Raw genomic sequence first — 121,896 nt, 5'->3', positions numbered from 1 at the left:
GGGACAGGTAAGAAACAGTAATTTTTTATGTTTTTATTCCCCCGGGTCTCCGATTATTATACTCTGGGGTCTGAAAAGACCCCAGAGTATAATAATTGTTTATGGGTGTCCACTATGGGGTATAATACTGTGTGCAGGGGCCAGTAAGGGACATAATACTGTGTGCAGGGGCCACTATGGGGGATAATACTGTGTGCAGGGGCCAGTAAGGGACATAATACTGTGTGCAGGGGCCAGTAAGGGACATAATACTGTGTGCAGGGGCCAGTAAGGGACATAATACTGTGTGCAGGGGCCAGTAAGGGACATAATACTGTGTGCAGGGGCCAGTAAGGGACATAATACTGTGTGCAGGGGCCAGTAAGGGACATAATACTGTGTGCAGGGGCCACTATGGGACATAGCCGTGAGCATGAGACCTTTTTACCTGCCAAGGGAACTATCACATGTTATCGTACTAGCTGCATATGTCCCCCCCTCTGCTAAAGCTGACGCTGCCTGTGAAGTCCTCCATGCTACCGTGAGCAAGCTGCAATCATCTCACCCCCATGCCCTGCTCCTAGTGTCTGGAGACTTCAACCATGTCTCAGCATCCACTCTACCAGGCTTCACACAGTATGTAACCTGCCATACAAGAGACAACAAAACACTGGACTTTCTCTTTGCTAATGTAAGGGATGCATATAACTCATCTGCCCTACCACCCCTAGGCAGATCAGACCACAACCTGGTACATCTGCGACCCACATACATTCCACTGGTGCGCAGAGAACCGGCGGTTACCCGTACAGTGAAGATTTGGTCAGAGGGAAGCGTAGAGTCTCTAAAGGACTGTTTTGATATAACTTTATGGGAAGTGTTTCAAGACTCATTTCCAGAGGACATTGAGGGACTCACACACTGCATAACAGATTACATTAATTTCTGCGTGGACAGCACGGTACCAACTAGAAAGGTAAGGTGTTTCTCCAATAACAAACCATGGATCAACTCTGAGATTAAAACTCTTCTCAAGGAAAAAAAGAGAATTTTTAGGTCTGGGGACAAAAATGGCCTGGGGGCGGTTCAGAAACAGCTGAGACAATTGATCAGGGAAGGGAAAGCCAACTACAGACGGAAGATGGAGCTACAGATGGGGGAGGGTAGAATCTCTGAGGTGTGGGACAGCCTTAAGGCAATTTCAGGACACAAGAAAAAAACAACAGGGCATCGAACAGTAGGGGACAGGAAGTGGCTTAACGAGCTTAATCTATTCTTCAATAGATTCGACTCCAAGCAAATGCTCCCTCCACCAGCATGTCAGCCAATCCCCCTCCCCTCACACACCAAGACCCAACCCCCACCGAACTGCAGTCAACTGCAATCTGAATATCTGATCCTGCAGGAGTCTCTAGTGTGTAAGGAAATGAAGAAGATTAGAGCAAACAAAGCGGGAGGACCTGGTATAAGCGCAAGAGTTCTTAAAATATGTAGTGACCAGCTGTGTGGAATTATTACGCACATGTACAATATGAGTCTAAAGCTGGGAGTGGTACCTCAACTGTGGAAAACATCTTGCGTGGTACCAGTCCCAAAGAAACCCAACCCGATGGGCTACAATGACTACCGACCAGTAGCACTGACATCTCACCTGATGAAGGTCCTAGAGAGACTGGTCCTGACACACCTACGCCCCCTAGTGAGCTCCGCTCTGGACCCCCTCCAGTTTGCCTATCGGCCGGGCATTGGAGTAGATGACGCCATCAACCACCTTCTTCATAGAGCTCTCTCTCACCTGGAGAAACCCGGGAACACTGTGAGAATAATGTTCTTTGATTTCTCTAGTTCTTTCAACACCATTCAGCCATGGCTACTGAGGGAGAAGCTGAACCTTGGTGGAGTGAACCATCACCTGTCCAACTGGATCCTAGACTACCTGACAAACCGCCCTCAGTATGTGAGAGCCCAGGACTGTGTGTCTGACACTGTGATCTGTAGTACGGGGGCACCACAAGGTACAGTTCTTGCCCCATTCCTCTTCACACTGTACACTGCTGACTTTAGGCACAACTCATCCAGCTGTTACTTACAGAAGTACTCCGACGACTCTGCTATAGTCGGCCTGATCACTGATGGTGACGATAGGGAATACAGAGACTTAAACCGGGAATTTGTTGAATGGTGCCAGCAGAACCAGCTCAGGATTAATGCTGGGAAGACCAAGGAGATGGTGGTGGACTTTAGTAAACAGAGAGGTGCTCCGACCCCGGTGGAGATCCAAGGAACATGTATTGAGATAGTCAGGACCTATAAGTACCTGGGTGTGCTCCTCAACAATAAACTAGACTGGGCTGATCACCTGGAGGCGCTGCACAGAAAGGGCCACAGCAGACTCTACCTGCTCAGGAGGCTGAGGGCCTTTGGAGTCCAGGGGACACTTCTTAGGGCCTTCTTCAACTCTGTGGTTGCCTCAGCCATCTTTTTCGGTGTGGCCTGCTGGGGGAGCAGTATATCAACGAGGGACAGAAATAGACTTGACAGGCTGATCAGGAGGGCCAGCTCTGTCCTGGGGAGCCCCTTGGACCCAGTACAGGTGGTGGGTGACAGAAGGATACTGTCCGTGGTGACCTCCATGCGGGAGAACAAATCCCACCCCATGTATGGGACTTGGCAGCACTGTAAGTGACCGTCTGCTTCACCCCAAGTGTGAGAAGGAGCGCTATCGCAGGTCCTTCCTTCCAACCGCGACTAGGCTGTATAATCTACATCAGACCAAACGAAGATCACTCCGCACAGAGAACTAATGATTATGACGATGACCATGAGGTCTTCCTCTTTCTCTTCTGTTTTTCCTTAGCTGCTATGGCCTCCTAGTATATCTTCTCTCCTCAGCTTATGTGTGTCTACGTCTGTAACATATTACTCTGTATTATCCTGTATCTGTATTACTATGCTGCTGTAACACGATGAAATTTCCCCAATGTGGGACTATTAAAGGATTATCTTATCTAATACTATGTGCAGGGCTTACTAATGGACATAATAGAGTGCAGAGGAGGGGGTCGGTCGAGGTCTTCGACGTCGGTGTCGGTTGGGGGGGCATGTCAAAAGTTCGCCACAGGGCCCCTGCCATTCCTAGTTACACCACTGATACACAGTAATATATTACGGAAGTAGACACACATATGCTGAGAAGAGAAGCTATACTAGGAGTCCATAGCAGCTAAGGAACAGAAGAAAGAAAGAAGGAAGACTTCAGAATCATTTAGATTTCTGTGCAGAGTGATCTTTGCTTGGTCTGATGTAGATTATACAGCCTGATCGCGGTTGGAACGAAGGACTTGCGATAGCTCCTTCTCACACTTGGGGTGAAGCAGACGGTCACTTACAGTGCTGCCAAGTCCCATCAAGGTCCCATACATGGGGTGGGATTTGTTCTCCCGCATGGAGGTCACCACAGACAGTATCCTTCTGTCACCCACCACCTGTACTGGGTCCAGGGGGCTCCCCAGGACAGAGCTGACCCTTCTGATCAGCCTGTCAAGTCTATTTCTGTCTCTGGTTCATATACTGCTCCCCCAGCAGGCCACACCGAAAAAGATGGCTGAAGCAACCATCAATATGCGGATACTGATGGTCATTAACAGACATCAGATAAAATTCCATTGAAGTCAATGGGATTTTTAACGGATTTGTGATGGTTTTGCTAGTATACGTTGCTAAAATCTTGTAATGGACACTACTAACAGCCACCAACAGTAGTGTGAAGGACCCCTTACAAGACAGATAGCAGGAACATAAGGCCCGCCCTCAGAGCACCAACTGCCTCATCTGCATAAGAGTTCAAAATTATTTTTCTCTAAATTTAGAAAAAAAAAGTTGGGAGGTTTTAAAACATTGTAGTGACTGAAGAGTGGCGTAAAAAGAAGTGTTACCAACAAGTCTCCAATATTACAAAAAAGCAGGCTATAGCTTATTTAAAAAATAAAAAAATTAAATATAAATATATATATATATATATATATATATATATATATATATATATATGAAGATGAATAGATATTTAAGTAGATATGTACCCGAAAATGGCGCCTTCAGTATGAAATGAGATGTATGTCTGCTGAAACGCAGTTATATAATACAAACTGAACACACGCTACAGACTGCTGAAGGGGTTAATGCAGTACCCAGCTAGTACATCGTTAGCGCTCCACCTCCAGCCAATCAGAAGACACCACGCTCTGCTTTCATAAACAAACCCTTCCACGTTACGTCTTCTTACGTTTTCCCACACCGTCAATAAAGGCGACAAGAGTCTACATTTTGTGTCCACTATGGTGGCGCCATTTTGAAGACTATTCTGGACCTATTTCAAACAGAAGTCACGTCTCCAAGATGTCGGCGCTGGTGATAAATCGGGTAAGCTAGTGGAGACACTCACTGTTCTGTCACTTCTTCACCTAGTGTTTAGAGCTGCCCAGTACTCCGGCTAGGAGACGGTGAGATACGCTAGGCAGTACTGTTACTTAATTGACTGGCATGTGCAAAGCCAATAGGATGATAGAATAGCGTGTGGGCGCGATTAGGAGCATCAATGTGATTTGCGTCATAGAAACTAGGAAGCCTGGTAAATTCCAGTTGATGGGGGTGTACGGGAACTCTCATGTATGTACAGGCGTTCGGGGGTGGGGGGCTGCGGTGGGATAAGGGTGGAATTAGGATCAGCCAGTAGAAGTGTATAGTGGGGGGTTCATAGGATTACTGCTGTGTGGGACACTTTACAGCTGGAGTAGTCACTTGTAAACTCTCAGGACTGGGTAGTGGACAACTTGTGGCTTCCCAGGTGTCCCACTTTACTGGGACTTGTGGTTCTTGTGCTGCTGTGACTCTCAGTATAGATGCAGTAGAACAGATGGAAGATATGATGGAGCTGTATTCCCAGGGGACAGGTTACCATGGCATATTGTAGAGGATATTACACTGGCATTGAATCTGGCATGGTGCTTGGCTTTCTGATTATTATTTTTGGTCTTACAGATTCGTGGTAACCTTCAAGAAGATGAAGCGGCTGCGAGTACCTGGAATTGGATGATTGACAGTTCAATGGCAGTGACAGAGGTTCAATGGCCGCAGTTGGGTGCTCGGTATGGGCTCCGGGCAGCACTGGTGTTGTTGTCTGGGTCACTGCTGGTGGCGCTCTTCCCCCTGAGTGGGTTGGAGGGGCACTATAAGGCGGCTTTGAAGGTTCTGCTGCAGTATAACCTATGGGGAGGGAATGAGCGGCTGCACACCTACAGCGGACACTCGACAGGACTCGCTGTTGCCTCAACTGCTATCGAACTTTTGGTGTTTAAACAGAAGCCATCTTCAGGTAAAGAAAAAAGACACTGTCACTTGTCCATTGTAAGTACAGGACATTTATTGTAAAAATGCACATTATGGTATGCACCCAGTTGTGATCACACGTATTCTAGGCATGTCCGCACTCTACATCTGTACAGTCTCTTTGTTTGCACCTCCACCAATATCCAAATGTATAGCACAGCAAACTCATTCTACATTGCTCAGAGATTATTCATCATTGGAGATGATCGATCTAACACCGTAGGTAAAGTGGCAGTGGTCACTAGAAACTTACATGCTAAGTCAGGGATGTGTTTTGGCTGTTTGTCAATATTCCCCCTCCCATTCATATTGACTGTGGACATAGCAGAGGGCAGCGCATGTGCAGTATGTCATGAGAGAAAGTTGCTATGCATTACTTCCGGAATGCACAGTGCAGGATTTCAACAGTGTAAACAGTGACGTAAGGAAACATTTGGCCTATAAATACGTATCCTTTTTGAGAATTTTATCTCAATCACAAAGAGCAGATTCAACTCTGACCACTATTTACTCTTACTATTTTCAGTTTTTTTCTGAACTGATTTTTTGTTTCTATTTCATAATTCAATAGTTCAGGTAATAACCATATGCTTTGTAATATATTTTGTTAAAGAAAACATTTTTTCATCTGATTTTCTCTGTTTTCCTGCATTGATCATGCATCTGAAAGTATTTATGAAATCTGTACTAAGATGTGATAAACCTTCAGGTGACCAAGCTAGCTCCCTACAGAGGTAAAATATTATCTATTTCCATAAGACGGTATTCAGTGAAAAATTTACATCACACAGCCATTTTAAAAGCAATCAAGAGTTAATGGGTATAGTCACATGTCCGTTTTTTTGATCAACCATTTTACGAAGCTACAAAAAAAGTACATGCTTTATCTTTGTTCGTTATGATGCATACAAGAATAGATATGTGAATATACCCATAGACATTCTTGGGTTTTAAAGCTTCCTTATGTCTGTCATTCAAGAAAGGGCAAAAATGAAACGAAGGACTAAGGAGTTAAATCATTAGAAGCTTTAGTTACCTTTCCTTATCTTCGTGCTTTGTGTAGGGGCGCTACTGAAGTATAAATGTGATAAGTGAATACACTTTGCCAGAAGGGATAAGGAATAACATGAGAAACGTTTTTATTTAATAAAATGTATTACAGTGAGTAAAATGAGTAAGTTGAAAACTTAGGTACGCTTTAAATGGAGTCTGTCACTTCTCCCAGCCACTCTGAACCGCTGCCATAGTACTGTAAATTCTGTGATCACGATTAAAACCATACCTTCGTATTATTATAGAGTCAATGGAATGGGTCTAAAAAGCCGTTTTATTCTTTATGCAAATGAGGACCTTGGAGCACAGGGGGCATTTCTTTGATCAACAAGCTTATCCGCATCATCGGTAAAACACGCCCATCTTGGACGTACTACGTCCCCAGTATAAGTGCAAGCGTATCATCCAACTGTTCCAACGTCACTGAAGCTGCTACAAAATCCTGGGCATGTACAGTATGCTCCCTTCCTAAACCTGTTCTCCCACTGAAGTATCTTCTTCTCTTCCTGGGTTCAGGGCAGAATCTCTGGATGGTGTATGTGCAGTATGCTCAGATGGACAGGTACATACTGCACACGCCCAGGATTTCGCAGCAGCTTCAGTGACATTGGGGCAGTTGGATGATCTGCATCCACTGCACAGAGCGACGTACTACATCCAGGATGGATGTGTTTTACCAATATTGCGGCTAAGCTCGGTGATTGAAGAAATGCCCCCTATCCTCCAAGGGCCTCGTTTGCATAAAGAATAAAATAGCTTTTTAGACTCATTACTGCAGTTCTGAAACATTACAAAGGTATGGTTTTAATCGTGATCACAGCATATACCGCACTATGGCAGCGATTCCAAGTGACTGGGGGAGACGATAAGACTCGTTTTAGGCTGAGTTCAGACAAAGTATTTTGGATCGGAATTTGACGCGGAGGCCGCCTCAGGTTCCGGTCCAAAATACAGGGCAGCTGCGACTGGATCCCGATGCAGTGCACAATCCGCCTGAAGAATGAGCATGTTCATTCTTTTTTCCAGGCGCCGTTTGTTCCGGCTCCTGGAAAAAGAGAAACTACTGGCTCCTATTGAAATGAATGAGAGCCGTCTTTTTCGTCAGGATTTTGAGGCGGATACGGCCTCAAAATCCTGACCAAAATACCCTGTGTGAACTCAGCCTTATGGTCCCTTTCCTCTCGGCTATAATAGCTCAATCATTGCCCAGTGTACTTTTGTCCAGTGAGCCAGGACAAATGATAAATTATTTGTTTGCCTTTGGTCAAATTTTTTAGGATGGCATAAAAATGTGTTTGTTGGCAGTACATCCCATTATGGGAACCGCAAAATGTGCTGGCAAAAAATAATGAAAACTTAATGAGAAATACGGTTATTTATGGAACAAAAATAAATCAAAACCTGAAATTCATGACGATTTTTAAAAGCCAAAAAACCCAGTATGCTAAAAAAACATATATCAGTATTTGATAGGAATTATTTGAAACAATGTATGAATAAGAGATAGTAATATTGTATATTTTACCATTCAGATGTCAAGTTTGAAGCCAAAGCTGCTTTGAATCAAGCGCTTGAAATGAAGCGGCAAGGCAAGAGGGACAAAACGCATAAGCTTCTTCTCCACGCCCTGAAGATGGATCCAGATCACGTGGATGCCCTCAATGAACTTGGCATTTTCCTAGAGGAGGAGAAGGATATCATACAGGCAGACTATCTCTATTCTAAAGCGTTAATGATCTCCCCACACAATGAGAAAGCTTTAACAAATAGAGATCGCACCTTGCCTTTAGTTGAAGAAATAGATCAAAGGTATTTTAGTATAATTGATAGCAAAGTTAAGAAAGTGATGTCCATTCCAAAGGGTAACTCCGCTCTTCGCAGGGTCATGGAAGAGTCTTACTATCACCACATTTACCACACAGTTGCTATTGAAGGAAACACCCTTTCATTGTCTGAAATCCGCCATATAATTGAGACACGATATGCCGTGCCTGGTAAAAGCCTCGAAGAGCAAAATGAAGTCATTGGAATGCATGCTGCAATGAAATACGTCAACACGACTTTAGTATCTCGTATAGGATCCGTGACAAGCAATGACATACTGGAAATACACAGAAGAGTGCTTGGCTATGTGGACCCAGTAGAAGCTGGGAGATTTCGTACAAACCAGGTATTTGTGGGCCACCATATTCCACCACATCCCAGAGACGTGGACAAGCACATGCAAGAGTTTGTTCAGTGGCTTAATTCAGATGATGCAATGAACCTCCATCCTGTGGAATTTGCAGCTCTAGCACATTATAAACTGGTCTATATCCACCCATTTGTTGATGGTAATGGGAGGACTTCACGTTTGCTTATGAATGTGATTCTGATGCAGGCAGGTTACCCACCAATTACTATTAGGAAAGAGCAGAGGTCGGAATATTACCACGTTTTGGAACTTGCAAATGAAGGTGATGTGAGGCCTTTTATTAGATTTATTGCCAAATGCACAGAGTCCACCTTAGACCTTTTACTAATAGCCACAGCAGAGCACCCTGTGGGCCTCCCAGAGCCCAATCCGGACATTTTTGAGTGCAAACAAACTATTCCAGTCAAGACTTGAGTTATAAGTCAAACCACGTGGCCTTCGATGTCTTCTTTACACCTCCAAAGATGTTGCTCATTGCCAGCCAACATCTCATTAATTTATTTGATGCTTTTTGCTGCTAGATTAATTTTAATTATTTCATGTCCTGCAGGAAAATCCTGCATTGTAGATTTGGGGCCCATGTATTATGGATTGTGGCTCGGCACAGTCTCACAGAGCTAGAAAAAGGATGCATACAAGATGTGATTCCTGAAAGCAACCGATTTATATTCTTATTATCGAACTCCTGAATGGCTGCCATGATTTTGGTGTGCACTAGTATTTATAAATGCTAATATAAAACATGTCTGTGTTGCTCTGTTTAATAGGGACTGGTCTACTTTACTATTGGTCCAAACAGAACACAGCAGACTATTAGATTTGGAGAAGGAATGCGCTCCCCAACCTCCTCAGCAATAACTGGTGAGAGGGTTGGATGCAGTGCTATCCTCCTAAATAAAGCATATCCATAACATGAATCTGCTGTTCATTATTGGCCTTTTCTAGATAACAGCATAAGACTTACTGAGCTAACTGAGTGAACCAAATTTTGTCATAAAAAAAACTGAAGTACTCTAGTTGGCATGCCTTTGCAGGAAAGGAACCCAACTTAAGGTATGCCAATGTGAGCCAAATGTTTGGCATAAGAAAAGGCAAAAAATAGGTGATGTATTGATAGAAAGCAGTGTCTGAACATGCACCAAATTTATTATCCAGCACCAGCCATTAAGGTAAATCTGGTGCAGATATAATTTCCACTGTCTAGCCCCCCTCCCTTCCCCATTCCTGAGCAATAAGTGCTGTTAGTTTTGGTGCTTCATATGCTATTTAGGTCCTGTATTGTTAGGTGGGCAGGAGCAGGCATGGAGTGCGATTCTGATCTCTGACACAGGCTGCCTTTGCTTGGAGCTCTGAATCACACCCACTGCCTGTGTCTGACATTACAGAACTTAAATAGCACATCACGCATCAAAACTGCCTCTATTAATTGGGAACATTGGAGACTAGAAAGAAAATTCCAACTGCACTGGAATCAGTGGAGCGGCATTTGTTAACAGATTGATAAGAACTGGAGTTTGTGAAAGGTTCTTTTTTTAAGGTCCAGTTCACATCTGCATTCAGTATTTCTTTGGGGGAATCTTCTTAGGGACTCCCCCACCCCCCGGACGGAAACCTATATGCATAGAAAAGCGCATGGAAAACCACAAGGACCCCATAGACTATAATGACGTCCATTTGGTTTCTGTTCGGTTCCTGCAAGCAGCACTTCTCTCTCCGCATGTTTTGTGGGGAAACCAAGCAGAAACCACACGGACCTCATTATAGTCTATGGGGTCCTTGTGGTTTCTTAAGTAACCACTTTTTAATGCGTATAGGTTTCTGTTTGGGAAGGGGTCCCCAAGCTAACACCCTGAACACTGATGTGAACCGGAATGTGAACTAGATATTAGACAGGATTAGTACCTATCCTCCAATATGTTTAGTAAAGGTGATCTGTTCTTGTATTATTTTGCCCCTATATAGGGCACTATAATCTGGTAAGTACTGTGTTTCCCAGAAAAAAAGACAGTGTCTTGTATTAAATTTTGCTCCTAAAGATATCTTATTTCTTATTTTCAGGGGATATCTTATTTTATTTTTGTGTGCTGCTGCTACCAATGCGCTATGCTGAGATATGCTAGCCGTGCAAAGACTGTCTGAAGAAAAACATTGCAGCCGGCTGAACGCTGCTGTCATACTGTACGTTGTATCCACTGTTCCTGCTGCTGTTGGGATGAGCTGGGAAAGTGGATCCCCCGCCGCATACGATGCTTAGTGTATGCACAGCGGGCATCTCCCAGCTCATCCTACAGCAGCAGGAAAAGTGGATACGACATATCGCAGCGACATCAGCAGCCGGCATACCTGTGTACACGGAACATCACGCACAGTGTTCAGCCAGCTGCAATATTTTTCTTCATACAATCTTTCTGCAGAAAGATTATTATTATTGGGGGATGTCTTATTTTCGAGGGTGTATATTAGACAATTCAAGAAAACCTCTGCTATGTCTTACATTTGGGGGATGACTTATTTTTGGGGAAACAGGGTAGTCTAGTTACGCACAGCACTTCAGTAGGTTTTTTTGTTTTCTTTTTAATTCCTTCCTTTCTTGATAGTGGACATGGGGTACATAAAAGGTTATATAATCTTCTTACCAGTGGTATTATGTCTATAAGCCTCAAAGTGAAGAGACAATAGGAATTAGGCAACCACAACGCGGTCATGCGACATGACCATCCATCTGCACAAAGATGCCTAAAGGCGGAAAAATACCGCTGGCAAGAAAAAAAAAAAAAGCACCCTATTACTAAGTTAGGAAGGAATGTTACTTTAAAAGTTTAGGTTTTGCAGACCATGGGATGCATCATCAGTATGTGATTAGTGGTGGGTCTGTGGCTGCATTCATGAGCTGATCTGGCTGCCTCCAGGCACACAAAGATATAACAGTGGATTTGCTGGTGCAGCTCTTCAGATACAAAGAGCAGAGATGTAGTACCCCAGCCCTCAAAGGCTTGCAAATTCTACAAGCCTCCCATTTATGGACCCAGTTATAGACTAAATATTGTGGAATATAAAAGCCAGCAAGTGTTTTTGTGTGTGACCAGACAATAAAATGTCCTTAGTCAGCACTGGTTGCATAAGAAGTTGTCCAGTCCTCATTTCAGCTGTTACAGTACTCCAGGCTTGTGGATACTTAAAGGAGTTGTTCTGGCAGAAGTCCTCACGGTGTGTGATTGCTGAGGACAACCAGTGGCACCAGCGATCCCAGGAAAGGACGTAGGACTAGAGATGAGTGAGTAGTATTCGATCGAATACTACGGTATTCAAAATACTCGTACTCGGTCGAATACCGCGCGGTAAATGCAGTAAAAATTTGATTCCCCTCCCACCTTCCCTGGCGTTTTTTTTTTTTTTACACCAATAACTATACAGGGGAGGTGGGACAGGAACTAGGACAAGGTAGGCATTGGAAAAAATGTATACAGTCATTGGCTGCCAAGATCAGTAGCAATAATAATAATCCTGGGACTTGGGTGTGTTAGATGCCCCCAGGCATGCTTCCCCTGCTGCGCCAGTTGCATTCCAGAGGTGTTGGCATCATTTTCTGGGGTGTCATAGTGGATTTGATGACTCAAATTGGTTGAATTTTGGTTTCACTGAAACAAGCATGTTTTTCCCATATACTATAATGGGATTCGATTGAATAGTCGAATATTGAAGTCTACTCGAATTGAACTTCGAATATTTCATCTCTACATTGGACTTTGTCACTGTGGCTCCCTGCGATATGGGTTGGAGGATCATTTTGTCATGAATTGGCAGCATAGGCACTGTCAAATGTTAAGGGCATTCTGTATTCTACAAACTACTGAACAGTGAATGAACAAAAGACACCAGGGTTTTAGTGTTATTTATTTCTAGATTACAAATAGAATGATATATTAATAGAAGGAAAATCTACTAATCCTGTAACGTTTTTATGTAGTAGGAATGCCAGTTTCCAAAAGCATTTTGTTTGAAGATTTTTCTGTTGGGTTCTATATTAATCTTCAGCAAGGTATGCTTCATTGACTGCCAGGTTACAAGTATTACTTCTGGGTATGATATCTGTGTTGTACTGTGCCAGCCAGAGTGGCACAAGTCACAGGGATTCTTTTGTGCAAGTTGCCCCACATCTTAAACTTGTTCAGTAATACACATTGACAAAAATCTGGCATCTGTTTTTGTGCTGGAACTTGCTTATTATCCTTATTCAATGGGGTCTATGAGTGTATGGCCAGCAGTCGCATTTATCCAGACATACTATGGTGAGTACTTATAAGCCAAAAGCAGCAGCACATAAAATGTCTTCTATATTTTGGTCCCATTTCTGTTCTGAACTAAATATGCAAGTGTAAACATGGCCCTAAGGACAATTCATACAGCCAGCATATGGAATGTAAAAGCCACATGTAAGGTAGATACCATCAGGCATCAGAGCCAGTGAAGGCTACAATACAGTATAAACACCTCTCTCCTGATATTGATTGTGGCATTTCTAATACAACTGTAGAAAAATATGGCAATGGAAACAAAGCTCCATGCTTATTGTTCTTAGGACCCGTGTATAAAAAAAAAAACAGAAAATTCATAAACTGGGAAACTAGAGAAATTTTTTTTTAAAAAAATTATATCTATTTACCCATAGTAACTAATCCCTGGACCACTTTCATTTTTTCAAGAGGACTGTTAAGTAATAAAAGTGGTCATGGTGTGGTTGTTACACAGGCAACAAGGACACTTAGCCAGTGATCTTAATTTGCCACCATTGTCCCACAGGGAGCATTGTCGTCTTTGTAATCTTGTAAGGAGAACTTGGGGTATGTTCACATGGCAGAAATGGAAGAGGATTTTGAGGTGGAGTTCTGCTCCTCGAGCTTTCATCTCCTGGTTAGGCTTAGATGAATGAGTGGTTACTTACCACAGGGTCTTTGGAGGGGATCTACAGCAAGATTGAGCAGGACATTTTATTATTTTTTTTCCAGGATCAGGACAGAATCCACCTCAAAATCAGTGCCAAATTCCACTGTGTGAATGGGTCCTTATGCATCATAAATATTATTTATAATGTAGTTCATGGAACTGATATCTTCTAATGGACTTACATTTGTTAGGTTAAGCCATTTGCACTTTACATGTTCGTAATTGTTAAATTGTGCCTAATAAATTATTTTGGATTTGGACTGTGTACTTTTATTTGACAACGTAACATTTACTACAAAGCAGATAAAACAAGCAACCAAACTGCTTCCTATTGAGACGGTGGTATGTGGTGCAGGCCAACTGCAGATTACTTGTACTCGCTGCATCGTATCCATTCAAAGCAGAACTCCATTTCAGAAAAGATAGAAAGCAAAAGTGATGTCTCGGTTCAGATGTGAAACTTTCTCAAGCAACATACATAGCGAGTATATCAAATTTATATAGTGCCACAAAGTACAATGTTCTCCAGTTATCATCAATCAATACAAAATTCATATGCAATAAATAAATTACAATTAAGAGTAATGAAGTGCATAGTCAGGGAATTAATAGTGAACATACCGTATATACTCGAGTATAAGCCGACCCGAATATAAGCCGAGGCCCCTAATTTTACCACAAAAAAACTGGGAAAACTTATTGACTTGAGTATAAGCCGAGGGGGGGAAATGCAGCAGCTACTGGAAAATTTCAAAAATTAAAATGGTCAGAGTTTTTGGGTGCAGTAGTTGCTGGGTGCTGGGGAAGGGGTGTATGGATTGTCTGTCTGCCCCTTCCCTGAGCTCGAGGACTGGGTTCCCCCCCCCCCACTTGGAATTCAGGCTGGCTGAATATAGGGTATCTGCAGTGCTCCTATTAACCCCTTCCCGACGGAACAGGAACACTGCAGATCCCCTATATTCAGTAGACCGGGCACTTTCAGGCACAGGGATACCTAATGTGTATGTGTGTCACAGTAATTTTCTACTTTTATATGTATTCCAGGGAAAGGAGTGATTTAGAACTTTTATTTATTTTAAAGCTTTTATTTTTTCACTATTTTATGGGAGATTATATACATTATTATTGAGGCTGGTCATAGATACCCTCTCCAAAAAAAAAAAAAAAAAATTTATTTTTTTTTGCTTGGCTTGAGTATAAGCCAAGGGGGGCTTTTTCAGCACAAAAACTGTGCTGAAAAATTCGGCTTATACTCGAGTATATACGCTAAATATGAATAAGTGCATAATAGTGCAATAATGAAATACCCGAAACATATTTCACATGTGAACATTAGTAAGTATTTGTTGCACTCTATTAATATGCACTTTATATTTACCATATCTAGTGATGATAATCACTATTTATTCCTTCACTCTGCACTTTATTACTCTTTGTAACTTATTTATAGTATGAATTTTGTATTATTGAATTATGTGGATGCAGATGGGAGTCCTCACATAGAATTTCCTATGATGAATCAGAACAACAGATTAGAATATGGCAGTGTGAAAGTAGCCTGATCCATATAGCGTTTGTACGTCATATCATTTTCTTCCAAGACAACTCAGCGTCACAGCTCTGTTATGGTGCTGCCTTACAATGTAGCATACAGTGCTATAGCCACACTCCTGGATGGATGATGCAATGTTGGTGTCGCTAAGAGTCTGTGTGGTAACAAGTTATAGTCCACATGTATCAGTCCTAGAATGTGCAAGAGACAAATTTCTGTAGATATAAAAGTCACAAAACAATGAACACTACAACACAATTCTTTGGCCACATCAGGACATTTTAAGTAACTAGTTTAATAAACCAGAAAGGGAAATCGTAAAACACAAGATCTGCAAGGCATACATACAACCAAACAAAACTGCATGTCTGCAGTAAAATGCAGCTACTGTCTAGTACTCTGCCAAAAAACATCGCCTTTCAGCACTATGCGTATTTAAAAAATAAAAATAGACCATAGTAATTGTATTTTCACAATACTTTTGCATTTCTTGCATTGGACATAAAAGAAAACCTAAAAAGACAATATATATTGAAAAATAAACAATTTTTGGTTCAATCTATGGCATTAAATTGGTAAGAAAATTAGCACAAGGAGGTGAACCATGCCACAAAGAGAAAAATAGATTTTCAACTCTCCTGTTCACATCACAGATATAAACAAATGTATTAATAGGCATTATTGGGACAGAGGCTTAGGGTGAACGTGATATTGTGAAGTGTGGATGTGGCCATTGTAGACTGCATCACACAGACAATGGTATATATGTATAGGCTGAACACCCAAAAGTTACAGAAAAAAATCAATATACAATAAATGGTGGCCAACATAATAAAAAACAAAACACTATGCTGTCTGCTTAGGCATGCTGCTTGCCTAAAAGTGTCATTAATGAAAATACTGCAGTCAACCTCAGGTATTCAGCAAAGATCTTGAAATATATGTTGTCCTGTTTCTTAGTCATATATTTTAAGGAGATTTATATGTTTGAAGGACAAGCAAATAAAGCTGCCACTGCAACTACTCCCTGAGGGGGTGTACTATTTTAGGATCTTTAATACAATTCTGGCCTATGGCCTTCTCAGAGTTGCTTTATAACATCCAGGGAAAACTAAAAACCCCACAAGACCTGTAATAGCAGACATTTTCAGATGGTTTTCTCAAAAATAGACTTTATATTAAAATTAAAAAAATGGATTAATGGAATAAAGAACCGTCCTTTAATTCACTAGACAGAAATGTCATATGGAAAGAGCATGCACAGAATTATGGATTCTATCCAAGTAACATGTCTATACTGGAAAGAGGAGTGTGGAGTTAAGAGATGATGTACATAGCTACAGCATGACGAATACTATTACAACCTCTAAAATACCTTCAATGGGAAATGGTCACTGAACAGTCTTTAGATTACAGCACTTCTAAGGCTCCATTCAATTCATGGAGGAAAATTATGTGGAATTTCAGCTCTGAAAAAAAAAAGCCTCCCATTGACTTCAATGTTTTCCTTTTTCTACTAGCGTTAAAAGGAACCCATTGAAATCAATGGGAGGCTTTATTATTTCAGCGCTGAAATTCCACACTAAATTCCTCACCATTTTCCTCCATGTGAATGGCCCCTTAAGGCTGGTCACCCACAATGGAAAAACTTCATTTTTGTTGCAGACTTGGCTGCGGTTTTTTGAACCAAAACCAAGAATGGCTTCAACAGGAATGTGAAATATAATGAAGCTCTTACACTTTGCCTTTCTTCAAAATCCACTTCTGGCTTTGGCAAAAGAAAAAAAAAAAAATCACAGTAAAACCTGCAACAAAATATACAGCTTTTCCACAATGTGCTGCCTCAGCCTAAGGGCCTTTCCAGCAGGTGGACAAACAATAAAATAACCAATACCTCACTGATCCCATGCTACTCCCATTCTGATGCTGCTCTGGTCACATATCTAAGTACCTTTGTTGAGCGGTGACCCATCTCAGTCAGTGATCCCAAGCAGGTACTTCCAGTGTGTCCAGCCTGAGCAGCAACAAGTGAGAGTCATGTGAGACCTGCCTGCAAGTTTTCTAGGGGAAGGGGGCCAAAATGGATCACCCAAACAACCCATTAATTGCTTAACAAGAAAAGTCTATAATAGATTCCCTTAAAGAATCAATCCATGTTCAGACAATGATATTGTCCATAACCATACCTACTTCTTAGGTACAATGTATCTACACAGCAAATCTGTGACCACAGATTAAGTACTGCAGTGTGCACATGTAGAAACCGATAACCTTAGAAATATTAGCAGCCATATTTAGGTGACAATTACCATCCTGGCTCAAATTAGTCCTCAACCAAGTTTTACTTTCTCCCATTTTACCATGGTTCACACACAATATGCGTGCGCCAAAACCACAGCATGAAAATTCACTAATATGTTAGGCAATTATTCTCTTTGCTTAGCTGTGATGGTTTGGCTGTTCAGCTACCACTATTTTAGTTTCCATAAAAAACATCTTCTTACAGGGACATGTAATAGATGAAGTCCAGGAAATAAGATCCCTAGTGAAGGTACTGTAGCTCCTTAGTCAGGTACATAGACGTACTTATACCGAGTGAAGAGGTATACAAATTTTACGGCCCCTTCCATTATCATTCCTTTCCACGAGCCTGGAAAGCATCAGATACTGGACCTTCTCCAATACTACCTTTAGACGTATTATATACTGCTATTAAGTATTATATACTTACCCTCACAGAGGGAAATCTAAGGTAGGTCTCAATACTGCAGTGAAGTCCACAATCTAACAGACAAGCATATCTTTACAATGCTGCGAGGTGCCATAGTGGCCTCTCAATGTATCTCATTACCCATATATGCACAATATAAATAGCTTGGAAGTTGTGTATATTGGTCATTAACATAAACTTACACAATGGTTAATTGGCTTGAATACAGCAAATGTTTTAATCCAGTTTTAACCAACATAAATGAACTGTAAATTCCACAGGGAAAACAAAGCATGAAATTAGGATGATGCATATAAAATACCCATACTCGAGTGTGTTTCACTATGACTTTTGCAATTGGGTGCAATAAACAAACATTCTGCAACAACAGGTGTAAAAACATACCCCAACAGACCATTATTAGCTACCCCTAGTTTGCCTTGCCTGCCTCAATATGAGGGAAATAAGGAAGCCTGAAGTCTGCACTATTAAAACATAAAAGGTAATATGTATAGGACCTAGAAAAACAACCTGTAAAATAAACTGTACGTATCGCCCAACTGGGCAGAATCTGCAGTCCAAGAGTTTAGTGGAGCCGTAAGCAGCTGCAGTGATGGATAAGGTCACAAAGGGCAGTCATTTTTTCACATTTTCCCATTGCACAGGTCCCGGTATAATCACTTTCGCAGCAACATCCTAGCAAAGTCAGCATTAGACATCTTCCGCGGCTCTCCTTCAGCACCCGATGAAGCCTCCGGTGTCTGTGGCGTACCATTTTCTGTTTTTGTGGTGCCTGTTGTATTCTGACGATGCAGAGATCGGGGTAAGAGAGCCACTTGGGTTCTTCCTTTACCTCTCCTGTTAACAGAAAAAAAACATTGCTTTTAATGGTTCTTAAAGAGGACCTTTCATCAGATTGGGCACACCAGTTCTATATACTGCTGGAAAGCAGACAGTGTGCTGAATTCAGTGCACTGTCTGCTTTCCTGATCTGTGGCCTGGGTAAAGAGCTATCGGTACCGTAGGGCTTTACAGTCAGAAGGGCGTTTCTGACAGTCAGTCAGGTACATCCTTCTCCACAGCAGCGCCTATCGCACTGTAGAGTGTGAGCAGGGAGGAACGCCCCCTCCCTCTTCTCACAGTGCTCCTCCATAGACGAGTATTATCAGGAGGGGAGGGGGCGTTCCTCCCCACTCACACTGTACAGCGCGATAGGCGCTGCTTGTACAGAAGGACGTTACTGACAGACTGTCAGAAACGCCCTTCTGACTGTAAAGCGCTATGGTACCGATCTGCACTAACTTGCAAGGATTTTACATACATTCAAAACCATTAAAAAAAAAAAAATAGGAAATATAATTTTTCCTTGACTTTAATACTACTGGATTACAGTGTAGCTTTTCCGCATTGAAATCTGTGAAGAAAAATCCACATGTAATTTCATGTGGATGTCCCACAAATGACAGGCAAATCTGTCAATCACAGAAATAGTCCACGGGGTATTCATCAAAGTAGCATTAGACAGAAGGTCAAGGACCCTTACTTCTCATAATACTACACATTTGCTTTATACTTACGCTCCGTATGCTTGTCGAGGAACCATAGACATTGCAGATCGAGAAGCTTCTTGACTGTCTTGCTGTCTTCTTAAAGGAGGATTACTAATCGCCACCTGAATAGTATGGTCCTTGAAATTTGTGCCATCCAGTTTTATTACAGCCTGTGAAGCCTGAGCCTCATTTTCATATTCGACGTATGCAAGCCCCTGAAAAGTTTAAAGGATTATGAGGCAATTATTACGACTGAAAAATAATCCTACAGCAACGTTAGGGGGCGTTCACACTACCTGTCGGTGTCCGACAGGTAGTGTCCGCTCCTAGTGTCCGCTCAAAATCTGTCACAGAAGAACGCACCCGATGCCCATTGAAATAAATGACAGGTGTCACGGACACAGCTAGTGTCCGCGACAGATTTTGAGCGGACACTAGGAGCGGACACTACCTGTCGGACACCGACAGTAGTGTGAACGCTCCCTTACTTATTAAAGGGGTATTCTCACCTCCAGGATCGTATTTATACTTGTAGCTTAAGCTAAGAGAAGTAGTGTTTTACCCAATACATTACCTGATCTTTCTCCACTTGTCAGATACAGCGATATGTGTCTCCTTTATGTTTACAGCTGGTTGCCTAGGTTACAGACCACCTCTCTGGTTGAGCTGATAACTTGGTCCCTGTTCCAGGCCACCTATATTCTCTGTTTGTTTGTTTCTGTCTCTCTACAAATTGCTTTCTGTTACTGAGCCTTGATAAAGGATAGAACAGTTTCTTGAGGACTACCTCTGTAAATCTAGAGAGTACTGCAACTGGACTGAGTGGAAAACCAAGAAGTGGATGTGAAAGACGACTGACTTGGTCCATGCTATACACACTATTTAACAGTTCATCCATTTGTATGCCACAACTACAAACAACATTCCTGGCAAAACCAAACTCCGACTACACTTGACGATTATGACCCGAATCAAAATCACAAATAATTCAATATTTTACCTCAATAATGATTAATAAGCAATTATTTTAGGACACTCCCCCTTTTACATGCCACACACCCTATTTATATGCCATAACATACCACTGAATTTTAGTTTCTGTTATTCACATATCAGCAGTCCTGACTGGATAGCATACAGTTATGCTGGGTTCACACCAGCGTTCGATCTCCGTTTTCAGGTTTCCATCTTCTGCGCGCAGAAGACGTAAACCTGTCATGCCGAGTCCGGCCATGAGCGCCGCTGAGAGTTTTATGTGCTCTGTGGCAAAACCGTTTTTTTATTAAACCAGACACAGAGTACTGCATGTCCGACTCTGTGTCTGGTTTAAAAAAACTGGTTTCGCCGCGGAGAGCATAAAACGCTCACCGGCGCACACGGCCGGAGACTTTTCGAGCCCATTCAAATGAATGGGTTTGAAACATTCCGGCAGGTTTCCGTCTCCTGCCTCTGTTTTGTGCAGGAAATGGAAACCTGCAGAACAGAGTACGGGTGCAGATGTGAACGAGCCCTTAGTGACATATCCTTCAGCCAATGACAGCGTGACACAGGACGGCATAGATGCACAGTAATTGAAATGGTCAATGTGAGCAAATCAACATCCATTAACAGAGATGACGCTTAATTTTGGTTAGTTTGCGATGAAATGCCCAGTCCTAGCTCAGGCACAACACAATATGCTTTTTTTTTTTTTTTTTTACTGCTAGGCCAGGTCACGTTCAACAATGCCCCCAATCAGAGTGGACTCTAATTGCGGGCATTAGCTCCAGGTCTCCGCTGTACACTAGACCTGGAGCGGCGACCTGGAGCTAATGCCCGCGATCAGAGTCCACTTTGATTGGGGGCATTGTTGAACATGACCTGGCCTAGCAGTAAAAAAAAACAAAACAAAAAAACATTGTATTGTGTCTGAGCTAGGACTACACTACAGCGGAGACTTGGTACAGTAGCTATGGGGGTTGGGACTGGCCCTGGGGACTGTGGTGCTGCCCTGGGGGTGGGGTGGGGCTATCACACTCAATAATGCCCGCAACCAGAGTGGACTCTGATCGTGGGCATTAACTTCAGGTCTCTGCTGTACATTACAGTGCAGACCCCCATACAGTAGCTATGATAGCTGCTCTGCAGAAGAGAAGCCGCCATTTTTAAAGACCCAGCATCTGTCGTAACTGCATGGCAAATGTCAGGAAGGGGTTAAACTAGCTAGGATTTGTTTTTTTGGGGGGGGAACATCAGACAGCCTGGAGGGCATGTTTAGAAACCGTACTCCTTGACTATCTGTTACTAGTATTAGCTTGATGGTAATTTGCCCACCATGTTCCACTTTAAAGACAGATTTCATAGGTTATGCTCACCTGCAAATAAATGCATTGGCATCTTTTGTGTGTGTTAGTCACTGATATATCCCATGAAGTTGGCTTAATTCCCACCTAGTACAGAAGTTCACCATCTCTGGCAGTCTCATAGAGATAAATAGAGTAGCGGCAAATGCATATCCATACAAAGTACCTATGTTTTTGTACTTGCTGGGTATCAGATTTTTATCTCCTATCTTGTGGATAGATATAGGTTGCCTTCCTGAAGGGGATATTCCTTTACCAGTGTTTGTAAATTCTGAATATCTAAGTCACAATACAATCATGACCCACCTTTGGTTTTCCAGCCCGATTGGTGACCAGACGTATCTCCTTAATGGTACCGTGCTCTTTAAAGACTTCTTCCAATTCCTCTTTGGTGCAGGTAAATGGTAACCCAGAAACAAAGAGCTTGTGTTTCTCCAGAGCGGTGCTGTACTTGAATACCTAAGAAGCATTAAAGCTTTATGAAATACAATTTTGGAAACAGTACACAGCCCTTTTGCTACAGACTAGCTATTTTTCCAGTTGACTTTCACAAGAACCAATGTGTGGCAAATTTTGTTGCCAAACTCAGATGATCTGAGCAATATAGGTAGCTGCTGATAAAACTCAGGAAGCCCCAATATATTTCCATGACAAACTAACCTTAAAATTTGGGTTCTTGTTCTTGTCCACACAAGGAGAAACATACATGGGTCTCCCATTCAACTCATGTCGATCCATTTTCAGGGCATCCAATGCACTTTTCTCTTCAGTAAACTCAACATAGCAGTATCCACGAAAGGTTCCTTTGTTAGTGAAGACAACCCTGACTTGGGAGATATCCCCACAGCCAGAGAAGACATTCCTAAGTTGTTGCTCTGGATCAGACAAACTGTAGGGCAAGTTGCTCACAAAAACAGTGATGTTGTCCTTGTTAGGATTGTGAAAGATCTTGGGCTGTTCCTTTGTGGCAGGCAGTTTTTGTTTGGATTCTGACTGGCCTGTGGAGGAGGTGCTCCTTCCAAAAAGCCCCGTTTCAGTCTCCATCTCCTCTGCTTCCACATCTTCAGACTGCTCCTCTCCTCTATGCTTCTTACTGGGCTGCTCTGCTACAGGACACAAACATGAACACTTGTCTATAAACCCTACTTACACATGTTTTATACAGTTATTAAAGGGTTTGTCTGGGATTATAGCTAATTCCTACACTAATCTAAACACCCCTCCCCCCGCCTACTTTCTAAATTACATAATTTATCAAAAATGAATATTTACCCATACACATGACCACCCCAGGGACATTTTCTGGTTATCTAGTGACAATCCAATTCCCTGTTTCCGGAAATGCAAAGTCACTACTATCCTCACCACCCTCCACTCCATTATACTTACCTATCTTCCCGCCAGGTTTCCTCTTGTGGGTCAACTCCTCCCCTTTGTATAACTGCCGACACAATACAATAGTCCTGGCACTGCTCTGTGCTCTGCAGCCGATAATCCACCTCTACTGCACAGGCATGTGAGCAGCTCCTACATCTGCACTGTAGAGGTGGATCATCGGCTGCAAAGCATAGAGCAGTGCTGGAACTATTGCGTGCGGCAGCAGTTAGAAAAGAGGGAGGAGCCGTCCCGCAGGAGGAAGTCTGGAAGGAAGAGAGGCAAGTATAAAGGGGTCAGGGGTGGGTGCAGTTAGTTGGGAAGGGATAGAAGTTGGCAGGATAGCTTGAGAAACAGGAAGGGGGTGTATGGGAAGGAGAGAGAGGGGAAGTGAGGTGAGAGGGAGCTAGTGTGGAAGTTACATAGCAGAAAGCTGCACCATGTAAACAAATGTAGAAGATGCCAGGAGGTCCCAGAGACCCTCAGAAATCACTCAAAACACTGCTAAAAGTATTTAGGTGCATTTATTAACCCATTAATAGCTCTAACAGACATTAAAAAAAAACTTCAAGGCTTACATGTTTTGAGACAAGGAGCCTCTTAGACATAGCACTAGATGTACACTGGGTAGTAACTGGAACACATATACTGTATATACAAGTACAGATCCTTTAACACCCGCCCTACAATCATTAGGAGCAGGTGTAAACTAACACGTATAGGGAGTGTTACATGTTAGTTTACACCTGCTCCTAATGATCATAGGGCGGGTGTTAAAGGATTTGTACTTGTATATATGTGTTCCAGTTACTACCCAGTGTACATCTAGTGCTACTACTAAGAGGATCCTTGCCTCAAAACGCGTAATCTAGATCCGCTATGTATTGTGTTGTTCTTTTTCTTTGTTCGAGATTGTCTTGGATGTTTTTTCTTTCCCTGGTTGGCATTTCTTTTGCTTTTTATGTCACACATATATATTTTTATACAAAGATTTTTTGGGGGGTATTAAAAGTTAAGTTTTAGCACTTTGATTTTTTTTCTTGGTGCTGGAATAGTTTTTTTATTTTGGACAATGCATACAGACACACTGAAAGCCATGAAGAACTGATTCACCAAGTAAAGGTTTATTAGAAGTTATGCTTCTTGCTAAGAGCAGAAATCCATTTAAGTCATAACTGCTCATTATTAAATAAGTGAAAGTAAATTTATTTGCTAAATTACACAACCCTTAGTGATTCAGATGAAAAGCTCTGTATGCTATCTAATGCTTGCAAGCCTTTTATTTCAGACAAGTTTTATTTACTATCCTTTACACTCACACTATCCATCTATTGTATGCATGTGCTGAGAAAGCTTTTGTCCTATATCCCACTTACCCTTCAGAAGTCAAAAGAGTGTCCCTTTTAGGTAGAGGTTTTTTTCTGTTTTGAATAGCAAATCATTACATAGACATGAACCCAACACAAAATTAACAGATTTTTACTATCTATGTGGTGGTAATTGAAAATCTGCAGGAGACACTAAATACTCCATATTTAACATCCACCCTGTTTTGTCTGGAAAAAACTGCATCAAAACCTGTATATGTAAATTCAACCTTAGCTATTACACCAATTAAGCAAGTGAAGCATTCTGTAAAGCAGTCAGATTTTTCTTTTGGGAAATGTGTGATAAGAAAGCCTCACCTGCCTCCTCACCCCATTCTTCATCGTCTTCATCCTCATCTTCGGCTTTGCGCTTATCCCCAGTTTTGGCTTTCTTGGGTTTCTTAGCTTTTTTCTCAGCTCGGGATTTTTTCCTCTGCTCAGCCTTTTCCTCCTCCTGTCTAGCAAGGATGGCTTGCTTCTCAGCAGCCTGTGAAAATAAGTACAGAATATGATAAGCTATTAAAGGGGTGTTCTGGGCTAAAAATATTGATTCCTTATGTTGAAGGCAAGTCACTAAGTCTGATACCTGGCAATCCCATCAATTAGCTTTTCTCAGCAGCTGATATATAGAGATCACAGCATGCAGCAGACAGCTCCAAACTCGGGTGTAGTGGTAGAACTGAGCCACTGCAGCTCGGCTCTTGACTATCATCTGATGAGAACAGCTAAATCACTGTGGAAAATGGGTGTCAAGCTGTCACAAATCTGATATTGCAGACCAATCCATCCATCTAGGTCATCAAAATTTTCAACCTGGAAACATCATTTAACCCCTTAATAACCTTCAGCCTTTGTTTTTATCCTGGTCTTCTGAGAGCCATAACTTATTTTCCACTGACATACCCATATAAGGCAGCTTGGTTCTTCAATTTTTTGGCTTATTTTTTTTTTGTGTGATTTGTTTTTACATCTCTCCCCATACCATATAAATGACATGCTAACTTTATTCTGTGGGTCAGTACGACTGCACAATAAAGGTACTTAGAATGTGGCATAACTTGAGTCAGAACTTTGAAGTTTTAATTGATCATGCTGTATAGGGTCATTTTTTTTGCAGAACAAGCTTTCTTCTATCTAGCCACTTTATATGCCTATTGACAGCAGCATGTAAACAGTTACACTGCCAGGGACCACAATTATCCATCTGCAGCACTTGCTACAGGGACCCAGTTCTTTGTGTTAACTGGGCTCCTTCCAGTGAACGCGTAGGTACACTGGCAGTGCCTGTATGATCACCATTCCAAATATATTCATCTTGGGGCATAAACTGCCCCCAGTCCATGATGAAGATATTTGTCATGGGAGGGATCAAGATTATCAATAATATATTACTACTATATAAAAATGAGGCAACCCTAGTACCTTTGCACGCTGTTCATTAACTCTCGATAGTCTTGTTTCGGTTTTAAGAACTGCTGCATCCCACTCTTCCAAACTCCCTGCAAAAGAACAAAACACCACAACACAATTTTACAGAAGCATTCAAAAAAAAAAAAAAAAAAACTCCAAATCTCTAATTTCTCCATTTGACACGAGCTACCAACCTTCTATTCTCTCAAGGCTGAGTAACACATCGCACACATGCTCAGGATAATCCACTGTGCACTGCACAGCCCGATGTAAGGCTTTCCTGCAGTGCTGAATGTCACCATGGGCTCTGGAAGAACATAAGCAAGTAACACAGGTAAATATATTTACTATGTAAAGTATAAGAGAATATTGTCACTCTTTCGGGAGAGACCACCATGTAGGTGTGTGGAGTCTTATTAAGCCATTTACACTCCACTGTTAGGGATCATGGGAAGAATATGCAAATCTGTTTCCCGAGATGTAAATAGGGAGACAGTGCCTCAGTGGGCAGCCGGACTGAGGCACTGTCTCCTATTTACATCTCGGGAGACAGATTTGCATATTCTTCCTATGCAAAGTATAGTATACAGGAGAAGTCCTCTCCGCCTGTACCTGAGAAACACTGGATTTTACTTCTAATAACAATAAAATCACTGCATAAACTTTCATGACAGATACATAGATATGTGTGACAAAAATAAGTCAGGTCAGGCTCAAAGGATAATTGTGATAAACTTAAAGGAAACTTTAACATGCAGAATGTTTCAGAAAAGGAAGAGCTGAGCAGTTGGGAGTTTAGGTACCGTATATACTCGAGTATAAGCAAAGTTTTTCAGAACAGTTTTTGCCCCCTTCGGCTTATACTCAAGTCAAGCAAAAAATGACCAGCCGGAATAGTAATGTATAGAATCTCCCATAAAATAGTGAAAAGAAAAGAAGCTTTAAAAAAAATATAATAAAAAAATAAAATAAATAAAAGCTCTAAATCATTCCTTTCCCTAGAATACATACAAAAGTAGAAAATTACTGTGAAACACAAACACATTAGGTATCCCTGTGTCTGAAAGTGCCCGGTCTACTGAATATAGGGTCTGCAGAGCTCCTGTTCCATCGGGAAGGGGTTAATAGGAGCACTGCAGATGCCCTATATACAGCCAGGCTGAATTCCAAGTGGGGGGGGGGAGAAAAAAAAAAACAGTCCTCAAGCTCAGGGAAGGGGCAGACAGACAACCCCTTCCCCAGCACCTACTGCACCCAAAAACTCTGACCATTTTAATTTTTGGAATTTTCCAGTAGCTGCTGCATTAGCCCCCCCCCCCCCGGCTTATATTCGGGTCAATAAGTTTTCCCAGTTTTTTTGTGGTAAAATTAGGGGCCTCGGCTTATATTCGGGTCAGCTTATACTCGAGTACATATGGTATGTGGGAAAAAAATTCAGCATAACCTTAAAAATAAAAAGAGCAAATTTTAATGGATAAATATATGAATCTGAGTTTTGTAAAGATATTTTTGGTTTCATTTGTTCCTTTTTGGGAGTTTTTAATAAAGAAATAAAGGTTAAGCTTTAAGATGAATATATCTATCTTTCTCTGAATACCGACATACAAATTTCTCTTTAGATATATTGGATTCTGATGGCACCTTGGGCAGTTTCTATGATTTATCAATGAATGAATCTGCTCAGCTCTTCCTGCTCTCTAACATGCTGTCTTCAGATAGAACTGCATTTTCATTTCATGTTCTCATTAACTACCAAACAGTCACATAAAAACTGCAAAAATCCTTCCAAAAATGTCACTTTCTTATAGCAGATTTTTAATTTATGGCTCAAATACATACTAATGGCACTTAAAGGGAATACCCCTTTAAGTTCTCATCTACTTTATTCAGACTGAAATCTGAAGAAAAAAAAAAAAAGTATAAAAGACAAAAGGTACAATAAAAGAATGAGATAAAGTATAACCCCAGCTGGTGATATTAGATGATCACACATTATTCAAGGGCAAAGTTCATTGAATTGTTCATTTAGAAAGCTGTTCTTACCTTTCTAGGTTGTAATACTCTAGCCACATATTGGCAAATTTGGAATTGCCTTTGGTCATGATGCTATCCCAGAGCTCTCTGGCTTTCTGCATGTTGTTGCAGTGTCTAGCCTGTGGGGATGAAGTGAAAGGAAACTGCAAAAAGATCTGTATAGAATACCCTCAGCTTATTTCTCCAAGTAGAGCAATGTATAACAGATCATATGTAACAAGTCAAGTGATAAGAACTGCAGTCTCAAGTGGACAGGTATGGGGTGAGATCTATCTTACTTGACCAGTGAGGTAAGTGACTGTGGTTGGCACTAATTTTTAGTAAAAGAAACACTATCTGGCAGTAGCGGTCATGCCTCAATTGCTGGCAATTGTGCTAAAGAAAAAAAAAAAATTGATTATAGTGTTCAAAGATCAACCAATGGCTTCTGTTTCTTCTTGGTAAACTACACTTGCAGTCTATCAAGTTTGTATCATAAGGAGTAATTTATCAAGATTATTATAAGTCATAAAACACAGATATAGTCCCTACTGATCACTGGAAAAATATTTAAAATATAACTTTTAATTTTTCATTTAAAAATGATCCTTTAGTAGCGGGGCCAACCCTCATGGTCCTGCGAATCTGCTTGTCTAGGGCTGCGATTACTTACCTCCTGATGAACTGGATAGGGAAACGTGTTGAGGTAGATGACTTGGGTTGAGATGGAGATTAATTATCACAGAGGGGAAATGGCGTAAGTGAGGGTGATCCAGACCTGCATTGAGGCTCATGTAGGATTGACGGGGCTTTAAATATCAACTGGCATTGTGGGACACCAGACTCACTGACCGTTCCTGTATCTCCAACACATCATATGCAGCAATATTGAGCATTAATTGTGTGTGTGGGTGGCGTGAATTAGGACAGTACTAAAACGGAGATATAGTGGGATTTTGGCATCCAGGCAATTGTGCAGGGTTAGCTAGGAAGAATATGGAATCCCAATTAGGCACACCTATAGTACTGTGACCACCACCACATTTTCTTACCCCCACCATTACCTAGGTGGTAGGAATTTGGGGATTTATCTGGGGATCTTAGTTCGGTTTTTAAATGAAAAATTAAAAGTTATATTTTAAATATTTTTCCAGTGATCAGTAGGGACTATATCTGTGTTCTATGAGAGTTTCCTTACACCCATTGTATATTTTTGATTATTATAAATCACCTCAAAGTTCCACCACACTGCAAACATATGCATTGTACCTCTTTTTCAATACGCAGTAGGTAAATGTGGTGAATAGTTTCACTAATCATTGCTAAAAGGGCCTAAAAATGTGTAAATTACTAATTATTCGTTATCATTCCAGCACAATTTCTCTTCCACATGGCAGTAGGGAAGTGGTTAGGGTATGCCATTCATCCCGGGTCTCCAACTGCAATTCTAATACACATGCACAATATCATAATGCATCTTACATAAGGACATGTGAAGAACCATGTAAATGTGGAATCACAGGCAGAGACAGAAGATAAACAAAAAATATACGATTAAGAAAAAAAAAAAACACATACCTCTATTCTGGCCCAATTCTGCATTATGCTACAAGAAGGATCTCCACTTTCACTAAACCCTGTCAAAATGATCAAAACATTCAGCACATCAGGCAATTACGACATCCTCCCCCCCAAAATACCCACAGGGTTTATACAGAAATAAGTAACAGTATATACAAAGACATATGAAGCCTTACTAACACAGGAGAATCAAAAATTTATTTAAACTTACATTACATGGAAAAGATTACTGTTTCACTTAAGCCGGTAAATATTGAATAGAAAATGAATACAATATTATAAAGTTTGCATTCTCTATTCAGTAAACTTTGCTAAGTCTCTTTTCACAATAGAACTTATTATTGAAGCAGTGATGGATCAATTGTATGACAGATCTAAGTGTCACACCTAATGAAAAATGGGGATCATTTGGGTTTCTGCAGAGGTGTCAATCATTTCGCACAGCATGCAGCACTGGTCTGGTCTTCCAATACCAGAAACCCCATAAGAAAGGTCTTTATGGGAATGTAGACCCTTGCACGAAATTCATAGGAGTTAATTAACTACCCCAAATTGAAGTGAGAAGTTTATACCTGACCTATCCTCCATCTGCTACTTCCTTAAATAAATATAAATGTTAAGTAGTAGACCGAATAAAATTCACAATCACAACCTGTGCATTGCAGGGGACATTATGTTGAGCACCATCACACCTATAGACAGTCCAGTAGATGCACCATTTCCTTGAAAAAGCATTTATTAGAAACATGCAATTGATACTCAAGGGTAATGGGGGCATACCAGAGCCTCAGGTTTTCAAATCCAAATACAGAACCCTTGGAGTCTGACATGTCCTCCCCCCCCACTATAGACTCATTTTGCACATTTATAAGAACATCTTTTTCAATGAAATAATACATTATTTGACTGAAGATCTGATGGTGCCCAGCATATTTACCATACACTGCACTGTGGCTGGAATGATAGGGTGTTTCCTGGCAACAAATTTCCTTGAAGGGGTTGTCTGGCTCCAAATAATTAATTTTAATTTCTCCACAGGCTATGTCATCAGTAAGTAGTGTGCAAGGAAATGACAACAGGACAGATCAGCAGTTCCGGCAGGGTTTAAGCACCAGAAGCTATAGCAGTGGATGGGGAGTGCAGGCAGCTGCTCCTATTCATGTAGCCCATCCACTGCATATCAGTGGTTTTGAGGAAGTATAGCCCTACTTCTAAAACTTGAAAAGAAGCAGCCTGCACCCGCATCCTGTCCACTGCTATAGATTCCAGCAATCACACGCTACTGGAACCACTGACTTGTGCAGGACCAGGTGTTTTAGATACAGTAGCACCTTACAGTACAAAAAAAGACTTACTTTCTTCCACTTCCTGCTTAAGGTAGTCTAGAGCACGAACAAATGCAGCTCTAAGCTCTTCAAGTTCTTTACTAGAATCTGAAAGGTAAAGTGATCAGATCACAAATCATGCATATAGAAAATAGATCACAAACTGTACAATACTCGGTTTGGGACACTTTGAGGGTTTTTTTTTTTCTCCTAATATATTCCTATCGTAATTCTAATGCGCACAAGGGAACAATTTATTAAAGTCAAGATAGAAGGTCAATGGTACGATGCTCTGAAATTAAATGGTGCCTTGTGGTAGAGTTCTCAGACCCATACCAACATTGATGAGGAACCAGAACACACACTTTTGTGAGAGGCAAATAGGAATTTCAGTTCATTGAACATACATACATATGATTTGGAAAATCAAATGGTTAGGTAAGGAAGATAGGACTGCGGTATATGAAAAGACTGGAGCAGCAGGAGCGGACCACGTTAAGAAGAAAGCGGAGCTTAGGCAAATATGATAATTTTTTTATTTAGGATATTTATGTATTTTCATTGCTTTTACACAGATCTGGCTAGATAAAGGTCACATTAAGATTAAAATGTTATTGATCTGATTTGCATATAATCTTTATTTTTGGATATGTAAATCAGCTAAAATTGCACTGTAGTCAGTGATCTAATCTGGCGCTCTCTCTGCAACATCCAGCCATAAATGATATTTACAAATAGCCTCATGGCTGTGTCAGCAAAACTGGCAAATTAGGCCACTCTTGTTTTACCTAACATCTACAATTACAGCATAACATTAAATACACATTAGATACGTCTGATCCCACCAACTCTCATCTTTAGGATACTCTCACTTCTAAGCCTAAGATCTTTAACCCCTTCCCAACATCTGGCAGTGAAACAGAGCAACAAATCTCTGGTGCTATTTTGTTTTTTAGCTCCTTGAGGATCCGCAAAAATGGAAATAAAAAATGGTTGCGGAGAGAAAGGATTAAAAAGATTAAATATTAGTTACCTTTAGTAAAGTCAACTCTTCGTCTGAGATAGTCCAGATATGATTGCCAAATCTCTACATAGTCTGTGGCTTGGATGAACCCTGCATTTAGAGCCTTCTCAAAAGTTTCTACATTTGAAAACACAGAAAAATTTAATAAAAGAATGGAACAACACATAATATTAGAAAAAGCCTGCAAATATTTTATAATATTACACCCAAATATCCATCAAGTTAAATGAGTTCCTAATAGTTTGGATCATACGTTTTACATATGATACTCACTCTATATAAGGCAGAAGAAAGGACCAGCCTTGCGGAGGACAGGCGGGAAATCAGCGCTCACCAAATTTTGATAAATGGAAGTCAACTTTATTAGGCACCACGCGTTCCGGGCACACAGCCCTTTTTCAAGTGCAATATTGATCCTGCCACTATGGACAGATTGCAATCTGTCCATAGTGGCGGGATCAATATTGCACTTGAAAAAGGGCTGTGTGCCCGGAACGCGTGGTGCCTAATAAAGTTGACTTCCATTTATCAAAATTTGGTGAGCGCTGATTTCCCGCCTGTCCTCCGCAAGGCTGGTCCTTTCTTCTGCCTCAGTTTGACGTCCCTGTGACTGACATCAGCAGCTGCCCCCAGTTTTCTACTGGTTCTTGACTACCACGTCCATTGGTTGTTGTGTCCAACACAACCAAGCCAGGTGAGCGGACACCTGATTTGCTCTATTTATCCATTAACATACCAAGGGTATTACACAAAGAACGGCTCGGTGCCGGGGATCTTGTTTTCTTCTCTTTTCACTCTATATAAGGGCGGGTTTACACCTGTGCCCAGTCTCTGCTTTAGCCAATTCGGCGGGTTTCAGTCTTCTGCCCGAGAAACTGGACAGGGGATGGAAACCCGGCGGTCAGTTTTTAAACAAATTCACTTGAATGGGTTTGCAAAGTGACCACCCGTAAGCGTCTTCTGCTCTCCGTGGCGAGACAGATTTTTTTTTTTTTTTTTATAACCAGACACAAAGTCCTGCATGTCCGACTGTGTCCAGTTAAAAAAAACACTTATTTTCTATCCAAGAAACAGAAGATAAGTGTTGCTGGCTTATACTCTTCCTTTACCTAAAGATGGATTACGGATTAATACTTGTGTTTTATTTAGTAAAATTCAGCAAAACCATTCCTTAAAATTATTTCTTTCAACTACATTTCAAACTTACCAGTTATAGTGCCATGATCAACACAATGTCGCTCTAAGGCAAGGATATAACTTTTCCACAATCCTACTGTCCATGGACAGTTTCTGACAGCTCGATCATGTGCACCAAGCACAAGTTCCTTCATTTTCAGCCGCCTGTCCTAAGGGAACCCAGTTATGAAAACAGAGTTATTATATTCTTTCATTTCAGTTAATAGAAGAACCACACCATTAGAAAATCATCCTTTCCAATCAGGTACTCACAAGATATTGTGTATATCTAGCCCAGAGATCTGGCACCAAGCAGTTCTCAGCCAAAGCACGCTCAAAAATAAGCTGGATCCGCGCAGGGTCTCCTTCCTTCATTTCAAAGTCAATGTAAGCTTGGTATTCTGCCAACTTTGGTGTTTCAGCAGCCAGCTAATGGAGCACAAGATTCAAAGTTATAGCAACTGAGGTCAGAACATATAACACTAGACAAATCCTGATATTCTTAAGGCCTCATGCAAACGCTGTTTGACAGCACTGTTAGTAAAATCTGTCACCTACATGACCATTTTTAAAAAACACGCCCTTTTCTGGAAAATGGTGTGTGTGTGGGGGGGGGGGGGGGCGCATAAAAATTGGTTGCCACTTGTGACAAATATTGCACGTGGGGTTCAAAAAGTCTCAAGCTGACAGAAGTGAGTTGGATGCAATAATAAATTTGCTCCACTGACTTTAATTCACAAGTTTTTTTTCACAAACTGTCGAAAATGGACATGTGACAACTGGACAAGTGAAAAATGTACTTCTGCATGGCAGGTTTTTTTTTTTTTACAACATTCATGTGTATGTTGCCTAATGTTGCACACTACAAGCTTTTGTTATTTTATGTACTTCAAAAGTCCTGTTTCTATACTGAAAATGAATTGTTTACGCTATATAATTGGTTAAAAGATTAGTGTTGGACATCATGTACTATTCTTAGCACAGTCTGTAGAGAAGCAGATGTATACTAAAAGTCATAAAAACTTAATGTGTTATATGGTGCTTCAATCTTACACCGTCTTAAAGGGATTCTACCACTAAATATGTATTTTTTGTGCTTTAGACGTCGCAATAGCCTTTAGAAAGGCTATTCGTCTCTTACCTTTAGACGTGGTCTCCGCGGTGCTGTTCCTTAGAAATACCAGTTTTTACCGGTATGCAAATGAGTTCCCTCGCAGCAATGGGGGCGGGCCCCAGCACTCAAACGGCGATGGGGGCGTCCCCACTGCTGCCAGAGAACTCTCTCCAGCGACGCCTCCATCTTCAGCTGCATCCTCCCCTTCTCTCGTCGTCTTCCGTCTGGGTCAGCTCCGACGCCTGCGCAGTCGGCTCTGCCAGTGAGACACTAGTAGAGCCGACTGCGCAGGCTTCGGAGCTGACCCAGACAGAAGACAATGTAAACTGCTTTAACTGCTGTAAACTGCTTTAACTACAGCTCAATTGTAATGTCCAAATATATCCTAATAAGGCATCTGACATAACATACTACCATTGTTTAGAGATTCATATACACTTTCACATTCTGAAGAATTCAAGGCTTTTTGAATGGCTGGAAGTATATTTATCTATGGATTCAATAGAAGGATTATATATACAAAAATGCAGACTACAGACTACTTGAAGCAGAGCACTCACCAACGCCTCCTCATAAGGCTTGTACTTTTCTACTTGTTGTATTGCCTTCTTGTAGGTTTGATTGACATTCTCTGAAATGGGTTCTTCTGACCACTCTTCGTACTCTGCATAGGTTGATCCCATATCTAACAAATATAAAGTATTCCAAAGATTAGAAGCACTTTAATGTCATTCCTTATATTAGAGAAGTCTACTTCTTTATTGTGTGGATATCCAAAACACAAAATGTATGAGCAGAAAGTCAACACTACATGAAAGCTGACAGACTAGATTTCAACATGCCAGATCCTTTTGTTCTCCTGTCTTGTCATACTCATTCTTGTTGTCAATTGTTTTGTCTATGTTAATTATTTTTTTTGGCTTTTATTACTTGATATTACTTTATCTGTGTATTATTTGGCCCGCTGACGGGCCAAAACAACAAAAAGGCAACACTAGCTACTTTATGTTAGTGATAAATGCTAAAAATATTGGACACAACTTATTTATAAAAAAAATCCAAAGTTTACAAAAAATTAATTTTTTTTTAGCAAGTTATAAAATGTATATTTTTATGCTTGTAAAACCAATAGCCATAACACACAAAAATAGGCAATGATTAAAACCTAACGTCTATATTATGTTAGCATAATTTTTTGCACACTTATTTTTTAGAATAGTAGAAGACTTACAAGATTAGCACCAATGTTTCATATTTTCAAGAAAATATTCTGTTTTAGTTCATTTTAGGCATTCTCATAGAAGAACTTACCTAGAAGGGAAACACTTAGCTGGCGCTTGAAAAGGGTGTGGATCCTCTCAAGTTGGGTATTCAACATCTGCTGCTGCTCTGCTGAAGGGATAGTACCTGGCAAAGGCTAATACATGAGAAAAGTAATTAATAATTATTAAAGAGATCCTATCTTTTAAACACATTTTTTTTCTCTCTAACATGTCGGAACAGCCTTAAGAAAGGCTATTCGTCTCCTACCTTTACTTGTCTTCTCCGCGCCGCCGTTCGCCTGCAATCCCGGTTTTTCTCGGTATGTAAATGAGCTCTCTCGCAGCACTGAGGGTGGGCCCCAGCGCTCAAACAGCACAGTGAAGACTTCGTTGCAGAAGAAGAATGGAGGCGACGCTGGAGAGTTCTCTGGCAGCATTTGCGACGCCCCCAGTGCTGTTTGTGCGCTGGGGCCCACCCCCAGTGCTGCTAGAGAGCTCCTTTACATACCAAGAAAAATCGGGATTGCAGGCGAACGGCAGTGCGGAGAAGACAAGTAAAGGTAGGAGACGAATAGCCTTTCTTAAGGCTATTCCGACATGTTAGGGAGAAAAAAATTGTGTTTAAAAGATAGGATCCCTTTAAGTTTAATAAATGTATACATGGCAAAACCAGACAGACATTCTAGTATCCAGAGAATACATTACCTGTATGGTTCCTAATATTGCATTCTCAAATTCCCTGTAGGCATCCCATATGGTTGATCCTTTGGTCATATGAAGTCCAACAGCTGTTAACGCTCTCTCAAAAATGGAGCGAACCTTAGCAATGCCACCCTCTTCCCCCATCCCTCCGATTGAATACTGTGCATACTCTAACCAAATTTCTGGACCTAAAAAAATAAAAATAAATATATATATTTCTGGAAATGTATTATAATTAAATTTTCTGCTTTGTCTCAGTATAATGTACAGCTTTGGTATAAGATGAGACAGACAGACAGACAGATAGATAGATAGATGTGCATTTGAGACAATGGAAGCTTACAGATATAATCTTTAACAGCTTTCTCAAACAGCTCATAAACAGCCTCACGACTTGAATCATCTTCAGCAATTTTCATCTCATCCTTCAACCAGTCCAACCATATCTCTGCAGGAGAAAGAATACACAAAGGTTTAAAAAGCAGGACCGGACCTGGCACATCTGGGGGGGGCAACAAGGTTCAGCAAAAGGCACTTTTAATCAATAAAGATGGAAGTACAATTTACAATGTCAGAGCCGAGTAGTAAGAGCAGATTTCACTTTCACTTACTGCTCATAGACAGGGACAGGTATCCCAGAGCAGGGAAGAGGTGGGGGACTAAGGAGTTACCAGCAGTAAGTAGAGATCTGCGTGTACTCTATGGGGATATTATATGGGGGGCATTAAGTGGCATTGTACTGTATGGGGACATAAGGGGCAATATGTGTGGTAATTGTACTGTATGGGGCAGTTATTTGGAGGTATAAGGGGGCATTTTAATGTATAGGGTATTATATGGTTGCCATTGTACAGTATGGGGGCATAATGGACCACTTTTCTGTATGGGGGCACAAGGATGACATTATACTGAAGTGGTGTAAGGGGGACATTCTACTTTATGGGGGAATATGAAGCAATTATATGTGTGGGGACACAAATTATAGCTCCAAATTTCACCCAAAGTTTTTGATCTTTGCAATACAAAGGTCGAAAATTACAGAAGACCTACAGCATTCCAGCAGGTCGACTTTGCTTCTCATCAGTTGTGCCGCAAAGAGGGTCTATGACACTTTGTTGCCCAAGGGCTCACACAAACCTGGAGCTGGCGCTGTTATAGAGAACTTGTCACTAAGTAGAAAATGCTAAATAACATCATACACACATCATTTGATTCTCGCTGTTCTCCTGGATAATTTGGTGTTTTTATATTTAAAATTCATCCACCCATTCAGAAGATATGACCCCTAAAAGGTTACATATAAGCTAGCTCTGATACTCCAAGTGCGTGGGAACCTTTTATTTCTTCACAGAAAAACAGGAGGTTCCCCGTCCATAAGAATCAGAGCTAGTTTACATGTACCTTCCAGGGGCTGTATCTTCTGAATGGGAGGACAGATTTTAAAAAGAAAAAAAAACACCAAATTGATCTGGGGAACAGCAACAATCATAATAAGTCATATATATTTACTATTTTCTGCTTGGTGATAGATCTTCTTTAAGATCTATCAATCCCTGTTTACAAGGACTTACTGTCTCTATAGGCAGCACTCTTCCCTAGTGTGCATAGGGAGATTTATGACCACTACTTTACTTGTACTTCTTGACCTGCAGTGATTTACAGACAATAGAAGTATAATATATTTAGGTAATAATAATAACCTATTAGTTAAGGGCAAACTGCATAAAAACCCGTGGAATAACTGAGCATTCAGATGGAACATCATGGCTATCCATTCATTGCTCAGAGACAGTGGTTATAATGGGACAAATAAACAGAAGTCGGCTTGAGCCAGTGACATTAAAAGAGTCCTCATCGTGAGTCAAGCTGTTTAAAGAGGACCTTTCACCACCTGGGGCACATGCGGTGTAATACACCGCTAGAAAGCCGACAGTGCGCTGAGCACAAGGGAGCGTTCCTTACTACCCAGCCATGACACTGAGTGATGGGGAACGCCCCCACAGTACTCATCTATGGACGAGTACTATCAGGAGTAGGGGAGGTGTTTCTCACTGCTCAGTGTTATGGCTGGGCGATAAGGAACGCTCCCTCTCAAAGGACAGCGCAATAGACACTGCTGTGAGGAAAGGCGTTCCTGACTGTCAGAAACGCCCTTCTGACAGTGAAGAGCTACGGTACCGGCACCGATAGCTCTTCACCGGGGAACAGAACGGGAAAGCTGATGGAGTGCTGAATTCAGCGCACTGTCAGCTTTCTAGCAGTGTATTACACTGCATGTGCCCCAGGTGGTGAAAGGTCCTCCTTAAGGAGGACCTTTCGTATCATTTAATAGATGCTACTTCACTAGTTCTGGGGCAGTTGGAATTTTTCTCTGATGCTCACTGTTCCTGAGCAATCTGTACAGGTAGTCTCGGTACACAGTATGCAAATTAAGCTCTCTGTCTCATGGGCGGTCCCATACTGTCCGATCCAGCCCTGAATTGTCCACCTGGCAGTCCAATTGCTTAAACTAAAAGCACTGATTTCTCAGGAATGGTGGGGGCTAGAAAGAAAAAAAAAATTACAACTGCACTGGAATCAGTGGTGTGTCGCTTATTAAAGTGAATAATCCTCTATGTTTATGTACTAAAATGCTGATCACCAGTTTCTAAGCATGTCATGCGCCTACCTTCAGTTAATGGGAAAAGTTCACTCATCTTTTGACGGGCACGTCTTAATCTATCCAGTTCTCCCTCCTGCCTCAAGAGTTTTATGAGGTCCACATGGCAGTTGTAGTCAAAGGCATTTATAGAGAGCTGATAAAGAAGAAACACATTTCAGATTAATGTCAATACAAGGAGTGTAATACTGAAGGATAAAACGCAGTTAAGTACATTGAGTTTTCTTTTTTATTACATTTAGAGAATATCTCTTCAAATCACTACACAATATATTACTTTTTTTAAAGGAGTTTTCCAGGCTATAAATATCAATTACCTAAGAGCCATAGAGATTAGCAAACACTGTTCGGAACAGCCGTTCCGAACAGCACGCTCTCATAGAAATGAATGGAAGCGGCCGGCACGCGGGGGGTTAAGCGGCCGGCCGCCGGCAAAGTCTGCGTGCCAGGTGCTTCCACTGATTTCTATGGGAGCATGCTGTTCGGATCGGCTGATCCGAACAGTGTTCGCTCATCTCTAATAGAGATCAGTTGTCCTCAGCAGCTGATAAACAGAGAATGCAGCAGAAAGCAGACAGCTCAGTCCTCTGTGTAGTGGCCAGACTGGGATGTTGCATATTAGCCCCATTTACTTAAATAAATGCTAATATGAACATTCTTACACACCTATAGTCAACAAAACACATTTAATCGTGATCTAACCCTAGATTCCCATGAAACTTGACCCTTCGTGCGCTAGGAGTACCTGCAACATACTGTCCCATAGTGATTACAAACAAAACCCTGGTCATGTTAATCTAGGGTAGTTATACTTAAAAAGGTAATGCGGGCAAAAAAAAAAAAAAAAAAAATTTAAATAGGCCAGGGAGGTGGAGAAAAAAACAAAAAAACAAAATCATACTCACCTGTCCCTGGTGCTCCGTGTCCTCTCACGCGGTCCGGTCCTGCTGCACAGCTTCTTGAAGTGCAATTCTACACCTCAGTGGTCACTTACAATGGTGACTTCCACCATAAAACATCAACAGACTGGCAGGACAGGACTGCGCTTCATCAGAGCATCTGGGACAGGTGAGTATAATTTTGTTTTTTATTTTTTTCACCTCCCCCAACGTATTTAAAAAATAACATTTTTGCCTGGACAACCCCTTTAACTCCCAATAAATAAAGCTTCATGACTCTGACAGCTGCTAAATTAATCCTAAAAGTGGCAATGGATACTAGATGTCACTTATAGAGATGAGCGAACACTAAAATGTTCGAGGTTCGAAATTCGATTCGAACAGCCGCTCAATGTTCGTGTGTTCGAACGGGTTTCGAACCCCATTATAGTCTATGGGGAACAGATACTCGTTAAGGGGGAAACCCAAATCCGTGTCTGGAGGGTCACCAAGTCCACTATGACACCCCAGGAAATGATGCCAACACCTCTGGAATGACACTGGGACAGCAGGGGAAGCATGTCTGGGGGCATCTAACACACCAAAGACCCTCTATTACCCCAACATCACAGCCTAACAACTACACACTTTACACACTCAATACCACCTCTCTGACAGTAGGAAAACACCTTGAAACATGTGTATTTGGCACTTGCAGTGAGGAGAGCTTGTCACCAGCAGTGAATTTGGCCCTTGTAGTAAGTTGAGGTTGGCACCAACATTTGTTTTGAAAATCAGGGTGGATTGAGCCTCTAACCAGCAGAGTTTGGGCAAATTCATGGTGGAGGGAGCCTCTAAAAACCCCAGTTTGGACCAATTCATGGTAGAGGGAGCCTCTAAAAACCCCAGTTTGGACCAATTCATGATGGAGGGAGCCTCTAAACAGCCCAGTTTGGGCAAATTCATGGTGGAGGGAGCCTCTAAAAACCCCCAGTTTGGACCAATTCATGGTGGAGGGAGCCTCTAAAAACCCCAGTTTGGACCAATTCATGGTGGAGGGAGCCTCTAAACAGCTCAGTTTGGGCAAATTCATGGTGGAGGGAGCCTCTAAACAGCCCAGTTTGGGCAAATTCATGGTGGAGGGAGCCTCTAACCAGCCCAGTTTGGACCAATTCATGGTGGAGGGAGCCTCTAAAAACCCCAGTTTGGACCAATTCATGGTGGAGGGAGCCTCTAAACAGCCCAGTTTGGACCAATTCATGGTGGAGGGAGCCTCTAAAAACCCCAGTTTGGACCAATTCATGATGGAGGGAGCCTCTAAACAGCCCAGTTTGGACCAATTCATGGTGGAGAGAGCCTCTAAAAACCCCAGTTTGGACCAATTCATGGTGGAGGGAGCCTCTAAACAGGCCAGTTTGGGCAAATTCATGGTGGAGGGAGCCTCTAAACAGCCCAGTTTGGGCAAATTCATGGTGGAGGGAGCCTCTAACCAGCCCAGTTTGGACCAATTCATGGTGGAGGGAGCCTTTAAAAACCCCAGTTTGGACCAATTCATGGTGGAGGGAGCCTCTAAAAACCCCAGTTTGGACCAATTCATGGTGGAGGGAGCCGCTAAACAGCCCAGTTTGGACCAATTCATGGTGGAGGGAGCCTCTAACCAGCAGAGTTGGTGGAAATCAGGGTGGAGGGAGCCTCTAACCAGCAGAGTTGTGGGAAAGCAGGGTGGAGGGAGCCTCTAACCAGCAGAGTTGGTGGAAATCAGGGTGGAGGGAGCCTCTAACCAGCAGAGTTGTGGGAAAGCAGGGTGGAGGGAGCCTCTAACCAGCAGAGTTGTGGGAAAGCAGGGTGGAGGGAGCCTCTAACCAGCAGAGTTGTGGGAAAGCAGGGTGGAGGGAGCCTCTAACCAGCAGAGTTGTGGGAAAGCAGGGTGGAGGGAGCCTCTAACCAGCAGAGTTGGTGGAAATCAGGGTGGAGGGAGCCTCTAACCAGCAGAGTTGGGGGAAATCAGGGTGGAGGGAGCCTAGTATTAGCAGAATTGTGCAACGCTTATGGTGGATGAGTATGAGGATGCGGAGGAATTGGAGAGGTTGAGTACAGACATGGAGTTTCATGTTGGGGTGCTTTACACAGGTGGGCACAAAAATGAAGGCTCTATCCAGTGGTGGTTCATTTTTATCAAAGTGAGCCGGTCGGCACTCTCAGCTGACAGACGGGTGCGCTTGTCAGTGATGATGCCACCGGCTGCACTGAACACCCTCTCAGATAGGACGCTGGCGGCAGGACAGGACAGCACCTCCAAGGCATATAGGGCAAGTTCAAGCCACAGGTCCAACTTCGACACCCAATACATGTAGGGCGCAGAGGGGTCGGAGAGGACAGGGCTGTGGTCGGAAAGGTATTCCCGCAACATGCGCCTATACTTCTCACGCCTGGTGACACTAGGACCCTCCGTGGCGGCACTTTGGCGAGGGGGTGCCATCAAGGTGTCCCAGACCTTAGACAGTATGCCCCTCGTTTGTGTGGACCGGTGAGAACTTGGTTGCCTACTGGAGGAACTGCCCTCCCTGCCGCCAACGTCACATGCTGGAAACATCTCCATCATATTCTGCACCAATTGCCTGTGGCAAGCATTGATGCGATTGGCCCTCCCCTCTACCGGAATAAAAGACGAGATGTTGTTTTTATACCGGGGGTCAAGGATAGCAAAGATCCAGTACTGGTTGTCCTCCATGATTTTGACAATACGCTTGTCGGTTGTAAAGCACCCCAACATGAACTCAGCCATGTCTGCCACAGTGTTAGTTGGCATGACTCCTCTGGCCCCACCGGAAAGTTCAATCTCCATTTCCTCCTCATCCTCCATGTCTACCCATCCACGCTGCAACAATGGGACGATTCGAAGTTGCCCGGAAGCCTCCTGTATCACCATCACATCATCGGACAACTCTTCTTCCTCCTCCTCCTCCTCCTCCATTAAACGCAGTGAAGCGGACAGATGTGTGGACCTACTCTCCAGCTGTGACGGATCGGATGCTATCCCTAACTCCTCTGTGTGATCTGAGTTATCCCTGATGTCAATCAGGGATTCTCTCAGAACACACAAGAGCGGGATTGTAAGGCTCACCATCGCATCCTCAGAGCTCACCCTCCTTGTGGACTCCTCAAAGACCCGTAGGATGTCACAAAGGTCTCTCATCCAGGGCCACTCATGGATGTGAAACTGAGGCAGCTGACTTTGTGGCACCCTAGGGTTTTGTAGCTGGTATTCCATCAAAGGTCTCTGCTGCTCAACCACTCTATTCAACATCTGAAACGTTGAGTTCCAGCGTGTGGGGACGTCGCACAAAAGCCGGTGTTGTGGCACATGCAGGCGTTGCTGGAGAGATTTTAAGCTAGCAGCGGCTACTGTTGACTTGCGAAAGTGGGCGCACATGCGCCGCACTTTCACCAGTAGCTCTGGAACATTGGGGTAGCTCTTTAGGAAACGTTGCACCACTAGGTTGAAGACGTGGGCCAGGCATGGAACATGTTGGAGTCCGGCAAGCTCCAGAGCTGCTACCAGGTTCCGGCCGTTATCACAAACGACCATGCCTGGGCCCAGGTGCAGCGGCTCAAACCATATTGCCGTCTCATCGAGGAGGGCATCCCTCACCTCGGAGGCAGTGTGCTGTCTGTCCCCCAAGCTGATCAGCTTCAGCACAGCCTGCTGACGTCTACCAACGCCAGTGCTGCAACGTTTCCAACTCGTAGCTGGGGTCAATCTAACAGCGGAGGAGGAGGCGGTGGCGGAGGAGGAGGCGGTGGCGGAGGAGGAGGCGGTGGCGGAGGAGGAGGCGGGGGGTGTTCTTCTCGTGTCCCTGCCAGGAATGTTAGGCGGGGAGACGAGGTACACCGGGCCAGTTTGGGAAGCAGTCCCAGCCTCAACTACATTCACCCAGTGTGCCGTCAGTGAAATGTAGCGTCCCTGTCCGCATGCACTTGTCCACGCGTCGGTGGTCAAGTGGACCTTTGTGCAAAGCGCGGAACTAAGGGCCCGCCTGATGTTGAGTGACACGTGCTGGTGCAAGGCGGGGACGGCACACCGGGAGAAGTAGTGACGGCTAGGGACGGCATAGCGAGGTGCCGCAGTTGCCATCAGGTCCAGGAAGGCGGGAGTTTCAACAAGCCGGAACGCCAACATCTCCTGGGCCAGCAGTTTAGCGATGTTGGCGTTCAAGGCTTGCGCGTGTGGGTGGTTAGCAGTGTATTTCTGCCGCCGCTCCAATGTCTGAGAGATGGTGGGTTGTTGTAAAGAAGCGCCTGATGGTGCCTTTGATGGTGCAGGAGAAGGAGATAAGACAGGAACAGGGGAGGATGAGGGAGAAGTCAACAAAGTGGCGGAGGCAGATGAAGTGGTGTCCTGGCTCGTCCTCTGGAGTGCATCGCCAGCACAGTCAGCAGTGGCAGTGGCAGAGGCAGTGGCAGTGGCGTGAACGGCAGGCGGCCTTTGTCCTGCCGTTGCTGCCTGCCACTGATTCCAGTGCTTGGATTCCAAATGACGGCGCATTGAAGTGGTGGACAGGTTGCTCTTCTCAGAGCCCCTAATCAATTTCGAGAGGCAAATTGTGCAGACAACACTATATCTGTCCTCGGCGCATTCCTTGAAAAAACTCCACACCTTCGAGAAACGTGCCCTCGAGGTGGGAGTTTTTCGGGGCTGGGTACGAACTGGAACATCTTGGGAGATTCCGGGTGTGGCCTGGCTTCGCCTAAGCTGCTGACCTCTGCCTCTGCCTCTAGCTACCCTTTTTGGTGCTGCACCTGCCTCAACATCCACACTACTTTCCCCGCTTGACATCCCCCCTGTCCAGGTCGGGTCAGTGTCCTCATCATCTTCCAACTCCTGTCTCATCTCCTCCTCCCGCACAATGCGCCGGTCAACTGGATGCCCTGACGGCAACTGCGTCACATCATCGTCGATGAGGGTGGGTTGCTGGTCATCCACCACCAAATCGAACGGAGATGGAGGAGACTCTAGTGTTTGAGCATCTGGACACAGATGCTCCTCTGTTAGGTTCGTGGAATCGTGACGTGGAGAGGCAGGTTGAGGGACAATGAAAGGAGCGGAGAACAGCTCTGGGGAGCAGGGACAGTTGGGGTTATTGTTCTGTGAAGCTTGGGAATTTTGGGAGGAAGGAGGACAAGACTGTTGGGTAATAGGAGGAGAGGAGGCAGAGTCTGACTGGCTGCTGGACAATGTGCTGTAAGCGTTCTCTGACAGCCATTGCAAGACCTGTTCCTGGTTCTCGGGCCTACTAAGGTTTGTACCCTGCAGTTTAGTTAATGTGGCAAGCAACCCTGGCACTGTGGAGTGGCGCAATGCTTGCTGCCCCACAGGAGTAGGCACGGGACGCCCTGTGGCTTCACTGCTACCTTGCTCCCCAGAACCATGCCCCCGACCTCGCCCACGTCCCTTTCCGGGAGCCTTGCGCATTTTGAATTCCCAGTCAGACAATGGCACTATATACCAGTAGCAAAAATTGTGGGTGCACGTAACCCCAATATATTCTTTGAATTCCCAGTCAGACAATGGCACTATATACCAGTAGCAAGAAATGAGGGTATTTATAACCCCAATATATTCTTTGAATTACCAGTCAGAAACTGGCACTATATGGCAGTAGCAAGAAATGAAGGTATTTATAACCCCAATATATTCTTTGAATTCCCAGTCAGACAATGGCACTATATACCAGTAGCAAGAAATGAGGGTATTTGTAACCCCAATATATTCTTTGAATTCCCAGTCAGACAATGGCACTATATACCAGTAGCAAGAAATGAGGGTATTTGTAACCCCAATATATTCTTTGAATTCCCAGTCAGACAATGGCACTATATACCAGTAGCAAGAAATGAGGGTATTTGTAACTCCAATATATTCTTTGAATTCCCAGTCAGACAATGGCACTATATACCAGTAGCAAAAATTGTGGGTGCACGTAACCCCAATATATTCTTTGAATTACCAGTCAGAAACTGGCACTATATGGCAGTAGCAAGAAATGAGGGTATTTGTAACCCCAATATATTCTTTGAATTCCCAGTCAGACAATGGCACTATATACCAGTAGCAAGAAATGAGGGTATTTATAACCCCAATATATTCTTTGAATTCCCAGTCAGACAATGGCACTATATACCAGTAGCAAGAAATGAGGGTATTTATAACCCCAATATATTCTTTGAATTACCAGTCAGAAACTGGCACTATATGGCAGTAGCAAGAAATGAGGGTATTTGTAACCCCAATATATTCTTTGAATTCCCAGTCAGACAATGGCACTATATACCAGTAGCAAGAAATGAGGGTATTTGTAACCCCAATATATTCTTTGAATTCCCAGTCAGACAATGGCACTATATACCAGTAGCAAAAATTGTGGGTGCACGTAACCCCAATATATTCTTTGAATTACCAGTCAGAAACTGGCACTATATGGCAGTAGCAAGAAATGAGGGTATTTGTAACCCCAATATATTCTTTGAATTCCCAGTCAGACAATGGCACTATATACCAGTAGCAAGAAATGAGGGTATTTGTAACCCCAATATATTCTTTGAATTCCCAGTCAGACAATGGCACTATATACCAGTAGCAAGAAATGAGGGTATTTGTAACCCCAATATATTCTTTGAATTCCCAGTCAGACAATGGCACTATATACCAGTAGCAAGAAATGAGGGTATTTGTAACCCCAATATATTCTTTGAATTCCCAGTGAGACAATGGCACTATATACCAGTAGCAAAAATTGTGGGTGCACGTAACCCCAATATATTCTTTGAATTACCAGTCAGAAACTGGCACTATATGGCAGTAGCAAGAAATGAGGGTATTTGTAACCCCAATATATTCTTTGAATTCCCAGTCAGACAATGGCACTATATACCAGTAGCAAGAAATGAGGGTATTTATAACCCCAATATATTCTTTGAATTACCAGTCAGAAACTGGCACTATATGGCAGTAGCAAGAAATGAGGGTATTTGTAACCCCAATATATTCTTTGAATTCCCAGTCAGACAATGGCACTATATACCAGTAGCAAGAAATGAGGGTATTTATAACCCCAATATATTCTTTGAATTCCCAGTCAGACAATGGCACTATATACCAGTAGCAAGAAATGAGGGTATTTATAACCCCAATATATTCTTTGAATTACCAGTCAGAAACTGGCACTATATGGCAGTAGCAAGAAATGAGGGTATTTGTAACCCCAATATATTCTTTGAATTCCCAGTCAGACAATGGCACTATATACCAGTAGCAAAAATTGTGGGTGCACGTAACCCCAATATATTCTTTGAATTCCCAGTCAGACAATGGCACTGTATGGCAGTAGCAAAAATAGTGGGTGTATATAGCCCCAATTCTATTGCTAGGGGACTTGCAGTGTATGTCTGGGGTGAAGGTGGGGGGGCACACCGTTGGAACGGGTATCGGGGGTATATATCGGGTATACGGGAATACACTGTCAGTGTATTCCATTCAGGATCCTGAGAAAGCTGGGTTGCGGCGATTGAGCCCGTCAGTGCCACGTTACACTGACAAGCTTCTCCCTGGAATTGAAGTTATATGTAAGCCCAATATATTCTTTGAATTCCCAGTGAGACAATGGCACTATATGGCAGTAGCAAAAATAGTGGGTGTATATAGCCCCAATTCTATTGCTAGGGGACTTGCAGGGTATTTCTGGGGTGAAGGTGGGGGGGCACACCGTTGGAACAGGTATCGGGGGTATATATCGGGTATACGGGAATACACTGACAGTGTATTCCATTCAGGATCCTGGGAAAGCTGGGTTGCGGCGATTGAGCCCGTCAGTGCCACGTTACACTGACAAGCTTCTCCCTGGAATTTAGCTCTTATTAGAGCTGTTGGTTGTCTTCTCCTTCCTATCCTAGCCTGTCCCTGCCTACCCAGAATCTAAGCCCTAGCTAGCTGGACGGAAACCTCCGTCCTCGGTGAATTGCAAGCTCAGAATGACGCGAAGCTGGGCGGCGCTGTTCTTTTAAATTAGAGGTCACATGTTTTCGGCAGCCAATGGGTTTTGCCTACTTTTTTCAACGTCACCGGTGTCGTAGTTCCTGTCCCACCTACCCTGCGCTGTTATTGGAGCAAAAAAGGCGCCAGGGAAGGTGGGAGGGGAATCGAGTAATGGCGCACTTTACCACGCGGTGTTCGATTCGATTCGAACATGCCGAACAGCCTAATATCCGATCGAACATGAGTTCGATAGAACACTGTTCGCTCATCTCTAGTCACTTATAATCCAACATCTATGGGGAAAGCTCCAATGATCTCCAATAACTATTGGCAAGGTAAACATGGATTGAAAGGCTGGTGTCTGTCTTCGATTTTCTCTTTCCCAGAGATTAGCAGGGACAGAAGTTGCATATGTAACCAGGCCCAGAAGCAAAGTGGGCACACAGGCCACACTCAACACACTAGGGCTCCATAAACATCTTTGACCTCCTTTCTGATTTCCTTTGATGCCTGGCAGCTTATGCATTGTACATTTATGTCCCCTTCCCTCTGGTGAGCAGATTAAAAACATTTATAATACACAGACTTCCACTGTCAGAAAGGAAAATGAATCCATTCTTTGTAAAACAGCAGTTGAATAGTCACGGAAAGATTCTGTGAGGGAGAAGGTGGCACAAAACAGAGGATGGTAAGCTTGTGTGCATGGTCTGGGCCCAGACACAGAAGGAAAGAAAAAGTGAAATGACTGTTATAATATACAATTGTGACGCGGCTAATGGTTGTGCAAGGGGCCCAAACTGCCTGTAAACTGAGCCTGTGAGCCCTTAGTTATACTCCTGCTTGAGCCCCCTAACTGCCATGTATGTGCCATAATACTTGATACACTATTCCAGTATACAGTGCCCTGATGTATATACTTCTCCTCCCTTGTGCTGAATGCACAGTCACATATACAGCAGAGGAGGCAGCTGCACAGAACTACTCAGACCTTCCTCTCGAGGAGCACAGTAAACAACTTCCAGTATGGCCACCTACAGCTCAGCACTATCCCTGCGGCTGGAGCAGCATGGCGCCTGTTTACCTCAGGAGAAGACCCCTTCCCTCCATGCTATCCTTCGGGATACCCCGATACATTAGGGGGCACTTGTCCCCACTTATCACCTGCTCTTCCAGCCTCTGGATTTCTGCTTCATTTTCTTTCTCGTCTTCCTCATCTGAGGAGGACTGTCCTGTTCCCTCGGGTGAGCCATCCCCGCGCTCTTCTTCCTCCGATTCCATTTCTTCTTCTCCTTCTTCGCCACCTAGACCTTGGGTTTCCCTATCCTTCTCTCCGTGCTCAGCAGCCGCCATCGTGCTCTTTGCTGCGAATTCACAACGTTGTTGGGCGGGTAGGTGTTCGCGTTTTCTCCTGTTTGCAGCCTACCTGTCAGCAACCAGAACTAAATACACATTCGTTACATATACATCCGTTGTACGGTGCAGAAGGTCTCCACGGACTCTAGGAGCATTATTTAATCATATTATTTCTAAATAAAAAGATTATTTTTCATGCAGGCAATGAAGACAGCCTTGTCTCCAGGGAGACGGAGGACCAGGCGTTCTGTGGGTCCTAGTTTGAACTGCCCAGGCTGTGCACGTTACGTTCTGCTCGGTGTCAGACATGTTGGTTGAGGCACAGGACTGGCATTTGTGAAAGGTTGACGGGAAGTTAGAGTACTGCCCCCTTGTGAGGGTGTGATGGTGGAGAATTCCCGTATCAGGCAGGGCAATGCCAGTAACATATGTGAATATACTGTATATGGAATTGAGAGGGATTCGGAGCTTCTATGCAGCTAGTGAAGAGCTCAGAAACCTTAGCTTTACTCGGGTGAACGTAGGCTCCTTACTGCCTGAGGTGAACTATAGTGGACCCCTCTACCACCGCTCAAAAAATAAAAATTGAGTTTACGTGCTCCTACTAGCTTCACACGCAATAAACATACACAAAGTTATAAAACAGTTTTTAGCAGTTTTGCTTAGTGTATTACTTCAACACCACGGTATTAAAGGGACTCTATCATTAAAATTGTACTTTTTTTCTGCCTAACACACAGGAATAGCCTTAAGAAAGGCTATTCTTCTCCTACCTTTAGATGTCTTCTCCGTGCCGACGTTCAGTAGAAATCCCAGTTTTCATCAGTATGCAAATGAGTTCTCTTGCAGCACTGGGGGCGGTCCCCAGCACTCAAACAGCACGGGGGGTGTCCTCAATGCTCAGCGCCGCCTTCATCTTTGTCTAGAGCTGGGTCCAAACTTCTAGGCCTTGGGCAAAGCCTCCACCAAAGGTGACGGACCAAAAAAAAAACAAAAAACGTCTGAACTTACCCTTAACCTTTTTCTGGCCGAGGACGTCAGCTCTACGTCCTCCCAGAGTGGCACTTCAGTAGCGGAGGACGTAGCTAAAACGTTCTCACTACTAATGCCGATATCTCTGGAGTGCATGAAGATATCTTGATGCACATATTTAAATTGATATCAAGGACTTCATGATAGAATTTATAGTTTTGGAGCAATTCACTGTTGAAAACGCTATTTGGCATTGAGAGCCAACTGCAGATCTCAATTCCGACAGCGTTTCAACGTGAGTCGCTCCAAAACTATAAATTCTATCATGAAGTCCTTGATATAATTTTAAAGATGAGATTCTCATCTTTAAAAAATCAAGATATCTTAATGCAGTCCAGAGATATAGGGCTCTAAGGTGTCCCCCCCCCTCCGTCTCGGGAGGCATCAGTGAGCTGTAACAGAGGGGGAGGAGCAGCCCTGCAGCGTGCACAGAGATGGAGAATGATTTTTTTTTTTTTTTATGTAGATTGTGAGCCCCACATAGAGCTCACAATGTACCTTTTTTTTTTTTTTGAATATGGGATGGAAATCCACACAAACACGGGTAGACATACAAACTCCTTGCAGATGGTTTTTTGCCCTTGGCAGGATTTGAACACCAGGACTCCAGCGCTGCAAGGCTGCAGTGCTAACCATTGAGCCACCGTGTGGCCCCCGAATGATTATTTTTATTTATTATGCTTACTTATATAGCGCCATCATATTCCGCAGCGCTTTACAGATATTATCAGTCACTATCCCATATAGGGCTCACAATCTACATTCCCTATCAGTATGTCTTTGGAGTGTGGGATGAAACCGGAGTATCCGGAGGAAACCCACGTAAACACGGGGAGAACATACAAACTCCTTGCAGATGTTACCCCTGGCAGGATTTGAACCTAGGACTCCAGCGCTGCAATGCTAACCACTGAGCCACCATGCTGCCCAATGATTCTTCATTCTGTGCATAACCTGTATGTGACCCCAGGAGGGTGGTTATCAGGGACTTTTATCCTTCTTAACCCCTCTCATGCCAATCAGAGCGCATACTATACTTTTGCACTCTGATTGTCACATAAAGGTATTATGTAATTTCCTCCTGAGTTTTACTAGTGGGGTATTATTATGTAATACCCTCTAAACATAACCAGGAAGTTTATTGGCGCTGTGACCCAGGCGTTTACCATTGTCCAGGTCGCAGCGCCAAAAAAAAGTCGCATCAAACACTTACACAACATACACAGAAAGTCGTGAATAAAGTTTACATTTCACCCAATCCCTGTCCTGTCCACACCTGAGCTTTCTAGAGTAAAATACGCCTCTAGCAATGTCCATTATACCCTAAAATAATAGTAATAACGATTATCACTAGATATGAATGTATGCGTTTCTTTAACACCCGCCCCTGTAAATATATACATGTATGGTATATATATAGAGTTAGCCTGAAATGGCATCATATCATGTGGGGTAAATGTGGGAGCGGGGACAGAGTAAGGTTAGATTTGGGGGATTCTAATGATGGTACACGGTTTACATTTGGAAGGGTTTACATTAGAAATTGTGATAGGCCTGTCTGAAAAGATGTGTCTTTAGTTTGCGCTTAAAGCTGTAGAAATTGGGAGTTAATCTGATTGTCCGGGATAGAGCATTCCAGAGAAGTGGTGCAGCTCGGGAGAAGTCTTGTACACGAACGTGGGAGGTTCTGATAATAGAGGATGTGTTAGATCATTGAGTGAGCGGAGAACACGGGTTGGGCGATAGACAGAAATGCGGGAGGAAATGTAGGGAGGTGCGGCATTATGGAGAGCCTTGTGGATGAGAGTAATAACTTTATATTTTATTCTATAATGAATAGGCAGCCAATGTAACGACTGGCACAGACCAGAGGCATCGCTGTAGCGTCTAGCCTGATAGATGAGCCTGGACGCTGCATTCAGAATAGTTTGTAGAGGGGAGAGTTTAGTGAGGGGAAGACCGATTAGTAAGGAGTTACAGTAGTCAAGGCGAGAATGAATCAGAGAGACAATAAGTGTCTTTAGTGTATCTCTGGTAAGGAAAGGGCGTATTCTGGAGATGTTTTTGAGGTGGAGGTGACATGAACGTGCGAGTGATTCAGTGTGGGGAGTGAAGGAAAGGTCTGCGTCAAACATGACCTCGAAGCAGCGGGCATACTGCTAGGAGTTATAGTAAGGCCTGAGACTGCAATGGATATATCAGGGACAGATCTATTAGATGGTGGAAACAGTAGTAGTTCAGTCTTAGAGAGATTTAGTTTCAGATAGAGCAAGGACATGATATTAGAGACAGCAGAAAAACAGTCGCTGGTGTTCTATACCAGTGCAGGGGTGATACCAAGGGAAGATGTGTATAATTGGGTGTCATCAGCATAAAGATGGTACCAGAAGCCAAATCTGGTGATGGCTTGTCCAATGGGGGCTGTGTAGAGAGAGAAGAGCAGGGCGGAAGAAGGGGAAGAAACAGAGCCCGCAAATGATACACTGAAAGTGCGGTCTGAGAGATAAGAGGAGAACCAGGAGAGCGCAGTGTCGTTGAGGCCGACTGAGCGGAGCATAGTGAGGAGGAGTTTATGGTCTGCAGAGAGGTCCAGATGAATAAGAAGAGAGAAGTCACCATTAGATTTAGCCATTAGAAGATCATTGGAGACTTTTGTGAGGGCCGTTTCAGTAGAGTGCAGAGCATTGAACATGAGTTTTAGGTACAAATATGTGTTTGAGTGCATTTTTTCAAAACATTATTTGTGTTTGTCACAAAGTTGCATGAAGGTGGATGTGGCTATCGATGACCCATTAAGACATTTGTTAACTTCAGGTTGTGTATTTCAAAAAATATATAGGGTTAAGGGGTTCACTTGCTTTTCACGGTGTGTAATCCCTACATTTTATAGGATACTTTTTTAACACTTCCAGCTTCAAAGCAGATTTTTGTTCCTTTCAGTTCTGGTGATTTTCTGAAGACATGTGTATGCGGGTGTAGGCCATAGTGATATGTATGAACTCTGCACATAATGAACTTTTATTTTTAGGAGGTTTGGTGCATTTAATTTTTTGTTTGGTCTCCGCTTTTAGCAACTAATATACATTTATTTGCATTTTTTCATAAAACATTCACTTTAAATCAAAATTTCATAAAGGTGCCTGTTCGTATACAGTACCAATTGGCATTCTGACAATGCTGCAGGTGTCTACTTTAAGAAAATATATAGGTATGGGGGGGGGGTTGGATTATTTTTTAATGTTGCAATTTAGGTTTGATTTGTCCATCTCAAAACTGTGAACATTGCTCTGGCTACTGGAGGTGCAAAATTTCCAGAGGCCCTTGGCAGTGAAAGGGTTAAATGGGTTTCCAAGATAACCACATTTATAATATGAGGCAAGAGAATATGCTCTGGGGTCTCCCAGCGTGTTCCAATCCTGCTTCTCTGGTGTTTTCTTCCAGCGGAAGTTCCCACAGCAATGTGACATTCTGTGTCAGCGATCTCAGCGGTCATGTGCAATGGGGACGTCGGCTAGAAGAAAACACCGATGCAGCAGAACCAGACCGCAGTGGGACATTGGAGCACAAGGGACAGGTGAGTAGGGTCTTTTATTATTTCTTTCACCTTTCCTGGACTCGTATTAAAAAAATGGTTATCCTGGACAATCCCTTTCCAACATCCGCCGTAATGTTGTGGTCATAATCGACTATATCTTGGATCAATCAGTCAGTCCAAATTAATGAGCATGTTTAAACTACTAATAATGACACAGACACTAAGTTCCATTTCAATACCAGCTAGATGCTCTTCTCTCTCAGCCCTTCCAAGCAGCATTGCTGAAGTTTATTGAAAAGCTCACACACTTATACAACAAAGGAAAGGAGGGGTTAATACAGGAGTTTGTCTGACATTCCTGAGCTGCTGTCCATCTCCCATTGGCTCCAAACTTCAATGTCCAGCCAGACACCTCCTTGCTGTAACCTGAAGACTTCTGCCTCTTCTGCCATGAGGCATGAAAGACAGGACATAAGCTCCATCTTGGAAATTCCTTTCTTTGTCTCAGAGCTGCTTAACCTTATTGAGGAAAAATTTGTATTTCTATGACACAACATACAATATAAAGTATAAGAATATTGATTCATGTTCTCAGACTTGACAGTAATAGTACGGCGCTGCCGGGAAGGATTTCCCGCAAACCGCCGGCTACATGGTGCGCACACAGAACGGAAAGTTCTCAAAATCACTTTGGTAAGTTAAAGCATTCCAAAGTTATTGCCACATAAAGTGACACGTCAGTTTTGAAAAATCAAGCTTCGGCAGGAAGGGGTTAAAGAGGACCTTTCACCTCCTGGGGCACATGCGGTGTAATACACTGCTAGAATGCCGACAGTGCGCTGAAATCAGTGCACTATTGGCTTTGCTGTTCTGTGCCCCTGGTGAAGAGTTATCGGTGCTGGTACAGTGGCTCTTCACTGTCAGAAGGGCGTTTCTGACAGTCAGTCAGGAACGCCCTTCCTCACAGTAGCTTCTATTGCGCTGTACTGTGAGAGGGGGCGTTCCTTACTGCCCAACGATGCTTCTGAGCGGTGAGTAACGCCCCCCCCCCAGTACTCGTCTATGGACGAGTACTATCAAGAGGATTCCTCACCACTCTCACAGTACAGTGCTGTAAGGAAGGGTGTCCCTGACTGACTGTCAGAAACGCCCTTCTGACAGTGAAAAGCTATGCCCCTTATATAAATGCCCCTAATAGCCCTTATGTAAATACCTCCCCCTTTAATAAATAATGCCTTTATATAAATAACAACTCTTAAAATCATAAAGCCCCCCTTATATAAAGTGCCCCCTCTTAACGACCCCTTAAAATACACCCAACTCTACTAAATAAATAAAAGTTAGACTCACCTACCTGCGATCCCTTGATGGAGCTGCCATCTCCTCTTCTTCACCCAGGATAATCGCGCACAAAAAGTCTGCGTCTCAGCGTAGGAGGCACGATGCTATGATGTCACTGTGCCTTCCTGCGCCGAGAAACAGGCATCTTGTGTCTGTCTTTTTGGTGTCTTGTAAACGACAGGCCTTAAGTGGCTTATGGTTTACAAAACACAGTCACAGATTGAGCCTTAACTAGATCTGCATGCAGAAGACGGAAAGCTGTCAGAGCAGGGCCGGTCATGAGCGGCAGTGAACGTTTTATGCTCTCCGCCGCAAAACCGTTTTTTTTTTAAATCGGACACAGAGTACTGCATGTCCGACTCTGTGTCCGATTTAAAAAAAACGGTTTTGCGGCGGAGAGCACAAAACGCTCACCGCCGGACAGCTTTCTCACCCATTCAAATGAATGGGTATGAAAGAGTCCTGCAGGTTTTGTGTCCTGCCTCTGTTTTGTGCAGGAAACGGAAACCTGCAGAACAGAGATTGGGCACAGATGTGAACGAGCCCTTCCCAGTACATTATACAGAATAATTAATGGCGGCAACATGAAGAAAAATTTGTCCCACAAAGATTAAGACCTCATATGGCTCTGGGAGCGGAGAAATAAAAAAGTTATGGGGTTTAGAAGGAGGGGAGTTAAAAACGAAAATCAAAAAATGCCATTGGCGGGAAGGGGTTAAACCTCATGTGCCGCAGATGGTGAACAGTCCAGTTTAAAGAGGACCTTTCACCACTTTTGGGCACATGCAGTGTTATATACTGCTGGAAAGCTGACAGTGCGCTGAATTCAGCGCACTGTCGGCTTTCCCGATCTGTGCCCGGTGTAAAGAGCTTACGGTGCCGGTACCGTAGTGCTCTATGGTCAGAAGGGCGTTTCTGACTATTAGCCAGAGACGTCCTTCTGCCTCGCGGCGCCAATGTGCTGTGGAGCAGTGAGGAACGCCCCCTCCCTCTGCTCACACAGCTCGTCCATAGACGAGTATTATCAGGAGCGGGAGGGGGGAGTTCCTCCCGACTCCACAGCACAGCGCGATAGGCGCCGCGAGGCAGAAGGACGTCTCTGGCTAATGGTCAGAAACGCCCTTCTGACCATAGAGCACTACGGTACCGGCACCGTAAGCTCTTTACACCGGGCACAGATCGGGAAAGCCGACAGTGCGCTGAATTCAGCGCACTGTCAGCTTTCCAGCAGTATATAACACTGCATGTGCCCAAAAGTGGTGAAAGGTCCTCTTTAAGGCTGAGGCCCCACGTTGCGGAAATGTTGATTTTTTTTCTAGCAGATTTGGTTGCGGTTTTTTGAGTCAAAGCCAGGAGTGGATGGAGCAGAGGAGTGAAGTATAAGAACTTCATAGTTATTTCCCATTCCTCTTGTAGCCATTCTTGGCTTTGGCTAAAAAAAAAACAAAAAAAACACCAAAATCTGCAACAAAAAAAAAGCTGCATTTCCGCAATGTAGGACCTCAGCCTAAAGGGAAGATTCCAGGTCCATACAGTGTGCTTGAGCAAAACTAAACCAAAAACGCATGATGTAGAAAAAACGCTTTCCTAATTCCTGAAGCAGATTTTTTCAACCTGCAAAAATCTCAGTGTGAACATTTCACTAGGATTAATCAGAGTGTGCCCAATTGCTGCAGCGTCAGGTAGCAGGTCTACAGACAGCAGCAGGCAATGTGACGCACTTCAATAATAATACACGCCCGCTTTTACTTCCTTGCATAACGGACACCGCCCACTTCATTCACGTGACCTGTCAGGCCGCGGGAGAGACCGTTCAATATGGGTTATTGCGAGCGACCACGTGACTTCCGTACACAGCTACGTCAGCTCGTCGCCATTTCTCCTAACTGGACTGTTTGAGGGACGCAATGGCAGGAGTAGGTCGGCTGTTTTGCTCGGTGTGGAGTAGGTGTGCGGTGCCGGAGCTTCGGGTCCCGTGTGCCAGCTATCACAAGAAGGTAGAGTGCACTGGAGGGCGGCGCCCCTGTGTTATATGTTATGTTACTGCCAGCTGAGCGCCCATGCTGATGTTCACGTGTGGTTGCAGTGTCCTTTCAGCCGCGAAGGTCTGAAGTTGTGAGGCTGAAAATGCCAGGCAATGAGCTAGCCGTTAAGCGGGATGACATGGTGCTGCTGGCAGTGCTGGGTCTACTGTGGGCGGACATAGCTCTGGGTATGTGAGTGACTGAGACTGTTGGCTCTCCAGTGGGAGCACTGCTGGCATTGGGTATGTGAAGCACTGGGACTGCTGGTTCTCCTGTGGGTGGACATAGCACTGGGTATGTGAAGCAATTGGACTGCTGAGTTTACTATGGGCGGATATAGCTCTGGCACTGGGCATGCGAGTGACTGGGACTGCTGGATCTCCTGTGGGAGGACATAGCTCTGTCACTGCTGGGTCTCCTTGTGGATGGACATAACACTGGTTATGTGAGTGACTGGGACTGCTGGATCTCCTGTGGGAGGACATAGCTCTGTCACTGCTGGGTCTCCTTGTGGATGGACATAGTACTGGTTATGTGAGTGACTGGGACTGCTGGGTCTTCTGTGGGAGGACATGGCTCTGCTGGCTGTGGGTTTCATCACTTTTTCTTCCTGTTATCTCTACTTTAACCCATTCACAAAATGTAGGATGGCCATTCCATGTGACTGTGGTTTGGCTTAGTTGAATTCACATGCTTAAAGGGGTTGTCTAGGTAAAACTGGACTTTAAATACAATTTAAAATTATAAAATTATTCTCGCCTTTTACCGATGCTCTGGTGCCTCCCAGCAGTCCGGTCTCCTCAGTCCAGCATTGACGTGTGGTGGAAGTCCCAGCTACATGTGACCAGAGAAATATCTGGCCTGTAGAGGTATCTTTGAGGTACAGTACAATACTATTGCAGCGTGGAAAAAACAAACTTGGTCTCAGCCTCTAACAGTAGGGTAACGGCCTTACGTACAGTTTCCTGGGTTGAAATCCTGGCTTATATTTTCTTCTTTTTTTTTCTCATAAATTGTTAGGTCTCCCAGTAGATTCCTTATTAGTATTCACTGCACTGAAGTGACATCACAGTTTAGTGAATACTAATGAGCCAGGTGAAAGTGACCATTGACTAGGTGAGGATGTCTAAAAACAGAGACTCATGGGAATCCTGGGTAATGCTAGGTTCACACCAATTGTTTAGGTGTCCATCATTTGGGTCTGCATAGGGACCCAGGAGACGGAGACCCTGTCTGCTTAAAAATCCAGTTAGACACGTCAACCTGTGGACCCAATAGAATATAATGAGGTCTGCCCTATTTCTGCTGGTTTTATCCAGTGATCAGGAGACCAAAAGTCCCCCCCCCCCCAAGGCCCCCTTGTGAATGGAGCTTCAGTGCGCTTGTATAACTGTGATCGCCCTCACTGGGGGATCCTGCAATCAGACACTTATCCCCCATCCTTTAAAATAGGTGCTGATGCATGACGGCAACAGATTATAATAATGGTAATGTGAACAAGCTCTCAGTCTGAAAGTGTTATATAAATAACTCCAAAAAAAAACAGGCAGCATTTTGTCTAGTATATTGTGTGGGAGGTGTCTCTGCTGCCTTATAGTACTATTACTTTACCTCTGCTCTTTCTCCCCTGCCTTTCACCTAATATTCTCCCTGTATCCCCCTGTCACATATTGCCATAGTCCACATTTGGTATTCCTTTTATTTGAATATGTGACTTTTTGTTTTATGATGCATGGATAAGTTTATGGCGACTTTTAGCTACATATATTTTATCATTGAGGTACTGTATGTATGTAAATTGTTCTTAAACAGATCAAGGTCCTAGGCATTTATTTATAATTATTTATAATTATTATTGTATATATTTATGAGCACTCATTCATGCAAGGTTGTGCATTGCTATGTTTTCCCATCAAAAACATTAACTTTCATAATATCAAGTACAGAGTGGTTTCTGGTGGTAAGGCAGGGTTCATACGGTATCATTTTCATTGTTCTATTTCTGTATAAGAGAAGAACAACAAAAATATTGCCAATGCTAGATCTGTCATGACAGATCTCATTAAAGGGATTCTACCATTAAAAACTTTTGTGGATAAAACTTCGGAATAGCCTTTAGAAAGGCTATTCGTCTCTTACCTTTAGACGTGGTCTCCGCTGCGCCGTTCCTTAGAAATACGGGTTTTTACCAGTATGCAATTGAGCTCTCCCGCAGCGATGGGGGCGGGCCCCAGCGCTCAAACAGCGATGAGAGCATCCCCACCGCTGTCAGAGAAGTGTTTCCAAGCACCGCCTCCTTCTTCGTCTGCCGCGTCATCTTCAATGTCTTCTGGCGCAGGCTCATAACGTCTAGCAGAGCAGACTGCGCAGGCGCACAGGTGATGGGAAAAAATGGCCGCTTGCACAGTATTGTTAGCAGCCATTTTCCCATGGCCTGCGCAGTCTGCACTGCTAGGTTACGAGCCTGCGCCGGAAGAAGACATTGAAGATGACGCTGTGGACGAAGAAGGAGGCGGCACTGGAGACACTTATCTGGCAGCGGTGGGGACACCCCCATCGCTCTTTGAGCGCTGGGGCCCATCGCTGCAAGCGAGCTCATTTGCATACCGGTAAAAACCGGTATTTCTGAGGAACGGCGCAGCGAAGACCACGTCTAAAGGTAAGAGACGAATAGCCTTTCTAAAGGCTATTCCGATGTCTTATCCACAAAAGAAAAAAGTTTTAGTGGTAGAATCTCTTTAACCATAAAGGGATCTGTAATTTGACCTAACAAAATAGTGCTGCTTGTCTGTTATTTATTGGAACATACATCAGAAATGTCTCAGAAAAATCAGAAAACTCAGCTTTAGAAAGAAAAAAAAAAAAAAACCCCTAGATTTTAGTCTCCATGCATACATCAGAGTGTGCCAGCCGAGGGTGTGTCTGATGATAATAGAGCAGGTCCTATTCTCTTTCAAGCCCCATAAAGGTGTAACATCCGACTGCATACTCTGTCTGACATCAGATACACACTAAGGGTGAATTCACACTGAGTAAACGCTAGCTTATTCTGAACGTAAAACACGTTCAGAATAAGCGGCGTCTAAAGCAGCTCCATTCATTTCTATGGGAGCGGGGATACGAGCGCTCCCCATAGAAATGAATGGGCTGCTTCTTTCACTCCGTGCAGTCCCATTGAAGTGAATGGGAAGTGCCGGCGTGTACGCTCCGGCATGAGCAGAGCTTGCCGTATACGCCGGCACTCCCCATTCACTTCAATGGGACTGCACGGAGTGAAAGAAGCAGCCCATTCATTTCTATGGGGAGCGCTCGTATCCCCGCTCCCATAGAAATGAATGGAGCTGCTTTAGACGCCGCTTATTCTGAACGTGTTTTACGTTCAGAATAAGCTAGCGTTTACTCAGTGTGAATGCACCCTTAGTCATGTGCGTTAATAGGTTTGGATTTAGTTTATTTTTTACAGCATGCCAATCCATCTTCAGTTTAATCGCTTACTGATAGTTGGCAGTGCAAGGTTGCATCATTTCAGTTTGGAGGAAAAATCCTCTTTGCAGTCACACCGTAGATGAGTGAGTGACCCATTGCCAAGAGTAAACAGTGTGATGTAAGCATATTTGCTTTAATGCGTATTGCATAAGCTTGTTCAGATTTTCACCCATTTTAATGACATTGAGGTAAAGTTCAGTTAAGCTGCTTTATTTATAGATAAGTCATTTATTCTGCCATTTAAAGAGGACCTTTCACCACCTGGGGCACATGCGGTTTTATTTACTGCTAGAAAGCAGACAGTGCACTGAATTCAGCGCACTATTGGCATTCCCGATTTGTGCCCTGGGTGAAGAGCTAGCGGTGCTGGTACCATAGCTCTTCACTGTCAGAAGGGCATTTCTTATGATCAGTCAGGAATGCTGTTCCTCACAGCAGCGCCTATAGCTCTGTAATGTGAGAGGGGTGAGGATCTGCTTTTGCAGATGGGGTTAACTTGACTTTAGACAATTACCTAACTATTGAGCAATCCCTTGTATTGTTTTCAGTTGCTAAATTATGATTTTTGTTGTTCCCCTCACAGTTAAAACTTGTTTGTGTAGTTGAGGCCTTGTGTTAGAACATTTGCTGAGTAACAGACTGGCTAAGGTCCAAAATTTCTAGACAAGGACATGTAAAGCTATTTTGACCTTCATTCAATAACGCATTCTCCGTTTGTGTATTTACAGGTTGTTGACCACTATGAGAACCCACGGAATGTAGGATCCCTTGACAAGAACGCAAAGAATGTTGGAACAGGCTTAGTGGGTGCCCCAGCCTGTGGCGATGTTATGAAACTGCAGGTTTGTCTGTCATTTGTGTACATTAGGTATTTAGGACCTTTCACAACCTCCACCAATTCCATTTCTTAAGCATGTTAATAGGTTCCACTCCACAGATTCCAGTACGGTTGGGATTTTCTTTCTTCCACCTTTCCTGAGCAATAAGCACAGTTAGTTTTGGTGCCTGATGTGTGGTTTAAGATTTGTAATGTCAAAAGGGCAGTGTCACTTGATATCTTGGGAATGGTGGAGCTAGAGAAAAAAAATCCCAACTGTGCCAGAATCAGTGGAGCTGCATCTATAACCATATGCTAAGTACTAGAATTGTTGGAGGTGGTGAAAGGTCCTCTTTAACCCCTTAACGCTAAATCACGTACCTGTACGTCAGGGAATGTGGTTAGTTCCCGCATTCCCACGTGCATGTACGTGATGGAGATCGCAAGGGCGATCTCCATGGGAGGCCGGCTGTATCTGACAGCCAGGCTTCCCCTGTAGCAGCAGGGACGGTGATTGCACCAACCCCCCCTGTTTAACCCTTAAGGTGCCATGATCCATAGTGATCATGGCACCCTAGGGGTTTGGCTGGCTTTAAAGCATTCTGCCGGCTGCATAAGGAGTCTGTGTTAGCTGTAAATTACAGCTACACGCTGCTCCTTAATCCCCCCCCCCCATCGGAGCGAGCTCCGATGGGGGGACGGTTAACCCCTTGGATGCCAGGACGAGAGGAAGCTAGTCTATGCATCTGCATAACTAGCTTCCTCTATAGACTGCAATACACGTGTATTGCAAGTCTATAGTTAGTATAGAACCAGCGATCCTCTCTGATCGCTGGTTCTAGTGTGCTTACAGCACAAATAAAAAAAATGTAAAAAAGGTTTTTTTAAAAAAAGTGTGAAAAACAAACATAGTTACATTTCTTGTAAATCTGGAAAATCGCTGTTACACTTGTAAGCCTTGTAACGTCCAAAATAAATTAAAATACAATCAAAAGATGATGCAGAGATATGGGAAATAATATTTATTACTGTATTTGGGTGGTATAACTATCTGCATGAAAAGCAGAGAATTTCACATTTTGAAAATTGCAATTTTTTCCAAATTTCCATCAAATTTCCTATTTTTGTTTTTATAAGTAAATACAAAAATATTGATTAGTGTTTATCACTAACATGAAGTATAATGTGTTACGAGAAAACAATCTCAAAATCACTTGTGTAAGTTAAAATGTCTCAAAGTTATTGCCATTTAAAGTGACCCATGTCAATTTTGAAAAAATAGGCCTGGTCCTTAACATACTTTTGGGCTGTGTCCTTAAGGGGTTAAGGATAGCTGCTCATACAGCACACAGGCATGAACATGGATCCTTAGCAGCAGCATTTGCTGCAACTTTACAAAGATCTGTGGTGACAACAGCCTCACAGTGTAAGGGGTCCTGCGTCATTGACTACCTTGCATAGCTAACAGAAATTCTGGTGTGTAGCTTTTAAGTTTACCTTCCATTTTGTAACTGTTTAACCACTTGGACTGTCCATAGACTATATACGTTCATTACTTGTTCTGTATACATCCTTGCAGTTTTAAGCATCTGCACAAAATTGTATAGCTGTAGAAGTGGTGAGCCGGCTGTAACTATAGCCAGAGCTTCCCTAGAAAGGTTTACTACTAGATATGACCGAATATGCTCGATCAAATACCTCGGCCGCATAGCTCCTGGTGCCAGGGAAGGTGGGAGGGGCAGTAAAAATTCGATGCCCCAGAAGTGTTTTTACAACGGGAGCTATGCGGCCGAGGTATTCGATTGAGCATATTCGCTCACCTCTATTTATTACAGTCCCTGCCTTCCCAATCGCAGTGTTCACAGCACTTAATAAGCGCCGTGTACATGACTATCGGAGACGCTATCTTGCAGCTCCCCTCTAATCCGGCGATCACGTGATCTACCGGGTATCAGACTGCTGTTGCTGCTGAGTCCTAGAAGACTAAGGCATCATCCCCATTTGGCCTCTCCCACTAAAGCAATAGAGTTCAGATGCCCCCCCCCAAAGTCTATTATGATCTTATAGGGCCACAATATAAAAATAGGAAAGTGAAGAATCCCCCCCCCCCCCCCAAAAAAAAAAAAAAAAAAAAACCAAAAAACCCCCCCAAAAAAACCCAATACTAATCTGCCAATACCATGCCCTCATCACAGGTTCTAGCCCCACCCCCGATGACACAATACAAAATAAAAATTACTGTAACAGAGAGGAAACTATTTAAAAAAAAAAAAAAAGTTTTTCCTCCTCTTTTGTTTGTATTATCCCGGGGATATGGAAAAATCAAAACATTAAAATCCCTATGTGTCACTGAAAAAAGACACAGAAATTTAGTTTAGTAGCCCAAATGATAAAAAAAAATTATAGCCCTCAAAATCACACATACGAAAAAAACGAAAATGTCTGCTCCTGAACCAGAGAAATTGGCCTGGTACTGAAGTGGTTAAACAAACTAATATCTTCTCCCTTTCAGTACAATCACAGTGATGCCAATATTGTAAATGTGTGTTTTTTTTGTTTTTTTCTCTCTTTCCATTCCGCCGCAGATTTCACCAAAAATCAGTGGAGAGAAAAGTCCTTGCTGATGTCAGTATAAAAAAAAAAAAAAAGTCAGAAACCCAGTGGACCCCATTATACTCTATAGGGTCCACGGGTAGCTGCTTTTTTAGCTGATGGGCTCTCCATCGTTCTGGTTCCCATCTGTTCTGGCCCGGTGCAAGTGTGAACCTAGCCTTACTTCAATAAGTAAATTCATTGAGCTCTGCACAGCCTGAACATAGCTGCCTGGAAAAATGGCTTTGCAGATGTGATCATGTGGAGGGCTACAAGAACTCTACTGCTAACCCCTAGTATACTACATAGGACTATACAACTCAGGGGGCATGGATCCTGGAATTAGGAAGTGAAATTACCGTAGTTAACTGGTGATATGGGCCTAGACAATGATACTACTTTACTCATTTCGCTTCTGGCTTCTACTTCTAAGGGGGCGTTCACACTACCGTCGGTGTCCGCTCAAAATCTGTCGCGGACACTAGCTGTGTCCGTGACACCTGTCATTTATTTCATTGGGCATCGGGTGCGTTGTTTTGCACTCCGTGCCCGTCCTTCCCTGTCCGCAAGTGAAGATGTCCGACTTCTCAAGCGGACAGAAAAACTCTGCATGCAGGGTTCTTCTGTCCGCTTGAGAAGTCGGACATCTTCACTTGCGGACAGGGAAGGACAGGCACGGAGTGCAAAAGAACGCACCCGATGCCCATTGAGATGAGTGACAGGTGTCACGGACACAGCTAGTGTCCGCTCCTAATGTCCGTGACAGATTTGGAGCAGACACTAGGAGCGGACACTACCTGTCGGACACCGACGGTAGTGTGAACGCTCCCTATTTCCTCTTCCTGCACACTGTGCTGTGTGAGATGCTAAGGGTTAACAGTTTATCTTTACAGCAGGGACCCTATCAGTAAGCACTTGCTGGGAGGGACCTGCAGAGGAGTACAGGAAAGTCTGTTGTGCAGTCTGAGATGTATGGAGGGAGGCTCATAGAAATGAGCATAAACTGTAAAGTGTGGGTGGATAGAGTAGCCCCTCTCTCGCCACTCCTATTCTCTCCAGGAGGCTTCTGCAGACACCTACAGCTGTACAGACAAAAGGCTTTCTGCTAGGTACATAGAGACCTGCCATACATGACCCCGTGGAGCAAGCTGGGAGCAGAGCAGTCACCCTTCAGCAGCAGTTCACTCGCTGAGTATTAGTGTCCAACAATGGCTAGGGTTTTTGCTTGGTATTAAGTACAGAGGGAAGAAATGAGACTACTGATTGCTGCTCTGAAGGGTTTCAATGAGGCGGAAAGCGAAAAACGGATGGTTATTAAAGTAATGTGCAAAGTTTCCCAGCGTGTCATGGCCTATTGATCTGTGAAAGAAAATTATAACTGGTTGCAGGAAATGTTTAAAGCCTATATCCATTCAAGGTCCCCAGCACTACACCCCCCCTCCACACACGCCCTCCCCCCTAAATGTGAATTTTTGTCCTGAAGGTGGAAAATTATAACATGTCCTGCTTCATTTATGGTTCTACCATTTTCTGATTTCTAGTCTGTGCTGCAACTGTGCCAATAATTAATTGGGTTCATTCGTGGCTATGTGCTGGTTAAAATATGTACTAGAATAAATGACCTGCGTCATATTAGTCTTATAAGATACATTTTGTTGTTTTGCAGATCGAAGTGGATGAAAATGGAAAAATTGTTGATGCCAGGTTCAAAACATTTGGCTGTGGCTCTGCCATTGCCTCCAGCTCTCTGGCAACTGAATGGGTGAAAGGGAAAACGGTATTTTTCAATTTAATTACTAACTTTGTTCTTTGTTGTTTTTTTTTTTCGTTTTTTTTTTTTTCATTAGTCTTACTTAAAAATATAATCTTTTAAAAACTGTATGTGGAAAATATAAAAATTTTAGGAAATGAATATTGCTATTTTTTCAGGAGCAAGTTCAAATTGCTCACTGCTTCAAGGCTAAGGCCTAGTTCACACGGGCAAGGAATAGCGTATTTTGGTCCCGATTTTGACGCGTTAAAATACGCCTGCAGCGACTGTCAGTTGCGGCTTCCTGCTCCAGAGTAGGCCCAAAATGAATGGGCCTAGGCCGTAGGGTGCTGTCGCGAGGCGAACACCGCGGCTCAGTGAGCTGCGGAATCCGCCTGAAGAAAGGGCAGCTCTCTTCATTTCTCTGTGAGCCGCAACATGCCACTCACAGAAAAAAAGATCGCTAACGGTTTCCATAAACCACCATTGTGAGGGGGTGAATTATGACGTGGATTCCATGCCAAAATCTGCTCCCTCTGTGACCGTGTGAATTTTCCCTAAGGCCCCATGTTTGTGTGTGGGTTTGTTTTTTGTTTGTTTGTTTTTTGCTTTCTTTTTGAACCAAAGACAAGAATGGCTACAAAAAGAGTGGGGAATGTGTAGGGGATAGAAATCACAACAAAATCCACAACAAACAAAAGCTGCATTTCTGCAAAGTGGGGCTTTTATTACTCTATTAGAAGAATATTACTAAATTTTGGTATAAGAAGAATCAGGTTGTTGGTTTGTTGTGCATATAAATAATTACATGTTAGAAAAGCAATTTACATTACAGGTGATCTATCAAGGTATGTATACTTTTGCTTTAATTCTCTCTCACACACGTTAGTGTTTTCTGTTGCAGGTTTTGCTGCTTTTTTTTTAGCTAAAGTCAGGTGTGGCTTGAAAAGGAATGGGAAATCTATAGAAGGCTCTTATATGTCTTCCTTTCTGCTCTGTTCACTCCTGGCTTTGGCTCAAAAAAATAGCAAAATCTACAACAAAAAAAGGTACATTTCCACAGCGTGGGGCCTCAGCCTTAAACAGGACTTGCTCTGTGTTTTTTATAGGTTGATGAGGCAATGACTATCAAGAACACAGATATTGCCAAAGAGCTCTGCCTTCCTCCAGTAAAGCTGCACTGTTCTAGTAAGTGTTTCTCTAGTGGGCATCTGTTGTAGTTTATCTATGTGATATACATTCTTGTTTTTCTATATTTCATAGTGAGTAAAAATGTAAAGGGGTATCCCATTTTCAGAAAATTCTATTTTTGTATAATAGAGTTTGACAGTTTTCCAATATACATTGTGTTAAAGTCCAACCTACGGTAATTCTAATGGTCTGTCTGCAACTGTTCTGTAGAAACTCATTGTTTCATTTGGAAACAAATGTGTCCATTGTCATCTAAATGTGTAAGATTAAATACCAGCAATACAAAATATGCAACACATAGATCAAACTGCATGCTGTCATCAATCACTGCTGTGGCTCATAGTGCAAAACGGCAGCCTGGAGTAGGTGACTATCTTATATCCATATATCCTGTATGTGATGGGACAACCCTTTTAACATCTTAGTGGATCTATTCAAAGTTTCATATGAGAGAAACTGAGGTCTGACCTTTAAAACAAAACATGGCAAAGGTCCTCTTTTTACAGTTAATTCTTTTATATTAGTGTGAAAAGTTGTGTAGACTTCTATACGCTGTAACTCTAGAATAACCTGCAGGTGGTGGTGTTGTCCCTAATAAACATGGCCTTTGTGCACTGCACATAAATAGTAGGAAAACCCGTTTTGATTGTCGGCTCTTCCCATTCCTTTCTTCAAGGCTTATAGTCTTGTGACATACCTTTCTCATTTAATAAATTACAAGTTTGTAAGGAACAGTAAAAGGGGCGTCTTTAGTTTTTTGACATGCAGCTTTGCAGTAGCATCTGTCATATACACATTTTCTTCCATGATAATTCACACCTGGTTTTGGCTTCAAAAACTGCCAAAAAAAACCCTCAGCGGGACGTGTTTCCTAATTCATTGAGCTATGTACTCCTGTAGATTGCGGGACAGCACTCGGCATTTAGTATTTTATGCTGGTTTCTGGGCCATGCAAAGTAGTATTGATGAACCAATGTATTAAAACATAAAATTCAATAAATAAAACAACCCCTAATAGGTTAAAAGTAAGTGTGAAATATAGCATATACCAAGTAGATTGTGCTAATACTTGGCGACAAACAGGGACTACAGAACCTCAAACAAGAAAAAGTCAGCAAATACACATTCTAGGATCAACAGACACCCATCCCAAGATTGATAAAAGGGTGGATCTTACCCGGGCAGATGTATAGGAGTGGCAGGTTATGGACACAACCCAGAGTCATCAGGGAAATCCCTACGCTGCCCCTCAAACACTGTCCCTTAAACCCCAAAGTTACTCCCACCCTGACAAGTGCAGTACCAAGCTCTACCAATGGTCATTGAATGTCCATAGTGATGAGTCACTCAAAAATCCATTACCACAGTGATGGATGGTTGCAAAATCCTCCTAACAAAAAGAACACCAAGAGGGAAGACAATCCTCTGTTCAGCAGTGGGAAATAGCCCTCTAATCTCAAGGTCTTTAATAGGTAGCTGCCTCACCTCCAAATTAAGAAGGAATACCCCCTCTTTCACTCCTGTAGGCTCTCCCTACCGACATGGGCCAATGCATATTAACTGACGAACATCCTCAGTGTGCGAGACAGCATTCTGAACTTCGGCAAATATCTCTTGCAATATCAGAACAAATGATGTGTATGTGCACCAAAGCTACACAATCGCGGCACCTGGTGTGCATTGCATAAAGAAAATGAGGCATTTGCAACACGATACATGTCTGTTGGAGCATCACTGCGCAGACTCGCGTTCTGCATTCCACCTCATCAACCAGCGCCCCTCTTATAGCGAAGCAACGGGACACTACTATATACAAAGCAGCCAGCCTGATGGTAAGTAAAGGGACATACATTAGTCAAAATAGATACAAAAACGTCCCTGGCCCCTAAATATTTAAAGATGATCCCTGTCAAAAGTTATCTGCCTTTCCAATACATCTGAGCGGGTAATATAAATCCTTTTATCAATTTTTGGATTTGTTTCTGTCAAGCCTGGATGTGTATTTGCTGACCCTTTTTATGTATTTCGAGTTGTACACCCCCCTGTTTGTTGCCAAGTATTAGTTTGGTCTACTTGCTATGTGCTATATTTCATCCTTTTAACCTATTAAGGATTTTATTTGGTTTATTTATTAAGCAGTAAGTTTTAATATACTTGTTCTCCAGTAGTATTTTGTATATTTGAATCTGTGATGTACTTAGCATTTTTCCCCTTTTGCAATTAGTGGGGTTGAAGCTTTTGTGACTCAGTTGTTTCTGGGCCAGTAAACAATTATTAGTTGTTGCCACAACTTTTTGGGCTACATAATCTTTTTTCAAGCTATGCTAAAACCTGCAACAAAAAAATATTTACTATATAAGGCTATGACACCACGTAGCTGGCTACAGCAAAAACAAAAGCTGCTCCTGCAGCGCCTGTAGGCATAATTGACATTCCAAAACTGCAACGGTGTCTGCTGCATGTATTTTTCTGCAAGGTGTGGATGTGATTTGCTAGAATCCCATACACCTTGCAGTGATTGTAAAACGCTCCCCCCCCCCCCCCCACGGTGTTTACACCACACGGGCCCGGATTAAAACAACTTGGATATTGCATTGTAGCGGAGAGGTTATTCCTAGTCATACAGGGTTCTCTTGTGATAATACCTTTATTTATTTTTTTGCATATTAAAATATAATCTACTATTTCAACTTTTTGGTATAACTTGAAAGTAGCAATAAAATAAAAATCAGGTTAGATACAATGGTTCAATAGACAAAATCCTTATAAAATGCATTAGGGACAGATCATAACATTCAAGTGAAGATAACTGAAAGCATACAGGTATAATTAAATAGTTTATTCCTTCCTAAGCCAGGAGTGGAGTGGGGCACATAAACAATACAATTTATAGGATAGTCATGGCTAACTTGCTATATAAATGGAGGTGTAGAATGTAAAATGACTGTAGCTAACAAGCAACAACTGTTAGTAGGTCTTTTATGACTCAGAAGTATTGGGTGTGTAAAGCTCTGTATATAAATATTTGTTATAAAGACATTTTTGTGTTTTAAGGATCTCCCATTTCCTTTTCAGTGTTAGCAGAAGATGCAATCAGAGCTGCCTTGGCGGACTACAGACTAAAGCAAGACAAGGAGAAAACAGCAGCCAGCGGCTAGTGTCTGTCCTGTCATCCAACCACCTAGACACTTTGTAATGCCGTTCTCATAGGATATAGGACATGCCTTTACCATTAGAACAGCAGACATAATGCGCACAATAATACAGCAGCTTTTCCAATTGTGTGAATGTTCTCCCTGTAACTGATCTGTTTTTTTGGGGGGTTTATTTGAAACATGTACTCTTAGAACTAGCAAAACAGTAATGGTCTTGGTTCTGACCTGCGTTGTACTGATTTTGTTCAGAAACTATAGTATACATTTTTTGTGTAAAATGCTACAACTACTTTTGAATACATTTGTGTATCATGATATAGGTCCCCCTTTCACACCCCCACCCCCTCGGTATGTGGCTTATTTAATTGTTACAGACTACCCCACATTAAACCAGTGTTAGTGTTTGATGTTCTTATGTGCTGCATGCCATTTACACATGCATGTGGAGTACATAGTGACACAACACCGTGTGTGTCAGAAGCTAGATATTTGTTCTTTAAAGGGGTTATCCAAAAATTATCTGCAAATTCCTCTACCAGAGTACTAAATAACTGTTCCCCTGTGCACCCTTTTCTTGGTTTTATTTTACTTGAGATTCCTTGTATCACTGTTATTTACATGCAGTGAATTTGTGAACAAACTACGTTTCCCATGATCCCTCTGCCTTGCTCTCACTTTCTGTACCCCTCCCTTCTCCACTCGCCTGCAATGAAATCACAGATAATAAATCACTCCCACATCTTAGGTCACAGTCTGTTGTGTTGTTTAGTTTGCAAGCTCCCTCCCCCTGAGAGTATCAAACAGAGTTGAAAGCATAGAGGGGGGTCATGGGAAATGTAGTTTGTGCACAGATTCACTGCATGCAAATAGTAGTCTCAAGAAAAGGCTGCAAAAGGGAACAGTGAATATTTAGCACTGCTGTGGATATGTTTGCCGATAACTCTGGAAGCTGAATAACCCCTTTAAGATAAGTCATATTACAATAACTCTGAATAAGGAACTACAGAAAGTGATGAGATTCTATATGGTAGGTTGCAGACCTACCGTATAACAGCCCAAATGTAAAGCACCATGGGATTAATGGTGCTATATATATAAATAAATAAATAAATAAATAATAATAATCTAGGAACGTAAATGTCCGTATGCTGTGGATCCTAAACTTTATATCCACTGCTTGTGTTGCCTAAAGACGCACAGAAAAATGCAGCAAACTGTCTACTGTGTATCTGACTTTAAGATGGTTGAAAAAAGTAATGTTTTTAAATATGGGTAATCTTTTACGAAAACAGAATTTGCTTTCATCTTGAATAATTCCCTTTACCTTCATCTGATTTAAAATGTGTACAAAAGTGTTGAGGTTGTGTGAAGTCCCCCCCCCTCCCCCTTTCTTTTGACTTATTTTCTGGAGCAGTATGTGAGCTCAAGAAAGCTGTTGATCCAAAGTGAAAAAACTGATATATAATTTTTTTTTTTTTTTTGCACAGGAAAAGGGAGCTTAATCCAAGCTTCATAGTTTTGTATCTAGTGTATAGTGTAAGCAAGGAAACTTTATCACCTTTTCTTCCTGTATATATTTCATATTAAAATAAAGTGTAAAAATCAAGCTACCGGTGTTTCTTTATTTTGCCTTTTTGACAGTTCTCTAATTAAAGAGTCTATAAGATGTGCCGCCTGTCCTTACTGCACAGCCACATGAGGGCGGTTTTTCAATGAAGTGGTGGTCAAGTATGCATCTCCCTTTAAAGGCTATGAGGCTGGGAGAGACAGCTGAATGCTTATCTCGACTGACTGTTTTTATTGTAGGTGTATTGTGTGTGTGTCTGCCATTTTTATTACATGTAGAATTATCCCTTTTTTATACTGCACTACTTGAGAGGGCAGTAGTTTTCTACTGTTTATATCTTAATGTTGCAGATTGGTAAAAAATGGCACATGAATTTTGTCCTGCTTGAATGCCTGTATTTTAGATAAGACCATAAATTTGACGTTTTTCAATGTGTCAAACCCATTGCTGCCTGTCTCTATTCTACAATATCACTTAAAGGGGTTTTGCTGGCTAAAATATTGATATCTTAACCTAAAGATGGGGGGGGGGGGGGCAAACAAGCACCACCATGCCAATTGATCAGGTGTTCCCAGCAGCTAATACATGGAAAATGGAACATGAAGCAAACATTATAACATTCTGTGTAGTGGCCAAACTGTGTTACTGCAGATAACCTTTCAGTAATGGTAACTTAGGTTGGAAACTTTGGTTGGAAAAAGCCTTTAAGGACACAGCATTATTTATTAAAAAAAAAATAATAATAATTATCGTAATTGTTTTCTCATCACTAATCTGGACGATTCTGAGAGTGATTGGGAAGAGGTGCTGTGGTTAGATGAGACAAAAATTGTGCTCTTTGGCATTAACGCAAATCGCTATGTTTGGAGGAAGAGAAATATTGCCTAGGACTCAAAGAACGCTGTCCCCACTGTCAAACTTGGAGGTGGAAACATTACGTTTTGGGGGTGTTTCACTGCTAATATCACAGGACTACTTCAACGCATCAATGGTAGAATGGAAGGAGCCATGTACCATAAAATCCTGAGTGCCAACCTCCTTCCCTCTGCCAGGACGTTAAAAATGGATCGTGTCTGGGTCTTCCAGCAGAATGACCCAAATCATATAGCCAAAGCAACAAAGGAGTGGCTCAAAAAGAAGCACATTAAAGGGATTCTACCATTAAAGCAACTTTTTTTTTTCTAATTACCACGTCGGAATAGCCTTAAGAAAGGCTATTCATCTCCTACCTTTAGATGTGGTCTCCATCGCGCCGTTCCTTAGAAATACTGGTACTTACCGGTATGCTAATGAGGTCTCGGCAGCAATGGGGGCGTCCTTCTTCATCATCTGCCTCCTCCCCTTGTCTGTCGTCGTCTTTCTTTGTCATGTCTGACGCCTGCGCAGTCGGTTCTGACAGCGAGACCCTGTTAGAGCCAACTGCGCATGCCGGCTTTAATGTGCTTAAATAAGTAATACCATATAAACCAGTGATGACATGTAAGTTGTCAACATATAGAGAGAATGTACTATTAATATATGCAAAAATAGAGCTGACAGTCCATATAATAAATAATCCCACATGTGCCTACAAGGAGGAAACAAAGTAATGACCTAACAGACATGTATCATATACCTGTGGACATGGTGTATGGATGATCAAGATGGATGGATCTTTAACCCAAGGTCCCTGGAGCCGCCTCGACGTGTTTTGCCCATATTTAGGCCTCCTCAGGAGGCATTATTATACAGTATTCGTCACTTACCTGGTTTTCCTCATGCCATTTTAATGATTGTCATATATTACATTCCCCCTACGCCCAACCAGCAGCACAACTGGGGTATTCCTGCTCCTGTGAGCTGTTAGGACAGGTGGAACTTTTAATTAACTAACAGCTTCAACCCCCAATAAGAAGCCGCAAGACCTCCTCCCCCCTGTGTTTTTTTTCTGTTCTGGACAGGGGGGGGGGGGGATTGAGACTGATTTCGACCTCTTATAGGGGCTCCCTCTCCCCCCCCATGCTTTTCTTTAACTTACCTTGCCTTCTCTCTCTCCCTGCTGGGGGGATGGCTTCTTCCTTATTTGACTGCCGGCGCGCGTCTGCTGGCTCTCCACTGGGAGGGAGGCGGGTAGGAACTATTCTCCGGGGTCTGGAGCGGAACCTTCTGTCCGTTTCGGCCGGCGCTTGCCGCAAAATGCGGTTTTCTTGGTCTCCTCCTCCTCATTAGTTGCCTCTTCAGGGGGAGGAGGTATTCTACTGTCCCCTGTCCCTTTTGGTCTATGAGGAGACAGTTTGTGGCATTTTTTTGGTGGTTTCCCAGAGAGGGGGCAGGGTCCTCTTTTAGCCCTGCCCCTCTCCTTCCTGGCCTTTATAAGCCCACCACCACCACCACCTAGTCCTCTGCTTGCCACTCTCTGGGTGCTCAAGCTGTCTGTTTGTCCCTTCAAGAGTGGTGGTTTACCGAATTATTTGCTAGGTGGGCAGGGGGGAGGACAAGTGGATCTGGATGCCTTTTTTGGGGGGGCCTAATAACTTATGTTTGGTTTTTTCCTCAGCATGTCCTCTTCCTCCTCCTCCGTGATTCCCTCCTGGGGAAAGACTGCTTCTAAAAGGAAGCATTTAGCCTGTGGAAAATGCAGGATCCCCTTGCCCGATGGATACGAGTATCAGTACTGTCGTGGATGCAGAGGCCCCCCCATCAGAGGATACCCCCGTTCGGGATGTGGTCAGCTGGGTTAAAGACTTCGTTCATCACTCTATGAGAGAAGTTAGAGATACCATCTCTCACCTGGCAAAGAGGCCCCGGATTGAGCCCACGGAGCTCTTGCTCCCCCCTCTGGAAGACCTCCATATTAGGGATGTAGACTCGTCGGAGGAAGAACCGGAGGAAACAGAAAAATCCATTTTTCCGGTCGAAAAAATGCCTAGGCTGTTAAAGACCATCAGGTCCAGGGACCGTGATAGCGGCGTAGAGTCGAGCCGAAGATCCAGATCCTTTAGGGCGGACTCAGACCTAGTCCGCAGGATGGAAGCGGAGTGGAGACGCCCGGAGAAAGCGTTCAACCCCTCCAGATGCTTCAAGTCCCTGTTTCCCGTTTCAGAGTCCCAGCAGGGAGCCTGAGCTTTCCCCCCGAAGGTGGATATGGCGGTAGCGAAGCTATCCAGGCACACGGTGGTACCTATGGAGGATGGGTCCAATCTGCAGGCTCCCATGAACCGTCGAGTCGAGGGCTCACTCAGGCAAATTTATGCAACCTCATCCACCCAGGCCTCCGTGGGCATCTCCGCCAGTGAGGTGGTGTCAGGCCTTCGGGCCGAGCTGTCGTCCCTAGGTAGGGACATTGATTCGGGAGTCCACCGAGATGATCTCCTGACAGCTATGTCAGATATTAACCTGATGGTGGATCATTTGTCTGAGGCCACATTTTACCAGACAAAATTGGCTTCCAGGGCAATGGCGCTTTCCACCGCTGCCAGACGCCCCCTATGGCTAAAGCCTTGGAGAGCTGACAATGCCTCCAAATACAGCCTGTGCACCCTCCCCTTCGAACCAGGGAAGTTGTTCAGCAAGGAACTGGACTAAATAATGGAGGGTCTTGTGGATTCAAAGGGGAAGAATCTCCCTCAACCTTCCAGCAGCAGCAGAGGACCTTCCTTTCAGGGCTGCGGGTTTCCCAGAAGAAGCGCGAGAGGGCAGAGACGCCCTGGTCCTCAGTCCAGAGGTGGAGGTCGTGGTGCTTCCCGTGACCAGCAGAAGCGTTCATCCTTCTGACTATCCGACCCCCCGTCCCCGTGGCAGTTGGCGGTCGACTCTCCTACTATATGGCTGCTTGGATCCGTCATATTCAAGACCCCTGGACTTCTCATATCCTGCAGACAAATTTGTAACAACTCACCCTTTTCAGGGCACCAAACAACTTCATCTAGAAAGGTCCGTCCAGGAGTACGTGGACAAAGCCGCACTGGAACCGGTTCCCTGTGCAGAACACGGCCAAGGCGTCTGCTCTCCGGTCTTCCTAGTTCCCAAGTCATCAGACAGATGGCGTATGATCATCGATCTCAGATACTTGAATCGATTCATCCACAAGGTATGGTTCTGCATGGAAACCATCAGATCAGTTCTTCCTTTTCTGCAGCCTGGAGATCACTTCGTCACCTTGGACCTAAGGGATGCATACCTCCACGTACCCATTCTTCCTGCTCACAGGAAATTTCTAAGAATTGCTAAACGGAAAACTGTCTCATTTCCAGTTTACGGCTCTCCCATTCGGCATATCTTCGGCCCCCCACACCTTCACAAAGGTAGTGGCTCCGGTCGCAGCCGCCCTGCGCCTCCAAGAGATCTTTATAGTCCCATATCTAGATGACTGGCTCCTAAAAGCCCGGTCAAAGGAGGTTCTCGCCACACAGTTGGATACCACAGTGGCTTTAGTAAACGAGCTGGGATGGCTAGTAAACTGGCAGAAGTCAGTAGTGGTTCCATCAACCCGGATCCAGTTCCTGGGATTTATCTTGGACTCTCTCAGTATGACGATCTCCCTGCCCTCTCCTCGCAAGGAGAAGATTGGTCGAGCAGCTCCATCACCCGGAAGGTTACTATCAGGACAGCCATGAAAGTCCTAGGTCTTATGTCCGCCACCATCGAGGCAGTTCCGTGGGCCCTGTGGCACATGCTCCCGTTACAAAGCAAGATCTTGAGAGTCTGGAACCACAGTCCTTCAGGACTACAGAATCCTATCCAGTTATCCATTAGTACCCGTCGATCACTGGCTTGGTGGTCCCATCTCCGAGACGGGAAGTCCACGGTCCAGACCTCCTGGATCCTGTTGACTACAGATGCCTCCCTCACAGGATGGGGAGCGGATCTAGGTGATACCCCAGTACAAGGTACATGGAATCGTCTGGAGAGAACGTGCTCATCCAATTGGCGCGAGCTTACGGCAGTTCACCATGCACTTCTGACGTTTGCACCCAACCTGCAGGGACAGGCTGTGAAGATAAGGATGGACAACTTAACAGCAGTCCATTACATCAACAAGCAAGGGGGAACCAGATCTCCCTCTCTCCTGTAGGTGACCAACCTGATATTTTTCTGGGCAGAGGAGAATCTGTCCCAGTTGACGGCAGTTCACATCCGAGGTTGTTTGATCATCCTAGTGGATCAGCTCAGCAGAGGCCTAGTGACGTCAGGCGAATGGTCCCTGGACCAGGACATTTTTCACTGTCTCACCGAGATGTGGGGTCTCCCCGAAGTGGATCTGATGGCCACCCGATACAACACCAAAGTAGAAAGGTTATGCTCCCTGTACCGGGAAGACAACCCTTTGGCGGTGGATGCCCTGTCAATTCCTTGGAGGTTCAGACTGGCATATGTCTTTCCTCCAATTACGATGATTCTGAAGGTATTGGCGAAACTCAGGCAGGATCATGCCGTTCTGGCCAAAAAGGGCATGGTTTACCCACCTCATCTTAATGAGTCGAGGGACCTACTGGAGGCTTCCATCAGTCCAAAACCTGTTAACTCTAAACAGACAGCTCTGCCAGGACCTGGACAGGTTCAACCTCACTGCCTGGAGGTTAGCCGCGCTGTATGTGGAGATAGTGGATTGTCCCAGGGAGTGCTAAGGACTTTAGCCCATTCAAGAGCGGAATCAACTAACCGGAGCTACCAGAGGATTGCCTGGATATTCCGAAGCTGGTGCGCGGATAACCAGTGTAACTTGGATAGAAATTCAGTCATGGAATTCCTTCAAGATGGCCTAGAGAGGGGGCTAGCACCAGCCACCCTAAAGTTTCAAGTTTCAGCTCTATCCGCTCTCCTGGAGAATCGGTTGTCACAAGATCCTCTAATCAAGCAATTCCTAAGAGGGGCCTCCAGGCTCCGCCCCCAGGTACAGCCTCCAGTCCCTAAGTGGGACCTGGCTGCGGTTCTACAGGGGCTTTGCTCTCCCCCCTTCGAACCCTTATCTGAAGTGGATTGGAAATACCTGTCATACAAGGTTACCTTCCTGTTGGCAATAACCTCTGCCAAGAGGGTTGGAGAACTACAGGCCTTAGCGGCCTCGGAACCCTTTATAACCTTTTTTCCGGACAGGGTACAACTAAGGTTCGTCCCGGGATTCTTGCCAAAGGTACCTACCCTTCAGAATATCAAACAGGTAATCTCCTTATTGGCCTTTTTTCCCTCTCCCACTTCTGAGTGGGAAGAGAAGATGCACAAGCTGGACTTGGTCAGAGCGCTGCGTATTTAACTGGACCGCACAGCCTCTTTCCGAAGGTCAGAAAATCTGCTGATAAATGTGTTTGGCCACAACAGAGGTGTCAAAGTATCTAAAGTAACTCTGTCAAGATGGATCAGGGAAGCCATCATCTGCTCCCTGCGCGCTCAAGACCTTCCGGTACCGGACTTTTTCCGTGCCCATGCCACCAGAGCAGTGGCGACGTCCTGGGCAGAAAGGCGGTCCCTTTCTTTGGAACAGATATGTGCCGCTGCTTCCTGGAGTTCACAGCTGACCTTCGCCAGGCACTACAGGCTGGACTGGCGTTCGGCGGATTCCACAGCGTTTGGACAGTCTGTCTGTCATCGGTCTGCCAAGATCACCCACCCTAGGGTAAAGCGATACTTGCTAAATCCCCAGTTATGCTGCTGGTTGGGCGTAGGGGGAATGGAAGATTTTGAATGATAATCTGTTTTCCCTTAGCCCAAACAGCAGCACAAGGCTCCCTCCCAATTTTTTCCATTGTAAATTTTGTATTTGAATATTATACTTTGGTACTAACACAGGGGGGAGGAGGTCTTGCGGCCTCTTATAGGGGGTTGAAGCTGTTAGTTAATTAAAAGTTCCACCTGTCCTAACATCTCACAGGAGCAGAAATACCCCAGTTTTTGCTGCTGTTTGGGCTAAAGGAAAACAGATTATCATTCATAATCTTCCATTATTTTATTAAGATTGTTATAGAATTCTTTACATAGAGCCTTCTCTGTGGAAGTTCTGGTGTTTGCATATATATTGGCTCTTGGTTATGCGAGGTATTTTTATAGTGTTTAGTGGTTGGTTGAAGCCATTTATTGTAAAACTTCTGTCTTTTCTCTTTTTAAATCATAATGACCTTGTTCAAAAAGTTCACATACCCTGGTGATTTTGGCCTGATAACGCTCCGAAGTTGACACGGTTGTCCACGGATCTATGGGAAAAGGCAGATGAACTGTATAAAACAGGAAAGGGATACAAAAAGATATCCAAGGAATTGATAATGCCAGTCAGCAGTGTTCAAACTGTGATTAAAAAATGGAAACTCTAGGGGCTCTGTAAAAACCAAAGCACGGTCAGGTAGACCAACCAACATTTCGGCCACAACTGCCCAGAAAATTGTTTGGGATGCAAAGAAAACCTCAGACAGAACATCAGATGAAATACAGGACTCTGTGAAAACTATCGGTGTAGCTGTTTTAAGACGCACAATAAGGAGACACTTGAAGAAAAATGGGCTGCATGGTCGAGTTGCCAGAAAAAAAGCCAGTACTGCGCAAATGCCACAAGGAATCTCGCCTTGAATATGCCAAACAGCACAGAGACCAACCTCAAAACATCTGGAACAAGGTAATTTGGAGTGATGAGACAAAAATCAAGCTTTTTGGCCACAACCATAAACGTTACATTTGAAGAGGTGTCAACAAAGGCTATGATGAAAGGAACACCATTCCTACTGTAAAGCACAGAGGTGGATCACTGATGATGTGGGGATGTGAGCGATGAAGGCACAGGAAACTTGGTCGAAGTTGAAGGAAAGTTGAATGCAGCAAGTTATCGGCAAATACTGGAGGCAAATTTGCTCTCAACAGCCAGGAAGCTGCGGATGGGATGTACTTGGACATTCCAACATGACAATGATCGAAAACACAAGTCAACCTGTCATCATCTACAGCAGAAGAAAGTGAAGGTTCGGGAGTGGCCATCTCAGTCTCCTGACCTCAATATGATGGAGCCACTGTGGGGAGATCTCAAGTGCGCAGGACATGCAAGATAGCCCAGGAATTTAAGATAAGATAAGATATTCCTTTAATAGTCCCACAATGGGGAAATTTCAGTGATACAGTTTCATAGATGGTACAGTAGTATATAACAGGAGAGAAACACATAGAAGCTCATGGCAGATAGAGAAATCCTAGGAATCATAGCAACTAAAAAAAAGAAAGAAACACAGACACACTGCAGGATCATTTATTTCTCTGTGCGGAGTGATGTTAATAATAATTATAATAATAATAATAATACAGCCGACTTGGTTGTAGGACACGAGGAGGGGGGTCACAGCATGTGGATATAACAAGCAGAAATTTTGCAGAGGTGGGGGACATATGCAGCTATCATGATAACATGTGGTAGTTCCTTTGGTAGGTGGTGAGATCTCCTGCTCACAGCTGATAGTTCGGTATCTTGTATCAGCACTATTGTCCTTTTAACCACAAAAAATGCCCAAAATGTCCTTCATCACAAGCCCTCCACCTCCTTCTCCTCCTCCTTACCACAGTGTTCTACTGCCCCAAGGAAGTCAGAGACCATCCAGGTATACATGGTGCTGCTCTTTTGCCAAGCTTCCATAACTCCTGGGGTAGGTGGGTGATTGTAGGTTCCCAGGTTGTAACAGTGTCCCACGTGTCCACAGTAATAGAAAGAAATACCAGTCAGCTGTAGCATCTTCACACAACAGCAATTGACGCCAGAAATCATCTCCTTGAAGGAAGAAGTCCGCATTTCCATGTAGGTTTCTCTTCCATGCCGCATGTTGAGCCATGCTGTCCTAGCTGGGGGGATGGTAAAAGGCACATGTGGAAACCAGCTGAACCAGGTCTTGAGTCCATGCTTTACAGGAACTGGAGACTTTTTGCCAAGAAGAATGGACAGAGAAAGTAAAGAGCCTCATCCACAACTATCACAAAAGACTTCAATCTGTCATTGATGTTAGAAGGGGCAATATGTGGTATTAAGAACTGGGGTAAGGGGCCACACGGTGGCTCAGTGGTTAGTACTGTAGCCTTGCAGCATTGGAGTCCTGGTGTTCAAATCCTGCCAAGGGCATAAAACCATCTGCAAGGAGTTTGTATGTTCTCCCAGTGTTTGCGTGGATTTCCATCCCATATAACAAAAGACATACTGATAGGGAAAAATGTACATTGTGAGCTCTATGTGGGGCTCACAATCTACATTTTTAAAAAAAACTGGGGTATGACAAGTTTTAAACAGGGTTATTTTCATGTTTTTGGTTGTCATTATGATTTAAAAAGAGAAAACACAGACGTCTGACAATAAGTGGCCTTAACCAACCACTAACCATGAGTGGAGGGAAAAGTTTTTGTGTTATCATTCATATTCTCTGAAAAAAGGCCAAAAAAAATCTGTGAGAGTATGTAAACTTTGTAGCACAACTGTTTGTGTATATATGTGTGTGTGTGTGTATATATATATATATATATATATATATATATATACACACATGCACTCAAAAGCGAATATGTGAATTAGCCGTAGCTGCTGTTGCTTGAAACTACTTGTCCTTGGGAGTCCTAGTCATTAGACCCCACACAGATTTCACTGGAAGGCCTATCCTAAATCTAGGTCATTAATTTGCAAGAGATCCATAAAACTCCTTTACGTGATAGAAGTAAATATTTTTACTAACTGTATGTATGTGGTTCTCCTTTTTCTGTGTTGATGAATGCAGTATCTTAAGACAGTTAAAGGAAATAGGGGTTAAAATTGTAGAGCTCTAAGTGCTTTGACAGTACATTCTAAGAGAAGATGAATTTTTAAGGAATTTCGTCACTGCTGGAGTATCTTGACCCAACTTACTATTTATATTGGCCTAGCTACTTTATAAGCTTCTAGAGAATGTGAGGAGCACGATGGGAAATTTACATGACCTTGACTTGTATTTGTCAGGCTATGGTCACATCTGCATTTGGAAGTTCAAAAGCTTGACTGAAGATTTTCATTTGCACAACCAGAAAACTAAAATACCCTCCCCTGCAAGGTATCCTACCTTATATGTAATACACTAATATATCATTTAGATTATAAATAATACACTATGGATTATCAGACTACTGATGCGTAAACTCAGCAGAATAATGCTTCCTGAATGAGGCTTTATACAGGAGGAACAATATCTTAATAATACTTTAACTTGTTTTACAATACCACACTTGTAATATTACTGTCTCTGCCTACTGAGCCACTTACATGGTCTAAGGTAACAGGCCTCAGAATAGCAAATCTCACGTCACCTGTTTATATAGCACCTCCACATCCCTCAACAACCTGGAAATGGTTCTCATTTCTTTTAGTCCTTTTCTGAGCTCAGTGACTTGTCTCCTGGCAGATGTAATCATTCCTTGCCGTACTGTACCACTCGTGGTCTTTCAGTCTGTGGGTTCATTCCATCAGCTGGCATTATTGCAGTTTTTCTCAATCGATATTACATAGGACTTCTCATTTCCTACAAGCTTATTGTTTAGATGTTTGCGACCCGATGCCGTTTGCTATGGTATGTAAAGAAATTTTTGCTTTTTCCCTTCTGATACATACTGTATGGACAAATATGTATAAGTGTCAAGTTGAGGTTTGCTACATCTGTACATCAAAGACAGCATAGCTAAAGGCAATTTTTTATCTATAATATACCTGTAGCCAAATTCTACCAATATAGAAGGAAAAAATATCCATACTGTTACTGAATAAAATCATTATACTAAAAGTATATATAATTACGGTACAGTTGAATCCAGTGACTCACAGGGTGACCTCTTTTCTGACTGGACTCAATGTCTTCCCTCTTCTTCATTCAACCAAGAACCTCATGAAGATGTCTTCCAGGCATGACTCCATACAGTTTACTGTATGGCAACCTCCCCATGGTTTCACTACCTCTAAACAAATATTGTACACCCGACAGCCATAATGATCCTTCACCCACCCAAACTGTAACAATTCCTACAGTAAAATTCCTCTTTGGTGCTTTACACCTTTCTAGTGCCCATACAACAATAATAAATGTCACCTTATGTGCTCCCTACACATTACTAATATGACCCTTTGTTCCCTCTTATATTAATGTCTTTTCAGCCCCTATTAATATTTATCTGTGAACTCTAACTAATTTTAAAAAACAACCCTCCCCTAACCCCATTAGGTACTCTGTCCTACTCTCTGCTGTCCATGCCTTGATGTGGTAGAGTGATACATCAGCTCTGACATCCTCAGAGTGAGTGACAGGGCAGAGAGTCAGTAATGTTTCGTACAACCATACTTTTCAACTAGGTCTACATTCTGGGGATGTACCAAGGATGCATGTACTTGGCTGTTTCCATAAACATCATAGACAATAAAAGTAACATCAGAACATATGCATGCCACAACTTCATTCAAACTACACACTGTGGTCATACATTGAGTGGCAGCTGAAGCCCCCCAGTCTAATGATTGGAGGGGATCTCAGTGATAGGATTTCCAATAATCAGTCATTTATCATCTATTCTGTGGAAAGGTGCAAAAGGTGTCCATTTAGGGACAACTCCTTAAAGTGGGATGGGGATAACTTCCAGATCTGTGAGGGTCTCCCCAATTTAAATGCAGTGGTGGTCAGAAACACCCACCCTTCCCCATTCATTATTATGGGAATGCTGAAGATAACTCAAGTCCAGAGCTCAGCTATCTGGTAGTTCCATTGAAATGAATAGAACAGGAGCGCACCTTTCCAGCCACTGCTCCATTCAGATTGGAGAGCAAAGCACCCTCATTGTTATGAGGAATGGGGTTTCCAGGGGTCAAACCACTGTCATGCCCTGTAACAATACTGAAAAACATGCAGAAAATGCATTCACAAACTTTATTTTATGAGGTATAGTTAGGACAACAATTGGAAGGCACAATTCTTATTAAGTCACAGAAGTAACGAGTAAAATAATATTCTCATTCCCCAGAAGCGGGTGAGTTCTAATGTTTATTACAATTGCTGACTTACCAATAACTAATATTTGACAACACAGGTATATATACAGTATATATGTAAGCATTATATAGAATCATAGAGTAAAAGTTTAAATACTATATCTACCCATTGTAGCCTACGTTTTTATTTGTCTCAATATCACTAAAATAAGAAATGAAGCAATTTACAAGAGGTCTTAAGTGATATGTCGGTACCATACTGATGATCCAGCACCACGTAATCAAAACTTCAATGCTTTATTAGCCCAACTTAAAAAAAATGTTTGATAATAAATTGTCCTACATGATCCGAGCAGATTCCTACAGAGACAGAAAACAGGCCATGTACAATCTAAGCCTTCAGTCATACTGCCTTCCATTTATACATCTTACAATAAAGCACGTTAGGTACAGTAGGTTAGGAAGAAGTAAAGGACAATTAGAAGGCGTATGACTTCGGGATCAGAGTGTACAGGGTTTCTGTTATCTGTTACTATGGGGTTACATAGGATTGTATGGCAGCTGTAGAATCAAAACTTTAAGAAATTTTTAATTGCGACTTATTGCTAAATTGCCTCGTATCTCAATTTTGAAGCACTGGGATTATAAAAAATATGGCATGCTGTGTAGCACTAAAAACTCATCACGTAAGCATTTCTTTTAAAAAAGCTTGTTTACAGTCTTATACATTTGTGTGGTCACCATATTGCAATAAAAAATCAATGTGTTTTTTTTATATATATATAAATACATTATCACCTGTAGAAAAGTATATGCAAAAATATACATTTTTATATTTTATCTAGTTTTAGGTTCTAACTAGGTCTACAGATAAGAACTATACTCAATTTCAGGATTACTAATTCTATCTATAACACTACCAACACCTGACACTGTCAAGCCTTTAAATAAGTATGGTGCTTTACTTACATATGCATTGTTCCAGAATCCATTGGTTTAATGGAATTAAAGAGGACCTTTCACAACCTCCACCAACTTCAACTCTTTGGATCCTATATTAAGTGCCGCTCCACTCATTCCAGCATAGTTGGATTTTTTTTTCTCTAGCCCCCACTGTTCCTGAGCTATCAGTGCAGTTAGTTTAGTTACAGCACCCAATATACTGATTAGTCTGTATACTGTCAAGTGGGTGTCCTGGGCAGGAGCAAAGAGTCTGATATCTAATAGCAGAAAGCATAATTAGCCTACTAGGTGCTGAAACTAACAAAAACGGATTGCTCAAGAATGTAGTAAAAATCCAACTGTGCTGGAATCAGTGGAGTGACGGATATTAAAGGATATTATTGGAGTTGATGAAGATGTTGAAAGGTCCTCTTTAAGATGCATATACATAATATTAATGGATATACAAATTCCACTTCATCTAAACCACTGTTCATTGTTACATATTCATCATATACACACACATATAAAACCACTTTCTAACAAACAGAACATTTTATAAACATAATCTTACTCAACATTAACTTCTTTAAATAAACCAAAATAGAACAAGTATTCAGCATTGCTGAGACAAGGTCTAAGAAACACCAAATAGCTATAACCAAGCTGTACCCAATGGCTTAGGCTAGATGGCTAGGGACTTTCATTGTGATGGGAACAGTTTTCAAGCTGTTAGTTAATTGCCGTACAATCTTACCGGTAAGAGCACATTTATAACTGAATGGTCATGGGAATTAGCCGCACCTCAGACTAGTCTGCATAGATGGCCACTGCGCCAAAAATATTATCTAAATAGATCTACACCCTTATTCTAAATTAAAGAATAAACCCGTGTCCTATCAATTTATGGCAAAATTTAAAAAAAAATGCAATGTCTTTGGTACCTTTCAACTGTTTATTATGTATGATGATGTTATACGGTAAGTCCTAAGTATCAGTCTATAGGTGGGCCCCATGTCTCAAGTTCAAGTACTGGCAGTTTCTCAGGTTTGCCGGATCCTTTTCTTGAGAATTAGTTTCAAAACCTCTTCTTAAATGTAATGAAAAAATAATTAAACAGAATGGAAAGAACAACACTGTAACCATATAACACAAGTATCTTATACAGTAGAAAAACAAGTGGAAAAATTCCAAAAGCTCACCTATGCATATATTGTGGCCAATCCATATTATGAAAAAAATTTATTGCAAGGTGCTCAAGAAACAGTTCTGGATTTGGAACTCGAAGAATCCAAAGAGAAATTGTAAAACGTTTTTTTCCAGCACCAAAAAACAAAGGTATATTAAAAATAAAACATATTTTTCAATGGCAAGTTAAAACATTAGTAGGTCCATAAGCTGTGGTACAAAAACCTACGCGTTTCAGGAGAGAATCTCCCTTACGCATGCCATGAGTAAGGGGGTTCTCTCCTGAAACACGTAGGTTTTTGTACCACAGCTTATGGACCTACTGATGTATTAACTTGCCATTAAAGGTTATGTTTTATGTTATACATTATTTACCATGTTCCCCTTTCATTTTCCAGAGTCCTTGAGTATAAATCTGTTGATCAAGTGAGTTGTAAACTCTTGAAAGTTAAGATGTAATAAAAAGGGGCAGTCCAGATCTATGCAACCATACAGAGGTGTAAAAGTAGCAGAAAGTCTGCTTAAGTAGATACAGATTGTTTTACTGTAGCCAAATGTAGTGTAGCATGCGTTGTAATTACAGGTTGCCTAATGTAGTGTAATATGCATTGTAATTACAAATGAAACCTGGATGTAAACCACTGCTCTGACTCTCGCCTTTACAGAGTCATTACTGCATATTAAAGAAAACAAAACAATATTATCTGTGATTATTGGAGCCATCTTTGCTTTATCTTTTTCTGAAACATACCAAAAAGAGTAACAAAAAGTTCATGACTGTTTATATAGATAAGTGCTACAGTTCTCTCCTGAATGCATTCATTGCCTGTGGATATAATACGTGCATTCTGAGTGACGTCTACAACCACCTGCATAGTAACAACATATTTCTTTAATGTTAAGTTAAATTTGAATGTCTTGTTACTAATAAAAATTTATTTTAAACCCCACATTTTACTTGGGTTGGCTCAGATTCTTTACATTCACAAGCACTTGTGTTTTCCGTTGCACAGTCGGAGGGCACAGGATTTGCCTCTTCCACTGTTCCAGGACCTTCTTCTTTAACTGTGGGAACATTTTCTTCAGCAGGGGCCTCTGGAGATTCACTTTCTGGTGTAGGTTCCTCGGGAGGTACTGTTGGAGCTTCTTCGACTTTCTCACTTGGAGATTCATCTTGGGGTTTGGCACTTTCTTCAGGTTTGCAACTAGTGGCATCTTCTGGGTTTTCTTTTGTAGGGGACTCAGTGGTTTCTTTGGGTTCTTCTGGAACATTTTGATCTTCTTTGATGCCGGTACCTTTGGTTGGAGATTTGAGGTTCTGTGCAGCATTAATGATATCAGCTTGTAATTGTTTGGTTGAATCAACAACCTCTTCAGTTTTAGAGTCTTGTGCTTTTTCCGGAATCTCATTAAAGGACCTAACTCCTCCGTTTTTGTCATCGTGGTTCACATACTCTTTGTGGGAGAATGAGGAAGGGTAATAGGCGGATGCTTTATGTCTATGACTCATGATCACTGCTGCACATATTATAAAGATCAGCAAAATAACCAAAGAACCCACCACAATAATGAGCAACATGTACTCTTTTAAAAACTGAGTTACGCTATCCATAAAATTGGTGGTCGTGCCATTTCCATTTTGTACAGAGTTTTCGGTTGTAAGTGCAACCAGGTCAAGGCTGTCAGTAGGAGAAACTGAAGTTGTACCTTCCCATTCTCCACTTCCATATTCAGTCTCCGTGGTATATCGAGCCAAAGTCATAGGATAAGAAGCAACTAGGAAAATGCATAGGGTCATAAGGAATCCCATGGTCATTCGGTCTCTGTTAAGAAAAAGATTGACTGTTACAAAGACGTAGTGATAGCAAAGATAAAAATATCTCAATATTCTAAATAAAATAAATGGATACAATACATATTTCAGCAGACACACAATTCTCTACTATATGGATACAGTTTGGTTGCTAAAATGGAACTAACACAAATAGTTATTAATATCGGCAAAGCTAAATTTTACACTTTACAAACTATGCTCCTTAGAAATTTTCTTTACACTATCCCATTTACTTTACTTCTTTTTGTTTGGCTATAAATAAAATGTATATATACACAAAATTATTGTATGTGCCGAGTTATCTATAACGCATTCAGAAAATCTTCAGACCCTTTCACCTTTTTCACATTTTTTTATGTTGAGGCTTTGTACTAAGCTAAACAAAACTTTTCCAATCAATCTCAATACCCATAATACTCAATAATGAGAATGTGAAAGTTTTAGCAATTTGTGTAAATATAGTAAAAAGGAAAAAAACAAAATGGACATACCTATTCAAACCTTTTGAAATCACCAAATCCTTGTGGCATCATACCTAAGAAGACTGGAGGTTGTAATAGCCGCCAAAGATGCCTCAACTAAGTAAAGCAGGGGTGTCAAACCCTGGGCCACATCAGCATTATGGTTGCCTTCACAGGCCTGTTTTCAAATGTAAGGGGACTTTCACACTACCATTGTGATCCTCTGTTGCTCTCATCCATCTTAGGATAAGGGCAACAAACTTTAACAACTATAGATAGAGCCCCCTCCATCTGTGTTCATTCCCATTGACTTTAATGTAAAGATATAAGTAAGATACAAGCTTTCTTCCATAAGGTTTGTTTACTTTTCTAACCAAAGAAAGGTTCTGCAGGCAAGAACACTTCTGTTATGTTTCAACATGAGAATGAATGTAGATGGTCACCAAGCAGAAGGGGCTCTATCTGGATTCTATACAGGGGTGTAGCTATAGGGGCTGCAGCGGTAGAAGACATTACCAGGCTCTAGACCCTGGCATAAGGTAGGTAGGAGCCCATTGTCAGATTTTGCATTGAGGCCCAGGAGCTTCAGGTTACATCACTGTTTCTTTGGTTAATGTTTGTTGCTCTCATCATTATAGGATCAGTAAACATTAATAACAATAGTGTGAACCTACCCTTAAACTGTATAAAATTCATAACCTATAAATCTAGACTACTGTATTCTAGAGGTGAGATACAGTCACAGATATATGGAAGGAAGTTATGGAGGTTGGCTCTGTGTACTGATGATGTTTCTCTGGATTAATATAAACACCAAGATTTCCTTTAGGAACACAGCTCCTTGCAATGCTTTAGCACCAAGCTTCCAATCTTTCAGTGAGGGCATGGAGCCTGGGTAGGGCTGTAAGCGCCGTGTCACTGTCTATGAGTTACTGAACAGCGTGGAGTGGAGGAACATAATGGACCTCAGAATCCAAGATGGCACCTATTCTCTGTGTTGGCGCCACACCCTCTGCTAAGCATTGGCTGTGTTCACCAAGAAAAGTGAAGAACTGGCCCTTCTGCATGGGGGGGCACTTAAAATGGAGGCAGCCTGGTGTTCTAGAGTTTGACACATGGGGAGTTATAGCACAAGGCCACAAAATAACAAAATGTAAAAAAAAGTGGCTTTCCAAATGCATTCATTGTACTTTTTGATAAAAAATGTAGAATGAATCTAATGAGGACATGAGGATGAAGTTGCTATTTATGGTATTGTCTGAAAAGAAATGATTGAATCAAAAATAACTCTGAAAATAATATCTAACATTTAAGTCTAAACCCTAGGTTTATAATTAAACTGTGTTCTTATAGTGAAATGTCGGAGGGCTGGATAGTCTTAATGTAAAGATATAGACCATAAAATCAGTATACTGCCTGTGGAATTAGCCCACAACTCCTCTCAGGAAAGTGATCCATCTCAGCTAGATTTAAGTAGTGGAGCTTGCTCAGACATTGTAGCCCTGCCCTCTGTCTAATGCTCTGTGCCTACCACATCTGGGCTCCGTCTGCCCTTTTGTTATAAAGTACTCTCCCTAGAGACTCCAGATCCCAGGCTCACAGGTTAAGAAGGAGAAAATATTCCACATCTGGAGGAAACAGCAGTATATGGAAGGCACGTCTAACATTTAAGTGTAGCTTTATGACTTAGAAACCAAGCAGAGTATACAAGTAAGTTTAGTTTCCATTAGATACTTGGAATCAGCAGATTGCTGTGTGTCTTAGAAGAATGATTGATCACAATGTATCATAATGTAACTGCTCAATATCCCCTCCCTCCTTGGCAAAAACTAAAGGACAAGTCAATCTAAGTTATTATGCATTTGAAAAAGACATAGTTCCATTAAATGTATTCTAATATTGATACAGATGTCTAATATTTGACATCTCTATGTATTGCACCAACAGACTAAACCACTTGTAGCAATATGTCAGTATTTGTCACAGTAAAAAAAGTTTAAGGCTCTGTTCATATTTCCATGTTTTGGTTTGGGTTCCATTGTTTTTAAGTATATCATAGCCTGCCATAAAAACCATCAGGACCCTATAGAAACCTAATGGACACCCTATTAAATTCTAATGGATACTAATTCAATCAGATCCGTTTGAGAATAGATTCATCTTCCAGTCATGGCTCCGCTAAGTATGTAACCCATAGCAGTAATATGATCAGAGTCTACGACACAGGGCACAATTTCTACGTTAACATATAGTAAGACAAATAACTGAGTAAGCCCGGTATTATACAGTGCTAACAACATGCTCCAAGTGTACAGATAGAATATGGTAGAAATATATTGCTCTTCTATAGGCATACTTTTTGTTAAGAAAAGCTTTCATAAAGACAGCATCTAATGGTTGTGCACAATAAAAAGTTCACTTACCAAAGGTTTTTAAATTCCAGGATAATAGAAAAAAATTGCCTGCAAGCCACACGCCAGCTGTGTCTTAGGACACGTACTTTAGAAGTTTGCTGTTAAATATATACAGGCATATGCCTTCCCCTATGGCTACGTGATTTGTTACAGTCTTGAAGTCAGAGGAGGGAGAGCTTCATAACTTACTGTATGTCCCAGTCTTGTAATTTCCTGCAGGCTCTGCTGCTATGATAGCCAGTCTCCCAACTGCTTCTAATGCAGACTGTTTTCATTAAGGGAAAGAAAAGGGGGGGATGTAGGCTCAGCCCTTAAAAAATAAAATCCCTCCTGCCTTTTCTGTGCATCCTTCTGGATCCAGAGGCGGAGACATTTAAGACATTTAACCCCCTTGCTATGAAGGGGGAACTAGAACCCATTTACTATGTCTTTAGCTAGAACAGAGAACATTTATCCATTGGATTAGGATTTCTTCATACTAAATTGTTGCTTCTGCAAACCATTCTCTTGAGTAACTTATAAATATCCTATACTGTCAGGTCTGTTAGCTGATATGTGATATTGAAGCAAATGTACAGAAATTAAGTCTGACAATACACAGTGAAAATCTCGGCACGTAATTGAATAAAATGACTGGTTTATTCAATATTACATGCGGCGAGAGAACACAGACAAAGAACAGAGCATTATATTGGTGTATGTCTACATCAGACTAATATACAAATATACAGAGAGGACATTGGTACTAAATTCTTAGCATATGTTTTACAATTTACTACCAAACAGGTTATAACACTCCAGACTAGATTACAGCTATATACATTTTTACGGAAATTTGCAAAAAGTTTCCCCAGATAAACCATCTGAATGGGGATGGGCATAGTTTTAAGAGTTCACATACAGAACATCCGGAATTAAGGTCATGTTACAAAAATAGTCTTTAGTTTATGGTCACACTTGTAGGTTATGTTCAGGACAGGTTATATTGCTATTACAGTGGTACAGTTGGCACAAATTTATTCCTGAACAATATTAATATATTCGGTTAACCTGTTGCTCATAAAGTATACAGTAAGTAATTGATACAGAAATTAAGTCTGTTTAACTACTACCGAAAAACTTCTAACCGGCTTCCCATGTCATTTTGTGGCAGCTATTCTCCAAGTTATAATCAGGCTTTCCATGGAAAATATGTAGCTGGCTGGATTTAGTAAGTCTAGAGAAAAGTGCACATGCAGCATTTCTTCTGAACCAAGTCATACAGTATATTCGTGAGGCTAGTGTCTTGTATAAAGATTTCCCTACCTAGCAGAATAATACATACTCATAGTGGGATTATATCACATACAGATAATCTGTTTATCCAAAGCAACAAAAATTCTATAAAATTACAATACCTCACATAACTACTGTATTTATGGTCCAGACAGTTCAAAAACATGATCCTTTGGCTTAGTCTGAAGTTCAAACATTTCATAACCTAGATAGCACTTATGGTATTTATGGTATGGAGTACTGAGTTGGCAACCAAGCACTGATCTACCTATCACCACTATAGAGAACTAATGATTATGAGGATGACCATGAGGTCTTCCTCTTTCTCTTCTGTTTTTTCCTTAGCTGCCATGGACTCCTAGTATATCTTCTCTTCTCAGCTTATCTGTGTCTACGTCTGTAATATATTACTCTGTATTATCCTGTATCTGTATTACTATGCTGCTGTAACACGCTGAAATTTCCCCAATGTGGGACTATTAAAGGATTATCTTATCTTATCTTATAGCTATGATGGTTAGAGGGAGGTTCTTGGACAGAACTGCGCCACCTCAAGTGAATAGTCTGGGTTTGCTTGATAGATTTTGGTGCTGTTCTTTTCAGTACTTGATCTGCAGCACTACACAAGCTAAAACAGAGCTACCAAACAAGGGGGGGGGGGGGGGGGGTAGGTCAAGTTTTGACAGGTCTTGTGTGTGATTTAAAGGGATTGTCCAGTTCATATTTTTATTATTTTATACTGCTGCTACATGGATGATATACATGAGAAATCAGTACTCACCTCTCCATGGATCTCCATCTCCAGAAGTGGTAGCTCTTGGTGACCTTTTCACAAATGGTAGGTCACAGCAGTCACGTGTCATTTGTGAAGAGGTCATCGTTGAGGTCTGAGATTGTTTGCAGCAGCTCCTTCGTACCAATGGGACGTCATTGGTGACCTCAGCCAGCAAACTTGTATACAGATCAATGGAGCTGTTGCCACTGGAGATGGGGGGGGGGGTTTCTGGTACAAGGTAAGTATTGGTTTGTTCTGCTTATGTCTCCAATAAAAGCACTATTAAATAATAAAAAATATGTACTGGACACTATCCTTAAAGGGATTCTACCACTAAAACGCTGTTTTGTGTGCTTTAGACATCGGGATAGCCTTTAGAAAGGCTATTCATCTCTTACCTTTAGACATGGTCTCCGCCGCGCCGTTCCTTAGAAATACCAGTTTTTATCGGTATGCTAATGAGTTCTCCGCAGCAATGAGGGTGGGCCCCAGCACTCAAATGGCGATTGGGGCTTCCCCACTGCTGCCCGAGAGCAGGCTCCAGCGACGCCTTCTTCTTCAGTTGCATCCTCCCCTTCTCTGTCGTCTTCCTTCTTCATCGATAGCCTTTCTAAATTACGGGCAGATTTAGCTTCCCTAGAGAGCGATATTGATTCTGGTGTCCCTAGGGACGACCTTCTGTCCGCCATGTCGAGTATTTCCCTGGAGGTGGATTTTTTGTTGGAGGCATCATCATATCAGATGAAATTAGCTTCTAGGTCCATGGCCCTCTCCACCTTAGCGAGGTGTCCCCTATGGCTCAAGCCATGGCAGGCTGATAACATCTCTAAATTTAACCTCTGCGCTCTCCCATTTGAGCCGGGCAGGCCATTTGGTTGAGAACTAGACCGTGTCATGGAGGGTCTATCAGATTCTAAAGGAAAGAATCAGACTTCGGCAATCGTGATCATGCCATTCTGGCCTAAAAGGGCATGGTTTTCCCACCTCATTCTAATGAGTCGAGGGACTTACTGGAGGCTTCCACAAGTTTAGAACCTGGTAACTCTAAACAATCAGCACTGCCAGGACCTGAACAGGTTCAACCTTACTGCCTGGAGGTTGACCGCGTCGTTTGTGGAGACAGAGGATCATCTCAGGCCGTCCGCAGGACATTAGCCTGCTCAAGAGTGGAGTCCACAAACTGGAGCTATCAGAGGATCATCCAGATTTTTCAAGAGTGGTGCTTGGAGAAGCAGCTGGAAAAACTTCAGTTGAGTCAGTCCTGGAATTTTTACAAAACAGATTTGACAAAGGTTTGGCTCCTGCAACCTTAAAGGTATATGTCACTGCACTCCCTGCTCTTCTGGGGACACGTCTGTCTCTCAATCCTCCAATAAGACAGTCTTAAAGGGGCCGCTAGGCTCCGCCCTCAGATTTTGTCCCCTGTGCCTCAGTGGGACTTAGCATCCGTGCTCCAGGGCTTATGTGCTCCTCCCTTTGAGCCCTTGGAGGAGGTTAACCTCAATTACCTTTTCTACAAGGTAACCTTCTTGCTTGCCGTCAGCTAAGCGTATTGGTGAGCTTCAGGCATTGGCGGTGTCTGAACCATACATTGCCTTTTTTCCGGACAGAGTCCAACTTAGATTTGTCCGGGGGGGTTTGCCTAAAGTACCATCTTTTCAGAATGTCAATCAAGTCATTACGTTACCAGTAGAGATGAGCGAACAGTGTTCTATCGAACTCATGTTCGATCGGATATTAGGCTGTTCGGCATGTTCGAATCGAATCGAACACCGCGTGGTAAAGTGCGCCATTACTCGATTCCCCTCCCACCTTCCCTGGCGCCTTTTTTGCTCCAATAACAGCGCAGGGTAGGTGGGACAGGAACTACGACACCGGTGACGTTGAAAAAAGTAGGCAAAACCCATTGGCTGCCGAAAACATGTGACCTCTAATTTAAAAGAACAGCGACGCCCAGCTTCGCGTCATTCTGAGCTTGCAATTCACCGAGGACGGAGGTTTCCGTCCAGCTAGCTAGGGCTTAGATTCTGGGTAGGCAGGGACAGGCTAGGATAGGAAGGAGAAGACAACCAACAGCTCTTGTAAGAGCTAAATTCCAGGGAGAAGCTTGTCAGTGTAACGTGGCACTGACGGGCTCAATCGCCGCAACCCAGCTTTCCCAGGATCCTGAATGGAATACACTGTCAGTGTATTCCCGTATACCCGATATATACCCCGATACCCGTTCCAACGGTGTGCCCCCCCACCTTCACCCCAGAAATACCCTGCAAGTCCCCTAGCAATAGAATTGGGGCTATATACACCCACAATTTTTACTACTGGTATACAGTGCCATTGTCTGACTGGGAATTCAAAGAATATATTGGGAATACAAATACCCTCATTTCTTGCTACTGCCATATAGTGCCAGTTTCTGACTGGTAATTCAAAGAATATATTGGGGTTACGTGCACCCACAATTTTTACTACTGGTATACAGTGCCATTGTCTGACTGGGAATTCAAAGAATATATTGGGAATACAAATACCCTCATTTCTTGCTACTGCCATATAGTGCCAGTGTCTGACTGGTAATTCAAAGAATATATTGGGGTTACGTGCACCCACAATTTTTACTACTGGTATACAGTGCCATTGTCTGACTGGGAATTCAAAGAATATATTGGGAATACAAATACCCTCATTTCTTGCTACTGCCATATAGTGCCAGTTTCTGACTTGGAATTCAAAGAATATATTGGGGTTACGTGCACCCACAATTTTTACTACTGGTATACAGTGCCATTGTCTGACTGGGAATTCAAAGAGTATATTGGGAATACAAATACCCTCATTTCTTGCTACTGCCATATAGTGCCAGTTTCTGACTGGTAATTCAAAGAATATATTGGGGTTACGTGCACCCACAATTTTTACTACTGGTATACAGTGCCATTGTCTGACTGGGAATTCAAAGAATATATTGGGGTTATAAATACCCTCATTTCTTGCTACTGCCATATAGTGCCAGTTTCTGACTGGTAATTCAAAGAATATATTGGGGTTACGTGCACCCACAATTTTTACTACTGGTATACAGTGCCATTGTCTGACTGGGAATTCAAAGAATATATTGGGAATACAAATACCCTCATTTCTTGCTACTGCCATATAGTGCCAGTTTCTGACTGGGAATTCAAAGAATATATTGGGGTTACGTGCACCCACAATTTTTACTACTGGTATACAGTGCCATTGTCTGACTGGGAATTCAAAGAATATATTGGGAATACAAATACCCTCATTTCTTGCTACTGCCATATAGTGCCAGTTTCTGACTGGGAATTCAAAGAATATATTGGGGTTACGTGCACCCACAATTTTTACTACTGGTATACAGTGCCATTGTCTGACTGGGAATTCAAAGAATATATTGGGGATACAAATACCCTCATTTCTTGCTACTGCCATATAGTGCCAGTGTCTGACTGGTAATTCAAAGAATATATTGGGGTTACGTGCACCCACAATTTTTACTACTGGTATACAGTGCCATTGTCTGACTGGGAATTCAAAGAATATATTGGGAATACAAATACCCTCATTTCTTGCTACTGCCATATAGTGCCAGTGTCTGACTGGGAATTCAAAGAATATATTGGGGTTACGTGCACCCACAATTTTTACTACTGGTATACAGTGCCATTGTCTGACTGGGAATTCAAAGAATATATTGGGGTTATAAATACCCTCATTTCTTGCTACTGCCATATAGTGCCAGTTTCTGACTGGTAATTCAAAGAATATATTGGGGTTACGTGCACCCACAATTTTTACTACTGGTATACAGTGCCATTGTCTGACTGGGAATTCAAAGAATATATTGGGAATACAAATACCCTCATTTCTTGCTACTGCCATATAGTGCCAGTTTCTGACTGGTAATTCAAAGAATATATTGGGGTTACGTGCACCCACAATTTTTACTACTGGTATACAGTGCCATTGTCTGACTGGGAATTCAAAGAATATATTGGGAATACAAATACCCTCATTTCTTGCTACTGCCATATAGTGCCAGTTTCTGACTGGGAATTCAAAGAATATATTGGGGTTACGTGCACCCACAATTTTTACTACTGGTATACAGTGCCATTGTCTGACTGGGAATTCAAAGAATATATTGGGAATACAAATACCCTCATTTCTTGCTACTGCCATATAGTGCCAGTGTCTGACTGGGAATTCAAAGAATATATTGGGGTTACGTGCACCCACAATTTTTACTACTGGTATACAGTGCCATTGTCTGACTGGGAATTCAAAGAATATATTGGGGTTATAAATACCCTCATTTCTTGCTACTGCCATATAGTGCCAGTTTCTGACTGGTAATTCAAAGAATATATTGGGGTTACGTGCACCCACAATTTTTACTACTGGTATACAGTGCCATTGTCTGACTGGGAATTCAAAGAATATATTGGGAATACAAATACCCTCATTTCTTGCTACTGCCATATAGTGCCAGTTTCTGACTGGGAATTCAAAGAATATATTGGGGTTACGTGCACCCACAATTTTTACTACTGGTATACAGTGCCATTGTCTGACTGGGAATTCAAAGAATATATTGGGAATACAAATACCCTCATTTCTTGCTACTGCCATATAGTGCCAGTGTCTGACTGGGAATTCAAAGAATATATTGGGGTTACGTGCACCCACAATTTTTACTACTGGTATACAGTGCCATTGTCTGACTGGGAATTCAAAGAATATATTGGGGTTATAAATACCCTCATTTCTTGCTACTGCCATATAGTGCCAGTTTCTGACTGGTAATTCAAAGAATATATTGGGGTTACGTGCACCCACAATTTTTACTACTGGTATACAGTGCCATTGTCTGACTGGGAATTCAAAGAATATATTGGGAATACAAATACCCTCATTTCTTGCTACTGCCATATAGTGCCAGTTTCTGACTGGGAATTCAAAGAATATATTGGGGTTACGTGCACCCACAATTTTTACTACTGGTATACAGTGCCATTGTCTGACTGGGAATTCAAAGAATATATTGGGAATACAAATACCCTCATTTCTTGCTACTGCCATATAGTGCCAGTGTCTGACTGGGAATTCAAAGAATATATTGGGGTTACGTGCACCCACAATTTTTACTACTGGTATACAGTGCCATTGTCTGACTGGGAATTCAAAGAATATATTGGGGTTATAAATACCCTCATTTCTTGCTACTGCCATATAGTGCCAGTTTCTGACTGGTAATTCAAAGAATATATTGGGGTTACGTGCACCCACAATTTTTACTACTGGTATACAGTGCCATTGTCTGACTGGGAATTCAAAGAATATATTGGGAATACAAATACCCTCATTTCTTGCTACTGCCATATAGTGCCAGTTTCTGACTGGGAATTCAAAGAATATATTGGGGTTACGTGCACCCACAATTTTTACTACTGGTATACAGTGCCATTGTCTGACTGGGAATTCAAAGAGTATATTGGGAATACAAATACCCTCATTTCTTGCTACTGCCATATAGTGCCAGTTTCTGACTGGTAATTCAAAGAATATATTGGGGTTACGTGCACCCACAATTTTTACTACTGGTATACAGTGCCATTGTCTGACTGGGAATTCAAAGAATATATTGGGGTTATAAATACCCTCATTTCTTGCTACTGCCATATAGTGCCAGTTTCTGACTGGTAATTCAAAGAATATATTGGGGTTACGTGCACCCACAATTTTTACTACTGGTATACAGTGCCATTGTCTGACTGGGAATTCAAAGAATATATTGGGAATACAAATACCCTCATTTCTTGCTACTGCCATATAGTGCCAGTGTCTGACTGGTAATTCAAAGAATATATTGGGGTTACGTGCACCCACAATTTTTACTACTGGTATACAGTGCCATTGTCTGACTGGGAATTCAAAGAATATATTGGGAATACAAATACCCTCATTTCTTGCTACTGCCATATAGTGCCAGTTTCTGACTGGGAATTCAAAGAATATATTGGGGTTACGTGCACCCACAATTTTTACTACTGGTATACAGTGCCATTGTCTGACTGGGAATTCAAAGAGTATATTGGGAATACAAATACCCTCATTTCTTGCTACTGCCATATAGTGCCAGTTTCTGACTGGTAATTCAAAGAATATATTGGGGTTACGTGCACCCACAATTTTTACTACTGGTATACAGTGCCATTGTCTGACTGGGAATTCAAAGAATATATTGGGGTTATAAATACCCTCATTTCTTGCTACTGCCATATAGTGCCAGTTTCTGACTGGTAATTCAAAGAATATATTGGGGTTACGTGCACCCACAATTTTTACTACTGGTATACAGTGCCATTGTCTGACTGGGAATTCAAAGAGTATATTGGGAATACAAATACCCTCATTTCTTGCTACTGCCATATAGTGCCAGTGTCTGACTGGGAATTCAAAGAATATATTGGGGTTACGTGCACCCACAATTTTTACTACTGGTATACAGTGCCAATTTCTAACTAGGAATTCAAAATGCGCAAGGCTCCCAGAAAGGGACGTGGACGAGGCCGTGGGCGAGGTCGGGGGAATGGTTCTGGGGAGCAAGGTAGCAGTGAAGCCACAGGGCGTCCCGTGCCTACTCCTGTGGGGCAGCAAGCATTGCGCCACTCCACAGTGCCAGGGTTGCTTGCCACATTAACTAAACTGCAGGGTACAAACCTTAGTAGGCCCGAGAACCAGGAACAGGTCTTGCAATGGCTGTCAGAGAACGCTTACAGCACATTGTCCAGCAGCCAGTCAGACTCTGCCTCCTCTCCTCCTATTACCCAACAGTCTTGTCTTCCTTCCTCCCAAAATTCCGAAGCTTTACAGAACAATAACCCAAACTGTCCCTGCTCCCCAGAGCTGTTCTCCGCTCCTTTCATTGTCCCTCAACCTGCCTCTCCACGTCACGATTCCACGAACCTAACAGAGGAGCATCTGTGTCCAGATGCTCAAACACTAGAGTCTCCTCCATCTCCGTTCGATTTGGTGGTGGATGACCAGCAACCCACCCTCATCGACGATGATGTGACGCAGTTGCCGTCAGGGCATCCAGTTGACTGGCGCATTGTGCGGGAGGAGGAGATGAGACAGGAGTTGGAAGAGGAAGTGGTGGATGATGAGGACACTGACCCGACCTGGACAGGGGGGATGTCAAGCGGGGAAAGTAGTGTGGATGTTGAGGCAGGTGCAGCACCAAAAAGGGTAGCTAGAGGCAGAGGCAGAGGTCAGCAGCTTAGGCGAAGCCAGGCCACACCCGGAATCTCCCAAGATGTTCCAGTTCGTACCCAGCCCCGAAAAACTCCCACCTCGAGGGCACGTTTCTCGAAGGTGTGGAGTTTTTTCAAGGAATGCGCCGAGGACAGATATAGTGTTGTCTGCACAATTTGCCTCTCGAAATTGATTAGGGGCTCTGAGAAGAGCAACCTGTCCACCACTTCAATGCGCCGTCATTTGGAATCCAAGCACTGGAATCAGTGGCAGGCAGCAACGGCAGGACAAAGGCCGCCTGCCGTTCACGCCACTGCCACTGCCTCTGCCTCTGCCTCTGCCACTGCCACTGCTGACTGTGCTGGCGATGCACTCCAGAGGACGAGCCAGGACACCACTTCATCTGCCTCCGCCACTTTGTTGACTTCTACCTCATCCTCCCCTGGTCCTGTCTTATCTCCTTCTCCTGCACCATCAAAGGCACCATCAGGCGTTTCTTTACAACAACCCACCATCTCTCAGACATTGGAGCGGCGGCAGAAATACACTGCTAACCACCCACACGCGCAAGCCTTGAACGCCAACATCGCTAAACTGCTGGCCCAGGAGATGTTGGCGTTCCGGCTTGTTGAAACTCCCGCCTTCCTGGACCTGATGGCAACTGCGGCACCTCGCTATGCCGTCCCTAGCCGTCACTACTTCTCCCGGTGTGCCGTCCCCGCCTTGCACCAGCACGTGTCACTCAACATCAGGCGGGCCCTTAGTTCCGCGCTTTGCACAAAGGTCCACTTGACCACCGACGCGTGGACAAGTGCATGCGGACAGGGACGCTACATTTCACTGACGGCACACTGGGTGAATGTAGTTGAGGCTGGGACTGCTTCCCAAACTGGCCCGGTGTACCTCGTCTCCCCGCCTAACATTCCTGGCAGGGACACGAGAAGAACACCCCCCTCCTCCTCCTCCTCTACCGCCTCCTCCTCCGCCACCGCCTCCTCCTCCGCCACCGCCTCCTCCTCCGCTGTTAGATTGACCCCAGCTACGAGTTGGAAACGTTGCAGCACTGGCGTTGGTAGACGTCAGCAGGCTGTGCTGAAGCTGATCAGCTTGGGGGACAGACAGCACACTGCCTCCGAGGTGAGGGATGCCCTCCTCGATGAGACGGCAATATGGTTTGAGCCGCTGCACCTGGGCCCAGGCATGGTCGTTTGTGATAACGGCCGGAACCTGGTAGCAGCTCTGGAGCTTGCCGGACTCCAACATGTTCCATGCCTGGCCCACGTCTTCAACCTAGTGGTGCAACGTTTCCTAAAGAGCTACCCCAATGTTCCAGAGCTACTGGTGAAAGTGCGGCGCATGTGCGCCCACTTTCGCAAGTCGACAGTAGCCGCTGCTAGCTTAAAATCTCTCCAGCAACGCCTGCATGTGCCACAACACCGGCTTTTGTGCGACGTCCCCACACGCTGGAACTCAACGTTTCAGATGTTGAATAGAGTGGTTGAGCAGCAGAGACCTTTGATGGAATACCAGCTACAAAACCCTAGGGTGCCACAAAGTCAGCTGCCTCAGTTTCACATCCATGAGTGGCCATGGATGAGAGACCTTTGTGACATCCTACGGGTCTTTGAGGAGTCCACAAGGAGGGTGAGCTCTGAGGATGCGATGGTGAGCCTTACAATCCCGCTCTTGTGTGTTCTGAGAGAATCCCTGATTGACATCAGGGATAACTCAGATCACACAGAGGAGTTAGGGATAGCATCCGATCCGTCACAGCTGGAGAGTAGGTCCACACATCTGTCCGCTTCACTGCGTTTAATGGAGGAGGAGGAGGAGGAGGAGGAGGAAGAAGAGTTGTCCGATGATGTGATGGTGATACAGGAGGCTTCCGGGCAACTTCGAATCGTCCCATTGTTGCAGCGCGGATGGGTAGACATGGAGGATGAGGAGGAAATGGAGATTGAACTTTCCGGTGGGGCCAGAGGAGTCATGCCAACTAACACTGTGGCAGACATGGCTGAGTTCATGTTGGGGTGCTTTACAACCGACAAGCGTATTGTCAAAATCATGGAGGACAACCAGTACTGGATCTTTGCTATCCTTGACCCCCGGTATAAAAACAACATCTCGTCTTTTATTCCGGTAGAGGGGAGGGCCAATCGCATCAATGCTTGCCACAGGCAATTGGTGCAGAATATGATGGAGATGTTTCCAGCATGTGACAGTGGCGGCAGGGAGGGCAGTTCCTCCAGTAGGCAACCAAGTTCTCACCGGTCCACACAAACGAGGGGCACACTGTCTAAGGTCTGGGACACCTTGATGGCACCCCCTCGCCAAAGTGCCGCCACGGAGGGTCCTAGTGTCACCAGGCGTGAGAAGTATAGGCGCATGTTGCGGGAATACCTTTCCGACCACAGCCCTGTCCTCTCCGACCCCTCTGCGCCCTACACGTATTGGGTGTCGAAGTTGGACCTGTGGCTTGAACTTGCCCTATATGCCTTGGAGGTGCTGTCCTGTCCTGCCGCCAGCGTCCTATCTGAGAGGGTGTTCAGTGCAGCCGGTGGCATCATCACTGACAAGCGCACCCGTCTGTCAGCTGAGAGTGCCGACCGGCTCACTTTGATAAAAATGAACCACCACTGGATAGAGCCTTCATTTTTGTGCCCACCTGTGTAAAGCACCCCAACATGAAACTCCATGTCTGTACTCAACCTCTCCAATTCCTCCGCATCCTCATACTCATCCACCATAAGCGTTGCACAATTCTGCTAATACTAGGCTCCCTCCAACATGATTTCCCCCAACTCTGCTGGTTAGAGGCTCCCTCCACCCTGATTTCCACCAACTCTGCTGGTTAGAGGCTCCCTCCACCCTGCTTTCCCACAACTCTGCTGGTTAGAGGCTCCTTCCACCATGAATTTGCCCAAACTGGGCTGTTTAGAGGCTCCCTCCACCATGAATTGGTCCAAACTGGGCTGGTTAGAGGCTCCCTCCACCATTAATTGGTCCAAACTGGGCTGGTTAGAGGCTCCCTCCACCATGAATTGGTCCAAACTGGGCTGGTTAGAGGCTCCCTCCACCATGAATTTGCCCAAACTGGGCTGTTTAGAGGCTCCCTCCACCATGAATTTGCCCAAACTGGGCTGTTTAGAGGCTCCCTCCACCATGAATTGGTCCAAACTGGGTTTTTTAGAGGCTCCCTCCACCATGAATTTGTCCAAACTGGGGTGGTTAGAGGCTCCCTCCACCATTAATTGGTCCAAACTGGGCTGGTTAGAGGCTCCCTCCACCATTAATTGGTCCAAACTGGGCTGGTTAGAGGCTCCCTCCACCATTAATTGGTCCAAACTGGGCTGGTTAGAGGCTCCCTCCACCATGAATTTGCCCAAACTGGGCTGTTTAGAGGCTCCCTCCACCATGAATTTGCCCAAACTGGGCTGGTTAGAGGCTCCCTCCACCATGAATTGGTCCAAACTGGGGTTTTTAGAGGCTCCCTCCACCATGAATTGGTCCAAACTTGGCTGTTTAGAGGCTCCCTCCACCATGAATTGGTCCAAACTGGGGTGGTTAGAGGCTCCCTCCACCATTAATTGGTCCAAACTGGGCTGGTTAGAGGCTCCCTCCACCATTAATTGGTCCAAACTGGGCTGGTTAGAGGCTCCCTCCACCATGAATTTGCCCAAACTGGGCTGTTTAGAGGCTCCCTCCACCATGAATTTGCCCAAACTGGGCTGGTTAGAGGCTCCCTCCACCATGAATTGGTCCAAACTGGGGTTTTTAGAGGCTCCCTCCACCATGAATTGGTCCAAACTGGGGTGGTTAGAGGCTCCCTCCACCATTAATTGGTCCAAACTGGGCTGGTTAGAGGCTCCCTCCACCATTAATTGGTCCAAACTGGGCTGGTTAGAGGCTCCCTCCACCATGAATTTGCCCAAACTGGGCTGTTTAGAGGCTCCCTCCACCATGAATTTGCCCAAACTGGGCTGGTTAGAGGCTCCCTCCACCATGAATTGGTCCAAACTGGGGTTTTTAGAGGCTCCCTCCACCATGAATTGGTCCAAACTTGGCTGTTTAGAGGCTCCCTCCACCATGAATTGGTCCAAACTGGGGTGGTTAGAGGCTCCCTCCACCATTAATTGGTCCAAACTGGGCTGGTTAGAGGCTCCCTCCACCATTAATTGGTCCAAACTGGGCTGGTTAGAGGCTCCCTCCACCATGAATTTGCCCAAACTGGGCTGTTTAGAGGCTCCCTCCACCATGAATTTGCCCAAACTGGGCTGGTTAGAGGCTCCCTCCACCATGAATTGGTCCAAACTGGGGTTTTTAGAGGCTCCCTCCACCATGAATTGGTCCAAACTGGGGTGGTTAGAGGCTCCCTCCACCATTAATTGGTCCAAACTGGGCTGGTTAGAGGCTCCCTCCACCATTAATTGGTCCAAACTGGGCTGGTTAGAGGCTCCCTCCACCATGAATTTGCCCAAACTGGGCTGTTTAGAGGCTCCCTCCACCATGAATTTGCCCAAACTGGGCTGGTTAGAGGCTCCCTCCACCATGAATTGGTCCAAACTGGGGTTTTTAGAGGCTCCCTCCACCATGAATTGGTCCAAACTGGGGTTTTTAGAGGCTCCCTCCACCATGAATTGGTCCAAACTGGGGTGGTTAGAGGCTCCCTCCACCATTAATTGGTCCAAACTGGGCTGGTTAGAGGCTCCCTCCACCATTAATTGGTCCAAACTGGGCTGGTTAGAGGCTCCCTCCACCATGAATTTGCCCAAACTGGGCTGTTTAGAGGCTCCCTCCACCATGAATTTGCCCAAACTGGGCTGGTTAGAGGCTCCCTCCACCATGAATTGGTCCAAACTGGGGTTTTTAGAGGCTCCCTCCACCATGAATTGGTCCAAACTGGGGTGGTTAGAGGCTCCCTCCACCATTAATTGGTCCAAACTGGGCTGGTTAGAGGCTCCCTCCACCATGAATTGGTCCAAACTGGGGTTTTTAGAGGCTCCCTCCACCATGAATTGGTCCAAACTTGGCTGTTTAGAGGCTCCCTCCACCATTAATTGGTCCAAACTGGGCTGGTTAGAGGCTCCCTCCACCATGAATTGGTCCAAACTGGGTTTTTTAGAGGCTCCCTCCACCATGAATTTGCCCAAACTGGGCTGTTTAGAGGCTCCCTCCACCATGAATTGGTCCAAACTGGGTTTTTTAGAGGCTCCCTCCACCATGAATTGGTCCAAACTTGGCTGTTTAGAGGCTCCCTCCACCATTAATTGGTCCAAACTGGGCTGGTTAGAGGCTCCCTCCACCATGAATTGGTCCAAACTGGGTTTTTTAGAGGCTCCCTCCACCATGAATTTGCCCAAACTGGGCTGTTTAGAGGCTCCCTCCACCATGAATTGGTCCAAACTGGGTTTTTTAGAGGCTCCCTCCACCATGAATTGGTCCAAACTGGGCTGGTTAGAGGCTCCCTCCACCATGAATTGGTCCAAACTGGGGTGGTTAGAGGCTCCCTCCACCATTAATTGGTCCAAACTGGGCTGGTTAGAGGCTCCCTCCACCATTAATTGGTCCAAACTGGGCTGGTTAGAGGCTCCCTCCACCATGAATTTGCCCAAACTGGGCTGGTTAGAGGCTCCCTCCACCATGAATTGGTCCAAACTGGGTTTTTTAGAGGCTCCCTCCACCATGAATTTGCCCAAACTGGGCTGGTTAGAGGCTCCCTCCACCATGAATTGGTCCAAACTGGGGTTTTTAGAGGCTCCCTCCACCATGAATTTGCCCAAACTCTGCTGGTTAGAGGCTCAATCCACCCTGATTTTCAAAACAAATGTTGGTGCCAACCTCAACTTACTACAAGGGCCAAATTCACTGCTGGTGACAAGCTCTCCTCACTGCAAGTGCCAAATACACATGTTTCAAGGTGTTTTCCTACTGTCAGAGAGGTGGTATTGAGTGTGTAAAGTGTGTAGTTGTTAGGCTGTGATGTTGGGGTAATAGAGGGTCTTTGGTGTGTTAGATGCCCCCAGACATGCTTCCCCTGCTGTCCCAGTGTCATTCCAGAGGTGTTGGCATCATTTCCTGGGGTGTCATAGTGGACTTGGTGACCCTCCAGACACGGATTTGGGTTTCCCCCTTAACGAGTATCTGTTCCCCATAGACTATAATGGGGTTCGAAACCCGTTCGAACACACGAACATTGAGCGGCTGTTCGAATCGAATTTCGAACCTCGAACATTTTAGTGTTCGCTCATCTCTAGTTACCAGCCTTTTTTCCCTCTCCTAAGGCTAAGGCTAAGAGCCTTGCAGATATATTTAGACCGAACATTGCCTTTCCGAAGATCTGAGAACTTGCTGATTAATACCTGTGGTCATAGCAGAGGTATCAAAGCCTCTAAACCCACTCTATCCAGGTGGGTTAGGGAGGCTATTTCTTGTTCTCTCCATGCTCAAGACCTTCCGGTTCCTGAGCTTTTACGGGCCCATTCGACTAGGGCAGTATCGGCTGAAAGACGTTCTCTTTCTCTGGACCAGATCTGCTCAGCAGCTACCTGGAGCTCTCACCTAACCTTTGCAAGGCACTATAGACTGGACTGGCGCACTTCTGAAGCAGCTGCTTTTGGTCATTCAGTCTTGTCATCCACTTGCCAAGATCTCCCTCTCTAGGGGAGATTATATGTAGATATGTAGATATTCTATTTTCCCTTAGCCCAAACAGCAGCACAAGGCTCTTTCCCTGTTATCTTGTTGTATTATTTATGTTATATCTGTATTTACTTTTTGATGTGTATTATACTTTATGACTAACACAGGATAGGGGATTTGTTAGTTTCATTAAAAGTTCCATCTGTCCTAACAGTACACAGGGGCAGAAATACCCCAATTGTGCTGCTGTTTGGGCTAAAGGAAAACAGATTATCTATATAATCCTCCAGTCTTTCAATTCACTTTTTTTTACTTTTTTTTCCATTTTAAGTTACAATAGGGAGAAGAGTACAAGTTGTGACATCCAGAATTGTAAAGTATAAAGATATAAATATAAAACAGATCCAGATCTCAATATTTAATTATTAATGTGTAATGACTACTAGCATCCAAACAGTATCTATGAAGTAAGATCCCCTGCTAGGTTTATCCCCTATAAGGAAGGTCTTTTGAAAGGTGCAGTGACCTAAATGTTAAAGGGGCTCTATCAGCAAAATTATGTTAATAAAACCCCACATATGCGTGAATAGCCTTTAAAAAGGCTATTCAGGCACCGTAATTGTTATATTAACCCCCGGTCCCGTTTTTAAATAAAAGCATTAAAACATATATGCTAATCGTAACTGAACGTGCACCATGGGCAGGGATGCACGATGCTACGTCATATTCGGGCACACCTGCCTCTTCTGTCTTCTTGTAGTTACGCCCTCTGGTTCCGTGTCTTCTTCCGTCTTCTTGTCTTCAAATCCTGCGCCTGCGTAGTAGCGCTTCCCTCCGGAGCACTACTGCGCATGCTCACTTGCCAGTCCCCGTAGAACTACACGAGCGTACTGCACACTCGCGAACTGCCATTAAGTAAAATGGCGAGTGAAAACGTTTCTTAGAGGGCAAAAGGAAGGGCACTCACCCATTGGAGAAATTCTTCTAAAAACGTCCTTTATTAAAGCAGACAATCATAATAAAAGCAACCTGGGAGGGATAGACAGCACAGAGGGCGGAAAAATGGTGAATGAGCCTGCGCAGTAGCGATCTGGAGGGAAGCGCTACTACGCAGGCGCGAGATTTGAAGACCTCAAGCCGGAAGAAGACCAATAGGAAGCCGGCAGAAGAGACGGGACCAGAGGGCGTCGCTCCAAGAAGACAGAAGAGGCAGGCATGCCCGAAGATGACGCGGCATCGTGCATCACCGCCCCCGGTGCACGTTTGATAAGATTATGTTATATATATATATGCATACATATGCATATATGTTTTTATGCTTTTATTTAAAAACTGGACCGGGGGTTAATATAACATTTACGGTGCCTGAATAGCCTTTTTAAAGGCTATTCACGCATATGTGGGGCTCTATTAGCATAATTTTGCTGATAGAGCCCCTTTAAATGGAAACAACAAAATAACAACAAAAAATGAATAAATCTGTGGGATAATGGGAAAAAAGTAACATAATTTTTTCATATGCCCATATGAATCATACACTGAATGGCCACTTTATTAGCGACAACCTACTAGCATGCGAAGGGAGGCATGTCAGCTATATTTCCCGGACACAGCTACTTAATGTTACTTTATCTTTCGCTCTCTGCACAATATTCTTTATAATTGTTGATCATTCCGACCTCCATCCATAACAGCACTCCAGTCCATATATGATGGAGAACCATTATACTACATGTCACCCAGCCTGTCACTCAACCATCTGCATAGTAACACACTCCACTCAGTAAACTAGTGTGGGCAAGGTGGAGAAGTCTAAGAGATTTGTATGACATGGTCCTCCACTCGTTGTCACAGGGGACAATGGCTGACAGAATGAGTTTGGGGTAATCACTAGTTATAAAGAAGACATTGCAGAGGGAGAAAGATACCTTAACAATAAGTAGAAGATTAATTGACGCATTATACTATACTGGTTGCATTATACTGTGTGGAGGCACTGTAAGGTATTAGACTATGCATAGGGGGCCTGGCCTTTTACTATGCTTCAATTTTTTGTCAGAATGTTTTTTTTAACACGCAGAAAACTTTATCCATAGTATTACTCCATCTCCATAAGCCTCAACAGGCAGAAAAACTTCATCAGCTCATTCTGCTCAGTGATCTCATTTTTGCACTCTTTCGCCCACTGAAGTCTTCTCTTTCTGTTTCCCTCAGACCACAATTGCACTTGAACTGGTCGTCTGCTGTTATTGCCCATCCATGCTAAGGAGCAATGAGTTCTGCATGTGGACACCTTACTCGTAGCAAAGTTTAGGTACAGTTTGCCTAGTGTACACCAGCTGTTCATCAGATACATTTTAGGCATCCTCTTCTGGCCCCTTTGTCGACAAGTTGTGTACATTCACAGGATTCCCTTTCACTGGAGGCTCTTGCTCAATAACACCATTCCTGCTATTTTAATGACAAAATTGCATAAGAATATTCCATAAGGATGACAGTTTTTGAAATAATGGCCCTGGCTAGTTTGGCACCAATGACCGTTTCTTGTTCGAAACCACTTTTTAATTTTTTCAATTGTAGTGTGAAAATGACCTTGCTGCATTTCAGGGTCACCTGTGTAAATTTACTTGCTTACTGTCCCCATTGGTGGGGAATATACTTTACATAAATCTTTGTACCATAATTTTAAGGCCCTTTGCTACATAGTTACAGGAAATTTTAATAGCAGAGCAATAAGACTGATAAGCATCACCAGGACAGTTTTCCATCCTGTTGTTCTCCCTGGAGAACTTCATAGCATCCTCCTTACTACAGATAAGAGGCTAAACATCAGATAAAAAGGGGGGCTTGTTCTTGGGAAAATAAGAAAGAGGAAATGGTATATGTAGAATAATTTAGGCTCACAAGCCTTCAGAGGGAAAATCTCTTGTGATCTCCTAAATTGTTTTCTGTACTTCTATGATGTACGTTTGAGAAATCTTTTTTTCTTCTATTGAAAAGAGCAATGGTAGTATAAGATATAAAATCAAGTAAGGAGACCTGGGCAAAGATTGATCTTATAACAGAATATGTCAGCCTGACATATTTATTCCAACTCACGCCAGAAAACTGGCGTAGATCTCTACTTGGTGCCAGAGCCTCTTGATAAATCAGCCATGCCTTGTACCTGGTAGGCCCTTTAAGATTGCAGACAGTCTTAATAAATCTTCCCCAATGTGCATGTAGAAGCATTAGGGTAAGTTCACACTGAGTTTTTTGGTCAGGATTTTGAGGCTGTATTCGCCTCAAAATCCTGACCAAAAAGACGGCTCCCATTGAAATCAATGGGAGCCGCTCAAGAAGCGAGGTGCTCATTCTTCAGGCCAAGTCGCCTCGCGATTCGGCCTGAAGACACTCCCTCCTCCGGACTAGGCCTATTCATTGGGCCTAATCCGGAGCGGAGTGCGTGGCTAGGTGCCGGTGAAGTGCACCACCTTTCAGTCGTACCTACCCAGTGCTTCAGGTTACGGTCCAAAAAACCTGATATGAACTTACCCTTAGGCTGAGTTCACAGGGAGTTATTTGGTCAGGAATCCGCCTCAAAATCAGCCTCCAAAAAATCCTCCCAATAGAACTCTATTGAGAGGCTTTTTTTGGAGGATGATTTTGAAGTGGATTCCTGACCAAATTCTTATGGAATAGCTAAAAGCTGCAATTAAATTGTATTCAATTTTACAAAGTAGCAATCCAATACATGGTTAGTTTCAGTCATTCATTTGACATTCTTCAGACACGAATTGCAAGAATAATGTAATTGGTGTATGGCCATGAAACTTGATGCCCAACCTTTCTAAATTATGTGAGAACTTGTCAGAATCTATTTTTAATACATACATCCTCATAATTATTCTTTCACCTTTGGAAAGGGACATCATTCATAGTCTTGTAGATTTTACATAGTGTTTCTACTGGTTGAAGTTGTTGCCAAATTTTTCATTTCTTTAGTATGTACAGAGACCATTAACTTGATAATATTCTGTCTAAACATTTCACTAGTGAATTGGGTAAGACCATTTACTATCTTAGCATTAAATATCTTCTTTGTCTACTTTACTCTGCATATTACAAATGAAGGCAAAAGTTAAAGGGAGTCTATAACCACTTATATAATGTTTTAGTGGTAAAGTAATTTTATCTTTTTTAGGTATCAGTATCAGAGTGCAATTTTTCTTCCAAGAAAGATAATATCTTAATCTATATGTAAATTAGCTGTTCCATGTGCTTGGGGCATGGTTGTGTCTGCCAGAGTACCTGTTGTGTCTGAGGTTGCTGCACATGTCAATACTTATGTTAGATGGTAGTGGTTGGCGACCAGAGGTGGAAATGCGTGCTCTGTCCAAAGTGCATCAAAACTCTTATTTGCCTAAGCATTAAAAGTTGATTTTTGACGGTAAAAATATACACTGACGCAAAAAGGAATGTTCAGTATGCCACTAACAGCCCCTACGATATCATAGAAGTGGTTTAGAAGAAATTTGAGTGGTCCTTGGGCTCTCCGCTTAGGCAACTCCCTTAATCATATGGGTCAAACTGCTGAAAGTTAGAATCTGTCCAGGGACATGAGTCCTAGAGCATTTAGGTAAAATGTCTTGAAAGAACAACCCAATGACAAGTATAATACTTGCTCTGGTATCACAGCCCGCCATAATCAGCATCTTGCCCATACTTCCTGCTGCATGTACCTGCAACCCTAAGGCTTGCTGGAATCTGGCATTGCATCAGACTATTTATGACACCTTCCCACCACAATTAGATACCATACAGGCCCTCATCAACTTGGGAGGTGGGCTGGAGGAGTTCGGTTGAGTGTACTCAGCCTACCCTGTGGCATCACCACAGTCACTGCTACTCCCGTCCTCCAGTTCCCTCCATTAGGTAACGGCAAAAGCTGTATTCCAGTTATTTAAAATCTCCCCTATATCCTGTACTAGTTTGCTAGTAGGTGGGGTTTCCACTTGGACCTCTCCTGAGTATAGGTGGAAATTTGAAATAACCAGAATATCATTTTAGACACAGCAGATCTTTCTTTCCCTATTGACCTGCCACAATATGCATTAAACTGTTATCTGATCCTGCCAAATTTGCTAATTTATTTTTATTTATTTATTATTTATAATTTACAATATATTTGTAGCATTTATCGCCTGCTGAGTAGTGGTTCTAAGTGTGGACAACCTATTTTATGCTGTGTGCTTTTTGCTTCTATTTATTTTTAGTAAGTTGTCTTTTTGAGCTTTTATAGCTCGACACATCTTGTAACTGGTGTAAAACAACCACAATCTGCTAACATCATGCTTTGCGCACCTGTTTACTCATGAACTACAGTTTCTTTTCTTGTATGGCTTACTTTTAGCATAACTTGACAACAGAGAATCCTCAGTATAAAAACTAGCAGTCCTTCATTTGTTTAGGTCTCTGTGTGACGCCCAAACATTCAGACCCTTCATTTTATAAAACAGTCAGACTTTAATCTGGGCTGCAGCAAATTGCTAGAATTTGTGGCCTAGGACATGATTCAATGACAACCTGCAGCAGGAGGAGCTAGGATTTCAAAGTAATGTCCTTATTTTATCCAGGAAAATTACAGAGTAGCAACCAGGCAACACAGTCTGCTCAGTGTCAAAATAAGGAGCTGTGCAATGCCACAAGTTACACAGGCAGCATAATATATACTGTGGATAAATGTAGTCTGTATGGCTCTGTTATATACAGATATAAATATTCCAAATATCTGGCATTTCTTAAATCCCCCACTGCTGGAGAAGTCAGCAATAAACTGAGAATAGGAATAGATGAAATGGAAGGTTTACTATTAATGGCCAGAATAGTCATAAAGGTTTAAAGGCGTAGCATACCAGTAGTAAATGGTAAAACATGTTTCCTTAGGCTTTGTCCTGAAACAATATAGGTTTGTGTATGAGTATGGAAGATGTCATTTTCCTTGTATACGTGAAGACAAGATCCAACATTACAGTTAAACTTGGAATGAGCGAAGCTTGAGCAGTGGCCATGTTCCATGAGTCTGCGTCCTATTCATTGTGAGTGGTATGTTTTATAAAGAGTAATAATAATTCCAAGTCCTCTTGCCAGACCGTGTCCCCAGCGCCGATGCAGACAGCAGGCCTGTGAGCCGAGTCCAGCCACTGTAATTGCATTTCAGTGTGTTCAGCACAAAATGAACCATTAAAATGACTTCCCTGTTTCTTTCTCCCAAGGGAATTTCTCCTCCGCTCTTGATGTGTCTCTGTAGTTGAAATAATAACAATTTCCTGACTGGCTTTGAAATGTAGATACTCATGAGTCTGAAAGTCACCACATGGCCATATCTAGACCGTTACTCACCCTCAGGTCTCCTGGCCATGGTTCTCTGCTAACAACAATTTTTAGTTGCCAAATCGAACAATAGCTCATATTTTAGCTAAAAATATATTAATCATATACAATCAGACAGACTTGATGGTAAAATAGTCACATCTACAAAGTGTTAGCCAGATTTACTTTCAAGGTCAAATCTGAGGGCACCATGCCATACATTAGTAATAGGGATTACACAATTAAACTTATTATGCTTAAAACATGTTGAACCAAGAGGACGATTCATATACTGAAAAGAAGTCTATCACTTGTACAAAGCACAGATAATGAATCTTAGTTATTACTTAAACTGGCTATCCATTGCGATATCCTGCCCCCTTTTACATGCATGCAGGGTCAGATTTGTCTATAACGCACAACACCAAAGGTCAGGAGATCCCATAAAAGTGAGTTATGCTGTCATTTTTTTTTAATTTGCCCAATACCTATTGGATTAATCCAATAGGTAGCAGTCAATATTTAATTCACCCCTCATAGTATGCTGTAAACAGTGACGTAACTAGGAATGGCGGGGCCCATGGCGAACTTTTGACATGGGGCCCCCCAACCAACACCGAAGACCTCAACCGACCCCCTCCTCCACACTCTATTATGTCCCTTAGTAAGCCCTGCACACAGTATTATGCTCCATAGTGACCCCTGCACACAGTATTATGTCCCTTAGTGGCCCCTACACACAGTATTATCCCCCATAGTGGCCCTTGCACACAGTATTATGTCCCTCAGTGGCCCCTGCACACAGTATTATGTCCCTCAGTGGCCCCTGCACACAGTATTATAGCCCATAGTGGACACCCATAAACAATTATTATACTCTGGGGTCTTTTCAGACCCCAGAGTATAATAATCGGAGACCCGGGGGAATAAAAACATAAAAAAGTACTGTTTCTTACCTGTCCCCGGCTCCTACGCTGTCTTCTCCGCTGCCATCCTTGTTCTATGATGTCGTACGTCACATGACCCGGGACGCAGGCCGGGTTCATGTGATGTCAGACAAGAAAGAAGGAGGCCTGGCAGGATCGTGGAGAGGTAAGTAACTGTGTTTGTTACGTTCCCTTACCTTTCCCGGTCCACCGATCATTATACTGTATAGTGATAGCAGCGGTAGCGGCTGCCACCGGGCCCCTAATGTCCCGTGCCCTGTGGCAGCTGCCTCCGCTGCTATGGTGGTAGTTACGCCCCTGGCTGTAAAGTATGTACTGACACCAAAGTATGTTGGGAAATCATGTTCTTCAGCATCAGCACAGAATGTGCAGCTCCGCCTGAAGCTAAAGCAGAGGCAGGCATGAAAAGGAGTGATTATGGGTGGGTAAAATATTGTCTGCTACCTGTTGGAATTATTCAATAGATAGTAGATTAATTTGTCCAAAATGGATTCAATATTATGTATGAAGACCAAATAAAACTTGGGCAGTATTATGGGCCAAAAAAAGGAGGCAATATACTGTTTGGGACCAAAAGAAAGGACGATTTTATGTGTGAGGAACAACAGAAGGGGAGATATTAGTGTGAGGGTCTAACAAGGGGGAAGTATTTTATGTGGGGCCAAGAAAAGGGACAGCATACTGTTTGAGAGCCAGTAAAGATGCAAATATAATGTGGAGGCCAATAAAGGGGGCAATATACTGTATGGGGGCCTGTAAAAGGGGTAATATACTGTGAGTGCCAAATAAGGAAGAAATATACTGTATGGGGGCCAGTGAAGGGGTTAATAGACTGTGGGCCCAGGAAAAGGGCATTATACTGTGTGGGGGCCAATAAAGAAGATGTTTTTGATCTTTTAGTAAAGAGAGGCCACGGCTTAACAAAGTTTATGGGGGATGAGGGACACATACAGTAATTTTTCTTGGGGCCCCTGAAATTAAAAGTCCACCCCTGAATGCATGCTTGGTTCAGTGTACATGGGTTGCGAATGGAGCAAGCTGCAGCCAAACATCTCTAAAAACAAAAGAATAAGGGATAATAAAAATTGAACTGATTGATCCATCTCTCTACTGATATCAGCGTATGGGAAAAGTCGAAAGTGTCAATGAAATCAGTGGGTTTGGTCACCATTAATCTAATGTGTATGGCTTTATTTAAGGATTTGCAACAGGGAGACTGTACGCTCTGTTCCGAATGCTTATACAAAAGGCTATGCTGTGCATCTCCTCAACATATGGCATGCATCAAATAAATAAAGTGCTAATAATATGTTCAGCATATGCACTAAGATCTTTCCCTGCGAATCCTCCAAATGTATTCCCAGCATAATGTAAACCATAATGTAAACCAGGAGTCCCAAACTCAGATGGGCAAATGGGCTACACATAGAAAAATTTAAAGTTGAAGTGCCACATTTCTGTCACATTCTATATAATACAAATGTATTGTTAAATAACTCCAGCAGTGGGCCTGTACAGTTTAATGTCCTACACTAGTGGCCCCTCACAGTTTTATGACCCCAGCAGTTGTACTGTACAGTTTAATCTCACCCAGTATTGACCCCATATAGTTTAATGTCTCCCAGTATTGACCCCATACAGTTTAATGTCCCCCAAGAGTGGCCTCACATAGTTTATTGTCCCCACCAGGAGTGGCCCCACATAATTTAATATCCCAAGCAGCAGTGGCTCCACACCATTTAATGTAGCCCCACCAGTGGATCCATACATTTTGATGTGCACCCAGCAGTGTCCTTGCAAAGTTCACTGTCCCCCACCAGAGGCTTCCAGACAGTACTTACATCACTGCTCTCAGACACGCTTTCCCTGCTTCCCAGTTAGAAATGTTGGATTGCTGCAAAATATGGCATCCACTTATATTCTGTAGTCACATGTCTTTCTTCCACCAGGCATTTTTCAAGCAGGAAAATGCTCACCCGCACAGCAAGGTTTTCACTGGAAAGTCTCCACTAGATTGCAATAATTCCCAGTAACCAGATTTATTGCCAATCATGCATTAACGGGAACCAGACTAAGTTACCTTTTTAAACGCTTAGGTCAGGGCCCCACGGGACGTAAAAGCCACAATTTGCCCGCAGTGGAGACACTGTGGGAAAAATTGCGTTGTTTTACAGTGAAAGCAAAGGGGATGGGATTCATGCGAATCCCATGCCCACTTTGCGGAAGAAATCGCAGCGCGGACACGCTGCGATTTGCAAAGCCGTTGCGACTTTGCAAATCGCAGCATGTCAATTATACCTACAGAAACGCCGGCGGCTTTCCCGTAGATATAATGTTAAGAGAAAGTCCGCAGAGGAAAACTCTTAAAAGCGCTGCGGAAAGAACTGGAATGCGTTCTCGCAGCGGCTCTTTCTGCAGCACTTTAGCGCTGCGATTACGGCCCGTGGGGCCTTAGCCTTAGGAAGCCTTTGCAGCTATTTTTCATTAATTATTCTAATTTTCTGAGATAATGACTTTGGGGTTTTCCTTGGCTATAAGCCATAATCAATATTAACAGAAACAAATACTAGAAAAAGTTCACTCTGTTTGCAGTGACTCAATATTCAATTGAATTACTAAAAATAAAAAATAAAAACTTTTTTATGATATTCTAATTTATTGAGCTGCACTTTATTTATTATTAATATAATAATGTACAGCCCAATGGAATTAATATAATAATGTACAGCCCCATGGAATTAATATAATAATGTACAGCCCCATGGAATTAATATAATAATGTACAGCACCATGGAATTAATGTAATAATGTACAGTCCCATGGAATTCATATAATAATGTACAGCCCCATGGAATTAATATAATAATGTACAGTCCTATGGAATTAATATAATAATGTACAGCACCATGGAATTAATGTAATAATGTACAGTCCCATGGAATTCATATAATAATGTACAGCCCCATGGAATTAATATAATAATGTACAGTCCTATGGAATTAATATAATAATGTACAGCACCATGGAATTAATGTAATAATGTACAGTCCCATGGAATTAATATAATAATGTACAGCCCTATGGAATTAATGGTGCTCTATACATAAATAATAATAACAACTCCTTTTTGGCAGAATTTTTTTTTTCATTGAGTGTATGTGGTCCAGCAGCCCAACTTATATCACAAATGGACAATAGGTAAGTAGTTAAAAGACTACGCTCATCTGACCAAGCAGAATAAACAGATAGATAGCAATGGATTATTAATTGCTTATATGAGAGCTGTGAAATAGCATGAATAATTAAGCTTTACTGTTTCTGTGACTCCCAGAAGACATTTTCTTTCCATTCATTGTGTGCCAGGACCCACCTTCAGAAATATAGATTTGTTGTTCCTCTGTAATTCCTCATGGAAATGTATGCCTGAATTGACAGCTGGGAGTTACCATATTAATTATGAACAGCACTGGCTGTATACTGTCAAGAGAGTTGAGAATTTTTGATTGTAATGAAAACATTTATTCAAGGCTAGTGTCCCCATACAAGATAAATCTGTACCCCTAACAGTATTGTAACCTTGGAGAATGGCTTATTAGTGTGAATTTGTTGCCATCGTGTGCTGAAATTAACCACTTCCCTTCAGGAGATAGGTCAGCACAAAAAGAAAAAGCATTGTACAAAAAAGGACTTTACAACAGATTGTATTCTCCCTCCTCATCTGTACTAAAACCGCAGGGTTTTGAAGAAGATAAAAATAGCATTAGAGGAATGCATGACGGTTTGAGATGGAGACTGTGAAGTTACTGCTGTCTGTAATTTTTGGGACTTTGAACTCCCTGCTGTTATTTGTTTTAAGTAAAGGTCCTTTATACAGGCAGATTTCTGTGCATAGCGAGCGCCAGTTCACAATACAACAAGTCGGTTGGCGCTTGTCTTTACTTTCATTTTCACAGTGTAACTATTAGGACTGTTTGAGCGAATGATTGTTCCCATTTCCCATAAGCAATGTCATCAGCTGGCGAACAAGCACTGGCGGCCACTGACATATTTATGCTAGGTTCACACCTGCATTTGGGTTTTCGTTCTTCGGATACACTTGGGGACCCAAACAACGGAAACCCAATGCACTTAAAAAGGAGTTACCTGCGGAAACCCATGCACCCGATAAACTATAATATGCAATATGCAGAGAGAGAAGTCCTGCTTACATGTTCATGTGTTTGGACACATGGCTGTACCACCAACCATGGCAGTGTAAAATCTAATGTGTATGGCCAGCTTTAGAATCTTGCATTGTTAGCTTGGTGGAAAGTGGTAAATTCATCTGTATATGGAGTTAACATCAGAATGAAACTGAGTTGTCTATTGGAAATATATTCCACTGTAGGATAAGAAGATAAGTTCAATGACTGTGCCTTAAGAAATCTGCAGAGAGTGAAAGACATTATCCAAGCATAATGTAGCTGTAATATTACCTCAATGCCTCTCCTTCTTGTTACAAAACCAGCACAGACATCTACAGTGTTGGCCAAAAGTTTTGGCACCCCTGCAATTCTGTCAGATAATACTCATGTTCTTCCAGAAAATAATTGCAAGCACAAACTCTTTGGTATTAATATCTTCATTTATTTTGCTTGCAATGAAAAAACACGAAAGAGAATGAAAAAAAAAAAAAGTCAAATCATTGATCATTTTACACAAAACTCCAAAAATAGGCCGGATAAAAGTATTGGCACCCTCATCCTAATACTTGGTAGCACAACCTTTAGGCAAAATAACTGCGAACAACCGCTTCCGGTAACCATCAATGAGTTTGTTACAATGCTCTGCTAGAATTTTAGACCATTCTTCTTTGGCAAACTGCTCCAGGTCCCCGAGATGTGAAGGGGGCCTTCTCCAAACTGCCATCAAGAGATCTCTCCACAGGTGTTCTATGGGCTTCAGGTCTGGACTCCTTGCTGGCCACTTTAGTCTCCAGTGCTTTCTCTCAAACCATTTTCTAGTGCTTTTTGAAGTGTGTTTTGGGTCATTGTCCTGCTGGAAGACCCATGACCTCTGAGGGAGACCCAGCTTTCTCACACTGGGCCCTACATTATGCTGCAAAAACTCTATGTTGATGCCTTTTCCCAAAAAGCTCTACTTTTGTCTCATCTGACCAGAGAACATTCTTCTAAAACGTTTTTGGTTTTCTCATGTAAGTTGGCTTTTTTATGTCTCTGGGTAAGAAGTGGGGTCTTCCTGGGTAACCTACCATACAGTCCCTTTTCATTCAGACGCCGATGGATAGTACGGGTTGACACTGTTGTACCCACGGACTGAAGGGCAGCTTGAACTTGTATGGATGTTAGTCGAGGTTCTTTATCCACCGTTCGCACAATCTTGCGTTGAAATCTCTCGTCAATTTTTCTTTTCCGTCCACATCTAGGGAGGTTAGCCACAGTGCCATGGGCTTTAAACTTCTTGATGACACTGCGCACGGTAGACACAGGAACATTCAGGTCTTTGGAGATGGACTTGTAGCCTTCAGATTGCTCATGCTTCCTCACAATTTTGCTTCTCAAGTCCTCAGACAGTTCTTTGGTCTTCTTTCTTTTCTCCATGCCCAATGTGGTACACACAAGGACACAGGACAGAGATTGAGTCAACTTTAATCCATTTCAACTGGCTGCAAGTGTGATTTAGTTATTGCCACCACCTGTTAGGTGCCTCAGGTAAGTAACAGGTGCTGTTAATTACACAAATTAGAGAAGCATCACATGATTTTTCAAACAGTGCCAATACTTTTGTCCACCCACTTTTTTATGTTTGGTGTGGAATTATATCCAATTTGGCTTTTTGACAATTCTTTTTGTGGTTTTCCACTGAAGACAAATTAAATGAAGCTAATAATACCAAAGAATTTGTGATTGCAATCATTTTCTGGAAGAAAATAAGTATTATCTGACAGAATTGCAGGGGTGCCAATACTTTTGGCCAACACTGTATACCTTAGTTCTTGTTGGCTACCTGTAAACAGAACTGGAAAATACATCATACAGCGTCACTACTGTGTACTACCTCTGGTTTACTTGTTATAGTGTCCAGAATACCCACATTCTTCATACTACAGCGTGGATGTAGGATAGGAAGGGGTAGTTAGGGTCAATGCACACAGAGTTTTTGGGCGCGGATTCTGATGCGGAATCAGGTGGCAATAATTCCTATTTAGATATTTCTAGTTTAACCTGCATTTACCAATAAAGGGTGAAAAAATCTCTTCTGCACAGTATGGGAGAGTTCAAGCTATGCTGGGATAGAGAAAAGGTAAGCAATGGTAAGTAATGTCTGCTACGTGATGAGGTACTTAGTATATAGCTAATATTATGTACGATGTTGGAACCATTGTTTTTTTTTATGGTTTTGTCATGGTGTACCTCACTAAATACTAGAACTGCAAATAACTCTAATTTGCAAAGGAGCCTACAGGGAATAGAGCCTTAAAGGGTTTATCCAATTTTTTATCCAAACAAGACATAACAAGTGATTATGAAGATAATCTTGTTTCCCTTAGTCCTAACAGCGGCACAATGTGGGGTATTTCTGCCCCTGTGTGCTGGTAGGACAGGCGGATATTTAATTAGCCAATCAAATGCGTGGCAGGCCCTATAAGAGGGCACAAGAACCTCCCCTCTGCGTGTAAATACAAAAGTACCTCCATAACATTTATATACAGTTTTATACATAAGATATGATTCCCAGGGTGGGAAATCTTGTGCCGCTGTTAGGACTAAGGGAAACAAGATTATCTTCATAATCACTTGTTCCCTGTCGTCCGTACCAGCGGCACAATGTGGGGATATAGCAAGCAGGTCCCCAAGATGGGTGGGACTAACCCATGCATGACCGAACTTAAAACGGTCTGGGCAAAGGCAGTGGAGTCTGCCACTTGGTCCTTCAGGCGATAATGCCAAATGAAGGTAGATTCAGATGCCCAAGAGGCAGCTGCGCATATTTGGTCCACAGACAAAGCACTTCTTTCTGCCCGTGAAGTGGACACTGCCTTGGTTGAATGGGCATGAAGGAAACATGGAGCCGACAGCCCTTGGGCGGTATAGGCGACTCTAATAGTCTCAGTAACCCACCGGGATATTGTAGCTTTGGCGGCTTTGGCGCCCTTGTTTTTCCCCGTGTAGCTGACCAACAGGTTTTCAGTCCGCCTAAAGGGGCGAGTGCGCTGCAAGTAGATCTGCAGGCATCTAACCAAATCCAGCTTGTGCCATCTTTCTTCTTCAGCAGAAGAAGGGAAAGGAAAAAATACTGGAAGGGAAATCAGTTGGTTCCTGTTTACAGCAGATGGCACCTAGGGACGAAACCCAGGGAGGAACCTAAGCTGTACATGGTCAGAGAAAAAGGTGGTATATGGCTCCTCAGCGGACAAAGCTTGTAGTTCACTAACGTGTTTGGCAGTTGTGACTGCCAATAGCAGCGCCATTTTGCCGGTTAGCGACTTGAGGGAGACCTCTTCCAGAGGTTCAAATGGCTGGCCACATAGGGCGTTCAGGACCGGAATAAGGTCCCATTGGTGGACAGGGGTGTTTACCACCGGTCTCAGCCTAGTTGCCCCTTTAATGAAGGTGCTCACTAAGGAATCCTGAGACAAACGCCTCCCCAGATAGGCGGACAGGGCCGCTACTTGTACCTTAAGTGTGGCCGCAGCAAGACCTCTGTCTAGTCCGTCTTTAATGAAGTTCAGGATCGCCTCCGTAGGGGAATCAGTGGAGTCCACTTGATGCTGCAGACACCAGGCATTAAAGATGTTACCTATTTGACGGTAGTTCCTGTTAGTCGAATCTGCTCTGGCGCTGGATAGGGTCTTCAAGACGGCTTGTGACAGTCCTCTATTCCTCCATAAGGACTGGTCAACCTCCAGGCTGTCAGGTTGAGTCTCCTCAGATCCTGGCATCTCAGCTCTCCTTGGGTTACCAGGTCTGGGAGAGGGGGAAGTCTCCAATATATGCCCTGACTCATTTGTATGAGCTGAGCAAACCAAGCCCTTTTTGGCCAGAACGGGATTATGGCTATTCCCGAGGCTTGGTCCTGTCTTATTTTTATCAATACCTTCGGTATGATTGGAATTGGAGGGAATATGTAAAACAGCCTGAACCTCCATGGGATGGACAGGGCATCCACCGACAAGGGATTGTCCTCCTGGTACAGAGAGCAGAAGGTCCCCACCTTGGCGTTGAGTCGGGTAGCCATAAGATCGACCTCCGGGAGACCCCATCTCTGGACGATCTGTTGAAATACGTCTGGATTGAGAGACCATTCTCCTGATACGGTAATACCCCGACTCTGCTGATCCGCTACTATGTTCAGGGAGCCCTTTATGTGAACAGCGGATAACTGGACCAGATTCTT

At 43.1% G+C, this 121,896-nt stretch overlaps 4 protein-coding genes across 6 annotated transcripts; 2 read left to right on the top strand and 2 right to left on the bottom strand.

The window, feature by feature from the left end:
• Positions 1 to 4,614: 4,614 nt before the first annotated feature.
• FICD (FIC domain protein adenylyltransferase) lies at positions 4,615 to 10,316 on the top strand. The gene is made up of 3 exons (XM_075276557.1): positions 4,615 to 4,644; positions 5,017 to 5,350; positions 7,950 to 10,316. The coding sequence occupies exons 1-3, from the start codon at positions 4,621 to 4,623 to the stop codon at positions 9,023 to 9,025; spliced, it is 1,434 nt and encodes a 477-aa protein (XP_075132658.1). The 5' UTR covers positions 4,615 to 4,620; the 3' UTR covers positions 9,026 to 10,316.
• Positions 10,317 to 17,983: 7,667 nt separating this feature from the next.
• SART3 (spliceosome associated factor 3, U4/U6 recycling protein) lies at positions 17,984 to 49,015 on the bottom strand. 2 transcript variants are annotated; one of them, XM_075276555.1, is made up of 19 exons: positions 48,788 to 49,015; positions 38,726 to 38,852; positions 36,401 to 36,505; positions 36,061 to 36,245; positions 35,405 to 35,510; positions 34,654 to 34,778; positions 33,253 to 33,408; positions 33,011 to 33,149; positions 31,813 to 31,920; positions 30,810 to 30,887; positions 29,452 to 29,510; positions 27,904 to 28,013; positions 26,055 to 26,167; positions 25,873 to 25,949; positions 24,769 to 24,937; positions 22,370 to 22,815; positions 22,016 to 22,168; positions 19,395 to 19,582; positions 17,984 to 18,675 (listed from the first exon to the last, which is right to left on the bottom strand). In XM_075276555.1, exons 1-19 carry the CDS (start codon positions 48,974 to 48,976, stop codon positions 18,495 to 18,497), a joined length of 2,814 nt encoding a protein of 937 aa, XP_075132656.1. In that variant the 5' UTR covers positions 48,977 to 49,015; the 3' UTR covers positions 17,984 to 18,494. The 2 variants fall into 2 exon arrangements, with proteins under 2 accessions (XP_075132656.1, XP_075132657.1); XM_075276556.1 differs by having other exon boundaries at positions 22,370 to 22,812.
• Positions 49,016 to 56,728: 7,713 nt separating this feature from the next.
• On the top strand, positions 56,729 to 71,508 carry ISCU (iron-sulfur cluster assembly enzyme). Its single transcript, XM_075276624.1, has 5 exons — positions 56,729 to 56,884; positions 61,126 to 61,239; positions 65,473 to 65,583; positions 66,666 to 66,744; positions 69,823 to 71,508. The coding sequence occupies exons 1-5, from the start codon at positions 56,795 to 56,797 to the stop codon at positions 69,903 to 69,905; spliced, it is 477 nt and encodes a 158-aa protein (XP_075132725.1). The 5' UTR covers positions 56,729 to 56,794; the 3' UTR covers positions 69,906 to 71,508.
• Positions 71,509 to 85,850: 14,342 nt separating this feature from the next.
• On the bottom strand, positions 85,851 to 90,504 carry TMEM119 (transmembrane protein 119). 2 transcript variants are annotated; one of them, XM_075262898.1, is made up of 2 exons: positions 90,427 to 90,504; positions 85,851 to 87,351 (listed from the first exon to the last, which is right to left on the bottom strand). In XM_075262898.1, the coding sequence occupies exon 2, from the start codon at positions 87,342 to 87,344 to the stop codon at positions 86,469 to 86,471; it is 876 nt and encodes a 291-aa protein (XP_075118999.1). In that variant the 5' UTR covers positions 87,345 to 87,351; positions 90,427 to 90,504; the 3' UTR covers positions 85,851 to 86,468. The 2 variants fall into 2 exon arrangements, with proteins under 2 accessions (XP_075118999.1, XP_075118991.1); XM_075262890.1 differs by having other exon boundaries at positions 90,247 to 90,499.
• Positions 90,505 to 121,896: the final 31,392 nt, after the last annotated feature.

The sequence above is a fragment of the Leptodactylus fuscus genome, chromosome 1 (genome assembly GCF_031893055.1).
Source record: "Leptodactylus fuscus isolate aLepFus1 chromosome 1, aLepFus1.hap2, whole genome shotgun sequence".
Classification (NCBI taxonomy): Eukaryota; Metazoa; Chordata; class Amphibia; order Anura; family Leptodactylidae; genus Leptodactylus; species Leptodactylus fuscus.
The sequence above is the reverse complement of the archived record's forward strand: the minus strand, read 5'-3'. Positions and strand labels throughout refer to the sequence as shown.

Coding starts and splice junctions, on each gene's coding strand:
- FICD (XM_075276557.1), top strand. CDS start 4,621: ATGGGGGTGTACGGGAACTCTCAT. Junction 4,645..5,016: donor GGGTGTACGGGAACTCTCAT/GTATGTACAGGC, acceptor TTGGTCTTACAG/ATTCGTGGTAACCTTCAAGA. Junction 5,351..7,949: donor TAAACAGAAGCCATCTTCAG/GTAAAGAAAAAA, acceptor TTTACCATTCAG/ATGTCAAGTTTGAAGCCAAA.
- SART3 (XM_075276555.1), bottom strand. CDS start 48,976: ATGGCGGCTGCTGAGCACGGAGAGAAGGATAGGGAAACCCAAGGTCTA. Junction 36,506..38,725: donor ACTTTTCCCATTAACTGAAG/GTAGGCGCATGA, acceptor TTTCTCCTGCAG/AGATATGGTTGGACTGGTTG. Junction 33,409..34,653: donor AGCCTTATGAGGAGGCGTTG/GTGAGTGCTCTG, acceptor GTGCTCCATTAG/CTGGCTGCTGAAACACCAAA.
- ISCU (XM_075276624.1), top strand. CDS start 56,795: ATGGCAGGAGTAGGTCGGCTGTTTTGCTCGGTGTGGAGTAGGTGTGCG. Junction 61,240..65,472: donor GCGATGTTATGAAACTGCAG/GTTTGTCTGTCA, acceptor GTTGTTTTGCAG/ATCGAAGTGGATGAAAATGG. Junction 66,745..69,822: donor AGTAAAGCTGCACTGTTCTA/GTAAGTGTTTCT, acceptor TTTCCTTTTCAG/TGTTAGCAGAAGATGCAATC.
- TMEM119 (XM_075262898.1), bottom strand. CDS start 87,344: ATGACCATGGGATTCCTTATGACCCTATGCATTTTCCTAGTTGCTTCT.